Source organism: Haliotis rubra, unplaced genomic scaffold (genome assembly GCF_003918875.1).
Source record: "Haliotis rubra isolate DU_JTF1 unplaced genomic scaffold, ASM391887v1 Scf278, whole genome shotgun sequence".
NCBI lineage: Eukaryota > Metazoa > Mollusca > Gastropoda > Lepetellida > Haliotidae > Haliotis > Haliotis rubra.
Genome location: NW_025766869.1, coordinates 384,669 through 512,371, shown reverse-complemented (window position 1 = coordinate 512,371; position 127,703 = coordinate 384,669). Strand labels below are relative to the sequence as shown.

General features: G+C 40.1%; 4 protein-coding genes and 2 long non-coding RNA genes across 24 annotated transcripts; all 6 read left to right on the top strand.

Annotated features, from left to right (window-relative positions):
* Positions 1–17,614: 17,614 nt before the first annotated feature.
* On the top strand, positions 17,615–23,868 carry LOC124280990 (UAP56-interacting factor-like). Its single transcript, XM_046716997.1, has 6 exons — positions 17,615–17,721; positions 20,791–21,005; positions 21,565–21,776; positions 23,645–23,647; positions 23,753–23,804; positions 23,860–23,868. The coding sequence occupies exons 1-6, from the start codon at positions 17,688–17,690 to the stop codon at positions 23,866–23,868; spliced, it is 525 nt and encodes a 174-aa protein (XP_046572953.1). The 5' UTR covers positions 17,615–17,687.
* Positions 23,869–23,878: 10 nt separating this feature from the next.
* Positions 23,879–28,050, top strand: LOC124281017. 2 transcript variants are annotated; one of them, XR_006899818.1, is made up of 5 exons: positions 23,879–24,041; positions 25,257–25,331; positions 26,306–26,333; positions 26,859–26,903; positions 28,022–28,050. It is a non-coding gene; the product is annotated as an uncharacterized LOC124281017 (long non-coding RNA). The 2 variants fall into 2 exon arrangements; XR_006899817.1 differs by having other exon boundaries at positions 26,306–26,342.
* A 25,686-nt stretch (positions 28,051–53,736) lies between these two features.
* On the top strand, positions 53,737–54,098 carry LOC124281034. The gene is made up of 2 exons (XR_006899829.1): positions 53,737–53,822; positions 54,038–54,098. It is a non-coding gene; the product is annotated as an uncharacterized LOC124281034 (long non-coding RNA).
* Positions 54,099–57,173: 3,075 nt separating this feature from the next.
* Positions 57,174–85,667, top strand: LOC124281015. Of its 17 annotated transcripts, none has more exons than XM_046717025.1 (29): positions 57,182–57,277; positions 60,233–60,453; positions 61,387–61,441; positions 61,805–61,974; positions 63,712–63,766; positions 64,140–64,306; positions 64,867–64,915; positions 65,610–65,776; positions 66,417–66,465; positions 66,743–66,909; positions 67,822–67,870; positions 68,442–68,608; positions 69,315–69,363; positions 69,934–70,100; positions 71,270–71,318; positions 71,527–71,693; positions 71,988–72,036; positions 72,313–72,479; positions 73,449–73,497; positions 74,069–74,235; positions 75,601–75,637; positions 75,895–76,061; positions 77,811–77,859; positions 78,061–78,227; positions 79,257–79,308; positions 79,579–79,760; positions 82,117–82,277; positions 84,052–84,112; positions 85,529–85,667. In XM_046717025.1, the coding sequence occupies exons 2-28, from the start codon at positions 60,243–60,245 to the stop codon at positions 84,109–84,111; spliced, it is 3,045 nt and encodes a 1,014-aa protein (XP_046572981.1). In that variant the 5' UTR covers positions 57,182–57,277; positions 60,233–60,242; the 3' UTR covers position 84,112; positions 85,529–85,667. The 17 variants fall into 17 exon arrangements, with proteins under 17 accessions (XP_046572989.1, XP_046572987.1, XP_046572990.1 ...); XM_046717024.1 differs by having other exon boundaries at positions 61,799–61,974; XM_046717026.1 differs by lacking the exon at positions 61,387–61,441 and having other exon boundaries at positions 57,183–57,277; positions 60,233–60,299; positions 61,785–61,974.
* A 10,319-nt stretch (positions 85,668–95,986) lies between these two features.
* LOC124281009 lies at positions 95,987–101,219 on the top strand. Its single transcript, XM_046717017.1, has 7 exons — positions 95,987–96,065; positions 97,277–97,479; positions 98,863–98,926; positions 99,313–99,491; positions 99,902–100,071; positions 100,618–100,810; positions 101,054–101,219. The coding sequence occupies exons 2-7, from the start codon at positions 97,281–97,283 to the stop codon at positions 101,188–101,190; spliced, it is 942 nt and encodes a 313-aa protein (XP_046572973.1). The 5' UTR covers positions 95,987–96,065; positions 97,277–97,280; the 3' UTR covers positions 101,191–101,219.
* An 8,424-nt stretch (positions 101,220–109,643) lies between these two features.
* On the top strand, positions 109,644–127,264 carry LOC124281011. Of its 2 annotated transcripts, XM_046717021.1 has the most exons (7): positions 117,007–117,127; positions 119,185–119,387; positions 121,401–121,452; positions 123,074–123,253; positions 124,018–124,187; positions 125,629–125,821; positions 127,078–127,264. In XM_046717021.1, exons 4-7 carry the CDS (start codon positions 123,187–123,189, stop codon positions 127,224–127,226), a joined length of 579 nt encoding a protein of 192 aa, XP_046572977.1. In that variant the 5' UTR covers positions 117,007–117,127; positions 119,185–119,387; positions 121,401–121,452; positions 123,074–123,186; the 3' UTR covers positions 127,227–127,264. The 2 variants fall into 2 exon arrangements, with proteins under 2 accessions (XP_046572976.1, XP_046572977.1); XM_046717020.1 differs by lacking the exons at positions 117,007–117,127; positions 119,185–119,387; positions 121,401–121,452; positions 123,074–123,253 and adding an exon at positions 109,644–109,770.
* Positions 127,265–127,703: the final 439 nt, after the last annotated feature.

The window sequence follows — 127,703 nt, the reverse complement described above, 5'->3', positions numbered from 1 at the left end:
CCGTCACTACAATGACCTCTGGCTATGTTATTGTAGCTGGCTCTACACTCTTCTGGACAATCACCCTAATCAGAAAAAATGACCACTCAAGCTGGCCTTGATCTGTCTAAGTGACATTTCATGTCATTCCCACATAATTAGACACATTCATCATTTTGCTCCTGTGGACAATTTTCCGTCCAGAGAGAGGTGTATAGTGACACATTACACTGGCAAAGCACTGTGTTTGTTGAAATCATTAGTGCGAAACAAAGTGATAAAAACAAATCTCAAAGGAAAAGATTCTCTTATAAAAATTCAGTTGACACATAAAAATATATACTGAAGGTTAAAAGAAAACATGCACTTGTAAATTGAATTTGACCAAAATATTGCAATCGTTATCAAAACATTACAGTGGGCATGCAGTCGGCCAAAAATCACCATCAAATGATTCCACAATTTCTTGTTTGTTTAATATTTATCTAGTATCGAACATGTACTTCTTTCTGATTCTCAGATACCTGTTTGTAGTGTTAGGTTCTATTTCGAGTGCTGAACTCAAGGTTTGGTGCCCAGTTCCTAAAAATACCAATTTCGAGAGTTCTATCTAAAGCAATATTTTATTAGTATCACAAATGCAATAATGCATTGCCAGACTTAAATTTACAGCAAAGCATAAGCATAGAGAGTATTCATGAAGGTAAAACACTTACGACAAAGGGCACAGGATCACAAAAAATGAATTTGTCCAATGTCAGAACGTCATGTTGTCATGCCACGACATATAACTATCCACCTTTAATGCATAGATGGACACGAGAAACTTCCTTCACATAATGTGTCTATGTGGCTATCGAACCCATGCCTTCGGTATTGGGAATCTCTTTTGGGGCTTATTATGGCAGTTACGTGATTCTGGACGAACATTTGTGATGCCTACAGGGTAATGAGCCTTTGAAAGTACATATTCTGTCAGACAAGGTGTGTTACTGCTTTAACAGTATGATCTAGTTTTGAAATATACTCCCCATCAAAAGTTTAGACTCACTGGTGTAAATGTAGCCACTTACTTAAGTCAACTCTTCTAAACTAGACTTTGCAAAATTGTCCATACTGTTTAAAGGTATTGTTTACACATGAACTGATGTATTGTGAAACAAATTCGTAACGTTGAAAAGATTATTGTCATGGGTTAAAAAATGATGAAACTCATTGAAAATTGACGAATTTTAACAAAATTTTACACCACAACACAGCTGTTTCACATGCACGATATTTGCACATGTTTTTTAGCAATTTAATGCATGATCCTCGTGCAATTCATCTGCGGAAAGTTTGCAGTTGGTTCCCCAAAGTTAGTGGAGAAATTCATCTTCGATGTAACCACACATATATGCATAACATATAGTGAGTGCTTTAAGTGAGTCTAAACTTTTTCTAGGTAGTATATATTGCTTGGTTTGTATTAAGTCATGTCGGAGTAAGGCTCTTGTTCGACACTTTATACTATACACACGTGGTTGAACTGTGTGCAGCACATGTATTCCTTGCAAGGTCTTTAACAGTGCTTGAGATTCACAGCATAACACTACATTATCACGACATATACAGGAAATACAAGCTCGTCTCTTGGTGGCTTTACTATACCTATTTCATATGAAGATAATGTTCTATTAGCTGTACTCGATCTGAAATCTTCCTGAAGCAAGGCATCTCTAAGACCCTCGAAACTAATTAATGCTTATTTACGTCTCAGTGAATACAAGCACGGCATTAAAGTAAATCCGTCGTATTTTCCAGCTTTTACAGTACTGTTGGCTTCCGGCAATATAGTCCGTAAGCTTCACATGATGTCCGATTGACCGGTTCGTATCATTCAAGTCTACTACGCAGCTTCCCTGTGATTAACTGACCACTGGCTAGCTTCTGGCCATCTGCTGAAATGGTACCAAGATTGCGTGACGTTTCTCAGAGAGACAGAAATGGCAATCCTCCCGAGTGCATCGTTACGTCAGTGAGTGAGTGATATGGCCGAAAACGTGATAAGTTTCACATACTGACCTTTTGAGTGCAGAGCTGCCATGTCCAACAGGACCAGTTTTTTACATTTGTTTCACATTTTATATTTAGTAAGTATTTCTCAGTTCGGTTTGAACGGAGAAACGGTTGGTACGAGACTCCATTATAGGTTATTACTTACCAGTATGTGCCATAATAATGACATAAAACTGCGGATCCTGGAACATTTAAGGGACGCAATTTAAATTGCAGACTGCAGCACTTTAGATGACTACACCCCCACCATCCACATCCGACTCTGCTCCACGGGGAAGAAGACAAGGAGGAAATAGAGGTAAGTTTGTTCTTTCAGCAGACAAACCCCTTTGCCATATCCTTCTATCAACAAAACATCAATTATCTGTCAAATCTATTTTGTTTTCAATAACCTCAATAGGGACATATAAAACATCATGAAATGAATCTTGAAAAATCCTGAATTCATATCTTGCCAAACTGAAATAAAAGTTCAAAGAAAAAGACACTTTGACGATATAACATTTCCGTGTCTCGCATGTTCCCAGGTTAAGGAATATCAGCAGTGCATATTTGTGCAAACAGGAAGTCTCGTGTCCTGTTTCTTTACTGAACCTGTTTGAAATGGGAGAGAAAAAAACGTTTTCCGGCAAACATACATATTTATGTTACTCATCCAATATTTTCTTGTTTAATCTCCGGTGTACATCGTTCAGCCGATTCTGACCTGTATATGCATCATCGTCCACTCACTTCCGGTGCTGTCGTGCGCAGCTGTGCTTCATGCATACAGTCACCCAGTCTCCATGCGTCATCGCCAAGGATGTCATGGGAAATAGTTCTTGAATTCCAGGTTCTAAGTTGACATTGCTGTCAAGTTAGAGGCGGCAATAGTTGGTGCCAAGTGTTACCCACCCTAGCGCTCTATGGGGACAAAACAGACACTGACCTACCCGGAGGCAACTGAGTTTTGTATCTATGTTAAGGGTATCACTGGGTATATGTACATGTACTTAGGATGAGATGGTACGTTATCTACATCTACGAATATAATACTCAATACATGAATAAATCCCGTTCGATTCCGGGTCTAAAGAGGCGAGCATGTGGATCGGGTGGCCAGGCTCTATGATTGGTCTGTTACCGTGATGTGGCCTGATCACAATATCAGTCACTTAATTGGCTGACTCAGACACGATAATTCACATGGGCTCAAGTCGTACAGCTGAAATTCTGGGGGAGTATGGCGCCAAGTTGCAAACAATATGAATTATATGAGCAGGTGAGCTACAGAACCCGTGTCTTTAACGATCAGGATGGAGACGTTCTTTCACTTAGTTTCCTTCCTCTTCGGGAACAGACTTGAAGCTGACAGACCATGTTTTCTGAATTCTCCTTAAACAGCGAGCGTGCTTTGTCAGCCTCGCTGCTAATATACAGCTGTCGTGATTTATTACATCATCACAAACTTTTGGCGTATAAAAGTTGTACATTTCTCGACAGTATTCACTAGGGGCCTATTGATCTGGATGTCTATTGAACCAGTCCCCATCTGAGCATCAGACTTCTATCAGCAAGTACACACGACATATTGCTCCAGATGGTGGAGCTATAAAACCGGGATGTAAGATGCATTACATTTTTGTATTGAATCAACATACCAGGATCGCTTCGAGCAACAGGACTAATACAGAACCTCGTTACTTGTATATACTCACTATGCAGCAATCTATATATTCTCCTTGTTTCAAATTGTTGTGTCACTTGCTTGATAACGGTGTTAGTACCTACACCGAAACGTCGCACTCATTGCAATAAAGTTGACTATCCATAAAACTTAGTTTTCCTTCAATGCCATAAATTATCTACAAAACTGACACAACGTGGTTCTTTCACTTTCCTTCATGGTAAACATCTTAAAACCTAAAATGGCTTCAAGTTCAATATTCTGGTCGATACAAAGCCAACACGTCATCACGTTATCTCAGCCACTCTGGTCTTTGTTGTTGAGTTTGTGTGTGCTGAGACATTTTCATGAAAGACAGAGTGCTCTGTAAAGTTTCTTCAGCATCGTTTTAAAATGAAATCAATTTGGACGTTGTGTTAACATACCAAATTAAGTATCCCTCCATTACGTAGTTTATTTCGTGTTATCCTCTTTCATCACTTAAGCAGCTTTGATGGGGTTTTTGTGTGTGTCTTTTTCATTTTGTTTTTGTCAGTCTACTCCGGGAACCATCAACTAAAACTGCAACAGCTATTGTCAGTGCGTAAGTAACTGAGCTAGGAGCGAGTGAGAATAGTTTAGAGCCGCTGTTAGCAACGTTCCACCAATACTATGATGGGGGACACCAGCATTGGGCTTCACAGACAATACCCTTGACGGGGATCAAACCCGGGTCTTCGGCATGACGAAATAACGCTTCAACAATCAGCAGGATTACAGATAGTGTTAGCAGGTTTGAAATCTACAGTTCCCACTGTCACGGGGCTAATTCATACCAGATGACAAACTGAATGTTCAGTAAAATCTGTTGTCTAGAAACATACAGAGCAAACTATTGATGCCATCCTTCAATTTAAAACGATACATCTTCCAGAAGCTAGTCATTCTTTTCATTCCTTGCTCTATGTATTCCTTTTACGCTAAATTCGTTGATGTGTTTTTCTTTCTTCGTTGTTCTTTCTCAGGATCAATAAACTCTTTCTCGGGAAGAGGACAGACTGACTTGCTTTTATTTGATGTATTTTCCCGTAATCATCTTTGATGCTCAACTCCAGTTCTTTTCCTCTGAGGAATATTCGCCATATACTTGAGAAGGTTTAGAAGTTGCAAAGTTTGAGAAAGTCCGAACTGGTGTAATTGTCACCAAAACAAATCACCGAATCCTTTAGTTACTTCCGAACCAAACAGAACCGACCGGCATGCGTTGTGACCCACGCCGATTCTAGCAGTAAGATTGTATTTTACGTATTGATCCAACACATATTGGTTGTGGAAGTTTAAAACAAATATGAATTGTTATTTTCGTTTAGGTAGCGACAACAACAAAGGATTAAGATGACCGTCAAATGATGTTTGTTTTCTAGTCATTTTCACAATTAGCATGTTGTGAGTCTTGTGTTCTTATGAGTTTTGACCCACTCAAATCACGGCCCAACGAGGCTACTAGAGTTGCCTCCCTTTGGTCGATGTGAAGGTATCCTTTTCGTCAAACGTGTGTCTTCGCAGTTTGCATATGTGTGTGCAGGCAGCATGTAATCCCAGTTTTGAATTTGAGGGCTTGAGATTTGTCTTTCAGAAAGAACCATGGACAGTTAATTAAAACATGTGACTGATCCTGTAAATCATGTGGTTCCCAGCAGTATATGCCTGTTATTGAACTATTGGAAATGCTAAACATTTCATCTCTGTTATGTTTTATTCCCTATTTAAGTGTGAAAGGAATAACGAAAGTAAACAAACTGAAGAAAGCCTATTTATAAGTGCACCCTGGCACTTTTCCAATCAGAATCAAATTTTGTGATTATACATGTATGGTTACTCCATTTTATAGAATTGAGATGTAAACAGATGCAGAAAATGTTGCATCATAATTTTTATAATGGATGATTCGACACACGATAAAGTCTGCAAGACCGTTTCTAGGTATCCTTTAAATACGCTTCTTAAATTCACGATGACTGATTGTCTTCTCCGAGGTCCGCGCCCTGCAGATGACCTATGCTGAAACACCGTCACAGCTAAGGCTTCTGGCAATGTTATTGTAGCCCCTACACACTCTACACTGTCCTGGACAATCATCCTAATCAGAAAAATGACCACTCAAGCTGACCTGGATCTATCTAAGTGATATTTCATGTCGTTCCAAAATAATGAGACACATTCATCATTTTGCTCTTCTGGACAAGTTTAAAACCAGAGGTGCACAGCAATACCCTGCACTGTTGAAGCACTGGGTCTCTTGAGATCATTAGTGCGACCGAAAATGATAAGAAGAAATCTCCAAGAAAGAAATGCTTTTGTGAAGAAATGATACTGAAATACCCACTTGACAATTCTAATTATGAACTGCAGGGAAAAAAAAAGAATACACTTGAAAATTGGATTTGACCAAAAACTACAATCGTTATCAGAACCTTACACACAGCAGGAACCTCGGGGCCACATATCACCATCACAATTACTTTTTTTTAATTTTTAGCCAGAATCAAACATAAGTGTCTGCATGTATTTTCCATTGCTCTCCTCTTTCCGTTCGCCGACCGTGTTTGGTTCCAGTGCACTCATATGTATCGACCTCGTATACATATACAATCACCAGCTTCCTCTGAATCCTAGACTCTACCAAAGACAAATATAAACAATACATTAATGACATAATAATAGCAGAGTTAATGCAGAATTGCTGGCGGTCAGTAACACTACAATGGAGTGTAACACTCAGGATTTGCCTCTTATAACTAATGACAATTAAGTGGCCGATCATTTCTGATGGCTAGATGGTAATAAGCCTTTGTCCGTAAATGTTCATTCAGATAAAGTGTGTCCCAGTCGGTCGCTATAACAGTACTATCTAGTTTCAGAATATATTGCACGGTTTGTTTGAAGACATGCTGGGGTAGTGTTCTTGTCCAATCGTTGTATTACTCTGTACCGTATACATTTTATGGGACTGTGTGTTGCAAAGCATTTAATGTTGATTGACAGTGCTTCAGATTTAATACAAAACAGTACATAATCAGGACATATATACTCATGCCAATAATGGTTGTCACCCCCCTCCCCACCCCAACCCACACCCCCTCTCCAATAAAAAAAATTGAAGGGGGTGACAACCATTATTGGCATGAGTATACTAGTACGTTACAGAGGAAATAAAAGCTCGTCTCTTTGTGGTTTTCAACGTTATCGTATATCAAGATAATGTATTGATATCTGTTCTAGATCTGGAATCTTCCTGAAGCCAGGCATCTCTAAGATCGTGGAAACTAATTAATGCTTATTTACGTCTCGGTGAATACAAGCACGGCATTAAAGTAAATCCGTCGTATTTCCAGCTTTTAGAGTACTGTTGGCTTCTGGCAATATAGCCCATAAGCTTCACATGATGTCCGATTGACCGGTTCGTATCATTCAAGTCTACTACGCAGCTTCCCTGTGATTAACTGACCACTGGCTAGCTTCTGGCCATCTGCTGAAATGATGCCAACACTGCTTGACGTTTCTTAGACAGAAATTGCTCCTCTTGACCGAGGACGTCGAGTGAGTGAGTGAGTGCGTGCGTGCATGAGTGAGTGAGGGCGTGGGTGTATGAGTTCGTGATTACGTGGGTGTTTGAGTGCGTTAATGAGTCCATGTATGCCTGGGCGCGTGAGTTAGTGAGTGATGGGCAGGAAAGTGATGCAGATCCCGAAAGAAAGGGTATACAGCTGCCTTACAAAGAAACTTAATTAGGATGAACCGGATCAGCTGTTTAACGTTTATATGTTTATATAGTATATCTGTTATAATACACATGGATTATTGTGTGGCTAGGTTTTGCAAGGAGGAAGTGTTGGGAACATCATGACTTTCAGTTCAGGGTACTACGTACCAATGTTTGTAATAATCATGGGGAATTTGGAGAGACAGACAATCAACGGATTCTGGTGCACGCAGGGGAAGTAATTTGAATTGCAAGCAGCAGTGCTGTAGAAGGCCTTTATATACACAACACCCACACTCACACACCTTCCCCGCTGCAGAAGGGGAGAAAGGCAAGAAGGAAATGCAGATAAAAAAATTTCTGCAGACAAATCGCTTTCCAATCCAATCTGAACTAACAGTTCAAAGAGAAAGACACTGTGAAAATATACTGAACATCTTTGAAAACGCACCACTAATAAAAGTTCAGATTATTAAAAGCACGTGTAAGGAATTGATATTTTTTGAGTGGATAATAACAGATGGACGACTGACCAAAACAACAACACCGAAAAGACGCTCATTCATTGAAATGTTCCACAGTCAGAAAGGATCAAACACACGTGGGGTCAAATCGAAAAGTCAATATCGCGTGTGACCGCCATTTGCTTTGACACATGCAGTTCAACGTCTCCTCATTGAGTCAATAAGCGTCCGAATAGAGTTCTTGAGGATGGCATTCCACTTCTGCAGTAGTGCAGCCAAAAGTTCCCGGATGTTTCGCATCTGTTGTCGCCGCGAAAGACTTTGACCAGTTTAGTCCCACAAGTGCTCCATTGGGGATACATCTGGCGACTGTGCTGGCCAATGAATAACCTGGATGTGTTGCTGGGCAAGATACTGCATGGAAAGTCTTGTTGGGTGTGCCCGTGCGTTGTCCTGTTGAAAAGTATGGACATCTTGGTGGTGATTGAAGACAGATACGATGTGATTCTGAAGAATCTGCTTACGGTAATAAAGGGCATTAACTCTCCCTTGACAGACATGAAGGCAGTCCTGTGATTGTAATTTATTCCACATCAGACCAAGACTCTCCACCACCCAAAGGTCTGTCTGAACCACACACTCAACAGTATAACGTTCCCCACGTCTACGCCAAACACGTAATCGGCCGTCAGATGAAGACGTGACTCGTCAGTGACTACCACACCATGCCATTGTTGTAACCTTTACTGAAAATACCTGCAAGCCCATTGCATACGCTCATTACGGTGTCTGTCAGTCAGAATTGGTCCAACGTAAGGACGTCGAGCATGGAGACCTGTAGCGTGTAGACGGCGTCGCATGGAGTCAGCGCTGATGACCCCCACGTCAACATTGAACTAGTGCAGCAGTCCTGGCAGTCGGCAGTTCAATCACTGATATGGACAAGGTCAATATGGCGATCCTGATGGAGCGTCGTAACACGTTGTTGCCAAGGTCATTGAAGGTCACGGGTGCTGCCTGTCTACTGATGTCGTCTATGAAGCCTAACGATTGTGGAGTGGCCAAGTCCGAGTTGTCGAGCAATATCCCTGCTGCTGGTGCCGACCTGAATCATGCCTATTGCACGTTCTCTTTCGTGAGGTGTTAACCCGCTTAACACCTCACCCGCTTTTAATGTCACAGTCAGTATGATTTCAGAATGAACTTCGCGCTTTTTTCATGGCGTGGCTGCATGTTGGTGCATTTTGGAATTAAGAGTCATACTGTGGACAGGAATTTGTTTCTAAAGCATTTTTTCAACTGGACATGCCCTTCGACTTCATGTTAGTTATATCCATTGATCATTGTCATGCTGAAATCCATCTTGATGAAAATATCGACAATTTTAGACTGGTGCGTTTTCAATGATGTTCAGTATATTTTATACTTATGAAATTCAATCATATCTCCAAACATTTTGTTGTCAAACATTATAGCTGAAAAATTTTAGAATTTATCATTGAAAATGATTTAGTGTTTCTCAGTTCTTTTCTGGCCAATCTAAAATAAAGGTTCAATGAAAAAGACGCTGTGACAACGTAACATTTCGTTATAGCATTTCAATAGCATGCAGACAGGAAGTCCCTTGTCCTGTTTCTCTCATGAACCTATTCTTTGAAACGGGAGATGAAAAACGTTTTCCGTAAGCATACCTATTTATGTTTCTCATCCAATATTTTCTTGTTTAATCTTCCGTGTACTACGTGGAGTCGTATCATGCCTGAGAGTATTCATATGTGTATGAGTCATTGTCCACTCACTTCCGGTGCTGTCATGGGCGCTGATGTGGTTGACAAAGACGGTCACCCAGTCTCCATGAGCCATCGCCATGGCTGTCTGTCGCATATACACCAGCAACATATGTTTACCGGCTTCGTCGTTTTCTTAGGGGATTTTTCTTGAAATGCCAGGATGTAACATGGCATTGATGTCACTCTGGTTACACGTCCGTTGTAAGTGGTCAGAAATATCATAATATTTTATGTGATCAATGGACAAAGTTCTTCTGTCCAGAAAGTGGAATGTCATGGTTCGATCATCAGCCGCGTCATGCCAATATACGTTAAACTGTAACACGTGTTACCATTCCTGGCATCCCTGTGGGGACAAAACAGGCACTGGCGTTCTCGGACAAAGTAAAACATGTCTGACTGGTGTAGCAGTTAGACATCTCAGTGTGCACGTGCACATGTTTAGGAACATCTGTTTTTTTATAAGCGCTCATGCTGTTGATCACTGGCCTGTCTGGTCCAGACTCGATTATTTACAGACCGCCGCCATATGGCTGGAATATTGCTGAGTGTGGCATAAAACTAAACTCACTCACTCTTTATACGCAACATATACGGATATCATACACAATACACAAACAAGTTCCATTTGGATTCCGGGTTAGATTGTGTTCCTTGCAGGTGATACGGGTCTAAAGAGGCGACCAAGTGGATCGGATGGTCAAGTTCGACGACTGGGCTGGTTGCGTGGCAACGTTCACAATATCAATCACTAAATTGGCTGGCGGACAGAGGATTGGCAGGCTGAAGTCGTATATAAGGATTATTTGTTTTGGGTGTGGCATCAAACAGAAAAAAATACATATACTGGACAAAAATAATTAGGGATATACATGTATGTAACTTTTATTTATTCATTGACACACTGATAAAATATCAATCATAAAAATACCAATATAAAATACTTATTTTGTCCAGTATATTATGTAAGCACAGCAGGTGAGCTACAGACCCTGTGACTTTAACAATCAGGATGGAGACGTTTTTCACTTAGTTTCCTGCTTCGTAACGAACAGGCGTCACTTTTTCGGAATTCTCCTTTAAACTGTTTATGTGCCTTGTCAGCCTTGTTGCTAATATACAGCTGTCGTGATTTATTACATCATCGCAAACTTTTGGCGTATAAAAGTTAGACAATTCTCGACTGTATTCACTAGGGGCCTATTGATCTGGATGTCTTTTGAAACATTCCCCATCTGAGCATCAGACTTCCATCAGCAAGTACGCACGACATATTCCTTAAGATGGTGAAGCTATAAAACCGGGATGTAAGATGAATATAATCATTGCAAAGTAAGGGTCTTATACAAAAGTGGCGATTGTGGTTGTTAGGGATTTCTTAGATACTGTCAGAAAGTCAAATGAGAGTCGAAGTTGAGTTTTTGTCGTGCTGAACTACCATTGTATCCCTCACAAATATATACTGAGCGGAAAAAATAAGGGATCACATGAAAGCACAAGTGTTCCTTTATTTTTCCCCAGGTTTCTTCACAAGCGTTGTTTCGCTCAACTTGTGAAGAAACCTGGAAAAAGATAAAGGAACACTTGTGCTTTCGTGTGATCCCTTATTTGTTTCCATGAGTATATAACGTCAAGGCCCAAAAATAATCACTATCTAAACCTAGCGAAACTGATCCTACTGGGTCAGATGAAACATACATTGAAATAGGCGTGAAGGTTCACTAAATGGACCACTGATATTTAGAGATAACACCAAATGTTTAAGAAAATGTAATTAATTGACCAAGAGCCCAATGATCATCCGTTGTCGACATCGGATTAAGGCGGACACATTCATGTCACGCTTAACATGAACTTTAAAACACGTGCAGCACGCGATCTTCTGGAATCCTTAGCTCGACGTTAAGTCTCATCTCACCTCAGTGGAATTGAAGCACCTGAACATGTGCACCATGCAATCTTATGGAATCTTGTGCTTGACGTTAAAGTTCATCTCCTTTCATCTTTACTTTTCAACGTACAAGTACAAAACAACGCTTTCCGCAGTGTGCACATAACATCGTTAGACACACTGATCAATGTCATAAATTATCTACAAAACTGACGCAACGTGGTTCTTTGACTTTCCTTCATGGTAAACATCTTAAAACCTAAAATGGCTTCAAGTTCAATATTCTGGTCGATACAAAGCCAACACGTCATCACGTTATCTCAGCCACTCTGGTCTTTGTTGTTGAGTTTGTGTGTGCTGAGACATTTTCATGAAAGACAGAGTGCTCTGTAAAGTTTCTTCAGCAGCGTTTTAAAATGAAAATCAATGTAGACGACGTTATTTTAACATATCAAGCTAAGTGGCCTTCTGTTACGGATTTTAACGTGTGTTAACTTATGTCGTCGTTTAAGTAGCTTTGATGGAATAGTTGCAGGGTTTTTATTCTTTTTCTTTGTATTTTATCGGGAATTATCCACTAAACATGCAACAGCTTTAGTGACTTAGAATGGAGTGAGAGAATACAGTTTTACGTCGCTTTTAACAATTTGTCTGCACTATCACGCGAGAGAGAGAGAGAGAGAGATTTTTTTCTTTTACGCAAATATCTTGTACACTTTTCTTTCTTAGCCGTTGTTTCTAAGAATCAATAAACTCCTTCACTGGCAGAGAACCTTCTAACTAGTTTTGAATGGATGTACTTTCGCATAATTGTCTTTGATGCTTCGCTGAAAAAGAAAATCTGTCAGGAAGAATCGCGATACACTCGCAAAAGTTTGAAAAATTCTGATCTTGTGTAGTTGTCTCCAAAATAAATAACCCCAGTTAGAAAAGTCTAGTGTGCTTTGATAACCTAAACGTAGAACAGGACAGTAAAAATGTTTTTGTGATTCACGCCTATTCTATTCACGCCACGCAGTTTGATTATATTGTATGTCTGGATACAAAACCTCATGGCACCAAGGCTGCTCGAGTTGTCTCCCCTTTCTCAAATAGAAAGTCCTTTTCGGCGTGTGTGCGTGTCTTGACTATATGCGTCTATACAATGTATTTTATTTTTTTTTTTTTATTTATAATATTATTTTTAGTTGATTAAGCGCTTGTGGTGTTATTTTCGACTTCTAGCGCTTGCAATTTATCGTGCATAAAGAAGAATGGGCAGATAATGCCAGTAAATCGCAGTGGGGTACACCAGACCAGGGCTTCATCAACGTGTTTCTAGCCATGTGCACGGAATAGAACCCAGTCCTTGGGCGTACAGGAAGGAACGATTTCACCACTTGGCTATCCTATCTTTGCTATATGCTCATGCATCATTTGTCATGAATATTGGATGTGTAGCCTAGTGGTTGGAGCATTCGCTTGTCACGCCGAAGACTCAGGTTTGATTCCCCACATGGGTACAATTTGTGAAGCCCATTACTGGTGTCCCCTGCCGTGATATTGCTGGAATATTGCTACAAGTGTCGTAAAACCCAACTCACTGGATAAATGATGTTTGCATCCAGTGAATTTCAATGTTTGAACATTCCATCCACGTGATGGCAATGCACTGATGCGCACGTACAATATCTTAACCCGCTCCCTTTTTTGTTGCGCAATAATCCAAATAGGTTTGTTGCTGTTCAACACTTTGCATTACTCAAGCTCTATGACGGCGGTCTGCAAACAACGAACTAGACAGTTCAGTGATGGACATAATGAGAACCGACCTACGCAATCGGGATACGATGGCATGCATCAATAAAGTGCAACACACAAAAATGAAAAATTTGGATTATTTGATAATAGTCTTTAAATTAGTTTATGATGTAAAACTGACGAGCAAAAGAAAGTACAGGTGTAATTGTTGTTGCTATCTGCGGGTTATTGACCTACGCAACTGGATGTTGACGGTGACGTCATCAGCAGCCACATCATTGGGTCATCGCGTAAGCCGATTCACAGTGACAAGACGACTTCGTCCTGCTGGCATGTATGGAGCCTACCGACCGCTGCGTGGAATGGCCTTGACCTTCCAGCATCGTAGGAACCGTCTGCAGTGGTCATCACTACATCGCTGTTTATTGTTACAATGTCATTTTGCTGATAAAAACGTTTATTGCAGGTGTTAGCTTCAACATACATTTTCCATTTCATCAAAAGGTTTTGTTATTTTTATCTTATTGGAAGAAACACAACCTGTGTACTTTTCTCTTTGCAAATCAGTTTTAGATTGAGTTTCTTTGTCTCAGAATATTTTTTTAAGAAGTCTAGATAATGAAAGATCCAACTGAAATATAGTTAATGAGTGCGCAAGAGTAAGAATATTGGTTTTATCACACAGGACATATATTTCCACGGCTGTGGGTAAATTAACATCAGAAAAAAAATTATTATTTCACGTCAAAATGACGGTGGCGGAAGATGGAAAACACAGTAAAAGTACGGACAGTCTTTGAATATCGTGCTCCGCTGAAGACAAATTGCAATCCTGATCTTCAGGATGGCAAAATTTATTAATAAAACTCAGGAACAATCTGCGAGAAGGATTGCCGTGGAGTTCAACGGGCATTGGTAAAATACATTTCCGTTGAATGAGTATGTAACAGTTCACACGGAGTACGTGTTCAACTAGTCTGTCGTACAGACCCTGAAGCAAATATATCCAAGAAAGCCCACGCAAGTCTACAAAATGTGGCAAGTCTAGATTTCCTCAGTCTGAAAATGAAGAAAGTCTCAGGGCTCCTTTTTCATTATATTATTTTTTTTTTACTATGAACTGACTGACTGACTGAGTTTTAGTTTTACGCCGCTTTTAGCAATATTCCAGCAATATCACGGCGGGGACACCAGAAATGGGCTTCACACATTGTGCCCATGTGGGGAATCGAACCCAGGTCTTCGGCGTGATACTCTGAACTTTTTTCAGTAAAATATGTTCATTTCAGAGACTAGTTGTTAGTCTAGTGTTCAACGTTCGTTTGTGCCTCCTTCGCTTTAGCTATTTTAACAAAGACTATTTTAAAATAAATACTGTTTTTGAGGCTATATTCGGTGCTTTCTTGAAGAGATCCACAACACATTCAAAGTATTGGACACAGCTCCAGTTAAAATCAATATTTTGACTAACATCGAAGAGGGTGCATTAAATTTTGTCATTATTCGGTGTATTCCCATATTGCCTACAGGTTAAAACAACATGATACGGTCCAGTGATCAGGAAGTGAATACACCGATCTGACCTGTTCTACCCTTGCTAAAATGAACTTGACTAGTTAGCTGGTTAATTCTATGATGTCTTCCCACTCTGCCTACAGAAGTTTCCAAAAATGACAGTGTTGGTTGGTAGGACATCTTTATTCATTCTGAGAATTCTCAGACTTTGCATGGAGACATGGATTTATCATGAAAAAAACTAATAGGTTTTACTGTCTTTCAGTGGTTTGACAGTCTTTCACTGGTTTTACAGTCTTTACTTGTTTCACAATTACACACAACTGACAATCACTTTGCAAACTTGATGAGATGTCCAGCAGTATCAAGGTCCTGAAGAGGCGTTTTCTGCCGCTCTGGAGGTCTCGCATCGAGCTCTCTGTAACACCCTTGCATGACTTGGGAGGGCACCACAGTCGAGCTGAGCACGTTTAGCTTTGTCTACGGCTTCGATTTTCTTGATGTTGCAGATGAAGAGGTAGATGTTTGGGTGGGCTTTGGCAATAAGGTTTTTCAGCTTCAGGTGCCACCCCTCAAGGTGGTTGTTAGTCCGCGGGCCAATATTTCCATACTGCGTCCAGATCCGTACCGGAAACGTGCCTCATAGTCCATATGTACTCGTGACGTAGTCGTTGAAGTTCCTGACCTTCTCTGTCTCCGGGCCTTCGTCCATGGCAGCGATCCAAGTGTCCTGCACAAATTCAGTTTAGTTAAAATATTGTGGTTACCAGCCCTGCACTGAAAACACAATGTGTATATATCAGTAACGTCATAGTTTGACATTTCCGAAAGTCCCCAAATTTCAGTCATAATTTTAAAAGACCAAAACAAACCCAATATGACTATATCACCCAGGTTACATTTGATCAAAATGTCGAATATCAGTATATATGAGTTCGGTGAATTTTTATCCGAGATGTATGTTAATAAAAGAATCACAACTTTATAAATTTAGCCCATTTATTGCGAGAAGGAATATCGAAGGTTGTGTAATATTTGTTCTGCTATACTTACAGACATTTACGCAAAATGTCGGGGTATTTCCAAAGACCTTCCTGACCTGTTGACTGTGAAGTGACAATATAACTACAGTAAACGCACATAAAATCGCCATGACTGTGCATGGGATAATGTCAGCAGTCGTGACGATTGCTTGAACAATGAAAATGACAAATGTAAACCAAGAAGTGAAATGTAACATATTTCATTTAAAACACACCAATTTCGTGCATTTTCTATAAACTCAATGTCTATGTATTCATATTTCGTTTTAGAAATCCTATGAGTAATTTGCTTTAGTAATATCTTCCACGCGGCATTTGTAACACAACGTGAACAGAGACGTCTATTGGACTTCAGAATAAACAAACTCTGAAACTGAACTTGCGTACATTTTGCATTTCTTACCTTAAAAGACACATATCATCATATATCATTTTCCCAACCCATAAACCGATGACAATCACGGGATTGTCTGAGCCATTTTGCAGACTGGAATATTGCCGCGTGCAGCGTTAAAATAAATACGCAAACAAAACAAACAAACAAACAAACAAACAAACAAACAAAACAAACACACAAACACACACACACACACACACACACACACACACACACACACACACAACAAACAAAACAACAAACCAAACAAACATAAAAAACAAAAAAACAAAACAAAATACAAGAACCCAGAACTAACGAGCGAACAACTCCAGCCTCACAATATGAAAAAGTGGTAAACGCCAGAACTATCCATCACTTCACCCCACCCATCCTAGATAATCTCCGGGGTATACGTTACGATCACTCTCACTATAGAGAGTGATCGTAACGTATACCCTGGAGATTATCGAGGATGCACCCTACCTCAAGCTGACACGGCCTGACATACCTAAATACTGCTCAAAGTGACGTTGGACATAACTCACTGTCAATCACAGCCACAAACCTTGTACCTACAGATATTAACATCTGTATCTTCTTTTGACGTTTATCGTTTTACGTTAACAATGATCAAAGGTGTTGATCCGCCTTTAATCCGTGTTAACTATCGTCTCTATCAACGTCACCTCTTGTTTCTTCGCCCTTCGGCAATGTATCAGTACTGTTAATAGACGGTTTCAAATAATTATTGTAATGGTGTATTTAATTGTTTCAACAATATGATGCTTCTAGAAAAGTTGTTATGATAATGATATTGTTTATTTGTATGTTATCATATCTAATTTTTAAATAACAGTTAAACCGATACTATTTCCCCATTAAAGCACAACTAACTCTTGTCGTTGTTTCATAGGAAATACATGGGGAATTACAACAGTATACAAAGGGTAATACACTGACTTATGATATGAATTATAATCAATAACACACATGTGAACAACAATATGTCATTTTGCATATATGTAAATACATGTACATCCAAACGGGGTGAAATTTAATTGTGAGTAAACCCTAAATTTACACACAAATTTTAGATTTTTTGTCGACAATATATTAATTCTGATTAATCTTTGGTAGTTTTCATTTTTTTTCTTCCCGCAGACATTTCAGAGAAACGTCATATCAAGTATGTGTCCGTTGTAATTGTATAAGGAGAAATGTCCTTCATGCATGAACGAATGTATGCTTTCTTTCAGTCCCTTTATGACGTTGAGATAATGAACACGTCAACAGGAGTTGCTATAAAATCTTAGCATGGTTACTAGTCGTACCCCATATAGCACCAAGAGCGCCGTCTGCCGGACGTTGATAAAACTTTCCTAAGTTTGGCAGTGAAATTGATATCGCGGATTACCCAAACATGTCTACGATAAACAAAGTGGACATGTCACTTGGTATGTATGAAATCTGAAATGATGCGTTGTTAATATAATACGCTAATTTGAAATGCAACAGTTCTTACTTCCGCTGGTGTCTGAAATATTCTCATATTCGCTACTTGGCCAAGTGAACAAATCAACCTCGTTTGGCGTCAAAGTTTGACATTGTTTTCGTCCTATTATGTTATTGACTACCTTATACAGTAGTGTTACTTCCAAAAATAAACTGTTTATGTGTAGCCATGTACATTTTGAACATGCTCATCCATGATTGCAACTGAGGTGATATTTTGAGGGATTCTCGTCAAACTAATCCGTTTCGTAAGACATCATGTGATATTTGGACAGTTTCATAGGAATATGATAGTAATTTTCAACAGAATAGCCCGAAATCAAGAATTCTCTTTTGTGTGTAATGGTATTACTAATCATAGGGATATCACAGGAGAGCTCGTGTTTTCGACAACGTCACCAAATGCATGCTCACTCTCCAAACACATGTTGCTGCGATCAATAGGTGGAGATCGTTATACACGAATACACCTCACCATCATTCAGGCATAGCTGTTGCCATATGAATAGGGCCACACCCGCTGAACAAACACTTAGTCGGGTGGAACAGGTTGTGTCAATAGTGAACCCAGGGCACATTGGGCTGACACGAAGAAACCAGGGCAAGCTGTATACAAAAATGGCACTAGAAAGTACACAAAATTCATTATGTTTTCTGTGAATTATGAGTTGCAACAGTTGATCCTTAGAGTGCCATGTTTAGGAGTTCCATTTACACCAATTGCTATTGTTATGATGACATATAATGATGACATATCCCGGTGTCAGGAGTTTTCGACATTTATATCTGCAATATCATTTACCATGTTTAAAGTTTATGTTTTACTAACCTTGAGTGATAAAGGATATGTTCACCTATTTCACACAAAAATATCAAGTGTTTCCTACAAAAATAGCGCTTGATGACATCATATCGGGCTAAACTGTTGCTGCTTGCCACATCCAGGGATTTTGTATGGGTTTTCGATTTTTCATCTGAAGTGTTATTAATAATCTCGGGTAAATGATATTGATGTTTGTTTGCTTTTTATATAACTTTACTTCCCGATTTCCATTGTCAATAAAACTTCTCATGGCAGCGACTGGGTATCCGAAACTGCTTGTGCACTCCGATCGCACGCATGCTCCCCCGATATAGCGCATAAAATGCATCCTATTTGAGAATATACCAAATGTATAAAATTTGATTTTGAATAAAGAGTTTGCCTGTGAAGAATACATCGTTTGGAATCGTAGATATTTCCTTGATATAATATTTGCTGTATTATTGCCATGCATCAATACAAGCCTCAAATTCTGGGCAAACCAGCAAGTATGTATTTAATCTTTATAAGCACCATGCATTATTGAGAAATTAACATGGGGCATATTTTGTTGATTATTTTGGGTCATTGAGTTATGTACTTTCGCTTGTGTTCATCTCATTTGGGTATCCTAATTTTCATTTGAGTAACCAAATAAATTGTACCCACCTCACTCAAACTCAATTGGGTATTTTGCCAGATGACTACTATTCAAACTGTAATAGTTGCATGAACATTCAAACATGTTAGACTAGGTTACTAGACATGATCTCTGACAATATATTAGCTTAGCTGTCATTGTAATAAGCACCCTCATTTGTCAATTCCCTCTTACTTCTCAGGTCACTGTTATGGTGTATGTGGTACAATAAGAATTGCTATGTGTCTGTTCTATACATTCTGGACACTCTGGGGTGGTGGGGTAGACTTGTGGTTAACATGGTTAAAGCGCTTTGCTCGTCACGCTGAAGACTTGGGTTCGATTCCACGTGGGTACAATGTGTGAAGCCCATTTCTGGTGTCCCCCACCGTGATATTGCTGGAATATTGCTAAAAGAGACGTAAAACTAAACTCACTCACTATGGACAAGCTATGCTGACAGAGGTGACACAATGGACTGGATGGACAGATTCCTTGACTTGGTTGACAACATGTCATCATTCCTTGTTAGCATCATGTAGATTGAATTTTGTTAGATATGCTGTGAAGTAATATAAAATCAAACAGTATCATGTGTTTACCAAGACATCCAACCAGTGATCCGAGCCACAATGCATGGATATAACACATGTATACTTCCATTTCCAAGTACCATTAAGCAATCATCGCAATTTTTGATCATGGTAATCAGTACTTTGTTGAGAAAGTGTAATCCTAAATCTAACATTTGTTAAATTTGACCACTTTGTAAATGGCATTACAATGTGTTTTCATACCTATCGGCTGTGGGACCCGTGCCAATTTACACTTATCAGCAGGGAACACACAGCCCGTGGTCCAGACAACCAGTTGTCCGACTTCCATTTTTGTGGAAGCTGTGGTGGTCGATTGAAGTTAGTCCTGCTTAGTAGATCAGTCACTCCAGCATTATAACATACTCAAATGTATGCTTAGATGAATTCCATGTTAAATCGAGACATGCAGTAGATCAGTTCAATTTTTTAATAAAAAATGTACTGCCACATGGCAAAGTGACTTTAAGAAAGTACTAGTAACTTGTGTTGACTAATTTTCCACTTGTCCTGTTTTATGACATAATTATGATGATGTAATTATTAAATAATAAATCAACATGGTATTTGATGTTAATGTTTACTGGACTATTTATTGAAAAGTGATAAATAGCAAAGAAAGATAACTCTACTTTATTATCCTTGCAAAATTTAATAGCTACATTTTGAGCAGATATGAAATTAAATCCAAGTTTATTTGCAGTTTGAAACCATAAGTGGAAATTGTCTAGTAACCCTCAGACTAGTAAGGTACCATTATTTGATTGCCCAAAATGAAAGCTGACTTGTATTGGGCGATGGGATTTTTGAACCCCTGACATGTCTGGAATCATGGACATGGATATAAAGACAATGAGGATTTTAAACCGTCTCAATTTCATACGAACTACAGTACACTGGCAGTATTTTTCTATTTTTATGGGAAAGGACGTTTAGAGTAGAAACATGACATGGAATGGTTGTTTCTCTGCCCCAGATGACATCATTAAGCTGAACAAGAAGCAGAATCGTGGTGGTAGAGGTCGTGGCGGCCTGAATCGGGGGTCCAGCCGAGGACGGGGAGGAGGAGGGGCAGGAGTGAGCAAGGTAAAACAGTTCCGCACCAACCTACAGAGAGGAGGAATGAGAGGACGTGGTGGACGGGGGCGACTGCGGAGGCTGTCTGGAATTAGTCCCCTCAATAGAACACAGGTACTACTGATTGCATCACAAGCACTTTGTATGAGGTGGTAGATTGATGGGATGGCCCACCTCAGTTTTCTGGCTGTTTGTATGTAATTGTACCCCAGAAGTGTGGATAGCTGCCTGGTCCACTACTGATTGTTTGCCCTGTTGCCATTTATTGTGTGCTGGAATATTTCTGAGTGTGGTTTTGTGGTATTTAAATGTTAAGATGTTGATTGTAAGGGGGGTCACCAATTTGTTTCTGGGGTGTGGGGTGGGAGTGGGGTTGTATTCAATTTTGTACACATGGACAAGAGGGGGGTGTCATTGATTATGTAGATCATAGATGGCATGTGGTGGTGGAAGTATCACTTATTTTGTACATAGATATTAGGTGGGGTCATTCACATTGTACATGCTTCTCCATAAAATCATCATCATCATCATCATCATCTCCCTAGCCATGGATTATGAGCGGGTCCCTAAGTCCATGTTATACTATAGCAGACAAGATGTTCACCTTAACCCTCTATTACATAGTCTTGATGTTGGCCTTGATCATATCTAAGATGTCATTGGCTTTCAGGAGCAAAGTTTGAAGAATTCTACAAATCCTAAGTCAACTAGAGGTGGCAAGTTCAACCAAGGTCAAGGTCGGCAGCAGCAACAACAGTCTTACAAGCAGCAGAGGCTGAAGGCCGTCTTAGCCCTGAAGAAAGCAAAGAACCAGCTTGCTCGAATAGACGCGCACAGGCAGCTGGCAGACAGAATCACGTCAACCAGCGCCGAGGGCTTCAGGTAATACCACAGTCGACAAATAGCTTCTCGTCTTGTCAGATGTTCATGAAGATCCTTGTGTGCACTTTACACTTTTATCACTTCTGGGATGCTGGACTGGACTGTCTGCTGAGCAGCCATTAGCAGTATTCCAGCAAGTGACTTTGAAATGGGCTTGTGCCCAGGTAAGAATCAGACTAGGTGACTGCAGGCCTACCAAAGAAAACTTTGACCACTGTGCAGAAAAATGCAGAAAAGCCCACATTAATCATGGAAATAGCAACATAAACATAATACCTCGCTACTGAAACAGTAAAAGCGGCAACTATAAATCGCTAAAACTGCATAAAAAAGACGAAGAGCCTGCAACTTGGATTTTGCGCATGCGCACATGGAAGAGGAAGTCTTGACCGCATTGTGACATTTTCCAGCTTGGACAAAAGTTACATTCCCTTTTAAAGTATTTCTATTGTTGTTTATTTGGCATTTATCATCCATGATACTTGTGTGCACACTTGTTTAATTTACTATCCATTCAAGTATGAAATGATTCACAGCAATTATTTGACATATTTAATACTTTCTACACATGGGCACAACAATGTGTTAATTCCACGGTTGCTTGGAGAATTGGAAAGAAGCTTGATCGTAGTGTGCATGCACAGTAGAGGTCAAAGCTCGCTGATAAAGAATGTTGCAGTTTCATAGTCTTTCGTTGCCGTTTTTACTGTTTCAGTAGCGAGGTATTATGTCTATGTTGCTATTTCCACGATTAATGTGGGCTTTTCTGCGTTTTTCTGCACAGTGGCAAAGTTTTCTTTGGCAGGCCTGGACTGTGGGGATAGTGTGCCTTGAATAAATAGACCATCATATAGCTAGAATGTTACTGAGTGCAGCATTAAACAACAAACATTAGGCTCACTCTCTCTCTTGTCTTGTTCAGCAATATCTCTATCTATTTTTGGGGAGAAGTAGTGAAAGCCTTCGATTGGAACGATCTCAGTTAGAATATATGAGTCTAGGACATGTTTAAAAACTTAAACATAGTACCCCAGGGATCATTGTACAAACCAAGCTAAGGGCCATGACTACTCAGGGCTCCAGATAAAGAGGCGATATATATATATAAAATAAGTATGGGTAGGAAATAATAAACGTGAGAAGCGTGAATCAGATACGCACCACAGCAATGGTGTACGGTCTTAGAATGTATTTATCTGATAAAGTATTGTTTATTGATCTGTTTACACAAGAGAGCAATCTTGTGGTGCATATATGAAACGAAACACAAGATTACTGATGCTCCATTAAATTCCATTCGGTACTCTAAATGTACTCTTATTGTTTTCAAGTACTCCTATACTGAAAAAACAAGGAGTACGTACTCCTGATCATGAACAATTATCTGGAGCCCTGAATACTGTATGCCCCAGTTAACATATGGAAGTTCAGGGATGAGAATTCTCTGAGGAATTTCTCAGATTTGATCATGCTGGGGTCATTGGATCTGGCGTGGGGATCTGCAGCCACCTAGACTGACCCCGGCTCATTTTTCTCTTTTCTCACTCCTACCCATTCTCATCCCTGGAAGTTACAATCACCTTAAGCATAAAGATTTGTTCAACAAGGGGCCGGAGTCTTTAATCGCTTAAGATCAGAGGCCTTTAGTTGAATGTATACTAGTCCACTTTTCATAAGGATACTTTTACCTTGCTATGATACACAAATGTCATCTATACCATGTCTATGCATATTTCAATAGAATCATGTCTATTTATCCCTAACAGAAGATATGGCCTTGCGATCCAAGTGGAGGCACTATGTTTTTGATTGTATGTTTGCAGTTTCTGATTTATATCCAATAAATCAATTGTTATGTCTCTGCAAAGGCAGTCCATTATTAATGGCAGATTACTGGATGTCAAATATATATATTTGAGATGTGATGACAATGTTTGTCAGTATTCTCAACTTTCGCTTGCTGTTTTCTCTTTCAGACATCATCACAGCAGCAGCAGCAATATCAAAACACTAACGAGGCCGCGGGCCGTGGGAGGGGCGGGTGGATCGGGTCAGGTCTCAATCGACAAAACTACAATGCAAGGGGAGGTAACCAGAAGTACAGAATCAGGTCGATGTCGCATCATATGGGTTTGCTTATCAGAACGTGAGTCGAGGGGGAGGTCGAGGACGTGGCAAACTACGTCGTCTTGGCAGCAACTACAGCAGCACCTTATCTCTCAACTCCTCTGTGTCAAGTGGCACTGTCAAGCAGAAGAAGAGGCAGTAAGTAGTGGCCAGGGCTCCAGATAATTTTCAACATCAGAGTAACGCATACTCCTTATTTTTCAATATAGGAGTACTCGAGAACCTTAAGAGTACATTTAGAGTACTGAATATCAGTAATCTTGTGTTTCATGTCATATATGCACCACAGCATTTCTACTCTTGTGTAAACAGGTCAATAAACAATAAAACAATACTTTATCAGATAAATACGCCTGTAAATGATTCTAAGACCGTGGTGTGTATGTGCTCGCTTTTCTAAATTATTTCCTACCGTATGCGCGTGCATATTTGTTATCCGTATTACGCCCGTATCACTGAGACAGGTGTTGCTACTTTGGATCAATAAGCAAAGGTATTTAAAGAATTACAGGTGCACAATTTAGAGGCTATATTGGGTAATTTGCTTGATCGTTGTACCCATCATACTATTGTCTTTTGTAAAATTCATAATGCACTCCAAGGGCCTCTAAGTTGTGTGTGTTTTGTTATTTGCATTTCAACTAAACTTTCCGCAAGTCTCCAGGAGCTCCTTTCACGAAACAACCTTTACTGAGGTTAACCTTAACTCTCATTCTTTAACTTACTGCACTAAGGTTACCTCAGTGACTTGTAAACACCTTAGTGACTTGTGAACACCTTAGTGACTTGTGAACACCTCAGTGACTTGTGAACACCTCAGTGACTTGTGAACACCTTAGTGACTTGTGAACACCTGTGACTTGTGAACACCTCAGTGACTTGTGAACACCTCAGTGACTTGTGAACACCTTAGTGACTTGTGAACACCTCATTGACTTGTGAACACCTCAGTGACTTGTGAACACCTTAGTGACTTGTGAACACCTTAAGTGCTTTGTGAAAGGGGATCCGGGATGAAAACAGTTTGTTCACGTTCATCAGTTTATTATCAGTGTGGCATTATAAAGATAGTGCCCTGTATTGGTATGTTAGCAACTTCGAATTGTTTTGCATAATCGTGATGTATTGTGCGTATTTTATGCAAGTACACAGCTCACCTGGAACGCTGGTGGACATGACTTGTATCTCGATGACATAAGGAAATGGTTTGATACAGCTACAACTCCACCCATATGGGCTACTAGTATTTGAAAAGCATAACTTAGTATTGACATGTACCATACATATTAGTACATGAATGAGAATTAAAGCATTTCATTTTTTCCCTAAGCATTCATGTTTGATCTATTTCAGATGGCGCAGTCGGCCTGTTCAAGCTCCTTCATCACAGAACGATGGAATATTGACGATCTCCGTACAAAACCCAAGGTAAGCTTGACCGTGGGTCAGTAAGCGATCATTACTGGACAACAATAAGTCTGATGGAAGCGGTCACATGTGTCAGCCTACACGAAATGAATATTTATGAAACAAATGAACAATTGTCACTGCAAACTGCAGAAACATTTATTTGATTATTTCCATCATTTTACAATGGTGACATGAGCTTTATGATAGTGTCATCAACCAGGCTCTGAACCCATGGTCTTTCATATAGCCTGGTGGTTAAAGTGTACTTCCATCAGGATACTTGTCTGACTCAGTTCAGAGTTATCCCCAATAGCATGCAGCTGCTTAAAGCATGCCATTGTGTTTCATGTGTGTTAGTTGATGTTATGGTCCAAGGTTCGCACAGATTTGAAAAGTGCTTGAATTTAACTATGTTCAAAGAAATTTACCACGATAGTACTTAAAAAGTGCTGGATTTTTTATCATGTCCTTGAAAAGTACTTGAAATTTCATTAACATATTTGTTGTGGTTGCACTGATGATCAATCAATTGTTTTGATAAAATTGCGTCTATTTCCTGGTTCCTTGAATCATAAAATAAGAAAAAGGGCTCTTTCTGTGAATAGGGCATTCGCACTGCGTTCTGATAGATTGTTGTTAATGCTGGAAGCGACAATGTCGAAACTAAAAGTGAAACTTGTCTCAAGATACTTTGGGAAGAAAGTGCAGCGCGAAAAACACATCATATGTCCATGAAAATTCTTTGAAAAGCCCTTGAATCTAATTGGCTGTATGAACCCTGTAGTCACTGGCTTGCCTGGTCCAGACTTGAGACCATGTGTACCTGGAATACTGCTGAGAACTGTGATAACTTACCAGAAAACCCACAACTTATTACTCTTGTGAGAAAGACTCAGGGCATGTTTGTTCGTTTGTGTGGCCAGTTCTGAGATATTTCTGCAGAATCGTTGACTATTTTGCCTCTCACTAACCAGTCTCACATTGCCTTTCAGCTATGAGTCTCCTCCACAACAAGAATCGGTAAGCCAGGTGTGTCACAATGTATGTGCCTGAAAGGCATTTTCTAAAGATGTGAGATATTTAATGGTCTCCTGTCCACTCTCCCTCCAGCTTCTGACTAATTAATACCTAAAAATTCTGGACATACAGATATGAGTCCTTTGATTTTATTAGTTAACCTAAATAATATTCCATATTGTACATCAGTCACTTAACTACAATATTGTATTCGTGAATAATTATTCATATTCGTTACCCAATATTCATGATACATATCATATTCGCCACATAGTGTATTTGTTGCAGTCCTACAGCTTGTTCAGCTAGAGTAGCTCAGGTCAAGCTGAACAAGCTGTACTAAATAATAATAGAAATGGTGTCAACAGTAACCATGGTCTGTTCGAGAGGCATTCTAGAAGTTGTCAGCAATGGGAATGACAAGTCTTTATTGATAATCAAGTATTGTACAATAAAGAAGTTGATCATCCATAAAGATTTGTCATTCCTAGTTACCATGGTAACTGACTATTGCTTTTGTCTTTACAGTCCAAGAAGTATAACTACAACAAAAGGCTCTTCGCACAGTCAGGGGTAAGTTGTTTGTTGATGCAGTGTTTTATTAGCTATTCTTAGAGTGTCTAGGGCGGTGGTGGAGCCTAGTGGTTAAAGCGTTCGCTCGTCACGCCGAAGACCCGGGTTTGATTCCCCACATTGGTACAATGTGTGAAGCCCATTTCTGGTGTCCCCACCGTGATATTACCAGAATATTGCTGAAAGTGGGCGTAAAACTAAACTCACACACACTCACTGTTAGAGTTTCTGCCTGGAGAGTGGATGGTCAGTGCTAGATCTCCTGCGGCACCCGACAACGGACATTGATAGTGCTTGTTGAAATTCCAATTTTAAGCCATTTGATGCTTCATCCAAGTTTGCCTCCATCTCATGTGCATGTGGAGTTACATCCCTTAGTTTATTTACTGTTATGTTGATATGTTCTTTGATTCTGTCCATGAAGTGTTTTGGTTTGTTGTTTAACGCCACACTCAGCAATATTCCAGCTATATGGTGGCGGTCTGTAAATAATCGAGTCTGGACCAGACAATTCTGTGATCAACAGCATGAGCATCGATCTACGCAATTGGAATGCAATGACATGTGTCAACCAAGTCAGCGAGTCTGACCACCCGATCATGTTAGTCGCCCCTTAGGACAAGAAAGGGTTACTGAAGGTTGATTCTAACCCTGATCTTCACAGGTGTTATACAAAGGAACTAGCTCAGAATTAAGGCGAAGAGTACGTAAGTCCAAACTTCTTGAACAGGCTATCGTGCTTGTCCTTACCCAAGCAGTACAACAAGCATGGGTTGATGAAGACCAATTCCAACCCGGATCTTCGCAGGCTGTTCATGAAGTAAATGTTCATGAAGCAGAATCTCATGGTGCAACTGTGTAATTACTCTTTTGTCATTCTCAACCCCCTGGGGAGTATACAAACCAAGCTGCCATGTATGGTTAAAGTTATTCATGTGATCTGACCATGATCCTTTATCCATGTTTAACACAATATCTAAGTTGGTGAGTTTTTGAGAAAGTGGTAAATGTCAGTGACCTGTTGAACTTGAACATTGGATTTCTGCAACATCAAGTTGACTCACTGTGTGCAATTTGAAATAACCAACGTCAGCTCACTCCTGTATTCTTTGATTCAGACCAATGCTCCTTTAAATGAGAGGTTCCGGACAGCTCCGGTCTTCCAGCAATGGCTCCAGACAGGTGTTTTTGTGATCACTCACTCAGCATTCCTCTTAGGGAGCTTCAGGCCAAAGATGTCTACCAACAAAGCTGATGTTTCAAGGTCAAGGCTGTGCTACAAGATCACATCTGTTATTAAATGATCTGTGAAGCGTGGAAGCATCCGTTGCTATGGTTACAGGATTCCTGGCGTTCCCATGTTTTCGGAGATTGTGATACTGTCATTAGTACTGACAATTCTTGGAAAGAAAATGGTTTTATGCGTTATGAAACAAATGGTGCTAAAACATGAACAATATTTGCAACTTTGGCTGTTTCGTCCAGTTAGACCAGAAGTTTAAAGGGAGGGATAAAAATGTTACATGACAGTAATGCTGCATAGGCGTTTGTGCTGGAGTGTTTGTTGAGAAAAGTGATGATTCAGCATTTATGAAACTGGTTAATGTTTCCGTCATATCAGTGACTCAATCTCATTAAAATCAAATCTTGACTCTGATATCTGCATGAAGATCTGACAAACCCAATCTCCATCGTGGGTCAAGTCTATGAACCAAGAAATAACTTTGAAAGGCCAGTCTGAATGATGGATCTGTCAGTTCTAGGGCCCATCCGATTTCAGCCCTTTTGTCTTTCTTTACCACAGGGTGTAGCCTAGTGGTTAAAGCGGCTCGTATCAAGACCCGGGTTCGATTCCCCACATGGGCACAATGTGTTAAGCCCATTTCTGGTGTCCCCATGCTGATATTGCTGGAATATTGCTAAAAGCAGCGTAAAAACTAAACTCAGTCAGTCAGTTCTTTACCACATTGTAATATATCAAGGGGACAACAATGAACGCCCCATCGCTGGTTCTCCTGTTGTGTGACGTTTTCACTGTTCTCACAGACAATGCATTTGATATCTGCAACAATAGTAGTGCCACTTTTATTATTTCATTCAGAACTTACTGTTTATGTTCATTTTTGAAAGCTTCTCTGAAATACTTGGTGTGGTAGTACAAAACTTTAAATGCTAGACTGATTAGAGCCTTGCCTGACACATCCTTCCATGAGCTGGTGGTCAGGGCCCGTTTCTCAAAGCAATCGTAACTCAAATACTTTAACATAGACTTACAACAGTTGTAGCACTACGATCTCTTTGTTAAACGGACCCAGATCTTCACGCAGGATTATGAAAGATATGATTGTCTTGAGATTGATCTGTGACATTGTTGCCACTTTTAGAAGAAGAATACTTTTAGAAGATATTTATTTTGCCTTTTTTTGTGAAATGTCACGTGTGTACAAGGCTGCTCTTGCTTGATACAATCTATTCATATATGAATAGTGTAGTAGATTCAAGCTTAATCTCACAGTGTTTATTTTTGAAGGATTTTATCTTAATCATGTTAATAGTGAGGAAACTTGTGACCTTTTACTGTCTTTCGTCGAGTTTGTATGTAGTTTCTTAAACATGTTTAGAGATTGATTTTATTAAAGTTGATGAATCTGTATTCAACATTTGTACTTCACTGTTGTTGCAATCAGATTTTGAACATGGCAGCATTCTTATTGGTCAGTCAGAAGAATCAAATGACGACAGTATAGCTTGACTTCACAGGTGAATCACTGTTGTCATATACTACTAAAATGTTATGGAATATCCAGTACTTTCATATAACTATAGCTAATCAGCATGTCAGATTATCTTCAGTAATATGAAAGAATCGTCCGTAACCAGTTTTAAAGCTGTTCAAAGTTATTTTGTTGACATTTGATTATTCACATAAATCTGCATTTTATTCTGCATTTTTGATGCATGATTGATGAAAAGTTGGCTGACTGAAGCCTTGTCAGCATTAGTGCTTCTGTGTTTGGAAAGATTCCACTTTTATATAAAGAACAATTAATCAGGAATAAGATCTTAGATGATGTCGCTTTTCATGAGTTTCAATGTGTTTTTTTCCTAAATGTTTGAAGTTTTCCAATCCAGAAGATTCAACTGGAACAGTTATGTTTGGATCATGATTGTTTTACTCTGCTGAATTGTACTTAACATTATTTCAGGGAGGTGGGGTAGCATGGTTAAATGAACATAAGGTTTTAATCACATGGGCACAATGTGAAGCCCATATCTTCATCCCCAATGATTATTGTGGAATCTCTTGGTCAGTGTTTAACATTATTTCAAGCTCCATACATGAACATATGTTTTAACAATGGAGATATCTTCATTGATTTGTGATCTCTTGGCTTTTCATTTTCAACTAAAAAAAGGCCAGACATAGCTACCATAGCTACCTTGGATTAAACGTGTTAAATATTATTAATCATGAATACAATCAGAGATAATGTTTTCATAATCTTTGTATGGTTGTGTGACATGTTTGGGATAACCTTCCAGCCAGATTGGCCTCCCTTTACCTGCCATGACGTTGGCAGAGCAGGTCTGATAAGATGTTGATGAACTGTCCTAGTAGTTTAAAACTGTCATACACTTAAACGATGACACTGGGGAACAGACATATATTTTTTTAAATACTGAATATGTAGGAGAAATAGTATGTGTTTTCCTTATAAGCATAATCAACCATGATAGCCATAAGCTCAGTTTGACATGTTAAGTGTTTTTGAGTCATAATTGGTTTCCTGTCACAACCTAACATTGGTCAGTGTTAGAGTTGGCAGGAAGTGGAGATGCTTGACTTGTAAGGCCTCATCAACATTGCCTTTCCTCTTGTTCCTTGTGGAAGGGAGATGCTAATACCGTACACATCCTTGTATGCTAATTCTATGATCTGACATTGACATAAACAGATCATGAAGCTCAGCCCATGAGGGTCATGGGCATGGTGAAAAGCCAGTCACAGAGGGGCAGTTGTGTAACCTAGCTGTTAAAGCATTTGCTTGTCATGTCTGGGTTCGATGGGGCGGTGTGGGTAGCCTAGTGGTTAAAGCGTTGGCTCGTCAGGCCGAAGACCCGGGTTCGAATCCCCACATGGGTACAATGTGAAGCCCATTCCAGGTGTTTCCCCCCCATGATGTTGCTGAATTATTGCTAAAGGCGGCGTAAAACCAAACTAAACTGACAGTCAGCCTGGGTTCGATGACTCTCGTAAGGCACATTTGTTGTGTCCTCTGCCATGATAGAGTTGGAATGTTGCTAGAAATGTCATTAAACTCACCCACTAGAGTTGTGTCCCTTCTGTGGGAGAGGATGCTGTGATAGTGGGTTTGAGTTTGTGATACCGGTACTTGGTTTGTTAGCATCACAGTTTTATCACTTCATGCTTTCCTCCCTCTTTAAGCTGAAACCTGTTGAGACTGGTTGAGTGGATGTAAGAGGCTTCTTCAGTTATTGACCAATGAAGATCCGGGGTTGAATTGATCTTCAGTAACCCATGCTTGTCATAAGAGGCGACTAATGGGATCGGAGGGTCAGGCTCGCTGACTTGGTTGACACATGTCATCATATCCCAATTGCAGACAGACAGACAGACAGACAGACAGACAGTTTTATTCAGTAAAAGGCCACTGGCCCAGAATACAGATAGATACATGGTTTCACATCACATATATTGCATAGATTGATGTTCTAGCTGTTGATCACTGGATTGTCTGGTCTGATTATTTACAGACTGCCGCCATATTGCTGGAATATTGCTGAGTGCGGCGTAAAATTAAACTCACATCAATTAATCATACAATCCGGCTCATCGACTTGCATGTCACTGCATCCTGATTGTTCAACATGTCAGATCAAGGGATTGTCTGGTCTGAAAAATATAGCTGAGTATGGGATTAAACAAACTGCAGGAAATACATTAAACTGACAGTTTGTGAATGAACTGGAATTCTGTCCGAACATGGGTTTTAGTGTGTAGTGCTGGATATCATCTGTCTAGTGTCTGGTTGTAGAAATCCCTTTAAGACTTTTTTATTAATTACTTGGTTTACGGATTTTTTCAAAAAAAATTTTTTTTCACTTTCTTCACATTTTAGGCAGGTAATAAAAAAAGCCAGGATTACTGCACTTTACCGGGCGCACTTTTCCAGATTAGTTAACGCTGCTGGGGTTCCCTAACCCTAAACCCTAACCCCTAACCCTAAGGATCGTAAAGGGTGCCTGACCCTAAGCATTGTAAAGGGTGCCTAACCCTAAGGATAGTAAAGGGTGCCTAACCCCAAACCCTAAGGGTCATAAAGGGCGTCATACCCTAACCCTAAGGATCGTAAAGGGAGCAGCGAGTGCTGCGCCCGGTAAAGTGCATTCTAGCCAAAAAGCCTTAGTAGTATGTTGATAAAGAGTGCATACACCAACATTTACAAGTTGTGTGTATTCATCTCAATACTGGCAACTCAAAATATATCCAATTCATATTGTGATGTCATAGAGAGTTATATTCTTGACAGGGTACAGAATCCTTCATGTCCGTCATGTCGCCTGTGTGTTATATGCTTTTTAAATAAAGGTAAAGAATACCAAATTCTTTCATAATACCATACTACCATTATATCTGTCATGAAAAATCTGTCTTCGTCTTTAGCTCATTTTGAGTAGTGTATATTGACAGATTATTTTATTGTCATCAGACCTTTGTCATTCACACAGTGGTGTGGTACTTACTTCATGTTGTCATCCACCACTACATGGATTTAATGAGGTATTGGGAGAGTCGGCAGGTGGAAATAACCCATTGCCCGGCCCCGAGTCCAGTGTTTTTTCTGTCAGGCAAAGCAAATTTGTATATCACACTGTACCGGTGTCCAGGTGATATTCCAATGTTAATTATGTTGTTTATTTAGAAAATCAACAAGAAAGCGGTCAGTATAGTGGAAAAATTATCAGGACAAGTGATTTTACATGTGCCACTGTGCGGAGTACACTAACAACTTTAAAGTTATTTCCACCCTGGTCAGGGATACACTTCGCAAATTCAGAAACAATGCAGACCAATTTTCTCAGACATAAAGCTTTGTCTTTTGAAGATGTATGTATGATAAGTGCCTTTATAGTCATGTTTTGGGCATTCCAACAAATCATGGGTAACTTGATGTTAATGTTTCTATCAGAAAGGATCAAGTGTTGAATTTCTTGTCAGGTTATTTTCATTAGCTCATTATGCCACGGATCTAGGTAGTTTGTTGTCATGGTTTCTGTACAATAAGCATTTTATTTCAGATTAATTAAATTTGATTTAACTACTTGAACATGTGGTTGTCTGTCTTGAGTGAATACTTTTAGATAACTATTTAATGAGGATATTCATCTCAAACTAAAAGATCAGAAACAGAAATCCCATCACCACAAAATAACTGTTCATGTGGTCATATTTTATGTATTTTATTTCAAGTTTGATTTTAAATATTATATTTATTTCGTCATAATTTATATACTGTCTTTTGTTTTATTGTTCTCCAAGAGGATGGTTAGTATTTATTTTCTTAGTCATAAAGTTCCAATAATTTCAGTGAAAGGAATAAATACAATATGAATTTGTTTTTCCTGTATGAGTGGCCTAGTCACCATTCTCAGTCAGATTTAAACATTATTGGTGCACCGTGTGAAAAGATATTGTTATGGGTGGTTGGGTAAGCGTGAGTGGTAAATGGGTTCACTCATAGCTAGGTACATGTATCACCAACATCAAGATGGTCGATTGGGGTGCCTAGTGGTTAAAGCCTTCAGCTTGTCACACCAAAGACTGGGTCTGATTCCCTAATGGGTACAATGTGTGATGCCCATTTCTGCCCTGATATTGCTGGAATATTGCTAACAGCGGCGTAAAACTAAATTCACTCACTCACTCCAACATCAAGTTGACACAAGGTGATAGATCACAATTTGATCTGTTCAAAGCGTGGTGTCGCCTATGTCCCTGGTTACAAATCTAACAATAACAATCTTGATGGTAGAACTGCACAGTATTTTAGATTTAAAATACATATCACAAGTTCTGTCATTATCTCTTTTTGAGGTAAAAGCTACACAGACATTCAATTCTAATGTTTCCCATTGCAATTAATTAACAAAAGGGTCTTACTTTTTATGCTATATATTGAATCAGTAGAAGGAATCCCGAACTTTCCAGCCTGTATTGGGGATTGATGTCAGAACCAGTTCATGTTTTACTGCCATGTTTGTAGAAAATAGGATGTGCATGTACAGTCATCATCACTGGCAAATATATAGAGGATACTAAACGACCTTCCATGTAATACCATTTTTATTAAATGAGTTGGTGATTTGGTATCAATCGAGTGAAAACGAGTTTGATGCTAAATTTTTCACGAGTTTAATAAAAATGGTATTTCACTGAAGCGAAGTTTATTATTCTGTTTATTACTCTCAAATAGAAACTGATAGAAACTGCCTCACGGTGGGATGACTCTCAGCTGTCCACGAGGTCAGGCAAGGCCTAATACCATTGTGACAGAGGTATTAGCATTGTGACGTCATAACTGTAAACCATTATGACGTCATACGTCTTNAGCGTTATTACACTAGTGTAATATTGCCGTTAAAATATTACACTGCAGTATCTTCCACGGGTGAGTAATAAACTGCAATATTTGTCAAAATACAGATCCCTGTAGCACAGTTGCAATGCGATATATTTGCCAATGCAAAGCCCTATTGATGGGTATCATTGTTTAATCGGAATTGCGAAAAACTGTTTTCTACCTAAAATGCTAGTAGGGTAAATGTTCAGTGTTAATCCTTTGGTTCCATTTTTCTACATTCACTGATAGTATATATCTCTTGTGATTTTCCCTTTGAATTAGACAGGATGTTAAGACCGGAATCTTGACTATGGTACAGTCATGTTACAAATGGTCATATGCAAATACTTTTATTGCAGAAAGAAGAGAAGTTCCTCATGGATGTATATTTTTACTCAGACATTTGGTATTTGTTACTGTGAGCATATTACCGTTGGTGCCGTTGTAACTCTGGTTTTTGAGGACAAGGTATGGCAATGGTCATGTTTCACCACTAGAATAGGCAAAGGTCAAGAAGGTCACTTGTAAAAAGAGCACTTTTTTATGTGTGTTCAATATAGAATGGCCCATGTTTAGGTGACTTTGAACATCTTTGCCTTTGCTTGTAGACCTTGCAGATTTATAAAGTCAGTACTGTTCATTTACCTTATCCCTGTATTAAATGTTCTCAGTCGACTATGAACAGATATAACATGTTGAATACCTGCTGCTAGAAGTCAAGACATACATAATTTATGCTGAAATACTATTCTCCAAAATCCCCTTGACACTTCATTTCGAATGTCTACTTTGGTGGTCCATACAAGGCCATTAACATACCTTGTCCTTTACTACACTGATTAAACTTCATGAATAAAGTCCTTGATTTGTAAAGGAGGGATGTTGCTCCATAAGAATGTTCCTTGGATTGTTGTCAATTCAGAAATGAAATAGCTATTGCCTTTGTCTCTGTAAGATATTGAAATAATTATTTTCAGAGTGATAGATGAATGGTTTCATGTATAGTTAAATGAATATGAGTTTTAATGTTGCAAGGTGTATTATTTCTGTATTTGTAGAGAGTAATGGTAGCCCCTCATTCAGCATTGAGTAGGGGTTGTTTGGTTTCATGTGAATTTGACCTCATATGGCTGGTTGCAGATATAACCATGTCACATGTTTTGTAAGTTTTGTACCCTAACACGCATTTCTTTCATTAACATTTGTTTTTGTATGATCATAGTCATATTCATAATAAGTCTTAAAATAAATATTTCATTTCCTCAAATTTGACTTTGTTTTTTTGGTTTCTGTTTCACTGCTCTCCAATCCAGTCGACACACCAAAAACTCTGCCCAATAGATTGAAGTGCTTCCACTGTGATTGAAGGACAACCCAATAGTCTAGAGTGTGCGAACTATACTGAACAGCAAAAGAAACGCAAGTGTGGCTTTTTGTCAAGTTTTTGAATAGAAGACAACCCAAATTATGTCTAATCATTTATTCTACAGAAAACACTGTCAATGTAACAGCTAAAAGTTGCTGTTGACATTGAATTGCAATAAGTTCAAATTGATCACAGTCCGTCAAATGGAGATACCCCTGAACGCGAAAAGTGACAATCTCTTTACTAGCGCATATAGCCACCTTGAGCTTGCACACAGGCTGTGCAACGTGGCCTCATTGAGTTCACTAGAGTCTGAAAGAATGCCTGGTGCAACTGGTTCCGCTCAAACACCAATCTCTATTCCAATTGTGCAAGTGTGAGTGGCTGTCTACCTGCAGCAATCCTCCGTCCAATTTCGTCCCAGAATGTTCAATGGGAGCAATATCTGGAGAAAGAGACGTTAATCTTGTTCTGAGCCAGATAATCCATCGACACCCTTGCTGTGTGAGGGCTGCAAACGTCGCTGGCGTTGTTGACTTGACAAAATTGGCCCAACATATGGCCTTCGGACGCCTAATCGTATCGCTTGGCACTGCTCCCCTTGACCCAAGAACTAAGGCTGCTGTTACTGTTGCTGCTTGAGTTCGGTTCCTTAGATGAGTGACCCGGATGAACCGATCTTGCGCATGAGTTGTCACTCGTTGCCGTCCGGTATGAGGACGATCAGCAGCAACCCGCTTTGCTGATGACGTTGAGCAAGTCGTGTAATGGTGGTAAGATGACAGCCCAATTGTCTAGCTACAGCGGTTGCAGTGCTACCTCCGTGTAACTTTCCAATGGCCATTCCCCTCTGCTCAGTCGTTAGTCTAGACATTGTTTGTGTGGCGTGTACACCTCCTAGCGTCAATACTGAACTGTTTTTTTTACACAAACCTTTATAAAGGATACCTCAGAGTGAAATGCGTGCTTTTCATCCATAACCGTCGATGCATGTGCTAAAATTATGGTTTTGCTGCACTGTTGGTGTGTTTGTGCGAATGTTTCGTATGGATGTCCAATTGCATGACATCATCTCATCTGGGATCATTACGTCACTTTACCATGAACGTTCAATAAACATGAACGCTTACCTTCATGTGATTTCATTTTTTCGAAACTTGCGTTTCTTTTCCTGTTCAGTATATCTCTGACTGAAGGGCTTCCAAATAGTCTAGAGTGCTCCAACTATCTGTAACTGAAGGACAACCCGATAGTCTGGAGTGCTTCCACTGTGACTGAAGGACTGCCCAATAGTCTGGAGTGCTCCAACTATCTGTAACTGAAGAACAACCCAATAGTCTGGAGTGCTCCAACTATCGGTAACTGAGGGGCAACCCAATAGCCTGGAGTGCTCCAACTATCTGTAACTGAAGGACTGAACAATAGTCTGGAGTGCTCCAACTATCTGTAACTGAAGGACAACCCTATCTGGAGTGCTTCCACTGTGACTGAAGGACAACCCAATAGTCTGGAGTGCTCCAACTATCTGTAACTGAAGGACAACCCAATAAGGACAACCCAATAGTCGGACTGCTCCAACTATCTGAAACTGAAGGACAACCCAATAGTCTGGAGTGCTCCAACTATCTGTAACTGAAGGACTTCACAATAGTCGGAGTGCTCCAACTATCTGTAACTGAAGGACTTCACAATAGTCTGGAGTGCTCCAACTATCTGTAACTGAAGGACAACCCAATAGTCTGGAGTGCTCAAACTATCTGTAACTGAAGGACAACCTAATAGTCTGGAGTGCTCCAACTATCTGTAACTGAAGGACAACCCAATAGTCTGGACTGCTCCAACTATCGGTAACTGAGGGACAACCCAATAGTCTGGAGTGCTCCAACTATCTGTAACTGAAGGACAACCCAATAGCCTGGAGTGCTCCAACTATCTGTAACTAAAGGACTGAACAATAGTCTGGAGTGCTCCAACTATCTGTAACTGAAGGACAACCCAATAGTCTAGAGGCTTCAACTATCTGTAACTTCAACTATCTGTTACTGAAGAACAACCCAATAGTCTGGAGTACTCCAACTATCTGTAACTGAAGGACAACCTAATAGTCTGGAGTGATCCAACTATCTGTAATTGAAGAACAACCCAATAGTCCGGAGTGCTCCAGCTATCTGTAACTGAAGGAAAACACAATAAGCGGAGTGCTCCAACTATCTGTAACTGAAGGACAACCCAATAGTCTGGAGTGCTTCCACTGTGACTGAAGGACAACCCAATAGCATGGAGTGCTTCCACTGTAACTGAAGGACTGTCCAATAGTCTGGAGTGCTTCCACTGTGACTGAAGGACAACCCAATAGCCTGGAGTGCTTCCACTGTGACTGAAGGACAACCCAATAGTCTGGAGTGCTTCCACTGTGGCTGAAGGACAACCCAATAGTCTGGAGTGCTTCCACTGTAACTGAAGGACTGTCCAATAGTCTGGAGTGCTTCCACTGTGACTGAAGGACAACCCAATAGTCTGGAGTGCTTCCACTGTAACTGAAGGACTGTCCAATAGTCTGGAGTGCTTCCACTGTGACTGAAGGACTGCCCAATAGTCTGGAACTGAAGGACAACCCAATAAGCTGTCCAGTCTGGAGTGCTTCCACTGTGACTGAAGGACTGCCCAATAGTCTGGAGTGCTTCCACTGTGACTGAAGGACTGCCCAATAGTCTGGAGTGCTTCAACTACTGTGACTGAAGGACTGAACAATAGTCTGGAGTGCTTCCACTGTGACTGAAGGACTGTCCAATAGTCTGGAGTGCTTCCACTGTGACTGAAGGACTGCCCAATAGTCTGGAGTGCTTCCACTGTGACTGAAGGACTGCCCAATAGTCTGGAGTGCTTCCACTGTGACTGAAGGACTGCCCAATAGTCTGGAATGCTTCCACTGTGACTGAAGGACTGCCCAATAGTCTGGAGTGCTTCCACTGTGACTGAAGGACTGCCCAATAGTCTGGAGTGCTTCTACTGTGACTGAAGGACTGAACAATAGTCTGGAGTGCTTCCACTGTGACTGAAGGACAACCCAATAGTCTGGAGTGCTTCCACTGTGACTGAAGGACAACCCAATAGTCTAGAGTGCTTCCACTATGACTGAAAGACTGTTCAATAGCCTGGAGTGCTTCCACCGTGACTGAAGGACTGTCCAATAGTCTGGAGTGCTTCCACTGTGACTGAAGGACCACCCAATAGTCTAGAGTGCTTCCACTGTGACTGAAAGACTGTTCAATAGCCTGGAGTGCTTCCACTGTGACTGAAGGACAACCCAATAGCCTGGAGTGCTTCCACTGTGACTGAAGGACTACCCAATAGTCTGGAGTGCTTCCACTGTGACTGAAGGACAACCCAATAGTCTGGAGTGCTTCCACTGTGACTGAAGGACTACCCAATAGTCTGGCTTGCTTCCACTGTGACACTGTGCTCCAACTGTCTGTGACTGAAGGATTGCCCAGTAATTAGGGTCTGTCTAATAATCTGCCGTTATCTTTTGAATGATTGCTACTACAACTAACATCTGCACCCCAGTCGGTTCCACTCAGGCTCGCGCCCTGAGCTTCCACACTCACCTCGATTATTTCCCTTCAAATTTCAACCGACCTTTTCTTGCAATTTCAAGTTAGTATTTAGAAATTTCAAGAAAATAGAGATTGAAAAACAAATGGCCCTAACAGACCTACGAATTACTTAATACGGTTTTGTTTCTCTTCAGTTGGCAGTACGCAACAAACAGATTCTTTCACATTTAGCTCTTGCTGTCCACATTGGCGTCAAACTGAACTCACTGCACAAGAATATGGCATACCTTCTTTGTGGTTCGTGTCAGTTTGAACTTTTATTTTAAGATACACAAACACTTCTGTAGAAAGTACAGCTGAAGGTTGGAAAGTAGGCCAAGGTAAAACTCTTCACACAGTGTTGACTATCCTGCGAAGGGTTAAAGGCCGGGTTGCAAACCTCCAAACAACCAACGGGTCTCCAATTAGTCCCAGTGGCTACTCCTCAGCAGTGTAGATCTGCCCAAGGTTGACAGGACTGTAAGGGCTATCGGTGCCTGGCGATGTCAAAGGTTAACCCTGGAATTTACTACTAAAATAAACATGTGCCTTATATAGTAAATGCCCAACAACCCTTCCTGGTTCCACTACATATTTTGATGACTAATGAGTTTAATTTGATTAGCATGTATGGAATTTCACATTATACTTATTTTCTGAAAATAAAATCTTCAACATGGTGATGTCAGCATCAAATAAGTGTACAGCCCTAACCCCTGCACAGCATGGGGTCAGGGAAGTTGGGAGGGGGCATTATCACAGTCTGGCTGAAACATATAACCCTGAAGGAAAACTTCACCCAAAACTAACCCACTCACCCCCGGTTTACTATCCAGTCCTTCTACAATAGTATAGTAGGGGGCTGGATAGTAAACCGGGGCTTAGTTTATCGATTTTCTGACTGGCAGTGGGGGCCTATGACTCACAGGCTTGGAAACGCACCTCCTCTGGCCACCTGAATGATACAGTGGGAAATTCAAATCTGGATTAAAAAAAGAGAAATATATTTTCACAATGTATGTTTTGTACGCTGTCTGAATCCATACATTTTACCGCAAGCCTTCATAACATATCTCTTCACACTATGGTTTAATTTCATCACGAACCAGTAAGTCAATTTTGTGATATTTCTTTAAGTTTGTTGCTTAATGCTGCAATCTGCAATATTACAGCTTATGACGGCGGTCTGTAAATAATCGAGTCTGAACAAGACAATCCAGTGATTGACGACAAGAGCTATCTGCACCAGCTGGTATGCGATAACATGCATCAAGCACGACTGCGAACGTGTCCACCCAATCACGTTATTTATAAACACATGCCGTGTTTTCTTTCATTACCAAACACTCTAAAAGGAACCAAAAAAGACTCAAATTAGGGGAGTTACGTGATAAGGTCTATGAATCATCTTTGCCAAAGGAATCTGGGTGTGAGAGCTTGTGAACGAGAATAGTTTCACGCATTTTTAAGGAATATTTCGGCGGAAGACACCAGGTATGAGCTTCACACATTCTAAAAAATAAGGGAATCGAACCTTTGTAGTCGGTGTGACGAGCCAACGCTTTAACAAATGGGGCATTATCTTGAACGAATCGAGTGAAAGACTTTACCATCTTGACACACCCGAAAATCACCTTTGGAGATGGGATAAATTTTGTCTCAGCAACCCATTCTTGTGGGATGCTGCAACCGACGAGATCGGGATGATGTATGTCATTGCATCCCAAGTACTGAGTGATGCAGTTATCTGAGTTCAGTTACCGGTTGGGTGGGAGGTAACTGAAGGATCACGTGTTCTGACAACATTGTAGGAGACCTTCGTACGATCTAAATTTTGGTTATATTTCTGTTAATAGGGCCCGTAAGTCTCGCAAGGAGCTACTTCCGGTACCAGATTTCCGGTGACAGGCGTATATTCAAGAACTAGTTCTGGCTCCAAATTGCGCGACCGCCAAATATGACTTTACTAGACCTGACCAAGTGTACAGCCATGCTTGGCTGTCACTGCTGATGACAGTTGTAATACTTGGCTAATTTGGGGCTGGCTAGAAATGTGTTATTTCTGCAAGGATTATCGGTTCCTTACCGTCAGTGACAACCACGAGGTCATTCGAAAAGGTATGAAACGTTGTTTGCCACCGGAAGTACTAAACAACGTAAGGTTTCCCAAAGTGTCGTGACCTATTTACGGGTTCTATACTGTTGAGTCGACTTAACAAAATTGAAACAATACGTTTACAGATATAAACTGACTTTCACGCCTGGTGATTTGGTATTGTTTACAATAAAAGACCTTTCAAAATTGTTACTTTTTATAAATATGTCGGTACCTTTCTTTTGTTCCTTAGTTTATATTTGTAAACTGTCGACATTTGACAGTATGGCCACTGAAACATCCCAGCCATTATAGAACAAACTTCAGAGTGAGTGAGTGAGTGTGATGGTAAGCCGATTTTTAGTGAATGAATGAGTGAATATGGCTTTAGCAATATTCCATCAATATCACATCAGTGGACAGCAGAAATGTGCTTCACACTTGTGGGGAATCGAACCCCTTTACGGACGAACGAACGCTTTAACCACGAGGCTACCCACCACCACGCTTTTACTAATATTCCAGCAACATCACGGCGGGTGACGGCAGAAATGAACTTATCAGATTGTACCAAAGTGGGCAATCAAACCCGGGTATTCGGTGTTAGTGAGGTTAGTTTTGCTACGCCACTTTTAGCAATATTCCAGCAATATCACGGTGGAGGACACGAGGGATCGGCATCAGACATTTAAACCCAACGTGAGAAATCAAACCCGGGTCTTCGGTATGACGAATGAACACTTTCACAACTAAAGTACTGTCGAAATAGTAAAAAATCCTGTTTTTTTCGCATTTATACCAATAATTTATGTTGTTAATATGTGAAAGTGTGAAATATCTGTTAAACTAAATTCGGCCTATTTTGCAGTTCAGTCTAATATCTTTGAGATGACCCCTTGTGCCTATATGCAGTACATGCATTTCATGCCAGGTGAGTCGACGGACGTCATACCTGGCTGAGCGACCAAATTGCCATCTATAGTCTGATCTATTGTTTTCAGCAGCCATTCGTATTTTTTCTAAGTTTTGCCCGATTTTACGAGTAAACATGCTTTTCTGGATATCCTATTACGCATCCCACTGAACGCCCAGTTAGGCCGATGTGGGTTATTTCGACATATGCTATTTGCAGGTGTGTAAATTTTAGGGATACAGAGTAACAGCCTAAAAACAGTTATTTTCTATTTCCGACAGTACTTTAAGCTACCCCACTCCCCTACTGGCGTTAAGGTCACACTGTCAGCATATACTCAACGTGTAATGTAGGGCACTACGTTATACGACATCGTCCTAAAATACAATCTTATCAATGACATGGTCACACCTTCACCATGTGTTTTTTCCCTGTCCTCGGGGTGTGGAACTATTTTATCAAACTGACCAATCACGTGACTTTTGCCGCGACCTTAATATATTACTTTTTGCTGATACGTCTCACAGGCTTGAGAAAAAAAACAAGGCTTAAGGTACGTTATTTGCGTAGTGTCTGTGTTAGTATGAACTGCGGGCGGTGGGGTAGCCTAATGGTTAAAGCGTTGGCTCGTCACGCTGAAGATCCGGGTTCGAATCCCCACATGGGCACAATGGGTGAAGCCCATTTCTGGTGTCCCCCGCCGTGATGTTGCTGGAATATTGCTAAAAGCGGCGTAAAACTCAGTCAGTAGTATGAACTGCGATAGTGAATAATTGAGGTACTTGTGTGAGTGAATTCAGCACATTTTTGAAAATTAATCTAGCTGTATCAGGTCAGTTGTAAATGTGAGTGAGTATGGTTTTATGCCGCTTTTAGCAATATTCCAGCATTATGACGGCGTGGGACACTAGAAATGGGCCAGGTTGTGAGGATACGTTGATCACGTTGCTGTACAGTATGATGCTGAAAACGAAAGATCATTTAGTCCAGGAGGAGAACCTCAAAAGGGGCCTAGAAATAGGATTTCGTAGCCTCCCCAGTACTGATTTTGTTTGACACTATTTTCAGTTAGTATGATGTCTTGGGCTCATGAAAAGGCCTGTAATACTCTCAGATTGTGGTATCAGGTTTTTTTACAGGCCATTATATGTGGTTGGGGTCTGCGAGCATTTTCGTCACATTTGGTTTGCTGCCCGACAACACCTCAAAGTTAATCATTGATGGTTTTACTACTATCAATCTGATCACTTTCATTTTGACTTCTGTGTACTGCTAAAGGATTGATATTATTGGACATAATTTTGTTTTGAAAAAGAAAGTCAAAATGGCCGCCATTTTGTTTTGTTGTGTTTTGCCTTCTCAGCACTTAAATCTACATAAAAATGTACACCGAACGTTTCCATTTACATCCAAAGTTGATACTTTTGATGTTTTTTGACATTGGTTTCTCCTAGAGTGATGGCTAGGGCACAAAACAAATCATTTTGTACGGTCATCTTGTGGTAATTTAATGTTTTACAGCTTATTCTTTGAGACAGGGGTATTTTAGCGATTCCCCGACTTTTCATGGAAATGTGTGACGGTGATTTATTTAATGTTAACATTATTTTTGTTACTAAAACAAGTTGTTTTGTTTTCTCTTTACTTCTAGAGTGACGGCATGTTATTAGGAATTTTTATATATTACCCAGAATTCAAAATGGCCGCCAAAACGTCCGCCATTGTATTTTAACTACATATACTTAGTGGAGGACTAAATTTGTACTGATATGAAATCCAAACAACCCATTTGGGGTCTCATGTTTAATACAGTATAGGAATAGAGCTAAACTTCAATGATATGGTCAATCAAAGCTTCACACTCCTAAAATATTTGATGAAACAACATTATCCAAACGTGTTTGAAAACTATGCTTCATGGCCGATAACTACGTCTAAGCTTTGGTTGTAGGTATTCTAATTGTTCTATCAGATAACTCTTAATCACTTTTGATACATCCATAAGCTTGCAATTAACCCTCCTTTTCACTTTCTTTCATTTCATATGTTACTTCACGTCAGAATCGGACCTGTGAAGATCCGGGTTAGAATTGATCTTCAATAACCCATGCTTGTCGTAAGAGGCGACTAACGGGATCTGGTTGTCAGGCTCGCTGACTGGGTTGACACATGTCATCGTATCCCAATTGCGTAGATTGATGTTAATTGCTGAATCTGAGATTCGAACCCACAACCACTGGATCCTTGCACGTATAAGGGACGTAACTATGCATAATCAATTGCGACGTTGCGACATAGATTCTAATGTCGTTGTCAAACAAGTGATACATGAGGAACAAATTTAGAGTATATAAACATTTATACATGTACAATTCACTTAATCTCCAAAACAAGCGTTGTACATCAACCTAACTTATTGTATAAACAACTCATTCCCAGTCTACTGTAATAACAACCCATGTATATATTCTCTCAATTTGTTTCTCATGTATCACTTGCTTGACGACGACATTAGAACCTATGTCGAAACGTCGCCTTTCACAATAAAAAAGTTGTATATCCATAACTCAACTTCTAAAATGCCTATGACGGAGCTTTTACAAGTTTGCATGCTTAGACAGTTTACATGCCCCCACTGCAAAGGTGGAACATAACTGCCCACATAAAATATATAAAAGCGAAAAGACACATTTCCATAATCATAAGTCCACTGTATGATTATCACTATATCATAAACGTATGTTTATAAATCAGCATCAAAACAGTGAAGATACTTGGCGTTCGCCACACGTAAGAAATACACGCAACGGCAAGTCAATTGGTCACTTGAAAAGGCGCAGGAACATATTGTTAAAGGCACAATGTCACACCACATTTCTCTAAAAATACATAATGCATTTCTCTCAATAATACTATCAGCCCTCAGGGAAGCTGACATATAATTTATTCCAAAGAAAAATAAGTATTTAGATTACAATAATAAATAAAAGGTTCGCATGAATTAATGCAACGCTGCATTAAATCGACTCTAGCGCCCTCTACGGGTCGAACATTATTTCAAGCGAACCCCGTAGAGTTATGTCCCTTGGGGCGCTCTTTACGAATATCCTACGCACAACTTGTGATTAAAACCAGTTCGGCAAACACCAACAACACCGCGTGCGACAGGTTTCGATGTACGGAGCAATCATTTACATTCCATATATGGCAAGTGTTACCTATTTGGAAGCTGTTCGCCTCGAAGTTTCAATTATCGATTTCAGGCATGTCGTAAGGGATAATAAGTCTTTTGTTGCATCAGTAGGAAGCTAAAGTGAGTGCATGTGCCCCCAATATATAAAATATACGCCAAAATATTGTCGAAAATGTGTGACATTGTGCCTTTAAGATAAGTAAATGCAGTTTTGTCACAGTTGAGTGACATTTGTACTTCACACGTCTTTCATTACATATTTTCACAGCTTTACTTGGCTTTGAGCATTGTAAACTTGATCAAGCAGCCTTTGGACAAGAGTCGTATGACGTTCTTTGACATCTTCGTAAACAGAACATGCTTCATTGTTAGTCAAACGTTGTAAAATGTAACCACCAAAGGATTATTGGATTATTGCTTCATAAATATGTATTATTATTATTATTATTATTATTATTATTTTGGATCAGGGAAAGTGGAATTTACTAAAGTTAAAATAATCTCCTCAGTCCAAAATCTGGTTGATACTTTTATTTCACGCTATTTAAGCTTAAATATAAGTCAGGGTGGGTAATTTTCTTTTATGTCCAGTACATATTAATAGCATTCCAAGTATTTAAGCGGAGGAGTAGCCTAGTGGTTAAAGCGTTCGCTCGTCACTCTGACGACCCGGGTTCGGTTCCCTACATGAGTACAATGTGTAGATTTCTGTGTCCCCCCCCGCTGTGATATTGCTGGAATATTGCTAAAAGCGGTATAAAACCAAACTCACAGTTTTCTTGGATTACCTCTGATGATGACATATGCTCATATTTTTAATAAATTGTCCTGAATCTCTCAACAGACATGAAGGTCCTCGTGCTTGTCCTCGTCCTCACCTTCAGTGCTGCCAGCGGAGGCAACCTTCTTGATAACATCAAGGACTCCCTACAGACTATCGGCGGTGCGGTAAAACAGACTGGCACGGACTTCGTTCCCTTTGCTGCTAACATTGGCAAGGATCTGCTTGGGACTCTGAAAAATGACACCGTCAAGATGGTCAGCGGCACTCTGTCTGGTAAGAAAAACAAAGTTCATCTTAGTTTGTGTGTGACTGGGCTGTTGACGTTCCAGCACTTCACATGCATATTGGGTTGTATACAGGGGGATGGGAATGAAAAGATAGGGCTGAGAATGAACATGCGCTGAGAGTATGTTAGCTCACGTTATAGCAGAGACACACGCACACACACACACACGCACACACACACACACACACACATATATGACGGTAATACTGTGACTTAATGATGATGATGATGATGGTGATGATGATACTGTGACTCTATGATGATGATTATGGTGATGATGCTGTGATGATATGGTGATGATGCTGTGATGATATGGTGATGATGCTGTGATGATGATGATGGTGATGATGATGATTATGATACTGTGACTCTATGATGATGATTATGATGATTATGATACTGTGACTCTATGATGATGATTATGGTGATGATGATACTGTGACTATGATGATGATGATGGTGATGATGATACTGTGACTATATGATGATGATGATGGTGATGATGATACTGTGACTTAATGATGATGATGATGATGATGGTGATGATGATACTGTGACTCTATGATGATGATGATGATGATTATGGTGATGATGATACTGTGACTCTATGATGATGATGGTGATGATGTTGTGGCTTGATGATGATGATGATACTGTGACTCTATGATGATGATGGTGATGATGCTGTGGCTTGATGATGATGATGATGATGATGATGATGATGATTTCTTAAAGTGAATCAATGTAAACTCGTACACGAACGTCCAGTAAAAGTATAGATAAATAAATATCGGTTCTTAACGTTTTTGTCCAGGTGTAAATCCAGGTGTAAACACGTGTTTCCAACGTCGGGATCGGTTATATTCTGTTGTCTGTGATTCCAGATCTGATTGGCAAGGCGTTTGCATCACTGTTTCATCATCAAAGAGACATGCCGTAAGTCAAAAACTAAACAAATCTGTTATTATTGCTATCATTTGTAATAAATGCATAACTATACAAAATATGCACTGATAATGAAACACGTATTTTGATATATCAGGATATACATTCATCCAAATGTATTGAATCTACACAAGAAGAATTTCAACAGATACTGAGTGAATAAGTGGCCTGTGTACAGTTGACTGTGTCGTGTTAGACATGGGGGAATGATTTCTAAATTATGTCTGCATCCTCTCCTCTCTTCCCTTCTCTCCCCCTCCTTTACCAAGACACACCAGACAAAAAGGAACGCGAAATAGTGGCGTCGATACAGATAACTGGTTATTGAAATTTATATTTTACTCATAGTCAGGTCTATTTTATTAATGAAACTAACCCAGAACAAGGCAGGGGTTGATATCGATTCGAGGTACAAGGACGTCAACCAAATCACAGTGACAGTCAACCCGTTCCTGTCTGGCCCCTTCTCATGACAAGGTCAGAGTGTTGGGGACCAATTCCGATCCAGATACCTTGAAGATTCATTAAAATATTTACTTCTTCACTTCATTTCAGCGCGATCATGACTCAAATGCAGACTCTGGAATCCAAGCTGAAGAACCTCCTCAACGTCGGCACCTCCCAGTTCTCTGACGTCATCGACGAGGTGTTCACAGAGATCCAGACCATCTACACCCAGCTGAAGAACCTTCAGATTCACCCCGAGGATGCTCTCAAAAAGGTCGAGGCTCTTCTTGGTAGGTTTCATATTTTCTTGTAGGCGCCAGAGTGAAATCTGAGCGTGATTGAATCCAGGAGGTATATGTCAAGGTCGTATAGCAGTTGATGACTCCACGCCCTAATGGCATGCTATGCCTGAAATGAAACAAAAGAGTTAGTGAGTGAGTTTAGTTTTACGCCGCACTCAGCAATATTCAAGCTATATGGCGGCGGTCTGTAAATAATCGAGTCTGGACCAGACAATCCAGTCATCAACAGCATGAGCATCGATCTGCGCAATTGGGAACCGATGACGTGTGTCAACCAAGTCAGCAAGCCTGACCACCCGATCCCGTTAGTCGCCTCTTACGACAAGCATGGGTTACTGAAGATCAATATTCTAACTCGGACCTTCACGGGTAGAAACAAAGAATGAGAAAAGAGGTCATGTTAACGGGTGGCTGTCAAGATTACTCAATGTATATAGTGACGTGCCTGCACATGTGTGCGTGCGTATGTGTGCTTGCGTATGTGCCTGCTAGCCCCAACTAATGCCGGTATTGTAGTGCCAGCTTACTGAGATACCAGGCCCCAGTCTACATTCAGGGCTATGAACCTTTACGAACACGGTAAGGGGGTCGAAATCTTCTTCTAACATCCAAGTCCTGTGCAAAATCATCTGGACATGAAAACATCAGGGAATAATTTACCACGAGAACTAAAAAAAATGAACTAAACACTTTTAAATCACTGCTCAAACCCCGGCTGTTCAAGGACTAATAAGTTCCCATGATTCAAAGCGATTTTGAGTGAGTGAGTGAGTTTAGTTTTACGCCGCACTCAGCAGTATTCCAGCAATAAATAATTCTGTAAATAAACTAGAACAGACAATCCAGTGTTTAACAGCATGAGCATCGATCTACGCAATTGGGATACGATGACATGTGTTAACCAAGTCAGTGAGCTTGACCATCCGATCTGTGTAGTTAGTTGCCTCTTAAGACAAGCATATGGGTTACTGAAGATCAATTCTAACACGGATCTTCACGGGTCTAAAGCGCTTTTGAGCAGCAATCTGTTGCCGGGTATATACTGAGTATTTTGACTGATTGATTGACGAGGATACCTTACTCAGACACACAAAACTGACCCAAGCTGACCAGTCCGTTTATCCCCTAAATGTGCCAGGCAGGGTAACATCAAGTACCCGATATCGTGGTATGACGCGGTTGAATATCGAACCACTACCACTTCCGCTTTCTGTGCAGACTAGACAAAGGAGGCAGCTCCATGAATAACAGGGATGGTTTAATAAAGGTTTAACCATTTCCAAATGAAAAATAATCTTTTCACTTCCGATTTGTCGGGGTCATATCTGATACCAAATTTAATTATAATTATTGATTAACTATAACTTAAATGAATTAATCGTGTCGATGACACTGGCCGTTACATGATAAACGCTTTGACCTTCCTTGGCACTTACCATTATTGTTTTATGTAGATGACCTGCTGGTTTCTGTTCCCAGCCAAGCACACATCTCTGTCTAAAGAGTTCCTACAAGCCCTGGAGAGAGACACAACCAAAGTCGTGAAGTCGGTGTTCAGTTTGAAGAAGCGTAACGTCGTCACCGACACCCTCAGCTCCCTGGGGAGCGCCATCGCAGCTGCCTTCAAGCCAGCCGTTGATTCTGTTTCACAGGTATGAGATGGAAACGTGGTTGAAGTGACAACGTTCACAGCGACGTGCGTGTATGTGTTTTCATGTTTGGGTGCGTGCACGAGACCGGACCGCAATATTCTAGCTACATGGTGTCGGTCTGTAAATAATCGAGTCTTGGTCAGACAATCCAGTGATTGACATCACGAGCATCGATCTACGCAGTTGGGGTACGATCACATGTGTCAACCAAGTCAGGGAGTCTGACCACCCGATCCCGTTAGTCGCCTTTTACGACAAGCATGGGTTGCTGAAGACTAATTCTATAGAGAATCATCACGGGTTTGTCAGGACGCATGTCCTAGTGTTAGCCCAAAGAAAGGGTAGCTAAGTGGTAGCTAAGTGGATGTAACGTTCGCCCATTATCTCGGAGGCTGGGGTTCGGTTATGGGTACTATTTTAATCCCTTTCCTGATGCCCGGCCGCGTCATACCAAAAGACGTTAAAATATGGTACGTGTTGGTCCCTGCCGGGCGCTCGGCATTAATGAGTACAACAAGGACTGGTCGGCTCGGAGTCAGTATAAAGTGTCTGAGTGGGGTATTCTTGCTTCACTGCGGCATGGAATCTCAGTGGCTAGCACTATAAAACCAGCTTATGTCTGGGCTAGTACAAGCAGCCGCACATACACATACACACGCATGCACATCGTCATATGAGCAAAATATTCTCAAGCACCACGTTAAACCCAATTTCACCTCACCTCACCCTTTCCTGATGACTCTTATCGATAGCCTATGCATCATTCGATCAAAACAACATCATTTCAAACTATTATTTATTGTTTAGGCGCGTAAATGAAGTTTAAGTGAACCTTCTTGGCTAAATTGCTTAGTTTTGGGGCGTTGGGAGCGGTAACCTAGTGGTTAAAACGTTCGCTCGTCACAACGAAGACCCGGGTTCGATTCCCCACATGGGTACAGTGTGTGAAGCCCATTTCTGGTGTCCCCCGCCGTGATATTGCTGGAATACTGCGTAAAGCGGCGTAAGACTAAACACACTCACTCACTCGCTTAGTTTTGGTTTTGCCAATTCAAGCAAATAATTGTATACGTACAGAAACAATGATGAGGAAGAAGGCGAGCATAATCATAGCCCATGGACAAGTCTCCATCTTGCTTAAATGTGTAACATTGTTTAGCACGAAGGGGTGCAAAGTTGGTGCTCATTGGCGTGCCGGTGTCTTGCTCAAATATGTAAACCGAACAGTTTTCAGCAAGAAGGCTCGCACGGTTGGTTCTCATTGGCGTGCCCACTCCTTGCTTAAATGTGTAAACCGAACGGTTTTCAGCTCGAAGGGGTGCACAGTTGGTGCTATGGGGAACATACCTCTTGCTTGACCCCAAAGTCTCTCCAGGAACGTTGATTCCTCGCCCAGTGTCTGGTTCATGTACGTTTTGTTTGCAGATGGTCCACGGAGCAGGATCTGCTATCAGCGTCGCGGCTAATGGCCTCCTGAGCGCTGCCAAGGACTCCATCTCCCAGCTCGGGGAACAGCTGAAGCCCCACGTCGTCGCTCTCTCCTCCCAGATCGGTCAGCTCACCCAACACGGCACCAACGCCATCAACGCCATGAAAGACGCTATGAAGGACATCTTCAGTGAGTTACCCCATCCTGGCACCAGTTTAGTCCAACTCCGTTCGCAATACTACAACGACCAGGTTGATAGCCTATGTCGTGGATATGTGAGTGAGTTTAGTTTTACGCCGCGCTCAGCAATATTCCAGCTATATGGCGGCGGTCTGTAAATAATCGAGCCTGGACCAGACAATCCAGTGATCAACAGCATGAGCAATCGATCTGCGCAATTGGGATATGATGACATGTGTCAACCAAGTCAGCGATCCTGACCACCCGATCCCGTTAGTCGCCTCTTGCGACAAGCATGGGTTACTGAAGGTTCATGCTAAACCGGATCTTCACGGGCCATGTCTTGGATATGCATAAAGGCATAAAACTAAACTCACTCACTACAGTGACGTGGTGCCAGATTACTGGAGGAGAAACGCCCTCAGGTTAAATGGTGATTTTCCTGATGAAGAATCACAATCGGGTCGTATTAGATATAGAGCGTCAGTGCAAAAGTATACCAAGTCTTGTCTATCCTCAGAAACAGACTCCGTTTGGCCTACAGGCAAAAATAGCTGAGAAAATTATATGAATGGATCACTTAAAAAGCGTGATGACATAGGTGTTTGCGATAGAAGTAGGCATGTCCTGCGCTGCCAGTAGCATCCGCCATTCACAAAAGACTCAAAAATGTTTGCCTGACGCTGACAATTCAGATGATCCCGACACTGCTTAGGAAAGTCGTGGCAACCTAACGACCAACCTTGATTCATTAAAACACAACGTTATGAATAAGCATTGCATTTAATCACCTTTCACAACCACAATTGTGAGTGAATACGGTTTTACCGCTTTAGCAATATTCCAGCAATATTCCAGCAATATCGCAACCGGGGATACCAGACATGGGCTTCACACATTGTACCCATGTGAGGAATCGAACCCAGGTCCAGGCTACCCCATTGCCCATCACACCCACGATGTATATTTGAGGTTATACACCAGGAACATTTTACCCTATTTCTGATTCCATTATTACACTTTTACAGGTCAGACTCTACAAAACGCCAAGCCCGCCCTCAGCAGCATGGCCCAGACTGCTGCAAACGCTGGTGAAACCATTGTCAAACAGCTTGCTGGTTCCCTGTAAAGATCAAAACCGTCACGGCAATAAACACTCTTGCCTTAACGACCTTGTGTGTTAAACTTCTTGTCACGTGAAGGCTGCATGGTCTTGTCCTGGACTTTACACCCGTTAGTCAGTGATAAAGGTAGTATTTAGATATTTTCTAGCCATTGCTCAAACACATTACTGCAGCAGCCAAGAAGATTTAGTCTTTGTTGGAAAGGAACGGACGGTGTGCTAAGGAGCCCTTTGGCCATTCGAATCAGCATATTTTAAGAAATATACAAAACTGTTAAAGAACTGTCAGACGTTTTTCAGACCAAAAAGAATTAGACTGCTATTTTGATATTTGCATGTAAAGGACGTATAGTAACACTACAAGTGGAATTATGCTAAACTGTGTTGATTACACTGGGTTGTCGTCTCTGTATTTTAGGTTATTTTTCTTGTCAATACAATCATCAATAATGTACTGGAGGGATTATCCATTAGGTTTTAGGTTACTTAGCAAACAGAGTATGGGTCACGTGAGGGGCTTATCTATTTGAGGACCCAATCACAGGCCTTCGTGTCTTTGCGAGGATTAAAGATTTTATAAAACATATACAAAAGTTTGAGATGACCCCCGACTCGAAATGCTTCACAGTATAATACATTATGATGTATTGTACTGTGGAGCATTTCGAGTCGGGGGTCATCTCACAAACAATATCTTTTTAATCATTTATCCTCGCAAAGACACAAGGGCCTGTGGACTCAATAGGGTTATTTAAAGTCATATATCAACCGATTATATGATGTATCTTATCAGTTACATAGTATTCACCTATTTCAGTTGTCACAGAAACAACTATTCATTGATGGATACTGTTTTTGATTGGGTGATACAATTTTATTTGTCATGTCATGTCATGTCCTTATGCGTGTCATGAACTGATAAGGATGGGTTTTTCCATTAGGTCACCTAGCAACCCACGTATGAGGTCACGTTAGTCTGTCTCACAGTCCCTGAACCACATTATTTTCCCCACTGCCAAGCTCCTCTCTGCAGTGCTAAAGCCCTAAATAAAGCAAGTCTAGATTTCCTCAGGTTCAGGTTCTGAATCTCTGGTCTCCCTAGGGCTCCTTTTCAATTTAAATGGGCTTGTTTGTTACTATCAAACTTATATATATTCAGAGACTAAGCATTAGTCTAGAGGTCACGTGAGAGGGATTAAAAACTCATTAATCACACTCATCAAATGAAGTAGGTCACCTGTCAAAAAAGTCCTATTTACCTCTATGTTCAACAGACGAGTCTTCTTGTAGGTTAGGGAATCGTGCGAATGGTGACGAATGCGGAATGGTCAAATTATCACTGTGCAGTTCTGTGGCTTTGTATTTATTTAATGCTACTGTCAAACACGAAACAAAACCAAGAAAACAACACCACATTCGACATTTACTACACGAACAGCGGCGTAAAAGGTTAAAATCAATCATAGGTAAAATCATTTGATTGATTTGGGTCAGGGCTGATCACTTGAAACCTGTTAACTGCTGACTGTGAAATGTTAAGGCATCCTGTCTCTCTTGTTCCTGCTTCCAACATGGACCCGTGAAGATCCTGGTTAGAATTGGTCTTCAGTAGCCCATGCTTGTTGTAAGAGGCGACTGACGAGATCGGGTGGTCAGGCTCGCTGTCTTGGTTGACATATGTCATCGTATCCCAGTTGCGTAGATCGATGCTCATGTTGTTGATCACTGGATTGTCCACACTGATTATTTATAGTTGGAATATTGCTGAGTATATCAATCAACCAACATCAACCTCTAACCAATAGTAAGACCTTTACGATGGGAATGGACCCCATTCAACCAACCAATAATCCAACCAACCAACCACCAATATCAAATCAACACAACCAAACCAACCAATGTTCTTGAAAACAACGATTCATGCTGGTCAATCAATCAATCAATCAATCAATCAATCAATCAATCTCAATCATGTGTGTCACAACAATCAAGATGTTGCATTTGAATTTTTTGTCTTTTCATATAAATATACAATCAATCAATCAATCAATCAATCAATCAATCAATCTAATCAATCAATCAATCAATCATGACATTGTCCACACTTCATTCAATTGGAATATTCAATCAATGTCAATCAATCAATCAATCAATCAATCAATCAATCAATCAATCGATGCTTCCAACCAGCCAGACCCGTTTGTGACATGACAAACGTTTACACAAAATATCAGAAACACTTATAATATGTTTTTAATCACTAAACAATACGGCAAGACAATGTCAGTTGATACTGGTAATTTCGAATTCTACCCCGACCATGTGCACGTGGTGAAGAATGCTTCCACGTAATTCATGATACGTATTGAATGGAATAATCATTTTCTGAATCAGTATACGATAATGAAGCTTGGTTCTCAAATAGTATCACTCTGAAACTGAGTGTCTCCCACTTTTGTTAATGATAAATATTCACATGAGCCGTAATTAAAACATCTGAATCCAAGAGCGACTACTTAAATGTAGATTATACCCTACCATACTGCAATGCACATATAAAGCACATGCTTGACACAATGTCTCAGAAGCTATTGGTCGCACGTATACTGATTTTATTAATGCGAAAAATGCGTCTGTACTCTTCTCGCATTATTATAATAACGCATTTCAGTCTGACGATGTCTACTTGATAAAAGACAGAAAACGTAAATCTGTTGACACTACACATTACACCAATACAGGTAACTTCCTCATTACAGGTATCTCAAGCCACATGTAATTATCACTGGTTACAATCACTGGTCATTGTTCAAAGTCACTCAAGCACATCAGCCAGACCAGACATTCTCCAGCCACGTGTTTGTTGTACCTTGGTAGATGACTTGCGTCTTTCAAGTCGGATTACGTTTATACATGTTGTCATAAGACAAGTAGTAGCAAGCAATCACGTGATCAAACATGGCAGCGTAATCAAAACATCGTCAACTCCTTTCCATTCATTGCTTAACAAGCTCAATTCAGGTTATTTGGTATGTTACAAGTGTGAAAAGAAAAAGAACAACACCAAAGATTCAGGGTGTCACATTTTATCATCAGGTTCCTGATCCTGATATAGGTACACAGTTTTCTTTCACGTTGATATAAGATTTAAATGATGCAACACAGTCGCAATTTCTAATAGCTAGGGGAATAAAAGATGATGTTGAGTACCTCAGTCTTGTACATGGTTGGCTAAAATTATCCTAGTTTCTTAACTCATAGATTGTCCGGTTGACTAGTACAGGTGGGAGTAAATCCTGAAGAAAAACTGGTGTTGTTCTATTTAGATAGTAGGAACTTTAATTTCTGAAATGCTTCAATAATTCTACATGTCTTCTTGACAATGTTTTCAATGTGATGATAACTCCCGTTAGACGACAAGGTTAAACCGTAATGTTTATGAAAATCAACTGTTTTTAAATATTGCAGCAATCAAATTTCAAATAATTGTCTTTTCGGCCACATTTCAAAGTAAATAATATAGTTTCAGCTTTGTTCTTTTGTTTTTATTTGAACTGTTCCATTATAATGTGTAGGTAACAGGGAGTAGCTAATCTGTTCATTGAACCGTAAATGTTGTTGTTTTAAGGCGTCTGCGAACTGCCTGTCTGGGTGATGGGAGGACACCCACACTCCTGATCCCGAAACGTCAAGTGTTAAATTTCCCGTCTCTATCGTCCTTAAACAGCTCTATAGGTCAAACATTTCCTCTCCTACTTCATGGCAAGTCAGGGGTGTACTTACCATTATGAAAAAATACCGGGCTTACACATGATTGTTGCTAAAAGCTTGGGCGGTCTATACTGTCTTAATGTAAAGCTTTCCAACCTATCGGGCTTACACGTCAAAATTAGCTTGCTACGCGCCTGCAAGTTGTAATGCGTTCCGAACTCTGTTAGTATCAAACAACTAATATCTCTTACAATTGTGGAAATCATAACTTATTTCCCACTACCCCTACTTTTCTAAACGTATATACAAGAGCGCCATGTACAACAATACGTCTGGAACAGAAAATCTAGTGATCGATGTTATGAGCACCGATTCATGCCTCCGGGATGACACGCAATCAACAAGCCTGACCTCTCGATCCAGTTGGTCGTCTTTTGAGACAGACGTAGGTCACTATAACAACGAACTCCCGCCCGTAAGTCCGGAGACTTTCAGTTTGTATACATGTTCAGTTTATATACAAAGACCACTGGTCCGAGATACAACCGTTATCTTGCCACACCTTATCTTAATACCAACCTATGCCAAGCATATGCTCAGTTCCCTAGGAGCGGTGGCAGAGCGCGTGTTATGTATGTCACGTGATTACACTCAATAAAGTCCTCTGATTATATAATTAGTTTTAGACTTCTACAACAAGCAGTCTCAGGTAAGAGTCACAAACATCCCATCCGTACTTTTAGGTTTTGTTTTTCATTAACGCTGTAAAATTCTACAGTATTCAAGTTATACGACGGCGGCCTGCACGATCTACGCAATTGGGATACGATGACATGTATCAACCAAGTCAGCGAGTCTGACCACCCGATCCCGTTAGTCGCCCCTACGACAGGAATGGAGTGCTTAGGACGTATTCTGAGACTGTCTGTGTACTTCCCTGTCAAAGGGTCTGGATCAAAGTGGATCTGGAAGCCTTTCGCTGGATTATTGCATTTCCATTAATGGAGAATTAATATTGCGAAATAACTTTTGTTCACGTGACCAAACGGCGAACGCCCATTGGATGAATGCCTCCAAAGGGCCCCGTTCAAAAAGCGACCTCGGTGCTGAGGTAATATTTGAGAACCCAAATAGCTAAAGGCGCTTTATGGAAAGGGACCCCAATGCAACTGAAAATGTCAATATTGTTCAATTTGACCAAATATTTTTTTTTTTCGTGAGGACCCTTAAGAATAATAACATACAAAATTGAAAACCCAGTATTGTATTTTTTTTCAAATTATATACGTTTTTAAACAAAATCATATGGCTTTTTCGAACCATGATTTCTGGATAATATTTTGATAATATTTGGAGTCTGACATACTGAATACAGATAACGTGTTGTTGTGTGGAAATGGTCATACAATCGTTGGTAACAAAGGGTTAATGCGACCCTTTGGTTATATATTCTAGCCCTGTTAACATTTAATAAAATCATTGAGGGTAATGATATCACATAATATTATAGTTTTCGTTAGATAATCGTTGTTTTGGGCCCTCATAAATCTAGGATGAGAAACGCCAATTGAATACAGTGAGAAGGTTCCTATTCATTACAAATGATTGCAACAATTTCTGATTTCACTCATACTCACACATGGGAAAACTTGTCTGTAATATTTGTGAACTGCAGCAATATATGGTCTTACAATTAAGCATCGTATGGATGGATAGAACTTAAAATATGTTCTTTAAATGTTCCCTCAAATCGAAAATAATACATAGTTGCAAAAATACAAAGAGGTATTGAATGATGAAATGGTGCTGAATGGATTAGACAAAAGAGAAGCACCAAGGGTTAAATGTCAATCAATAGAACATGTTGGGGTGTCACTTGTCAATCAATAGAACATGTTGGGGTGTCACTGTCAATCAATAGAACATGTTGGGGTGTCACTTGTCAGTCAATAGAACATGTTGGGGTGTCACTTGTCAATCAATAGAACATGTTGGGGTGTCACTTGTCAATCAATAGAACATGTTGTCACTTGTCAATCAATGTTGGTGGGCAATGTCAAAGAATATGTTGGTTGGTGTGCCACTTGTCAATCAATAGAACATGTTGGGGTGCCACATGTCAATGAACAGAACATGTTGGGGTGTCACTTGTCAATCAATAGAACATGTTGGGGTGTCACTTGTCAATCAATAGAACATGTTGGGGTGTCACTTGTCAATCAATAGAACATGTTGGGGTGTCACTTGTCAATCAATAGAACATGTTGGGGTGTCACTTGTCAATCAACAGAACATGTTGGGGTGCCACTTGTCAATCAATAGAACATGTTGGGGTGTCACGTGTCAATCAATAGAACATGTTGGTGTGCCACTTGTCAATGAACAGAACATGTTGGGGTGTCACTTGTCAATCAACAGAACATGTTGGGGTGTCACTTGTCAATCAATAGAACATGTTGGGGTGTCACTTGTCAATCAATAGAACATGTTGGGGTGTCACTTGTCAATCAATAGAACATGTTGGGGTGTCACTTGCCAATCAATAGAACATGTTGGTGTGCCACATGTCAAAGAACAGAACATGTTGGGGTGCCACATGTCAATGAACAGAACATGTTGGGGTGTCACTTGTCAATCAATAGAACATGTTGGTGTGCCACCAGTCAAAGAACAGAACATGTAGGGGTGCCACCAGTCAATGAACAGAACATGTTGGGGTGTCACTTGCCAATCAATAGAACATGTTGGGGTGTCACTTGCCAATCAACTGAACATGTTGGTGTGCCACATGTCAAAGAACAGAACATGTAGGGGTGCCACATGTCAATCAATAGAACATGTTGGGGTGTTACTTGCCAATCAATAGAACATGTTGGGGTGTCACTTGCCAATCAATTGAACATGTTGGGGTGTCATATGGCAATCAATAGAACATGTTGGGGTGTCAAATAAATAAATTGGTAACTTTGGGTTTCATTGATAAAGTATCATTCAGCAGAATAATACCTTTCAAGAAAACATTGAACCGTTTGGCCTGTCTTCATGTACGGCAATTCCAGGCCACACCGTGCACGTATCGCACGTCCCCATGGTATTATTAATGGTAACATAGTGATATATAATATATGCTATACTTTTTGTTTGTTAGTTATTATTTCCACATTTAAGCAACATTCAACTCCTTTGCGACAGTTTGTAAATATTCGATCTCGACAACCTGGACCGGAAAATCCAGTGAATGACATCGTGATCATCAATCCACGCACATCAGAAACAATGACATGCACTCAACCAGGTCATAGAGCCTCAGTCCCATTAATAACGCTCGCCACCGCTAAACTAGGATATGAGGATTTGTCAATACAGGTTACGTCAGAAATACTACATTCCAAATAAAATCAGAAGACAACCAGAAGACCGCTTTTTCGAGCTGTACGGCTCCAGTTTCAAATCAGCCGCTCGACAAGAGACTACGCACTGCAAAATGTTTTGACAAAGTGCTCGATTTGAAATTTGTAAAATTAACAGTCTCGCCTGCAATTGAAGCACTTTTTCCGGTAAATATGTCACAGGTGCATGCTAATAATGACTCTATAGACGTTTATTAACATATGATGACAAATATGATTTTGCTTCTACATTCCCTCTACTTTTGTTACTACAGAACAGCAAAGATGAAGGTTTTCATAGTGGTACTGGCCTTGACGCTGAGTGTCGCCCTCGGACAGGATGTCTTGACCGGCCTCAAGGATGACCTCCAAACCATCGGAGGAGCTATCAAACAGACAGGAAAGGACTTCGTACCATATGCCCAGACCGTTGGCAAAGACCTTCTCGGAACCCTAAAGAACGACACTCTCAAAATGGTCGGGAACACAATCTCCGGTACGACACATACATGATAATGAGAATAAGGATATTTATAAAGCGCCTTTTCTATGCTAGGTATCCTGCTCAAAGCGCACAATCTGATCATTATTAACCCGGATAACTCATTCTGCCTGTTAGGCGCTAGAAGGTTATAGTCTCACGACTTATTTCACCGGGTACCCATTTTCTGCTGGATGAACAGAGGCAAATTTGAACAAACTCACTTGCCTAAGGTGAGATCACGTGTATCGCATGTGCTTCGTTGTAGGGCAGGACTGAAGTCCTAGAAACTCTCAGGAGTCAAGCTGCCAAACACTGTCACCCATCCAAAGACTCTCCGCGCCCAATGTTGCTAAAGTTCACAACTGATTGTGACATGAGCTCTATCCACAGGACTACACACCACCACATGAATGAAACTATCTAAGCACCACAACGGCAAAATAAGCACTAAAATGATAACACATTATCTTCTGCAGGCACCTGAATGGCAATACTATCTAAGCACTAAGCACTGTGTAAGATAAGGCACTCCAACCTTAATGTAAACACTAGTAGGGAATTTAAACAACACCATGTAAATGTAAGCACTGTAACATCACTTTAAGCACAAACATGGTATTTTAGTCGTACTGTTCAAATGTAAGCACTGGATCTCAATATAAGCACCAAAATGGTATTTATGAATTACACCCTAACGTCAATGTAAACATCAACAAAGTGTTTAAGCGATACAACGATAAATGTAAGCAATGCAACCTTGATATAAGCACATGGTGGTATTTAAACACTTCCACGGGAATACAACAGTTAGGTACACTACCAACATTAAGCACATCCAAGGCACATTAAGCACAACCTTACATATACACTATATACATGACAATATATTTGAACATAAATTTGAGAGCAAAAGCACATCACGCATAACAGTTCTTTCTGTTCCAGATCTTCTTGGACAGGCTATTTCAAAACTGTTCCATACTGGCAAGAGAGATACGGTGTATGTACTGGCAATATTGTGTCACTTGAATTAGACTTTCCACCCTTCCGATGGTCCTAGGTATACGTCAACTGAGGTGGTTTCAAAAGTTCGATATACGATAAAATACAAATTTCAAAGTCAAACTCACCCTAAAATGAATATGTTCGCATCGTCATAAAAAGTCTTTAAGAAAAAAACACATGACTAACTTAGGGATTTGTTCAAAGGTTCGATGTCGCTTAGAAAGCTCAGCAACTTGTTACAATTCCCTCAACTCATCCTCCTTAAAACGTAACTGTGTACATATTGGGATCCACAAATATTTTCTTGTGTCAAAAATAAAATTACAGTATTGTTATATATAATTTTATCAACCCACAGCACAGAAAGGGATGCCTTGTCCGGTCTCAAGGACGACCTGCAAACCACCGGAGGAGCTAAGAAAGAGACAGGAAAAGACTTTGTACCATTTGCTGCCGGCGTAGGCAAAGACCTTCTCGAAACCCTTAAGAACGACACTCTCAAAATGATAACCGAGGGCACTATCTCGGGTAAGACATGCACATGCCTCCATCCGTTAAGCATTACGACAGCACAAGGAGCGCACAAACGCATAATCAGCAATGCGTTTTGTAAGCACCACAAGGGTTTTAAAGTGTTACTACACATGTCATGTCAACAACCTCTACAGTTGAGTTGGGCTTTATGTTACATCGGCATTATTCCAGCCATATAGTGACGAGGCAACCTCTACAGGCACCATAAAGGTATGTAAGCACTACTACCTAAATGTAGCACTGCAACTTAAATGTAAGCACATTCAGAAAACTGAACCAGTACTACGTACATGTAAGCACAGCATATTCACTGTAAGCATAGTAAGAGTACTAAAGCACTACTGCGTAAATGTAAATACCGTTCGCCTAAGATGAAAACCACAGGGTTATTTAAACGTTATTATGACACTGTAAGCAAAGTGAAGGTTTTTAAACACTTTTACGAAGATATAAGCACTGCATACTTGCGATAATCACGACTGGGGTATTTAAGCACTACTGCAGATATTTAATTACACCCACCTCACAGCAGGCACCGCCAAGAACGTTTACGTAAATGTAAGCACTGCAACGAAAATGTAGGTAGTGTAACTTAAATGTAAGCATAATAGTAACACTTAAGCCCTACCCAGTTATCGTAAGCTCATCAACATCAATATAAGCACAGTAAGGTGCCAACCCAGTTATCGTAAGATCATCAACATCAATATAAGCACAGTAAGGTGCCAAAGCATTATTACGTAAGGAGTAAGGATATACTCCGAAACGTTGTGTTCCTCATGATAAAGAAGCTGACAACCATAAAACCCTCTTCCTTACGTGTAACACTTATGAATGCCATTCATTAAGTACTGTTACCCAGTAATACAAGAACCACAGTGATATTTAAAAACTGCGACATAAATGTAAGCACTGCAGTCTCACTGTAAGCACCAGAGAGGTATTTTAAGCTCTGTTACAAAAACATAAGTACTACTTCAACCTTACCGTAAACATATGTAAGCACCACCCTCTAAATGTAATAACTGCAACCACATTCTGAGCACCGCGTAGGAATGTAAGCAGTACTTTTTCAATGTCAGTAGTGATACCACAGTGGTAATGCAGAAACCACTGCACATGAATCTTATGATTACAACTAAGGACATATAAGCACTTCATATTTAACACTCGACAGATGATACTTGAGCTGAACTCTACACACACGACAATATGAATTTCAACATAAATTTCGGGGCGGTGTGGTAGCCTAGTGGTTAAAGCGTCCGCTCGTCACGCCGAAGACCCGGGTTCGAATCCCCACATGGGTACAATGTGTGATGCCCATTTCTGGTGTCCCCCGCCGTGATATTGCTGGAATATTGCTAAAACCGGCTTAAAACCATACTCACTTACTCACTCACTCATTTCAGTGCCAGCACTCACTGCATGCATTTCTTTTCTTTTGGGACCCTGGAAGATCAGGGGTAGAATAGGTCTTCAGCAACCCATGCTTGCCACAAAAGGCAACTATGCTTGTCGTAAGAGGCGACTAACGGGATCGGGTGGTCAGTCTCGCTGACTTGGTTGACACATGTCATTGGTTCCCAATTGCGCAGATCGATGCCCATGCTGTTGATCACTGGATTGTCTGGTCCAGACTCGAATATTTACAGACCGCCGCCATATAGCTGGAATATTGCTGAGTGCGGCGTAAATCTCAACTCACTCACTCACTCATTTCTTTTGCAGATCTTCTTGGACAGGCCCTTTCTAAACTGTTCCATAATGGCAAGAGAGATACGGTGTATGTACAGACTGTAGTCTATCACTTAAGATTATCATCCACCCTATCACATAACATGCATGTTTCCACACCTCTAACTGCATCAGATATAGGTGCTAATTTGGGAACAGTTGAAATGTTTGATATACAGCATATTACTCAACATTTCAGCCGCACAACGCCTAAAACGTATTTCCAATGATATATGAAGAAATATTACTTCGCATGTAAATATATTTGGGAAGTTGCTCAAAAGATTGATGTCAGACAGAAATCCAAGTTACTTCTATTTGGCCATCAATCCACTAGCATAAATGCGTATTGGTGTAAATGTTGCAATCCACAAAGTACCTTTTTAAGAAAAGCAAAGTACAGTTGTACATTTTTGACACAGCACAGAAAGGGATGTCCTGAACGGCATCAAGGACGATTTGGAAACTATTGGTGGTGCCATCAAACAGACAGGGAAGGACTTCGTACCATTTGCTACAGGCATTGGCAAAGATCTGCTGGGAACTCTTGAGAACGACACACTCAAGATGGTCGGAGGAACAATCACTGGTAACACAAATATTTGAGTGAAGTTTCACCACAACAGCACAATACATTATGTTATTAACGCTCACTCATTAAAATGATCATATGAATGTTAGTGACAAAATCGTGTCATAAATCATAAATAATATATAGGAACAGACACCACAGAACAAATACATAATACCAGAACATAGCAAGGTTGTTTTTGATAGTTTTCCATGGCCTTGAATATTGTAACGACTTTCGACCAGGATCCTTAGGACGTGTTTTGAATTTTCGTCGAAATGTGCCTACTCGAATCTATCCCAAAAGTAATGAAAAGTAGACAACAAAGACTGAACCATATAAAATATGAAAATGACGCCAAATGACAACAAAATGCACCAGTCACTTTGTATTTCTATTTAATATATTTTGTATTCCCTGAATTTTGTAGAATTACTGTTTTTGTTATTTACACAGTAACAAATACGCAAGAAACCTTATGTAATCTCTAGTGTAGTTGTTATAACAGATAAACGTGAACAACATAAATGTTAACAATAAACCTTGTTTTATTTTGCATCAGTTCATTTTTGTTTCAGATCTTCTTGGGCAGGCTCTTGCAAACCTGTTTCATGGCAAGAGAGATCTGTAAGTTTACCAAACATCCCATACTTATCACGATCCACCTTTAATCCTCCGGGCTACAAGGGGCGGTGGGGAAGCCTAGTGGTTAAGGCGTTCGCTCGTCATGCCAGAGATCCGGGTTCGATTCCCCACATGGGTACAATGTGTTAAGCCCATTTCTGGTGTCCCCCGCCGTGATATTGCTGGAATATTGCTAAAAGCGGCGTAAAACCAAACTCACTCACTCACTCCGGGTCTACAACCTCCCGATTCTATCCAGTGTAGGGTCTACTTTGGAAGCATTTACTAATATCGACGATTGATATAAGTTAACTTTTCATGTCAGATATCCAAGCATACACCTGACATTCCTTAAGCACCACTGGATACTGCTGACATACTGTGAGATATTCTTCCATATATAAACAAAACAATAAAACAAACAGAATCCTAAAGCAAATATTTTTATCAACTCGTAGCTCAGAAAGGAATCTTCTGACCGACATCAAGAATGACACAGAATGCGGTACTTATTCTGATCCACACTTTAGTGTCCAAATGTATGGTCTGCCCAGGACAGGGAGCAGTTACCAAATCAATGTCTGATAGAATAGGTACTCAACGCATGTTAGTTGTACTACTACCCTTGTCCTTTACTATTAAAAGAGAAAGAACCTAAGGAAACACAAGGCCAGATATATATTGCTTTAACTCGTAGCTCAGAAAGGGACATCCTGACGGACATCAAGAACGATCTGCAAACCATCGGTGGTGCTGTCCAACAGACAGGAAAGGACTTCGTACCATTTGCTGCTGGCATCGGCAAAGATCTTCTGGGAACTATTCAGAATGACACTCTCAAGATGGTTGGAGGAACACTTACTGGTAAAACACATACGTTGACGGAAACATTTCACATGCCACGAAAACAAAATGCACCTAGAGACGCAGTATGATTCAAACGTCCATGTAAGCGTCAAAAGTTTCATTATCAAAATGAGCATGTGCAGCGAATACCAAAGCAGTTTTAACTTCAGCAAAAATGTGTTGTATGTCCCGGGTTTACATAGATGCTAACATTGAAGATCCTTGTTAGAAATGGTTCACAATAACCTGTCCTTGTTGTACGACGTGAATAACAAACTTGCGTGGTCAGGTTCGCTCCTTTGGTGATGCTTGTCTGCATATGCCAATCGATGCTGACAGCGAGTTCAGTCACTTGGTGGTGTGGTGCAAACTTGATTATTTATGGATCCTGTAACTCTGCGTTGTGTGGTTTCCAAGAACAAACAATCACTGATGCTTTTCATCAGGAAGTCCGTCATTTCACAAATATATTTTATTACACTTGTTTGCTAATATATCACAAATTGTACTGAAGCGTTGATGCCAAAGATCGTAACAATATGTATGATTTCCACGTTTAGTCAACGCGTTCTCCATTGATCAAAGATGAAGCTGTTTCTTAAGTTTGTTATGTAAGATAATGGTGTTTAACATTTACAGTGATTCATTTCGGTTTCAGATCTTCTTGGTCAGGCTCTAGCAAACCTGTTTCATGGCAAGAGAGATCTGTAAGTTTACCCAACATCCCATACTTATCATGATCCACCTTTAATCCTCTGGGCTTACAACCTCCTGATTCTATCCAGCATAGGGTCTACTTTGGAAGCATTTACAAATATCGACGATTGATATAACTTAACTTTTCATGTCAGATATCCAAGCATACACCTGACATTCCTTAAGCCTCATTGGATACTGCTGACATACTGTGAGAGATTCTTCCATATATAAACAAAACAATAAAACAAACAGAATCCTAAAGCAAATATTTTTATCAACTCGTAGCTCAGAAAGGAATCTTCTGACCGACATCAAGGATGACTTGCAAACCATCGGTGGTGCTTTCAAAGAAACAGGAAAGGACTTCGTACCATTTGCTGCAGGCATTGGCAAAGATCTCCTGGGAACCCTCATGAACGACACTGTTAAGATGGTTGGAGGCACAGTCAGCGGTAAATCATGTCCAATCACACAGTATTATTTCAGCACTACAACATCTGATATCTGTCACCAACGGACACAAGGTCATTTTCCCTTCCACACATTTACCAACCCGGAAATACAGGCGTGAGTGAGCGAGTGAGTGAGTTTAGTTTTAGCAATACTCCAGCAATATCATGGCGGGGAGCACAATAAATACGTTTTACACATTGTACCCATGTGGGGAATCGAACCCAGATCTTCGGCGTGACGAGCGACCACTTACACCCCGCCGTTCCCCCGTAAGGACCAGTGAGATCGCCACGAATGTTTTACATGCAGGACGATTCAGAGTGGAACAGTAAATATCGACACTACTGAAAGACAGGAGATAATACTTAAAGATGTTCAGTAGCATGGGTCTAGCTAGCTTTGTTATATGGAATATTTGCGTCCAGAGTGTATCCATTTGACATAATTCAACTTAGTTCCACTCTAAAATTAAACATATTCTAACAAATCCTTAGGATGTGGTTAAGTCAATATGCAATCAAACAATATTGTATCGAGGTTGAAGGTACGTAGGTAAATACTTCGAGTTATTCTAGGATCCACACATCCGCTAAATCATCACTAAAAACGAATAAACAAGGGCCATACTTGTACTTCGAGACAAACGCGCGGTCGACACAACATTAGAGTCCGACACATCGGTGTTTCACTGTAGTAAAGTAGTTCCATATGACCCAGCCGTTTAGCAACATAATAACAATGGTGATATATGCAAGACAGCAGCAATATAAACACCACATTAATCCCTTTATCATCGCTAACACCGGAAAGTAGATAATACTAACACTACCTTGTACACCACGACGAAGATAATTTATGAAAACATAATGAAACAACAATTTTCACGGAAACCCCTTCCACTTTTGTTTCAGATCTTCTTGGGCAAGCTCTTTCAAAATTATTCCATGGCAAGAGAGACCTGTAAGTATACACAATATCCTATACTTATTCTGTTTCACCTTTAAGAGTATTGTACCAAGTGTACCTTCTACTAAGTGAGCAGTTGTCAATGTCACTGTCTGATGAAAATTAATTACGGTATTTCAGATATGAGCACACACAATTCACACCCGTAGTGCCCCACTGGATACTGTTCACATGCTTAGAGAGATCATTCAGAAAGGAACCCTAACAAACACAGCATCAGATCATATAAATTATTATCATTATAGTCATTCGAACTTTTGAATTTAATATCTAATCTAAATACGCATTTGTTTTGAATAATTTATATGGTAGCTTCCCTGAGGGCTGATAGTATTAGTGAGAGAAATGCATTATATATTTTTAGAGAAGTGTGGTGTGAAATAGTGTCTTTAAAGATATCGACGACTGATATAACCTAATTACTTATCATCTAAACTATACCAACATACACCTTCACTTGATACTGTTGTCATACTCTGAGAGATTGATGAATTAACCCAACAACAACATAAAACAAAACAAAACAAACAGAATCCCAAAGCAAATATTTCTTGTCAACTCGTAGCTCAGAAAGGAATCTTCTGACCGACATCAAGAATGACCTGCAGACCATCGGCGGGGCTTTCAAAGAAACAGGAAAGGACTTCGTGCCATTTGCTGCAGGCATTGGCAAAGATCTCCTGGGAACCCTCATGAACGACACTGTTAAGATGGTTGGAGGCACAGTCAGCGGTAAATCATGTCCAATCACACAGTATTATTTCAGCACTACAACATCTGATATCTGTCACCAACGGACAAATGGTCATTTTCCCTTCCACACATTTACCAACCCGGAAATACAGAGTGGAACAGTAAATATCGACACTACTGAAAGACAGGAGATAATACTTACAGATGTTCAGTAGCATGAGTCTAGCTAGCTTTGTTATATGGAATATTTGCGTCCAGAGTGTATCCATTTGACATAATTCAACTTAGTATCACTCTAAAATTAAACATATTCTAACAAATCCTTAGGATGTGGTTAAGTCAATATGCAATCAAACGATATTGTATCGAGGTTGAAGGTACGTAGGTAAATACTTCGAGTTATTCTAGGATCCACACATCCGCTAAATCATCACTAAAAAGGAATATACAAGGGCCATACTTGTACTTCGAGACAAACACGCGGTCGACACAACATTAGAGTCCGACACATCGGTGTTTCACTGTAGTAAAGTAGTTCCATATGACCCAACCGTTTAGCAACATAATAACAATGGTAATATATGCAAGACAGCAGCAATATAAACAATGCAATTATAATAGCTACATTACTCCCTTTATCATCACTAACAACGGAAAGTAGATAACACTAACACTACCTTGTACACCACAACGAAGATAATTTATGAAAACAATTTTCACGAAACCCCTTCCACTTTTGTTTCAGATCTTCTTGGGCAAGCTCTTTCAAAATTATTCCATGGCAAGAGAGACCTGTAAGTATACACAATATCCTATACTTATTGTGATTCATCTTTAAGAGTATTGCACCAAGTGTACCTTCTACTAAGTGAGCAGTTGTCAATGTCACTGTCTGATGAAAATTAATTACGGTATTTCAGATATGAGCACACACAATTCACACCCGTAGTGCCCCACTGGATACTGTTCACATGCTTAGAGAGATCATTCAGAAAGGAACCCTAACAAACACAGCATCAGCTCATTTAAATTATTATCATTATAGTCATTCGAACTTTTTAATTTAATATCTAATCTAAATACGCATTTGTTTTGAATAATTTATATGGTAGCTTCCCTGAGGGCTGATAGTATTAGTGAGAGAAATGCATTATATATTTTTAGAGAAGTGTGGTGTGAAATAGTGTCTTTAAAGATATCGACGACTGATATAACCTAATTACTTATCATCTAAAATATACCAACATACACCTTCACTTGATACTGTTGTCATACTCTGAGAGATTATAAACAAACCCAACAACAACATAAAACAAAACAAAACAAACAGAATCCCAAAGCAAATATTTCTTGTCAACTCGTAGCTCAGAAAGGAATCTTCTGACCGACATCAAGAATGACCTGCAGACCATCCTCGGGGCTTTCAAAGAAACAGGAAAGGACTTCGTGCCATTTGCTGCAGGCATTGGCAAAGATCTCCTGGGAACCCTCATGAACGACACTGCCAAGATGGTTGGAGGCACAGTCAGCGGTAAATCATGTCCAATAATACAATATTATTTCAACACCACAACACCATGCTTTCATATCTGTCACCAACGGACATATGGCCATTTCACTTCCGGAGATTTACCAACCCGGATATAGAGGCGTGAGTGAGTGAGTTTAGTATTACGCCGCGTTTAGCAATACTCCAGCAATATCACGATGGGAGACACCAGAAATGAGCTTCACACATTTTACCCGTGTGGGAATCGAACCCGGGTCTTCGGCGTAACGAGCGAACGCTTTGACCATTAGGCTACCCTACCGGTGTCCTCGTAGTGCCAGTGAGATTACCTCGAGTGTTTCACATGCAGGACTCTGCATACCGATTCAGAGTGAAAAAGTAAATATTGACAATACTGAAAGACAGGAGATAATACATAACGATTCTCAGTAGCTTGTGACGGGTGCCGCCGTTGGGGAAAGATAAGAACAGTTTCTGACATTGTTCAGATCTATGGTATCCACGTTTTCTTACAATATCCAGTGGATCAAACTGTTCCATTAGTTTTGTTTTATGGAATAGTGGTGTCCAGTGTGAATAATGACTAAATTTGACAGAATTTAACTTAGTTCCATTCTGAAATTAAACATATTCTAACAAATCCTTAGTGTTCGGTTTAGCCAATATGCAGTCAAACAATATCGTATCAAAGTTGAAGGTACGTACGTAAATACTTCGAAGTCTTGTAAGTTCGACAGAGCCTCAAAATATTAATAATAATAATAATAATAATGTGTCCATTTATATAGCGCCAAACTCCACACTAGGTATGCTCATAGCGCTAACAATCAAGGCCATTATTACCCCGGATAACCCAAGCTGCCTGTTAACTAAAAGGAATGTACAGGGATCAAACATTTACTTCGAGACAACCGTACAATCGACACATACGAGTCCGACTCAACAGTGTTCCACTATAGGATATTAGTTCCATAAGACGCCGCCTTTTAGGAGTATAACAACAATGGTAAAACATGCAAGACAGCAGCAATATAGACAATGCCATTATAATAACCACATTAATTCCTTTATCATCACTAACACCGAAATGTAGATAATACTGACATTAACGTGAACACCACAACGAAGATAATTTTTGAAAATCTAATGAATAAAAAACATTTCACGAAAACTCCTCCACTTCTTTTCAGATCTTCTTGGGCAAGCTCTATCGAAATTATTCAATGGCAAGAGAGATCTGTAAGTATACACAATATCTGATGCTTATTGTGATCCACCTTTAAGTGCCAAGTGTATGTTCTATTAACTGAGCTGATGTCAATGTCTAATAAATCTTAATTACTGCATTTCAGATATACGCACATACAATTCACACCCCTAGTCCCCACTTGAGATCATTCACGTACTTAGAGATGCCAGATTAAATACATTTTGTTTCAAATCGTAGATCAGAAAGGGATATCTTGACTGACATCAAGAACGACCTGCAAACCATCGGTGGTGCTGTCCAACAGACAGGAAAGGACTTCGTACCATTTGCTGCAGGCATTGGCAATGATCTTCTGGGAACTCTTAAGAACGACACTCTCAAGATGGTTGGAGGAACACTGAGTGGTAAAAAATACGTTGACGGAAATATTTTAAGATTCGATGAAATGCACTCAAAGACGATAAGAAGTCGTTTAAGACCGTAAATTCATTGACGTCAGTCGTTGTTTTTATAAGATTGCAAACGTCCAAGCAATTCCTTTGAGGTTTTCTTTGAATTCACAAACTTAGGATTCCACTTTTTCCAAATACTCTCTGAACATTACAAGAAACGCTTTCATTGATTGTATCGGCTAATGGTAACAATAAAATAGTTAACGATAAAGCACATTTCAACTGCCGCGATTTCCTTGGTTTCAGATCTTCTTGGTCAGGCTCTTGCAAACCTTTTTCATGGCAAGAGAGATCTGTAAGTTTACCCAACACCCCATACTTATCATGATCCACCTTTAAATCTCCTGATTTACAACCTCCTGATTCTATCCAGCATAGGGTCTACTTTGGAAGCATTTACAAATATCGACGATTGATATAACTTAACTTTTCATGTCAGATATCCAAGCATACACCTGACATTCCTTAATCATCACTGGATACTGCTGACATACTGTGAGAGATTCTTCCATATATAAACAAAACAATAAAACAAACAGAATCCTAAAGCAAATATTTTATCAACTCGTAGCTCAGAAAGGAATCTTCTGACCGACATCAAGGATGACTTGCAAACCATCGGTGGTGCTTTCAAAGAAACAGGAAAGGACTTCGTACCATTTGCTGCAGGCATTGGCAAAGATCTCCTGGGAACCCTCATGAACGACACTGCCAAGATGGTTGGAGGCACAGTCAGCGGTAAATCATGTCCAATCACACAATATTATTTCAACACCACAACACCATGCTTTCATATCTGTCACCAACGGACACATGGCCCTTTCCCTTCCACACACAAACCAACCCAGAAACACAGGTTTGAGTAAGTTTAGTTTTACACCGCTTTTAGCAATATTCCAGCAATATCTCGGCGGGGGAATCCAGGAAAAAGCTTCACACATTGTACCCAGCTTTGACAACGAGGATACCCCACCGCTCTCGTCCTAGGATCAGTGAGATCGCCTCGAGTGTTTCTCATGCAGGCCTATGCATAGCGATTTAGAGTGATAAGGTATATATTGACAATACTGAAAGACAGGAGATAATACTTAAAGATTCTCAGTAGCTTGTGACATTTTCTGACATTGTTCAGATCTATGGTATCCACGTTTAGTTACAATATCCAGTGGATCAAACTGTTCCATTAGTTTTGTTATATGGAATAGTGGTGTCCATGGTGGATAGGGACTACATTTGACAGAATTTAACTTAATTCCATTCTGAAATTAAACATATTCTAACAAATCCTTCGGGTTCGGTTTAGTCAAACAATATTGTATCAAAGGTGAAGGTACGTACGTAAATACTTTGAAGTCTTGTAGGTTCGACAGAGCCTCAAATTAGTCATTAAAAGGAATGTACAGGGATCAAGCTTTCACTTCGAGATAACCCTACATTCGACACATACGAGTCCGACTCGACATTGTTCCACTATAGTATATTAGTTCCATATGGCCTGGCCTTTCCGTAGCATAACAACAATGGTAATATATGCAAGACAGCAGCAATATAAACAATGCAATGATAATAACCACTGTAATCCCTTTATCATCACTAACACCGGAATTTAGACAGTACTAACTCTAACGTGAACACCACAACGAAGATAATTTATTGAAAACTATGGCAAAAACAATTTTCACGAAAACCCCTTCACTTCTGTTTCAGATCTTCTTGGGCAAGCTCTATCGAAATTATTCCATGGCAAGAGAGATCTGTAAGTATACACAATATCCTATACTTATTCTGATTCACCTTTAAGAGTATTGTACCAAGTGTATGTTCTACTAAGGGAGCAGTTGTCAATGTCACTGCCTGATGAAACTTAATTACGGTATTTCAGATATAAGCACACACAATTCACACCCGTAGTCCCCCACTGGATATTGTTCATACACTTAGAGAGTTCATTCAGAAAGGAACCCTAACAATCACAGCATTAGATCATATAAATTATTATAATTATAGTCATCCGAACTTTTTAATTTAATATTGTAATCTAAATACACATTTGTTTGGAATATATCATATGGTAGTTTCTCTGAGGGCTGATAGTATTAGTGAGAGAAATGCATTATATATTTTTAGAGAAGTGTGGTGTGAAATAGTACCTTTAAAGATATCGACGACTGATATAACCTAATTACTTATCATCTAAAATATACAAATATACACCTTCACTTGATACTGTTGTCATACTCTGAGAGATTATAAATAGACCCATCAACAACGAAAAGGAAAAGAAAACAAACAGAATCCTAAAGCAAATATTTCTTGTCAACTCGTAGCTCAGAAAGGAATCTTCTGATCGACATCAAGAATGACATTGAAGCCGTCGGTGGTGCTGTCATACAAACAGGAAAGGACTTCATACCATTTGCTGCAGGCATTGGCAAAGATTTCCTGGGAACCCTCGTGACCGACACCGCCAAGATGGTTGGAGGCACAGTCAGCGGTAAATCATGTCCTATCACACAATAATATTTCAACACCACAACACCATGCTTTCATATCTGTCAGCAACGGACACTTGACCATTTCCCTTCCACAGATTTGCCAAGCCAAAAATACAGGCGTGAGTGAGTGAGTGAGTGGGTTTAGTTTTACGCTGTTTTTAGCAATACTCCAGCAATATCACGGCGGGGGACACCAGAAATAGGTTTTACACATTGTCCTCATGTGGGGAATGGAACTCACGTCTTTGGCGTGACAAGCGAACGCTTTGACAACTAGGCTACCCCACCGCCCCACTGTAAAGATCAGTGAGATCGCCTCGAGTGTTTCACATGCAGGCCTGTGCATAACGATTCAGGATTGAAAAAATAAATATCGACACTACTGAAAGACAGGAGATAATATTTAAAGATGCTCAGTAGCTTGTTACTAGCTACCTTTGTTATATTGAATAGCGGTTTTCAGAGGGGATACATTTGACAGAATTCAACTTAGTTCCACTCTGAAATCAAACATTTTCTAACCCTTAGGGTTTTGGTTAAGTCAGTATGCAGACAAACAATATTGTATCGAAGTTGTCTTCGAAGTATACTTGGGTTTTTTCTAGGATCCATTCATCCGCAAAATGATCACTTAAAAGGAATATATAAGGGCCATGCTTTTACTTCGAGACACCCGTACAGTCGACGCAACATTAGAGTATGACACAACAGTGTTTCATTGTAGTAAAGTATACTACCCATCAAAAGTTTAGACTCACTTAAAGCACTCACTATATGTTATGTATATACATGTGGTTACATCGAAGATGAATTTTTCCACTAACTTGTGGGAACCAAATGCAAACCTTATGCAGGTGAACTGCACGAGAATTATGCATCAAAATGTTGAAAAGCATATGCAAATACTAGTATCGTGCATGTAAACAGCTGCGTTTTGGTGTAAAGTTTTGTTAAGAATTCGCCAATTTTCAGCCAGTTTCATCATTTATTGAACTCATTACAATAATCTTTTCAACGTTACGAATTTGTTTTACAATACATCAGTTCCTTTAAACAGTATGGAATATTTAGCACAATCTAGTTCAGAACAGTTGACTGAAGTAAGTGGCTACATTAACACTAGTGAGTCTAAACCTTTGATGGTTAGTGTAGTTCCATCTGATCCGTCCTTAGAACAATGATAACAATGGTAATATATGCAATTTAAACAATGCAATTATAATAACCACATTAATCCCTTTACCCTCACTAACACCGGATGTATATAATACTAACATTACCTTGAACACCACAACGAAGATAATTTATGAAAACCTAGTGAAAAAACACTTTTCACAAAAACAAAACAAATTCTTCTGTTTCAGATGTTTTTGGGCAATTATTCCATGGCAAGAGAGATCTGTAAGTATACACAATATCCTATACTTATTGTGATCCACCTTTAAGTGTATTGTACCAAGTGTATGTTCTACTAAGGAGGAGCTGTCAGTCTCAATATCTGATGAAACTTAATTACACTGCTGCATTTCAGATATGCGCACATACCATTCACACCCCTTGACCCCCACTGGATATTGTTAACATACCTAGAGCGATCATTTAGAAAGACACCCTAACAAATACCGCACCAGATCATATGAATTATTATGAATTCGTAGCTCAGAAAGGGATATCCTGACGGACATCAAGAACGATCTGCAAACCATCGGTGGTGCTGTCCAACAGACAGGAAAGGACTTCGTACCATATGCTGCAGGCATTGGCAAAGATCTTCTGGGAACTCTTAAGAACGACACTCTCAAGATGGTGGGAGGAACACTGAGTGGTAAAATATACGTTGACGGAAATATTTCAAGATTCGATGAAATGCACACAAAGACGATAAGAAGACGTTTAAGACCGTAAATTCATTGACGTCAGTCGTTGTTTTTTATAAGATTGCAAACGTCCAAGCAATTCCTTTGAGGTTTTCTTTGAATTCACAAACTTAGAATTCCACTTTTTCCAAATACTCTCTGAACATACCAAGAAACGCTTTCATTGATTGTATCGGCTAATGTTAACTATAAAATAGCTAACGATAATGCACATTTCAACTGCCGCTTCTGGGAACTCTTGGGAACGACACTCTCAAGATGGTTGGAGGCACAATCACCGGTGAGATGTGCAATGGTGAAATTATTTGAACGCCACAACACAGTGTGCACTTAGACGTTGAAGACATAATCATATGAACCACTCACATAAGCCACACAATTGTGTGCATAAACACCAATACGTTACTGTAAATAAAGCAGCAAAACTCTGTCCATATTCACAGATCTCGGCTATAAGCAAGGCACATTGCACGATTTTGCCTATGGTTTACATATATATTTACGAATCACTATCAAACTGTGGCGCCACAACAAACACTTACGAAGAACATTTAGCTTCACATGACCATACAATTAGCTGAAGTCATAAGCAGAGAATTGCATTGAACAACTCCATGTCTACCATACTATTCTATTTCAAGTGAAATTTAAGGCAATCTTGCCTTGAAATCAAACTTAGGCTTCCGGTCTATTGATAATCTGATATCTTTCAGTGATGGTCAAACGACCAGTTCCCTTCCACTGATTTATCCATCTCAAACAGGCATAAAAACGTCCAGTGAAACATGTTTGTTTCACATGTGAGCTCACGCGTGAAAAATCAGTGCGCTGTTAAAATGAACACCACCTGGGAGATTTCAGATGTGAATTAAACTTTTCAAGACTCATTTTTAGGCTTAAATATTCGAACCTTTGTTGTCTACATTTCACAATTTTGGAGGTCCTCCGGAACTCAAAAGTTGCATACGTATATTACATGGTCGAAAGCTATCACAAGGTTGCAGAGGATATGTGGAGACCACATACACATTTGATTCATCAATGGGGAACACTATGTTGGGTATACTTCCCTATTTTGAGGACCGCATCCGTGGTGTAGTGGTTAGAGCGTCCGCCCGGAGAGCGGCAGGTCGCGGGTTCCCCGACCGCGTCAAATCAAAAGACGTTAAATATGGTGCTTGTTGGTCCCTGTCTGGCGCTTGGCATTCATGGGTACAACAAGGACCGGTCGGCTCGGAGTCAGTATAATGTGTCTGAGTGGGGTATTCATGCTTCACTGCGGCATGGTATCTCAGTGGGCTAGCACTATAAAACCAGCTTCAGTCTGGGGTAATACAAGCAGCCGCACATACACATACACATGCATGCACGTCGTCATATGAGCGAAATATTCTCAAGCACGACGTTAAACCCAATTTCACGTCTTCTCACCTCCTAACCGTACATATGCAATCCGACTAAAATGCAGCAGGTGACCAAGAGAGGAAAAACAACTGTGTTCGTTTTATCCGTCTGTTCTTTACAAGCGCGTTTGTTATAACGTAGTGGCACATTCACAGGTATAGAACATGAGCACAATGTACACTTAAGGGTCAATACGTCCATGTAAGCATTACAAACGGTAAAGTAAAGAGTACAACCTGGGACGTTTGTAAACTTTGAATGGAAAAACATACCGTTCACTTTTATTCTTTCAGATCTTCTTGGTCAGGCACTTGCAAACCTATTCCACGGCAAGAGAGATATGTAAGTATGCATGATATTTGATTCCTAAAGCTTGCCTACAAAATGTGCTTGCTCTATTTGGGGAGTAGCTCAAAGGTTTCATGTCTGAAAATTGACCAAATTCACTTCATTGCACCCTAAAACGTAATTTATAATGCTGAGGTGCATCGAACCACTCTTTCAAATGCAAAACCACAGTTACATGTATGTTTTTAATCGTAGCTCAGAAAGGGACGTCTTGACCGGCCTGAAGGATGACCTTAACACCATCGGAGGAGCTATCAAACAGACAGGAACGGACTTCGTGCCATATGCCGCCACTGTGGGCAAAGGTCTTCTCGAAACCCTCAAGAACGACACTCTCAAGATGGTTGGCAGCACAATCACTGGTACAGTACTTCGGTTTCATCACTACAACTCCAACATGCTTTTTAACCACAAATGGAGCTCTACAATGATGGTGTGAGCACCAAAGTCTGAAAAGCAAAATTGTATAAATATAAGCCAATGTTCATGCAGGAATTGGTTAGGTGATATAAGTCAATGTTCAGGCAGGAATAGGTAGGGTGATATAAGCCAATGTTCATGCAGGAATTGGTAGGGTGATATAAGCCAATGTTCATGCAGGAATTGGTAGGGTGATATAAGCCAATGTTCATGCAGGAATTGGTTAGGGTGATATTAGCAGATGTTCATGCAGGAATTGGTAGGGTGATATAAGCCAATGTTCATGCAGGAATTGGTAGGGTGATATAAGCCAATGTTCATGCAGGAATTGGTAGGGTGATATAAGCCAATGTTAATGCAGGAATTGGTAGGGTGATATTAGAGGATGTTCATGCAGGAATTGGTAGGATGATATAAGCCAATGTTCATGCAGGAATTGGTAGGGAGATGATATAAGCCAGTTCATGCAGGGAATTGGTAGGGTGATATAAGCCAATGTTCATGCAGGAATTGGTAGGATGATATTAGCAGATGTTCATGCAGGAAATGGTAGGGTGATTTAAGCCAATGTTTATGCAGGAATTGGTAGGGTGTTATAAGCCAATATTAATGCAGGAATTGGTAGGGTGATATTAACAGATGTTCATGCAGGAATTGGTAGGGTGATATAAGCCAATGTTAATGCAGGAATTGGTAGGGTAATATTAGCAGATGTTCATGCAGGAATTGTAGGGTGATATAAGCCAATGTTCATGCAGGAATTGGTAGGGTGATATTAGCAGATGTTCATACAGGAATTGGAAGGGTGATATAAGCCAATGTTAAAGCAGGAATTGGTAGGGTGATATTAGCAGATGTTCATGCAGGAATTGGTAGGGTGATATTAGCAGATGTTCAGGCAGGAATTGTAGGGTGATGTAAGCCAATGTTCATGCAGGAATGTGAATAATACCCGTCCATTACTTTTTCAGATCTCCTTGGGCAGGCCCTTTCAAAACTGTTCCACTTTAAGAGAGATACGCCGTATGTATAGAAAATGTCTTATTTTGCCACCCAGCTTAGAATCCAGTCCACAAGCTACAAATGAAACTAAAATACTGAGGTTGTCCCACATGAAAGCTCTCAGACTTGGTTGACACATGCCATCGTATCGCAGCTGCACGATGTTGATCACTGGATTATCTGGTACAGACTCAGTGTTAACACACCGCCGCGATTATAGCTGGAATATTGCTGAGTGCGGTGTTAATAAAAAAACAAGCAAACTTTCTGATCCATACCTGTCTATTCCAGCAATCTGGTCCAGCAAAGCCAAGCTTTTATGTCAGAGCTGAAGAACCTACTTGACCTTGGCACCTCACAGTTCTCTGATGTCATCGACGAGGTATTCTCAGAGATTCAGACCATCTATACCCAGGTCAAGAGCCTTGAGATGCACCCTGAGGATGCTGAAAAGAAGATTGATGCTGTTGCTGGTTGGTTTCGCAGTTACACACGTGGTTAGCCAAGTGGATGGGTCGGTGGGAGGTCGTTACACTTGTTTACGCTGTAGGGAACAACGAAAAGCCCCAAGATGGTCAAGAGTGTTTGTATGAAACATCCAGACACTCCTTGTATTCTAGGGGCGGTGGGGTAGCCTAGTGGATAAAGCGTTCGCTCGTCACACCGAAGTCCCGGGTTCGATTTCCCATATGGGTACAATGAATGAAACCCATTTCTGGTGTCCCCCGCCGTTATATTGCTGGAATATTGCTAAGAGCAACTCCTTATATACTGTGTAATATTGTATCATTGTAGCAGGCGTTGTAATAAGATACCAACGAGGTATCACCTGATCAGATGTACAAGAAGCATTAAGACATTCACAAGGAATACACATTGATCGTATCATTATCTTTTCAATGGACAGTGTAGGTAAAATGTGAATTTTGTATATACGACATAGTCTTGAAACAACATCATCTGTACACTGATATGGTTACCAAATATGGTTGCTGTAGAACGTTCACACCTTGGGTCATCATCTCTCTAGTTTCTTCAGCATCGCGCCTCACCATTTGTCGGTTCATGGCATTAAGTGTTCTTGCAGCGGGACTGATCGTTACCTGTCGGTTATATATTGATATATACAGATATATGCGTCTGTTGTTCCAAAGACAAGGTACATTTGTGAAAACCTTTCGTTTAGTTTGTGATAATCAGTAGTAAAGACACCGAAAATATTGGCCAAAACCATGTACCCAGTGTGTCATTACTGCTTTCAAGTATAGGAAAGATGGTATGTTCAAAAGTACATAATTTTGTATTTCCCGGGCTTTAGGAAATTGAAACTAAATGCTCTTTTGTTTTATCTTTCCCTTGACATACAGCTGTCGCATCTGTCAAGAAAGTAATTGTTTCTAAACACAAATGTCACAGGCAATGATTATTCGGAGGTTTCTATGTGATGCGGAAATCATTGGATTTGGCTCTGAGCAACTGTATTTGGGCAAGAAACGTTATCGACTGTATTTGAGGTGGGGTGAAGGGTTTAACGTTATAATGCTCACGACGTGCACGCGTATGTATGTGTATGTGCGGCTGATTGTACTCCCAGACATTAGCTGGTTGTGCTAACTGAGATTGCCGCAGTGATGAATACCCACTCAGGTCCTTGTTAATATTATTTTAACTGGGCAACTTTTTTTTGGGCAAGAAAAACATAATCAGAAATATATGCAACGAAGAGTCTTGGCACAATTGAATATTCATAGAACAGTCAACATCTGCTCCATGACCTATGCGCATCGTGAGGTACGACATCTGCTGGGCATACTGGATGTCAAACGCCGGATTGTCTCCCTTGGTGTCCTCCATTCTTCTAGTATTGTGTGCTATGGACGAACCCAAAGTGTTCAGTCAGTGACGTTATTCGGCTATCCATGACAATATTGTGACTGTTTGATGCCTCTGGCTGTTGACTGCAGCACTAGTTCTGTGACGATGCCTAGTCATCCCGATTTCATCCATCGGGCGGTTAATTGTTTTAGGGTACCCGAGAGTGTTTGGCAACTTCCTCTTGTGAAGGTTCAGCTTCAGTTATGCCTATTGCGTGCACTGCATTCATTTTCTGTCATATACGTATTTGGAGGCATTTTCTTTTGTTTTTCGGGATTGGTTGTTAAGTGCATGTAACCAGGATCACAGTGGACCGCGTTTTCTAGATTTGCCGTAATGGGTTTGCGTGACTTTGCTAACTTCATTCAGTAATTGTAGCTAACATTTTGGTGTTCTCGTTTATATTGTTCCTTGTCTATGTTGGCGTTCAGTGAGTGAGTGAGTGAATTAATATTTTTCGTCACATCGGCAATATTTCAGCCAATCATCATTTATCATACTAAGGAGCAATAAAATTACAAATGAAAAACAACTGTTGACGATGAACTGTAAAAATACTAGAGCACCACCGATAAGGTAAAACTACCATGTTATCATACAACGATACCATTAAAGAGAACAAAACAATGTAAAAACAGGCTATAGATCGCCAGCAACTGAAGGTAGATCACCATACTATGATCCATGAGGACTTTCAGTAGTTTTTGCGACGTGCATGCACCCTGGCGTTCGCTTCGTGATCAAACAGAAAGATAGGTGTGTATTAAGGGGGGATTACAGAACACAACTTTAAGTTGTACTTATCTTATAGCCAAGTACAGGGTCTCTGACTATCGAATTAATACAAGCCTTGCGCACTCAATGAGAACGCCAGGAGGGTTGGCCTGCATAATGGGGTTCTTGACAAATGAGGTTTCTTTGAACACAATTGTACGAGTTGTATTCATCTTTCAGCTAAGTACAGGTCTCTGGTTACCGAATTCCTGCAAGCCCTAGAGAGAGATGTAACTAAAGTCGTTACCACAACCTTTGGGCAGAAGAAGAGTAACATGGTCAGCGGTCTGGGAAGCTCTATCTCTGGGTTGTTCAAACCAGGCCTTGACGCTATCGGAAAGGTATGAAAACACCAGTAATTGTAAATAAATATTATACTTCTAGGGCACAGGCTTGGTCTATGGTATCTGGTTTCGCTGTGCTTATGAGGCATGCCATACACCTATGTGGGTTCGAATCCCACCTGTGCTGTTATCTCCGTCGTAACTAGACTGAAATATTTGATAATGCAGTCAAAATTGTAACAAATGTCAAAAGTATCACATACACATAAAAAAAGTATGGCAATAATGTTTGTTTGCATGATTGCTTTGACTCCTTTGGCGCAACATATATACATTGATCTTATATATATATATATATATATATATATGCACGTGCTATGCATCCGATTTTTACTGTCCAATCAACAGGTGTCTTTTAATACAGCCCAAACCTGCTTTCTTATCCTTCGGCGTCGACATGCCCTTTTATATTCTTAACTTCGTACTGTAAATATATATTATATATCCTATATTCTTTTAGTTTTGTATTTTATATGATATAGTCTCATAAGTCTGTAAAGATTGGCTCAACGTTTTATTATTCCCTTCTATGTACATATGTATGATGTTGAGGTGAGACTCAAATAAATTATCTGTCTGTCTGTCTGTCTATCTGGTTTAAACAATCCAGTGATTAGCAGAGCATGATAATTGCTTCAGTTCACACGGTGCACGTGAAATAGTACAGTGGATTCTGTATAATCCGACATCTGAATTATCCGACAATCTGTGAATTCCGACATATTTTTGGGTCCTGGTAACGTTCTTCTATATTATCAGGATTTAAACATTGAATTATCCGACACCTGTACATTCCGAATTCCGACACCATTGTCTGGTCCCAATGACACTATTAATCTGTATAATCCGACATCTGAATTATCCCACAATCTGTGAACTCCGACATATGTTTGTGGTCCCGGTAGCGTTCTTCTATATTATCAGCATTTAAACATTGAATTATCCGACATCTGTACATACCGAATTCCGACGCCATTGTCTGGTCCCAATGACACTATTAATCTGTATAATCCGACATCTGAATTATCCGACAATCTGTGAATTCCGACATACTTTGGGAACCCGGCTGCGTTCTTCCATATTATCATCACTTAATCATTGAATTATCCGACATCTGTACATTCCGAATTCCGAAACCATTTTCTGGTCCCAGTGACACTATTAATCTGTACAATCCGACATCCTCTCCCCATATTGGACTAAAATAGCCAATCAACCTGTCAATGGCCAGTTGACAACTAACATCCTGTTACTGGTAATCTCTTTGGTCCCAGCACTTGCTAATTGGGAAGTAATTAGCAGTGTGAGAACGCTGGTACCTTTGTGTTTACAAGCTGAGTGGCCAATGTGCGGACCTAGGTATGTTTTGTCCAGCATAGGATGAATGGGTCTCACCATAATTGATCTCACCAAATTAATTGATCTCTTTTCTCAAAAAGAGATCAATTAATTTGGTGAGATCAATTACCAATTTGGTGAGATCAGTTAGTGATATACATGTACAGTCCAAAGATATACATGTCCAATGATATACATGTACATGTAAATACAGAATTTGTTGTTTTTTTCTTCCCTTTATTTACCAAGAAAATAGCTATTAAGCATTAATTTCATAATATAAGCCAGTTACGATGTATGGTACTGTTTGAAAAATATTCAAGCAAGGAGACATTGAATTATCCGACACTCTGTATAATCCGACATTTTTCATGGTTCCAGTGAGTGTCGGATTATACAGTACTTGTTTCACACACAAACTCAATGTTCCCAGATGGTCCTTCAACGAGCTGTATATTATCCTCTAAGCCACGGACCAAATCCGGAAGATTAGGGTAAGTCTGAACACTATAGTACTATAGTAAGCCGTGTGTGTATTAATTTGTCTCTAAATGAAGCAAGTCTAGAATTCCTAAAATTCGCCCTTTTCACTAGGGCTCCTGTTCAGTTACTATAAGAATACATTTTTATCCAGAGACTGAGCGGTAGTATATTTGTGTCCAGAGACTGAGCGGTAGTCCTATCTTTCGACTCTAGAAAAACGTTAGCAGCTAAACCCACCCATTCGTCGTGCATGTGTGTCCGATTGATGAAAGAGTGGGATGCAGACGAGAGAGAGAGATCGCCCAAAAGGTCGACGTTTGACGTCACGAGCAGAAGACAAATCAAATCGAGATTTCTGCCGGCTACACGAACCAGGGCTGAGATGAGAGGAGAGAGAGAGGGAGAGGAGAGAGAGAGAGACATTAATACATAGAGAGGAAGAGAGATAGAGAGAGAATATATATGGAGAGTATATATGGAGAGAAAGAGATAGACAGATACACACAGAGAGCGTGAGTGTGTATGTACCAGAGAAAGATTTGGGTGATGCAGAACCTATTTTGAGAGTGAGTGAGTGAGTTAAGATTTAAAGTCACATCGGCAAAATATTTCAGCCATATTGTGACTACTGTTTTGAGAATTGGGATAATATCCATATTTTGAGATATCTTTATGTTGTATCATCCATTTATCGAAATGCCTGTTTCAAACATGAGGTTAAATAGGTGGAACTTCCCAGGCTGTGGGAGAAAATGGGGGTGAAACATGGACTGGTCGATATGGAATCAGTCTGAGTAGGGTCATTATGTTAAACTACATCATGGTATCGCAGTGGTATGGCACTATACGGCCGGGATAATTAGTCAATCATGCATTCGGACACCGAAAAAGCAAGAAGCAAAGGAGGGACATTATAAGTTGTTCACTGGTCTCGAGGGGCACATGGGCTGATGTACCCTCGATGTTTGTTTATGTTCCCTGAGCCCGTATTTATCTTACTGAACACCTCAATGGTAATTTTGAACTGTTTCAAGCACGGGTATCGGATCATGATATGGAGTACCAGGCGACAAGACGACAAAAACCCAACAAATTTAGAGTTTTCTCCCTTCCATTGATTTGCATTCGCATACCATCGGTAATTTCCGTACATCTTCATCTTCGTGTTGACATACATATTGTTAATGACAAGAAACAAATAGAAATACATGTGTTTATTTGTTAACAATACATTAGACGCAATATAACAGTCAGAAGGCCTAGGCAAAGAGGTGGGCAAGTATGTTAACCCGTCGGTGCAGAGGTGTGTTCCTGTTCTACCGATTCTACTAATTTTCCATTTGTAAAAACAATATCCGTCTAGTCTCATTTTTAGCTGTCGCCTTCACACCCATTCCATTCATTTAGTCATCTGTGTATGTCTCCAGTTTCAGGCATCATAGATAACTATGTCAACAGCATCCTTAACCTGGAACTTCGTAACATCACACATTCCTTAATTGGGTAGTCATTATAAACAGTCGTCGTTGATGTAGATTGTTCGAGAATAAACATACTGTACCTATCTGGCTTGTGTGTTTATTGTTCCGAGTGTGTGTTATCATTACTTCGAGATATAGAGCTACTATGCTTCAAGAGATTAAGGAATGTATAATTAATATATGGCACGGGGAGTCTGTTTCGAAATGGTTTATTAGTGGAATTTTTCGATCCAACGATGACATTCCTGCAGTTATATATAATACCCTATAACAGCCATGAAGTAGTATCCTTACAGCTAAATGTGGTATCCAAAGAACAGCTAAATGTAAGGGTACCTCACAAAGAAACCGGACAGCTGGCTTAGTGAAGCATTTCTGCAGCCAGGTTCCAAAACTCAGTCAGTCAGTCAGTCAGTCCAAATGATAAGTTAAGCCCAATGTGTCCAACCGATTGTATTATATTTGACTTTAACTTAGTAATAAACAATACTGTGATTTTTTATTCATGATTGACTGTGATGTCTATATGAAGTGGGGTGGCCTAGTAGTTAAAGCCGTCGCACGTCACGCCGTAGACTCCTCCTTCATATCTCCAAACGCTGGCAATGATGATACAGGTATGGTGAAATGGACCTCGACTGTTTTGGGGATTCCCAGGAGTCCTTAGTGGTGAACGTTCAAAGTAGTACGCGTTGGTGGGCGTGGTTAATTTTTACCTTTTTGGGAAATAAATACAATAACACGTTCAGGTGATCAGAATGTATCGATGACAATGAACACAACAAAAATTTAATTGTATATAATTGGCTTGTGAAATTTCATACCATCAAATCAACTTACCGAAGTAACATTCAGAAACACACACACACACACACACACACACACACACACACACACACACACACACACACACACACACACACACACACACACACACACACACACACACACACTTTGGCCATAAAGCGTTTCCAGCGTTCGCTGGTTAGAATTGATTTGCAGCAAACAAAGCTTATCGTACGATACGACTAACGGGTGGTCATTCTCGCTTACTTGGTTCACACATGTCATCGTATTCCAATTGCATAGATCTACGCTCACGTTGTTGATCACTGGATTGTCAGTTACAGACTTGATTAATTACAGCCTGCCGCCGTATAGCTGGAATATTGCTGAGTGAGGCGCCAAGCAACAAATAAACAATACAATAATTCAACAATATTCCAGATTATGTGACAGAGATTTCTGTAGAGACAGTTTGGTGTACAACTGCCAAATCAACCATGTCAACGAGCCTGAACACCCTATCCAGTAATTCTCCTCTTAGGACAAGCATATACTCGCCTCATCCGACAAGTAATGGTTGCTGAAGACCAGTTCTAACCCGGATATTCACCGGGCACCTATTGTCAGTGGTATAACCCTAAGTAGACCACTCCGAAGGCCGTCCCAGTATGTCTCTTTTTCATCGAGGAAAGGTGGGGTAGCCAAGTGGATAAATCGTTCGCTCGTCATGTTCGATTCCCAATTGGATTCAATGTGTGAAGCCCATTTCTGTTGTCCTCATCATCTTATTGCTTGAATATAATTAAAAGCGGCGTTGGACCATCCTCACTCACTCACTCACGTTTTCAATCAAGTTATCTCCTCCTATATGTAGAACAATCAGGTAATGTACAAGCGAGTGTAGTGAAATTTCATTTTCATACGTACAGCTCGCACACCTGGCTGTTCTACCAGCTAAAAAGGGTACTATGTGTGAGGCTTATTTCTAGTTTCCCCACCATGAGAAGCAGAATATTGCTAGAAGCAGCGTAAACTCCTAACTAATTCACACACTGTTAATGTTGGTAAATTCTTCGTAGAACATAATCAATCTATTAAGTTATATATCAGATGTTCTGTGGTTTCTCTTGACTTCATTTGGCCTATGTCTGTCCGTTCAGTGCCCCGTTCCTCAAAGCGATCGTAACCGTAAGACGATCGTATCTCCCATACTTTAACATAGGCTTACGACAGTCGTAGCGCTACAATCGTTTTGAAGAACGGGACCCAGGACCCGTGAATACCTGAGTTCAAATGTGTGGATGCTCATGACTTCAGTCACTGAAATGTTTGGTCCAGACTTGATTATTTACAGACGACCGTCATATAGCTTGAATACAGCCGAGTGGCAGTGGACAGCAAGCAAACAGATTTGAGACCTTTCAGACCTGAAGGTTCAGTTGTGAACAGGTTGGTAAAGTGTCAGGAAAGGTCATGTTGTTGTGGAGCTGGAATCGGGACGTGCCATCTGTGATTGTAGAATGATGACCCTTGTGCCTGTAGGTCACGTCTACCTGGGAAGGTAAGAAGATCAAAGATTCACACAGGCCTCGTGTGCTCCATGTGTTCAGTGTGTGTTTTTTTATGTGGGATTTGCATTGGCGTAACTCTGTGTGTGTGTGTGTGTGTGTGTGTGTGTGTGTGTGTGTGTGTACGTGCGTGCGTGCGTATGTGTCTGTCTGTTTTGTGGATTTTATGTCGGGATGTCAGGCCACTTGACTTCGACCCATTTGGTGAAACGAACGAGCTGGCTCTAAGAGCTATATGAGTATGAATGTAACATTCGAACCACGATTGGCGCAACCAGCAACCGGAAAGGGCGATAACTGTACACTGCAAATTTTACAATAACGAAGTTTAGATTTGATCGTCCCCATATACGACCGTTTTCACACCATGACAGCTATAATACATTAAATATATGTTGGTCCATATACAAATATATCGATAAGGTTTGATTGCACTCAATTATTTCTCACACAGAACGTGTCGGGTCAGTAATTAGTTCGATGTCGGGATATGATCTAAATCCTCAAGTGTATTCTCATAATGTAAAAGCTAAAGTCAGGTTTTGTCATAAACCAGAAGGAATGACATTTGTACCCGATATTGCCTGTTTCAGTTGGAATGGTGTATGTTCCCGATCCCCAGATCTAAACTAAATGCCAAAAGAAAGCGTACCATCAAAATTTTGAAATTCTGTGCACCCAAAAGTATCCCAAATGTGGGTCAAATAAAAAATTGCCAACAATCTGGAATTTCGTGCACTTTGTGAATAAAACAGAAATGCATGCTTTTCCATATCCAAATGCACAAAATTCACATTGAGAAACCAAATCACTGTGAATGCAACCCCATTGAGCTTAGGTGACAGGAAAACATATTTAAAATGCGCAGGCTAAGCCGCGAACAAAGAGAAAGAGCAATAGACATGACCAACATGGGCGCGTCTCATGCCGACGTTGCAAGGACGTTTGAATGCCACCGTAAAACCATCAACAGATTAATGGAACGTTTTCAACAGTCAGGCACGACCTTGGATAGACCGAGAACTGCCAGACCCCTTATGAAGACCGTTATCACAGGAATGTCAGAACATTCCCAATGACGTCATCAGACGTCTCACAACGTTAGTAAGACGTCGTGTTTATGGGTGCATTAACTCTCGAGGAGGATACTGACCACACACACATCCCTGAGCGTACATTGAACTCGATAACGAATTTCAAACTCTATGATTTAAATTGTGAAACTGACATTTGATCCCCATGTGAATCTTTTCTCTGTACAGTTTGCTTTGTTTAATTTGTGTAAACCATTGTAAATACTGTGGAAGCCATCCATCCTTCAAATACATATGAAATTTCATTCAATGCAATTGGTTATTTTTTCCCATAACAATTTTCGTCATGGTACACTTTCTTTTGGCGCTTAGTTTATCACGAGGAGTTGAGTTTGCAGTGAAAACGTACCGATGAATTTCACTTTAAACAAAAAAGTAAACCAAATAAAGTGAAATTAAGATTTCGAATCCTCATAAATTTACCTTGCCAATTGAAAATTTAAGTCTCAGAATTTTATTCAACTTACGATAAAAGTTGTTAAACAAACGATCATAGATTCAATCGTAATTATTGGTTTGTATTACAAGGGGTATAGGCAGTAGTTGGAACAGTGAAACAAATGCACGTGCGGTACGTGATGAGCGTTAACTTAGACCAACCCTACTTGTTCTCGGTGTTTCATTTAATGTGCATACCCCCTTGTAATACAAACAAGTAAAGCGATTTGAAACTATGATCGTTTGTTAAAATTCTGAGATTTAAATGTTCGATTGGCAAGGTAAAATTATGAGAATTCGCAACCTTATTCCACTTTATTCGATTTACTTTTTTATTTAAAGTGAAATTCATCGGTATGTTTTCACTGCAAACGGACTATAGGTTGGCATGGGAAATAGCTATCGTCGTTGACATCTGACACTAAATGCCGTTACTAAGCGACCGTCATGATATACGACTTTGAGATAAAAGATAAAGGTGTGGCGGGTGTCGTCAGCATGTCCGATTAACCACGTACTGGAGTGTGAGGGCACACGCAGCAATTGTCTATAGAACCAGGGAACGTACATGTGTTACATGACACGGACAGATGCAGGAATTTTAGCCTATCAGGGAGACCGAGGTGACCTATCTTGCAAACAGCACATGCCAATAGCGTGGAAAAACATACTTAAAAGACGGTTGTTTTTCTACAGTCCCAAGCAAATTCAGCTTTTGTTGGAACGTCTGAGTGTCTGTTAAGATTTCTATAAACTGTACTCGAGAGATACACTGAGTGAGTGACTATGATTTTTCGTCGCTTTTGGCACAATTCTACCAATACTACAACGGGAGAGACCCGAAATGAACTCCATTGTGCTAGCACTTTAACCACTTTTCTAACCCACTGTCCCGTACACATGAGCAGGGAAGAGCATTTTGTGTGATTTCCAAGTGTTATTCAGTATTAGATGCACAGAAATTTCATTTTCGTCCTTGTCCAGTTTCTTACGTGTAACTAAGGCTTTCGTGATACATTTAGGTCTTAGAAAAAATCATATAACGAAACTCCTTCAAGTAGATGTAGCAGTGGAAAGTCCCAACGATTTCGTGTATGAAATAACAACGATTGACAAACAATCGGTTTGCGGTGCACACTCATGTTTCATTTCTGATCAATGGGGCCGGTGCCATGTGCAAACACTATATCACGCTTTGCTCAGACTCATTTTGAGAGTCTCACATATAGCCACGTGTCTGAGTTTCGCTAAATGGATCTCCCAGAAACATTTTTTTTATTTACCATTTTTTAACGCATTTATAGGTACAGTACATGTTGTCCATGTGTGACGTTGATAGGTACAATGGTGTTGATATACATGGTATACAAAACAATCAATGATATTTTTATAGAAATAGTCTGCAAATGCCATCAGATGGCACCATAACTTCACTTACTTCTAGGTACAGTACATACGTTAGAAGTCAGTGTGTGACGTTGATAGGTATAGTTGGGCTGATACACAAGTATACAATACAATCAATTTGTGTGTGTATGTGTACATACGTATGTACATACGTATGTATGTATGTATGTATGTATGTATGTATGTATGTATGTATGTATGTATGTATGTATGTATGTATGTATGTATGTATGTATGTATGTATGTATGTATGTATGTATGTATGCATGCATGCATGCATGTATGTATGTATGTAGGGGGGACAAGTCAAAACATTGACTACACAACAGTCTCGTTTCCTGCTGACTGGGTTCCGTGGTATTGCGCACCTTAGTACAATAACCAGTCCAGAATTTTGATACCAATTCATTCACCTGGATACATCAATATTAATCAGTATTATTTGATACATCTAATCACTTGTATATTGCAACACTACGCCCCTTCTAATCATTGCAAACACGTGCTTAGTCGTACAGCGGAAACCTGGAAATCGTGGAAATCTCAAAACGAGGCTCTCCAACTAGAAAAGTTTGGCGATCTGGTACGGACTTGATATTATATCAATCACATTGTGCGTTTCACATCTACATTGAACAAGCGCTAAGACCACAAAACAGGTGTAACCAGTGTGCCAGGTGAATTGTGAATAATTTTGCGACCTCATCAAATAGGGGCATACTGTGATGTCTTTGTTAAGGTCATGCTGCCTAAACCTCGCCATAAAATATAGAAATACGATGTTATTAAAGTTTAAAATTAAAATTAACTTGTTAATACCATTTTCTTATGAGACAAGGAATTGTAATTCAGTGTAACCATAGTTGTTTGTGGTGTCTCGTTTCACGTTCACACGAGAAATTCGGATCGGCCGAAAAGTAGGTCATTGTCGAATAGGTTAATGAGACTCATGTTTCGGTTTGATATGCATTGTATCCATATACAATCCCAGAAAGATTTGATCGATGGTCTGATTATTCAATTTCGCCTGTTAATACTTCTTAGATTCAGTGCCATACTGTGATACAAGTCTTTCATCACGTCCTGCTTTCTTCAATGAAGTTGACTCGCTAACAAAAGAATTAATACTTAACATGGCTGTCAGCCCAACATTCACACATATGAATGTAGGTACGCGGACACTGAGAAGGATAAGCTTCGGTGTATTCCTGTCATATGGGCAGTAGAATGGGACCACTAATAGACCTTTAGTGTGGCCGATCCCAAACATCTCGTTATAACATTCTGCTAAAATGGTTTCTCTTACGTTGGGTAAACAAACTAGTTTACACAAGTTTGCATTCTAAGGAGGTGAGGTGAGGTGAAATTGGGTTTAACGTCGTGCTTGAGAATATTTCGCTCATATGACGACGTTCATGCGTGTGTATGTGTATGTGCGGCTGTTTGCACTAGCCCAGACTGAAGCTGGTTTTATAGTGCTAGCCCACTGAGATACCATGCCCCAGTGAAGCATGAATACCCCACTCAGACACATTATACTGACTCCGAGCCGACCAGTCCTTGTTGTACCCATTAATGCCGAGCGTCATTTAGTATGACGCGGTCGGGGATCGAACCCGCGACCTTCCGCTCTCCGGGTGGACGCTCTAACCACTACACCACGGAGGCGGTCGCATTCTAAGGAACTCAAATGAGTACGGATTAGACAGTGACATGTGATTAAGCGATGTCTTCAAGACTACATAATGCATTTATAGTAAGCTACAGCTATAACGTTGGGTCTATTTGTCTGTTGTTTAAAGCCGCACTCAAGGATATTCAAGCTACATGTATATGGTGGCAGTCTGTACATGTTCGAGTCTGGACCAGGAAATCCAGTGATCAACAGCAAGAGCATCGATCTACGCAGGTGAACGGTTACAACGACACCAAAGCGACAACTAATTTTGTTTGGCTATAACCATAGTTCCTTATACGCATTTCCACTAAAATATGAAGCAACTGGCCGGTACGATGCTGGTCATATTGCGTAAATTGTTACGTGTCGAATTCTATTTGATATCCATTGATATCCAGGAATTATTAAAAGTTGGTAGGGGTGGGTATTGCAGAGAATTTTTCATATTGCGATATATTGCGATGCGGAAACATATATTGCGATATGTATTGCATTATATTGCAAGGATTTGTTTTTTAACAAAAACTACTTATAATCGAGTTAATGCTTGATTATAAAGCAAAAACACAACAAAATCACTATGATTGATTAACCTTTTATAAAAACTTTTAATCATGACAAAATAAAAATGTAAGTAACATTTGGCACTAATGAAACAGGGAAAAGAACAATTAAAAAACCCGGAAATATCCGAAGATTTCCGAACGTTACGAAGTGTTCCGAATGCATGTCAAAATGCCGGTTTTCGATCAGCGTATTGCAATATGTATCGTTTTCATGTCTGAACCGGTAAATACCGGTAAACCGGTTATATTGCGCAGCCCTAAAAGTTGGGTTATAAAATTAACTAGGTATACAAATCCATAGAAAGTACTGCAATGTAAATGCTAAGTGCTAACCAGTGGCAGTACATTGACAGTAAGGGTATATTATTGCCATGTAATAGGGAAACTGTCACTGATATTGATATTCACCTAGCAGCAACAATTTGCAAAATAGGCCTTGGCAGGATGTCCAGGGTACAAAGGATGTTGATACGACTGCTAATGTTCACGTAACGTGGAGAAGCAGCGGTTTGCGCTTACCCAACTTACATGATCTAAATGCATGTTGGAAGATATCATACTGTAATGGATTGGTCTTAGCTGTTCCAGAATATTCCAGATTAGACCTTACTTCATCCCAGTTCTTCTCAGTACAAGAACCGCCATTATCATATTCGCGAGACAAGCGTTTGATGAAGACCTCTCTACAGTCCCCCTGAGAATCTGGCTGCACAACACGTAACTGGAGTTGTGAGAAACCGATACGCCTGTTGGCACATTGCCTGTTGGACATAAACCCACCTGACATGAAATTAAAGGCTTAATAGTCAAAGGCATAGCAATACTGTAACACTGTACCAACACACTATCGGTAACTTTCCGTCAAGGATTAGCTTATAGATTCTTGTAGAAGAACACCTGATAGTAAGGTGTGCTGATTACTTGACCGTGCTTGAAACTGAAGACTGACACAACCAGTGGGTCTCTAAATGCTGGAATGGATTTCAAGGGTGCGGCTGAGATTACCTGATTGGGTTTGTCAACTGTTTGACATACATAACGCTACAAATTAGGGCAAAGCAAGAGTTTATTGTGCCAAATTAAAATAAATAATTCGACCAATTCACATCATCATACAGAACCTGTGGTGACTGGCCTCCATGTCCTCTCTGAAACTACTCTTGAAATAAACTTCAACTTTGTCAGATTCTTCCAAAGAGAGCTCCCCTTTGGCAAAAAATGAGCTTGGGGTATTCTCTTTGTGACAGTTAATTTAAAATGCAAGCGATTTGGTGGGTGCATTTAATTAGCAAACTGCTCCCTATGCAGCATTGGTTTCCCAACCGCCAAACCAACATTTTGAGTACACTCGCGGTCCGGAGAATGGAGAAGGCGCTGGCAATATGAAGGATACATTCACATCTCAAAACCTGTGATGATACAGGTTAGAATAAGCGATCAGCTCCCTATGTAAGTGGCGACGAACGGGATCGGGTGGTCAGGCACGCTGACTTGGTTGACAGATGCCATCGTATCTCAGTTGCATAGACTGATGCTCATGCTGCTGATCACTGGATTGTCTGGCACAGTCTCGATTAGTTAAAGACAGCCGTGTTTTGAATATTGCTGACTAGTGCTTTAAACAACGAACAAACATACAAAACACTACTGAGGACCAATGACCATCTGGCGCAGCATACAGTGTTTTGCGCTATCATTTTAGTAGAGATTATTGTTATCTACACTTATCAAAATAGAATCAACATCTTAAGTACATATTTTCCAATCGCGTAATTTAAGATCCAGGTTAGAAATCGGAATCGGGTGGTCTTGTTTGACACATGCCATCGTATCTCAGTTGCATAGATTGATGCCCATGCCTGGTGATCACTGGAATGTCTGGTCCAGACTCAATTTTTTACGGACTGCCGCCATATAGCTGCGTGCTGCGTTAAACAAATATTGCTGAGTGTTGCGTTAAACAACAAACAAACAAACAAACACACAAAACACTAGTGATGACCAATGAACATCTGGCGCAGCATACATTGTTTTTTGCGTAGAGTAGAGTTTATTGTTATCTACGGTTATCAAAATAGAATCAACATCTTAAATACATATTTTCGAATCGCGTCATTTAAGTTCGGGATATGTGAAATGATGCAAGATGAACAAAAGCAAAGAGTGAATATTTGACAAGTCATGGTGACTCGTCTCAGACTGTGCTAAACATAATACACAGCACTGTTCTTCTTAATGAGGTACACATTGCACTGACTCTTTCACAAGGAATCTAAATTGTCAAAAGCCGAAGGCATAATAGAAGATGTTTATAATGAGATGGAACAAAATTTACAAGTTACAATAACATTCGTAAAACATAAGCTCATGTTTATATTGGTTCATGCATTCGATCAATGATTAGTTTCAAGAATTTTTCTAGACTTTCTACAAAACTATTGTCCGAAGGTCGAATATGCCATTAGTTAAAACATTGACTGAAGTATTGTTTCAAGAAAGGAATCACGAATTGATTTAAGAATTGATTTAAGAATTGGTTGAAAAGGTTGGATTAAGAGTTTCCTACTTTTGATAAAAAACATGAATACAAAATCATAAACAAACCTATATCACCTCTGACGCTCGTAAGAACTTAATTATTTGCTACTAATCAGATTTTCAATGACATAAAGTAATTTTGTACACCTGTCGTATATACACAATGTCACATAAATCCTCTCTTCTGTTGTAATCCTCGCTGGTGACCCTTCCAAGAGGATGGTCGTCAGCCACACTTACGTCAGATTACACTGACCGACTTACACAGATAACGCTTACATTTGACGTCCTAATTTGTCGTACCATATGCTAAATCTACATTCAGGTATGGCAGACCACGTGACAGCAAAAAGCGTTTAAAAAGACACCAACCAAGCCTTTGACCTTTGTCTTACCAGTCCACCAAAGGTGAGAAATGTGCCCTTTGTATTTTTTTCAGTTCCAAGTTAACTCGGAGTGGTATGACTGTCTATGGTTTTCAGCCTTACAATGTTGGTTCAGATTTCCTATCCAATCAATTTTAACAGTTAGATGACAATTGTTAATAAGATATAGTTTAGTGTGAACGAGTGAGTGAGTTTGGTTTTAAAGATGGTTTTGTCTCAGTCGCAGAGGTGAAACCCAGGAGTATATATATTCCTCGTATTCAGTGTAAAAATAGCCACTGGCCCGCTAGCCCGTGGCTAGTAAAATTCCAGTCGGGCCGGTAAATCCCCACAATCACTGACCCTACTGGCTAGTGAATTTTCATGGGGTCATTTTGTAAATATATCACTCTCTCCGACTTGTTAAGTTATAACACATCTTTAAATCATGCAAGATTATGGGCTGATAAAAATGTTCATCATATTAGCAGCTTAATGATGAAACCCGTGTCTACATTCAAATTTCGGAGTTGTGAATTTTTTTATGGGCCGGTAACTTTCAGGCATAGCTAGCGCGACTGGCTAGCAAAATTTGGAAACTATTTCGCACACTGCTCTTATCATTATTCTTTAAACAGGGTTGGTGTTGTAGCCTAATGGTCATGTCGAGGACTAATATTCGATCCCCAACACGGTTGCAATGTGTGAATCCCATTTAAGGTGTCCCATGGTCTGATATTGCTGTTATAATGCTAGAAGCGGCGTAAACCATACTCACTCATTTCCCAATATCAAACATCACCAGGCGCATCACGCAGGGTCAAAGGCCACAATTATGTACAGCGAATTACGTCTCTTTAAGGCTGGGGTAACACGTGTATTGCCTATGAAATGACCATGTACATAGATATCGTCCCCAAATTCTTCTTTCGCAAATTACTAACAATGACCTACAAGTAAATCTCATATTCTCTAAACATTTAGAAAATAAAATTCAGCATTGTGTGTGCCTGTGAGTTAACATTGCTGTAGTGTTAACAATGTGTTATGTGTGCATTCTGTTTCAGCAACATGAAAGTTCCTGTTCATTCTGTTTCAGCAACATGAAAGTTCTGTTCATTCTGTTTCAGGAACATGAAAGTTCTGTTCATTCTGTTTCAGGAACATGAAGGTCCTGTGCATTCTGTTTCAGGAACATGAAAGTTCTGTGCATTCTGTTTCAGCAACATGAAGGTCCTGTTCATTCTGTTTCAGCAACATGAAAGTCCTGTTCATTTTCTCCGCTGTTCTTCTGGCCACAGCCCAGGCCAACGTCTTCACCGACATCGGGCACTCCCTGGCCAACGTCTTCCAGACCCTTGGTCATAGCCTCCTGCACCAATTGGACACAACTGGAGTTGACCTTCTGAACGCTGGACTTAACGCTGGAAAGACCCTTGTTTCCCAAGGCGTCCAAGGTACGTTTTCTAAATTATTTCTATTTGTAGTTTCGCCTGTCATGTTTCTGCCTTAGAAAATATGGAAGTCAGTATTGAGTTACATTTATTGAGAATTCTGATCATATTCCAGAAATGTTCCTTTTTGCATGCGATTTTAAAAGATTATTTCTCAATGGATGTAGGATATGTAAAAAGCAAATACATGTGTATGCGCAATATGGAATATATAAAACGTCAAGGCGTGTGTTCATAAACAAATACTAACTTCGCTGTTGACTATGATATACCATCTCTTACTTTCAACGCAAACTGAGATCGTTTAAAAAACCACACCATAATTAATACTGAGATTCCACAAATGGTTAAATGCTTCAGATATGACCCATATCATAGTTCTGTTCTGAATAATATTGACGCATTCGAGTACTAGTGTAATGGTTGCCCCTTCAGATCATACATGTAAAGTTACTGGATTATACATTAATAAAATGAATCTTACAACGTTGAAACACTGGGGTTTGGTTGCTTGGGATGACCTCAGCCATGGGCAAGACATTTTAGTAACAAATCACATGACTTTTTTTCAGAACTGTAATTTTTGAAACCGCGATTAGAAGTTGATCTTTAATGCTGACCTACAATTGTTACGTTAGTGTTAGAGCTCTTGTTAAAGTGTCGTGAAGGTGAATAGAAGGGAAGCTGAGTAGATAAAGTGTTCACTCGTCACGATAAAGACTCGAGTTCGATTCCCGGAAGGTTACTGTTTTGGGGGCCCTGCTGTTATATGGCTAGATTACAGCAAGTTTTTCAAACTACAATCATTTATTGTGTCATCTGTTATGTCTACCAGATATTCAAGTCGCGCCTAGTATGTTCAATTAAGCCACGTTGACAACATGACTCGACTGTAGTTTGACATTGACTAGTGGCAAAGGAACATTAGATGGTTTGAAGGCGTGTGTTCAGCTCTTGCTCAGACTGGTCACACATATTGGGGGCGGGGTGTATATCACGGAGCAGCAAGGTGGAAAATAGCAAATTGTAAAATATTGAATAGCATCATCTTGTATTATATCACGTGCAAAGTACACAAGTAAAACGTTAATAATTTCGACCCACGATCAATATGAATGTATGTAGTTGGCAGTACGGTTCGGGTCGGGGTTAGTGTTATGGCCAGGGTTGTTGTGGGTGTTGTTGAAAGGTTTGAGGTTTACTCAGCGTATCCATCTGGACCTACTGACTTGTCAGCACTATTTTCTTGTTACTGACTTCCATCAAAGTCGTAAGCCACCACGACATGCATCAATTTAAATGTTCCTCGCACGTTTCTACGAATTTGCAGATGATAAAATAGAGTCGACCTTGTCTCATGTTTGTTTTTCCCATCTACTGTTTCAGCTTTAGCTCTGAACACTGCCAATGCTCTTGCTAATAAGGATGGCTCTTCCACCAGAGACCTCCAGTATGTATAGATACATGCAGATGAACACCAAACAAAACTATTAATGTAATACCAAACACGGCTTTCAGATGGATATGATGTTTCCATTGCTTTGCATAGTAACAGTAATACCTCTTAATCTGTGTGTCATGAATAAAGCAAATGGCCAAAATCAGAATACAATATAATATGATTTCGGCTGAATTTCTAATTTATTCTTACATCTGAAAACAAATCGAATTGCTGAGTATAATATATCTTGGATCAGTCGGGTAGCCTAGTGACTAGCACATCGTGCATGTTGCACTGGAAATCGTGAAGAACTGAAGTAAAGAGTCGATGGTTTTCTATATTGTTTGGTCAAATTCACCCTCCGTTTATTTTATGGTCGGTTTTTCTTGCCACAGGCTCCCCGCCATGCTCCAGAACGTGGAGTCCTCCCTCCACAACGTTGTGGACACTCTGATGGGTGAGATGAAGAACGTGTTCGGCTTCCTGGTCAAGGGTCTGCAGGGCGTCATGGACAAGCTGTCCAACCTGGCGATCACCCCAGAGGAGGTCATCAGTGAAGTCGACAAGCTTGTCAGTGAGTACTGTGCTGGGCATATTTGTATGCACAATCGAAGGCCAATCTTGTTAAGTCAGTAGGAACTATTTTTGTTTGTATGTTTAGGGGAAAACTCTTTGTGATCAGGTTGTCTACCTACATAGATACTACTTGTTCCGTGTGTTAAACCAATAAAATTATTCCTCCCTCGCTCGTCTCAAAATTCTTTCTTTCAGACGAATATATATTGAAGCGCAATATTAATTTATATGATTCAAATGTGATCTCACTGTATGTATGAAAATGAAATAAAATAGTCAGGAGTTCTTTAGCATTTTTTCAATACTTGTTAAATATTCAAAATGTAACGTTTAAAATATGCCTGACCATTAATGTGAATGCCAGTGTATTTGGCTTGATCTTCATGTTGTGGATAACCTTTTTCACAGGCACCCACAATTTCGTTGCTGATTCCTTCCTGAAGACCATCAAGGACAAGGCTGAGGAGGTCATCTCCAGCCTCATCAAGAGCAAGAGGAACGCCTTCACAGACTTCTTCTCAGGAATTGGACAGAGCATTTCAACCACCTTCAAGCCAATGGTTGATGGTGTCAAGACCGTACGTGCCTCCTCAATGATTTGTAAAATCTTGAAACCCATCATGGGACGCTGTGGTCAGTTGAACATGATTGGTGAGGGGTAGGGTAATGGAATAGGGACGTGTCTCCCTAATCATGATATTTATCTTATGGCGCACATAGGACAGACACACGTGGCGGGTGAAGGGTAACAGACCTGGTAAGGGAACAGGTAGATGACCCACATTTGCCAATTATTGATTATGGAATCAAGATGTTTTTGCCTGAGTGCAGCTGGGGTTGATAGGACGTCAGCTATATGGACATCCGTTGCTTGGACATAATTTATATAAAGAGTATATGGACAGATTTAGGGTGTAGTTGTTAGTGAGGAAAGGCCTAAGGCAGAGGTAGCAGGATACTTACCTGGAAACGATATAGCGTCTAGCACATTTCTGGGAATGACAAAAACAACATCAGTAAAAGGTCGGTTATGAAACGAATATAGATGAAAAAGAAACATAATGTATTGCCTCAGACCCTGCGGAAACGAGTCCAATTTCAAGATGATATTTTGTACTTTGTAGCTCGCCACCTCAGCTGGAAATGCTATTAAGACCAGTGCCACCAACCTCCTCCAAGCTGCCAAGGACTCAGTCTCCCAGCTCGGACAGAAGCTCCAGCCCCACCTCCAGGCTCTTGGATCTCAGCTGGGAACCGTGGTCATGCACGGCGCTAACGCCCTGAGCGCCATGAAGGCAGCAGGAAGTGACATCATGCGTACGTGTCTTTGCCTTCTTCGGAATGAAATCAAGCCTAACGAATTCTCAAACTGAGTTGCCATTTTCACATCATGAGTAGTTGTCTCTGCCTTCTTGAAAGTCAGACCTAAAGCATTTTCAAATTGAGTTCTCATTTGCACTCCCTTCAGAATGATGATAGCGATTCGCCTGTAGGTATGCATGTGTTCATCGATGTACCATGATATTAGTAACATGACATGTTGGTTCTCTCCCTTGACAGAGCAAACCCTCACCAACATGAAGGATCCCCTTAACCAGATGGCCAACACCGTCGCCAACGCCGGACAGACCGTCGTCGGACACGTTGCTGGAGCTCTTATGGGCACCAACACTGACGCACCTGCCACCACAAACTAGTTCCAGAATAAATAATTTTCTAAAATAGATTCCAGCGTCGCTTCATTACTTTCAGTTGACCACATTAGGGTGGATTGATGTAGTTCTCTGGATTCCGCTTCACAAAGCAAGCACAGCGTTATGACAACACTAAGGCTCTAAGGCTGTATCAAAGAATGGGAATTGTATCAGTAATATGCATATGTACTCATACATACACCAGGATATTAAACGTCACGCCCAACATAACTGGTCTTTGGTAAATGGTGTTAAAAATGCCACATAATTTTAATAATGGGTATCAGATGATTTGACTTGAGATAATGTAGGTTGGAGAATGATCACGTTGTGTGGGACTTAGTAAGTAATGGACAATTTTGAGAGTACAGTCTCAACAAAATACAATTGTTTGATACCTCCTTCCGTTTTCTCCTTGAGTACACACACTCACACACACACGCGCGCGCACGCATTCACACAAACGTAGTGTCATGTAATCAGTTCCCACATGCGTCCTCTCTGTCAAACACATTCACACACGTACACTCGTATACACACACACGAGCGTCGAACTCAGCAATATTCCAGCTATATGTCGGAGGTCTGTAAATAATCGAGTCTGGACCATACAATCCAGTCATCAACAGCATGAGCATCGATCTACGTAACTGGGATACGATGACAAGTGTCAACCAAGCCAGCGAGCCTGTCCACCCGATCCCATTAGTCGCCTCTTACGACAAGCATGGGTTACTGAAGGTTCATTCTAACTCGGACCTTCACGGGTCCACTATAACAGTAAACACAGACACCAACAACGAAGTGTCACGAGATTGGGATACCAGAATATCAAAGAACGCACCAACATTTCTTCATCGGTTACTGGTAACTTATTTTCTGGAGCCGGTAAGTTTTGAAATGGGGTTTGCATCTGTCAACACTAATACCGGCATAAAAGTGCTATCCCACTAAGTTACAATGCCTCGGTTTAAGATGGATAACCCACCGAGACTCCGAGACCACCAGTTCTTCGTTTACCCCTTTAGTGCCGATTGTTAGATAAGGACCATCATTCTGGTAACATAAGGACCATGCGAAACAGTAGATCAATCCACCGACCGTTCGATGTGCGGGCGGACCAAACATACGGTTTGAGAATTTCAGAAACAATATGAGATCTTACATATTGCATAGTCCGTTTATCTCAAAAGCGGACCGATGAATCGCAGTCTAATAATAGATAATAAACATAAAATACTCAATGAAACGCTGATTATAATAAAAATATCAGACCAAGTCTGGGAGTTTTTTACAGAGTTTATGCCCTCAAAGATAAAAAAAACTTGTTTAACAAACTATCATTAAAATAGCGATACAGTTCACTATTTGTTACGAGGGAGGAGTGCAAACAAAAGGGACAGCCAGGTGTTCCAGAGACGTCACAGCACAGGTTAATGAATCAATGACTTGTCGGCACTTCTGCATGTGCTTCTCGAACACGTTGCTGTTCCTTTCTCTGCACTCCTCCCTCGTAACAAATAGTGAACTGAGTCAATATTTTAATGATAGTTTGTTAAAGATGTTTTTTATTTGTAGCACATAAATTCTGAAAAAGACCTCACAGAGTTGGTCTGATGTTTTGATTATGATCAGCGTTTCATTGAGTATTTTATGTTTATTAGCTTTCGAGTTAGATTGCGATTCATCGGTCCGCTTTTGAGTCAAACGGACTGTAATTAAATATACTGATTCCATTTTGATGTCATAGTATTTGGGAATCACGTTGTACGGTGGCATGGCTATTGCAAATGATTATTCTATTCATACCGTGTTATGAATTTCATGCAAAAAGCCAATTTCTCTGTAAGGTTGTTTCATGATGTGCACACGGACATGGTCAGGGTCACATGGAAAGTGAAGAAAGTGAGAAATGAAACGTGTTATGGTTGTGTATTTCAGTGATAGGACCACGTTGGATGTTGTTATGATATTGTTATGAACTCAGTTAAACGTTTTGTGGCATGCGGCACCTGTCACCTCTGGAACAACAACGTGCCATTAGCATATTAGAAGTTGGAAAAAATAAATTGTGGCACGAGGCCTGAACATTTCACAGTCAGTAATCAGCAGAGAATAATAACGACATGGACAGACAAATAACATCAATGACCTACGTAGATATAGTCCACCAGGGGCGACAACCGACGTACAAGACCGCTTCATCAAATCCGTGTCTAAAGTGCCTTTCAAATTAAGGTCCTATACGGTTCAATCCAAAGGGCAATATTAAAGTACGTTACTGCATCGGGCACATAAGAGACAATCTAAGCATATGTCGACCAGTAGAAACATTAGACCAAATATATGTATTGCTTTTAAATCGTTTTAACATTTCTATTTTCAGTTTGACTTTCTGCTTTTTATTGAACGAGCATTATATTTTTGTGTTTTTTTTCTCAAACAAAAATTGGTTGCTTGGTGTTTTAATACATATCATTAATCAGAAGATCCTGTCATTTCATAAAAATATTTAGATGGTGAATACAATTTTTGTGCATGGTAAATATAAACATTTGCAGTAGGCCTAATTATATTTATGATAGTTAAACTTCAATTAATGTGTTGGGCGCAAATAGACCTTACTTCTGGTCCAAGTTGCCCTAAAACTATATCACCACCACCACCACCACCACCACGTTTCATCAAGTCCGTGTCCACGATGGGCGATAAAAAAGTATGTAGAATCACCAAGAAAACGATACAAATGCAGTTGTTTTTATGGTTTATTTTTCTACATTTTATCTGTCAAGGTCAAGCAATTTGGTTTTGCTATGTTCCAGTCTCACGATCCCCATTTTGTTTGACCTTTTCTCTTGATACCCTAAAAGAACGCAAAATCTACAATAAATGCATCAAAAACTTCAGGAAACAAAATATGCAAGAAATATTTTGTGTGTTTGAGATCGATAGAAGTCCCCTAGAATCACACTTAGATATTAAAATTCATATAAAAGCCATTTGAAATTACAATCGCTTGTTAAAGTGACTCCGCCCTTCATGTCGACTGAAAGAGCTTGTTTTGGAGACACTACCCATCCCCCTTTCAGATGATGTAATCATAAAGGCATAGCTTATTCTACTGTTTTCACTTATAAATGCGTACATGATGCCAAGGGTTCAAACTAAATACTGAATGGTCACACAAGTGTCAGCTCAAAATATATTGTAAACCGTGCCAGCTTGAATATCTGGACACAATGTTTTTGAAAGATTAAAACGGGGGTGTACTTAAAATATAGCCCCCGACTAAATATAAATCAGGCAATCCAAATCATTGACAGTTGATCATGACGGGAAGTCATCCAATACTATAGTGAACATATTTTATATGACATTATCTGAGGGCATACCATTATCCAAGAAGTACCAAAAGACAAACCTCATTTTTCATTTTCTGCAATTTTGTTATTATACCCCAAGTATTATACCCCAATGTGTTGTGATGACAAATATCTGGTTAACCACATTTACCCACACATGTGAAATTTTGGATATGGCTTTGCTAACGATTCCTGCAAATTATAATGGAAGCTTTTCAAACACTGGACATCGAGAATATAATTAGGCTACGTACTTTTTGATCGACCCTCGTAAAGTGCCTTTGGAATTAACGGTGAACGTCACTGAGCTTCATTTGTTTGGGTGAGTGGACAGACGTCCAGGTGTTATCCCACGACTGATGGACCGTAACATTATTGCAAGGCGTCGCTGTTGTCGAGAACGGAAGCCCTACACCAACCGCCGTTGGGCAAACGATATATTTTCGGATAAATCACCTTGACAAACGCAACATAGAGTGACGTTGATGGAATGGCGTTGGGTGACTACGTAACGACGTGCTGTGGGATCTGACTGTGACTGGTAGAGCTCCTTCACATTAGCTTCACGGATATGACACCAGGCAGGGCTAACGTAACATCCTAGAAGCAGAGGCGCTATTTTGCACGCCAATATGGACGTCGTGTCGTGTTCCAGGATGAAGCATGCATGGTCCATTTTTAATTTAGTATCTTCAGAAGGAAACCATAACAACTTTGCCATGGACAGAACTCAGTCCAGAATTGTCACCCATGGAACATGTCCCGTGCAGGAGAAATGGGATGGATATATACCAAGCTGACATTGGCCGTTTGATAAGGAGTATGCGTCGTCGAACCCTGGATTGTCTTGAGAATAGAGGCGGATTTACGCTTAAATGAGTTTGATTGTAAATGACGTGATGGGCAGTAGACCGTTTTGGCCAATCATATAACAGAATCTATGGTCATGTGACGTTCAACATACAAATCTCAGTCAGATGGCCCAGTTACACTTTCGTTATATTGTATTTAGATTCAGCAAAGCTGTCAACATATTGTGATGGGTGTGGTTTTCTTCAAATGTTTTGTAATCAAAATAACATGCATTGGAGAAGGTGACCTATTTTAAAGAGCTGTTTGGGCCAGATCTCTCAACATTGGATGGACTTTGGCACACGAAACCATACTATGATTCCATATGGCCCAAAGAAACAAAACATTACTAAACATGTTTGTTTCATTGATTGTTTGTTTGTTTAAAGCATGTCCATCAGTTATTCAAGTATAGGACGGCGGTCTATGTAATCCAGTCTGGACAGACAATCAAGCGGTTCATATCATACGCATCGAACTGCGCAATTGGGATACAATTACATACATCAACCAAGCCAGTACTAGGCAGACCAACCAATCTCTTCAGTCGCGTCTTATGAAAATAGGCTTTGGTGAAGACAAAATTTTAATCTTCACGAGTGAACTAGTGGATTAAATTGAAATTCAGAATGTAAACAGTGACATAAGAACATCACCTAACTAACTGATTGCCAGACGATTCTTTTCTTAGATGACCTACATAAAACATATGCCAGTTTCATACAGGTTTCGTGTTTTTCATTTTATCACACCACGTGATCAAACCTATCTTTATATATTAGGAACCTCTGCTGAATTTCTTTGACTTCACCGCACAGCCACTAAGGTAAGACCTTGAAGTTTTCGTACTGGTACGTGGAACATCATACAATATATAGACATTGTCTGGGCGTATTGATGCTCTTTAATATACTATCCCCAAAAAGAAACGCATAGGCAGTTTGTATTTATAAATATCTATAAATTACCTATTGTGTCCAAACAATCGTCAAAATATGTAACAAAAGTGTTGATAGCATGATTTTACACAATTGTGCAAAATAGAATTCGACTTTGTTCGAAATTTTGATTTTGACGAGATTTCTTACAAGGATTAAAAAGGCATCGCCACAACGCAGCAGAAATCACCTTGAGGTTGAAATTGTGCAGCAAAGAACATGCACTGTCTGGCTATAAAAATCCAGATTGCTTTCGGAAATCGACATTTCAAGGTCAAATCACTACGTCACGTCTTGCCGCTGCGACACGGAACATCGCCATTGAAAGAATACACGCTGGAGATTATCAATCTTTTGTTGCCAGGCGTCTGAATGTTAGTCTGGGCACGATATCACTGCCTGCAGCTCGTTACAACCAAACAGGTATAACAAATGACCGTCCCCGTACAGGCAGACCTCGAGTCACCACTGCAGCCCAAGATCGGTACATCTGGGTACTACATTTGCGTGATCGTACTGCCACGGGTGAGAGCACAACAGCCAGGGTGCCTGGACTTAGGAGGATATCTGGTCAAACGGTACGGAACAGGTTGAGAGATATTGGACTGAGAGCCAGGAGATTTGACATCGGGACTGTGCTACGTCGTCACCATCGCGCTCAAGGTCTCCGTTGACTAAAATTATCCACTTGGTTGTATAGACATTACCTTCTTCTAAACTGTTGTAAAAATTCATGTACTAAACGCTATTTGCAGACGAGTTATACATGTTCGCAACAGATTTCTGGGTTATGCGTTTCGTTTTTGGAATAGTATATATGGGCCTTTCAAGGAAAAGTAAAAAATACTGGACTTTTTGTAGTGAAATTATTCTATGTTTCCATTTATACAATGGAAAACAAACACTGCCACTGGATTGATATATCGCAATGCCAATACTTATGTCTTCTATTATTCTTTGTATACGAAGTTACATAAAGTTGACCCTTATTAATGTACAGAATTGAATTTACCAACCATTTTGGAACACAATAAAGGCTATATTTATAATCATGTCATCTCGACTTTGAAACTGAGAATGTACAGCATACATGACTATTTAGGTCTCTTAGTTTACGTGTATATACTTTTAACAAATATATGATAGTCGCTAAAACGTGAACATGGAATATGTGGAAACATTATCATTATGACATATTTTTATTTGCAGTGAACGTTACACGTACCATTCTAAACTTTCGATTTTAATCACGGCAACTTAACTACTCGTCGATTTAAAATAATTTTTCATGGGTATTATAAAGAAACTAACAATTGGTGAACGTGAGCAAAATAATGCATATAATAATGAATATAAAATTCAATTTTGTTTGCGATTCTGCAATGAGAAATTCCGTTAACATTAATGCTTCTATATGGCGCGCATACCCTCTTTTTCAGCAACATGAAGATCCTGTTCATTCTCTTTCAGCAACATGAAGGTCCTGTTCATTCTGTTTCAGCAACATGAAAGTCCTGTTCATTCTGTCCGCTGTTCTTCTGGCCACGGCCCAGGCTAACGTCTTCACCGACATCGGGCACTCCCTGTCCAACGTCTTCCAGACCCTTGGTCAGAGCCTCCTCCACCAATTGGACACAACTGGAGTTGACCTTCTGAACGCTGGCCTTAACGCTGGAAAGACCCTTGTTTCCCAAGGCATCCAAGGTAGGTTTTGTAGAGTATTTCTAATTGTGGTTTTCGCCTGTCATATTTCTGCCTTAGAAAATATGGAAGTCAGTATGGAGTTACATGTATTCAGGATTCTGATTATATTCCAGTGATGTTTCTTTGTACACATTCATTTTAATTTTTTATATAAAAGGACAACGCCAAAGATGAACTTGTGTTCGTAAGCATTCATTAATTGTTTCGCCGATAGCTTCCGCGATTCACACAGTTTACTGTAAACACGTGTTGCCTGCCGCATGAAATCGCATCACATTCTTGTGTTAATGCTTGTACAATAATATTGTGCAAATTAAGGCGACACAAGCATTTCCACATCCATAAAAGATTAACCAGTTCGGACTACATCATCGGCATGTGTTGATCACTATCACACAATGATAATACCAAGTATTTGCGAAAAGGAGCCAATATCCTTCCTGACCCACCGGTGCCACCCGACATATACAAATGTAACGCCTAGTCACTGGAGATATCGCTGAGTGCGGCGAAAAACAATAAACAAACAAAACATGAATATATAAAATATCCCAAAACGGTGATTACTGATGACTGATGACCGTATTGAAGCAGGACAGACAGTCATACTTAACACAGATTATATTATCAATATCCTGCGCAAAATATTTTTGTGTGTGATTTTTCAGCTCTTGCTTTGAACACGGCTAATGCCTTGGGCTCTAAAGATTCTGGAACAAGAGATATACAGTGAGTAGATTTTAAGAGTTATCCTCTAACATTGTTGCAATGATCAAGATGAAGATGTAACAAAACAGAGGACGACGTAGCTTATGCTGACAACCCTGCAAACGATTTACAGTAAATATTATTCCCATAAATGTGCACCAAATAGAAAACTGAATAAAAACAAGTGTTAGTGGGAGGTTCGTGCTCCAGGACAGTTGTACTTACGACAACAAACACGACATAACTGCCATACTACACATTACGGATTCAATGCACTTTCTAAGTTTGTTCTAGAAGTTTATTTTCATCATTAACATCAGCAAGCCTTCTCTCGTCATGCGTCACACTTAGTTAGGTGGATTCCCCACATGGTAGTCTGTCATACAGACCCTGAAGCAAATATATCCAAGAAATCCCTCGCAAGTGTAGAAAATGTGGCAAGTCTGAAAATGAAGAAAGTCTCAGGACTCCTTTTCATTATATTTGATTTTTTTTTTTTTTACTTTGAGCATTTTTTCTGTAAAATATGTTCATTTCAGAGACTGGTTGTTAGTCTACCCACATGGATACGGAATGTTAAGGCCACTTGTGGTGTCCCCTGCTGTGATATTTCTGGAATATTGCTAACAGCGGCGTAAAACCATACTGACTGACTCTCCCACTCCATCCGCCGCCATATAGCTGGAATATTGCTGAGTGCGACGTAAAACTAAACTCACTCGCTCTCACTCCATCATGTTTGGTCCGTGAGATTTGTAATGACCCCCGTGAATCGAAGTTGTATGTAGTTCATGTTGTTAAGTATTAGTCCTCTTCATACTATACCCTATGTTTGCTACAGGCTCCCCGCCATGCTCCAGAACGTGGAGTCCTCCTCCACAACGTTGTGGACACTCTGATGGGTGAGATGAAGAACGTGTTCGGCTTCCTGGTCAAGGGTCTGCAGGGCGTCATGGACAAGCTGACCAAGCTGGAGATCACCCCCGAGGAGGTCATCAGCGAAGTCGACAAGTTTGTCAGTGAGTACTGTTCCGATATATATCTATATATCTATATACTACAATCAGCATAATGCATGTGCTATAGTACGAATAGTTTGGTTATCCAGATAATTAATAAGCCAACAATTTTAACTGCAACAGACAATCCTCTGCAAGTGTGGATGGAGCATGGATCACATTTTCAGAATATAGTTGCAGTTGATGTTTCTTTTTGGAAGACGTTTTAAAGGCATGGGAACTATATTGTACCAGACCCGTGAAGATCCGGGGTACCCATGCTTGTTACAAAAGGCGACTATGCTTGTCGTAAGAGGCGACTAACGGGATCGGGTGGTCAGGCTAGCTGATTTGGTTGACACATGTCATCGGTTCCCAATTGCGCAGATCCATGCTCATGCTGTTGATCACTGGATTGTCTGGTCCAGTCTCGATTATTTACAGACCGCCGCCATATAGCTGGAATATTGCTGAGTGCGGCGTAAAACTAAACTCACTCACTCGCTCACTCATATTGTACCAAATATACTATAGAACCAGGGAACATTAATGAAATATTATCCTAATCCGTATGGCTAAATAATAATTTCAAACACTCGAATCATTATATTACACTGCGCTAAAAATGGAAATTTGACAATCAAGGATAGTTGTGATGAACATGGTTTTATATCCGTTGAAGATTTGAAGCTTAAATTTGATATAAGAAGTACACATTTAGATCTTGGATATGTTTGGTATATTTTACCTGAACCTTGGAAAAAGACTATAAAGGAACATGGATACATAAACATCAATGACCTTGATATAACTTCTCCTCAACAGGATTTCATATCCCCAAGAAAAGGTTCAAAATTATTCTATGATAAATTGTTATCTGAAAGTACTAAAACTCATATTTGCCCAAAATGGGAACGATGATTTGACTGTATTGATTTTGATTTTTGATATTTGCAGAAATAATTTAACTGATGTGAAACTGTTGGAATTTCAGTTTAAATTTCTGCCTAGAATTGTTTAGAACTTCTTATAATGAATCTTGTTGACAATACAATAAGTTCTTTTCATAATGTGTCTAGTGAGACTTTATGCCATGCATATTGGGAATGTGATGAAACCAAAACCTTCTGGAAGAAACTTGAACAGTAGATTACGGAAACTATTCAGGCGTTTAAATTGATAAAAATATTGATTTAGTTTGGGATTTTTGGTACGAAACCATTACTAAATCACATAATCTTCTCTGCTAAGGAAATATTTTTGCACTTGCTCTTTGAAAAAATATATCCAAAAGGTGATAATTACTTAAGGATATTGAAAGACATATTCACCACTGAAAAAATCACTTCAAGAAGAAATAATGATTATGAAAGCTTCTCAACCAAAAGGTTTCCTCTCTTCCCAGTATTTAATTCTGAATAACCATTTAACCAAAACAATATGGCTGTTGATATTTATATTTAATATATGATATCTCTGTTGAGCCCACAAGCTGTTATTCATACCGATGTAAAAAACATTTTTCTATGTGTGTGTATTCAACTTATTGGGAACAATAACAACGAACCCACTGCACGATTCCTGCTGTATCGTAAATATTTTCACGAATAACTATCAAATATTGATGATATCACATATTGACGACAAGGTGAGTACGTCCTGGTTCATATGTGTCACTGACAACGACTCGTTTTCATATGAATAAAAAAGGACACATGTGGTCAAATATGATACTGCCTCGAATACGATTTGGGATACTAATGCATCAACGTTTATAAAAGGCCTATTTCAATACATTTTGGAAGGTTGTAGGCTACAGAGGGTATGGTGGCACGATTACAAAACGTATAATATATTCTTGCGTCTCCAGACACCCACAACCTTGTCGCTGATTCCTTCCTGAAGACCATCAAGGACAAGGCTGAGGAGGTCATCTCCAGCCTCATCAAGAGCAAGAGGAACGCCTTCACAGACTTCTTCTCAGGAATTGGACAGAGCCTTTCCAACACCTTCAAGCCAATGGTTGATGGTGTCAAGACCGTACGTACCTCCTCAATTATTTTCTTTTTAAATCTTGAAACCCATCATGGGACGCTGTGGTCAGTTGAACATGATTGGTGAGGCGTAGGGTAATGGAAGGGGAAAAGGATGCATTAAAACCGTTGGAGTCACTTTTATACTGTAAAATGGCGGTTTTTGTTGTGGCGATAGAGCATATTATTGATCCGTTCCTGAAATTGAATGTTGTTTTTATTCACTTCTCCTCCAATGGGTACTCAGTTTTCAGCTTGCTACTCATACTGGAAGTGGCATCAGGAACTGTCAATGACCCAATGGTGATAGATACAGATCCTATAAGGTAAATTTTCTTTCCCCACAGCTGGCTACTGCAGCTGGAACTGCCATCAAGAGCGGAGCTACAAACCTTCTCCAAAAGGCCAAGGACTCCGTCAGCCAGCTAGGACAGAAGCTCCAGCCCCACATCGAGAACCTCGGCGCTCAGCTCGGCACTGTCGTCATGCACGGCGCCAACGCCCTGAACGCCATGAAGCAGGCTGGCGGTGACATCCTTCGTACGTACTTCATGCACACAATATCTCAGATACTACAAATGTGTGCAGCAAAGCGCAGCTATTATATTGGAGTGTGTTCGGAAGCTGGGGGAAGTGTTAATGAGACGAAGTTGGATGTTGAACGGTTTATAGAATGAGTTTGGTTTAATATTTGTTTAACACTTCACGCAGCAAATGTTGTAGTAGTCTTTACCCGAACATGTATTGGCATGTTCACCTTCCAATATCCTTCACAGCAAAGGAGTAAAGATATGAAGACATTTAGTGTAACGTTTGTCGTGTGGATCTCTTTTTATGCATTCAAAACATAAATTATAATTTGAATATTCTTTTCATTATTTGTTAAGATGCGAACAGTAATAGTATTGAAATTGTCTGTTTGACTATAAAACCGTGCCACCCAATAGTTCTTTTTCACAAGACAAACTTCGGCCATCATGAAGATATTTGGATTCAATTAAAATCGCGAAACTATATATTTGAATTTGCTGTTTTTCAGTTCAAAAACGGAATAAGGCTTAACCGTTTTCTGATTGTTCTTGTACAGTTTTTAATTGTGACGCAGGCATTTCGATGAAAGCGTGAAAACTCTTTGGTTTCATTGAACAGAGCAAACCCTCACCAATATGAAGGAGCCTATTAACAACATCGGGCAGACCGTCCTCAGCGCCGGTGAGACCGTCGCCGGTCATGTCGCTGGAGCACTCCTTGGCACCAACACCGACACAGCCACAACCGTTGCACCATGATTATTTGATGTGGGTAATAAAACAATGTACATCTATCATCTGTTATTTGTTTGAATGAGACACTGAGAATGTATTTCATGCATGTATTTAAAACCAAACACAACATGCGTTCTCTCTGAGACTCCACTAGAAGGTTGATCGTGTTCATTGTCGTGTGTTGTCAGATATACTGACGGACGAAAGAAAGTACAAACCTGGTGTTTTCGGATTATAATGCAAACTATTTTGAAAGGGTTTTTATTGTGACGTACAAGTCACCAATAGTGTGAACATGTTGCTCTGGTTATATAAAACATTCTCTTTGTTTTGGGTTCATCCTTGAATTGTCATGGTCCGTCGTGAGTTCTGTATGGTTGGTAGTATCCGTGTTATATCTAAGACTATATAATCACGTTCTTCACTATAGTGTAACGATCATTATCGTATACATGGTTTTATTATAATCTAATTTCAAAACAGGATGAAAAAGGGCAAGGTCGATAACAAGTGCAAAACATACCGAGACACTGTTAGGTATGAGTGAGTGAGTGAGTAAGCCGCTTTTAGCAATATTCCAGCAATATCACGGCGGGGGACACCAGAAATGGGCTTCACACATTGTACCCATGTGGGGACTCGAATCCGGGTCTTCGGCGTGACGAGCGAACGCTTTAACCACTAGGCTACCCCACCGCCCCCGTTTGGTATGGAGGTATAGTAAACCGAACAAGATGACCTTTATTGATGATCTCAAAACGTAATCATCTTGTCTTGTGTTCAACATATTTCCTAAAAATATTTGTCGAGAATGTTTGTCGTGAATTGTCCAGACAGAAATCATTATCATAATCTTTATCTGTTACACGCTGTGCCTGATATACAGTAACTACGTTATAACGAACGCGCTTGTAACGAACAGACGGATAAAACGAACACAGTTGTTTTTCCTCACTTGGTCACCTGCTGCATTTTAGTCGGATTGCATATGTACGGTTATGAGGTGAGGAGACGTGAAATTGGGTTTAACGTCGTGCTTGAGAATATTTCGCTCAAATGACGACGTGCATGCCTGTGTATGTGTATGTGCGGCTGCTTGTACTACCCCAGATTGAAGCTGGTTTTATAGTGCTAGCCCACTGAGACACCATGCCGCAGTGAAGCATGAATACCCCACTCAGACACATTATACTGACTCCGAGCCGACCAGTCCTTGTTGTACCCATTAATGCCGAGCGCCAGGCAGGGATCAACAAGTACCATATTTTAACGTCTTTTGGTATGACGCGGTCGGGGATCGAACCCGCGACCTTCCGCACTCGGGGCGGACGCTGTACCCACTACACCACGGAGGCGGTCTGTACGGTTATGACGAACTGAGATGAATGGTCCCTTTGGGTTTGATGTAACCGTTGTTTCCAACCGCTATTACAAGTACCAAGAGTCAAATGAATAATGTGAATAATCCCTTGGCCAACAGTTCCATATCCATGAGGCTAAGAATACTGTGTATGGAGATTCCGGAAGCCAGGCTTCCTATATTATAAGGGTAACGCTATTTTTCAGGGCATTATTATTTGCAGAAGCCCGAGGTCTTTTCAACTGCTCCTGACAACCCTTCCAATGAAAGCGAGTCGGGCAGTTAATGAAAGACCTCGGGCTTCTGCAAATGATAATGCCCTGAAAAATAGCATTACCGTTATAAATGCTAAAACGGATAGAATTTCTAATAACATAAGACTAAAAACAACGGCATAGATTTTGAAGCATTTGTTGCTAACAACAAACGACGGAGGTCACTGACTCACTTTTTACAAATATGGAAACGTCATAGAACAAAACAGGTGCCGTCACTATTGAGAGTGACGACATTCGGCCTTGACCTTTGCCCATACTACCAGCCGCCATTTGTTTTAGTGCTCAACAACGTTAGAGTTCCAGTCGATGTTTTCATTGCTGTATGTTGTAATTTATGGTACAGTTGTTATGGTTGACACCGGCAAGAAAGTGCATAAAGGCACAGGTACATGTGACGAATGTGAGTCAGAAAGTTCGTCATTAATGAACCCAAGTTCAAACGAGCCGTAGGTGATTGAACATCAACAGCTTAGCTACTTATGACGTCACCAAACAACTGGCTTGATAATGGCCCGTCGTAAAGCATTTTGCGGGCATTATCAAGTTACAGTGACCCGCTCATTTCTGATAACGTGCGGGCGTTTTAATGATAATTCTATCCATTTTAGCTATAATGGTCGTTAGTGGCGATCAAAATAAATCAGGTGGTTACGTTCTATGACTTGTGTGATTTCATTTCTTCGTATCTTGATGACGTGGATCGGTCTTCATAATATTAGTCACTTGATTATCTGCCCCGGCCTGAAATTGTTTACAGACCAGCATGCTATAGGTACTATATTGCTTAGTTGGCAACACAACCCAAATTTGGACAAGAAGGCCTTATCATGACCCGCTGTATATAGACGAAATGGGGGAGTGAGTGAGTGAGTGAGTTTGGTTTTACGCTTCTTTTCGCAATATTCCAGCAATATCACGACGGAGGACACCAGAAATAGGCTTCACACATTGTACCCATGTGGGGAATAGAACCAGGGTCTTCGGCGTGACGAGCCAACGCCTTAACCGTTAGACTACCGCCCCGCCCCCGAAATGGGCGAAGAGAAGTGAACCAAATATAAATATTTCAGTCATCGGCGGTTAGGTTATTATAAGCATGATTCACATATTTGTATCTGGATAAATGCAAATAAAGAAATCCACCTTCCTCGTTACTTTAAGCTGATACACAAAATCAATGCAACGTCATGTTACGTATTCAATGTCACATATACACTTCGGGGCAGTAGGGTGGCCTAGTGTTAAAGGCGTTCGCTCATCATGCCGAAGACCCGGGTTAGATTTCGCACATGGGCACAAAACCAACATATACACTCGATACTGTGAAAGTGAATGGTCAGTTAGACATGGACGATTGACAGTTTGACCTTGTGCAGTAATGATTACTGGTTACTGCTTAACAATGTTCCAGTTAAATGTCTGGACCAAATTTATAATTGACTGATCACTAGCATCGATCTACGCAATGGGATGTGATGACAGACATAACCAAGTCAGCGAATCTGACCAGCCGGTTCAGTTCTGGAACTTTAGTTCTCGTACTGCAAGGACAGTGTCTTGTCGAGCTATCCTACTTCACCCGAGTGTCTATCTCACACCTTAAGACCTTTGGGTGGTATAAATAGAGAATCTCACCCATGTCTACTGATATCAATTATATCAACACAAGTTCATATAGTTAGAAGGGTTTTATTTATCTTTATCAACGATTGTTGATATAATTGATATTAGAAAACACGACTGTGAGATTCTATTTATCATCCAAAAATCACTTTTCATTAGTTTTCAATAAAATTTACATCTCTGAGCACGGCAATGCCATTAGACTTGCAGTGCAGCGATGCCACAGCCTTGTGACGTCATCGAGTTTATGACATCACAGCATTGTGATGTCAAAGCATTGTGATCTCATCTAATTGATGACGTCAGGGCATTGTACAAAATCTGCTGTCAAAACGATATCATCTCGGAGTGGTAAAAACGATATCTTCTCGGAGTGGTATAAACGATATCTCCTCGGAGTGGTATAAACGATATCTTCTCGGAGTGGTTTGATCTCATACAAGCAATATCTCCCGTGAAGCACAGTTTTGGTTGATAAATAAGTATCTATTTTGTATTTACCGTGGTCCCAAGCACATACCAAAAACAGTTAATCAACTGAATATTCTCTATGAATTTACACTCGCAACAATCACTGCGATAACAGATAGTTGCTAAATGTGTTCACATGAACTAGCACTCTACGTTTTTCATGACAGCATATGCAGTGCAATTTGGTTGTCAGCATGTGTCAATAAAACAGTGCAGATAAACTCCAAGTCCATGTGACACTTTTCGAACAGATCCTTTTAAAAATTCACTGATAAAGTCACGTGATTTCGAACTTTAAAAGGCGCACTGACCAATCCCAACCAGTTCGGATTCGCACTCAGCCAACAGGTAGGTCAGCTAAACTGTTTGCGACGATGGTGACCTCCAAAGGGGATCTTTGAACACATGCTTTCAACAATGCCATTTTCCATATTGGTTAACGCCAGAAAGTTTAACGAAATGTGCAGATGAATTATGTATTGTGGTATAGAATCTAAAAAAATAGCATGAAGGTTTGTGTGGAGTGGCTAAATGTTCGGCATTATGGGAAGTGGATTCATTTATTGAGTGCTGAGGAAATGGGAACTGGCAACAATGAATAATCTATAGGAAACGCGTTTGAGTGGACGTACTTGGGTATCTAGTGAGTGAGTGAGTTCAGTTTTACGCTGCACTCAGCAATATTCCAGCTATATGGCGGCGGTCTGCAAATAATCGACTCTGGACCAGACAATCCAGGGATCAACACCATGAGCATCGATCTGCGCAATTTGGAACCGATGACATGTGTCAACCAAGTCAGCGAGCCTGACCACCCGATCCCGTTAGTCGCCTCTTACGACAAGCATGGGTTACTGAAGGTTTATTCTAACCCGGAATTTCATCTAAATAATGAGAGCGGAAAGGCGTTAATGTTAGTATTCTGTACGTTGCTCATTTCAGTGGCTTGGGTCTGGCTAGATACATACCCTCATTTCACACTTACAACTGTGAGTGAGTGAATGGGTGAGTAAGTGAGGTTAACGCCGCCTTTAGCAAACATTTCAGCAATATCACAGCGGGGTACACCAGGAATGAGCTTCACACATTGTACCAATGTGGGGAATCGAACCGAAATGAAGTACTTGTGACGGACGGAGGAAACATGACCTTATATATTGCTTCTATTTTATGGCGGTTGGTAACGAGTCAACATGATACCCCAACGTGTCTCCTACATGATGTTTTTGACTTGGAAACCGCTACATACATTGTAAATTAAGGTCTGATGTCGCAAATATATTACATGTTATGTAATGTGCGCATGGAGGTGCAGCAAGAGGCGTTAATCCGAAATAATTGTCCCTCCTTACTTCACAGTTAATGGGAAAATCGAGTTTTCTGTAAATCTTTAATTTAAACACATTCAGTGTTTTCCTGATCGAAAACGTTAATAAACCGATACACGCTGAAGTCAAAACAATTTTACACGTAATAGTGCACACCTGTACTAGTTCAGTGCATGATTTCGAATTGCTTATATCATCAGTATACATCACGACTGTCGAGTATGTTGCAAATGTGGTGAAATATCTCTCGTACTTTCACGACTCATAGAGGCATGGCTCCATTAACCAACATGTACAGCGAGGTTGGATACAGGTCTATTTACGGACCCTGATCCCTTCCGTTTCCACACACATTGCCCTAACTAGAGGATATTATATGAGTGGCCATGTCATACTATGTTTACGACACGAGTGCCTAAATTTTGATATACCGATATTTAGGTACGAGTGTCGTAACCATAGTATGGTATGGGCACGAATATAATATTCTGTTTATTACCGAAGTTGTCAAATTGAGGAAAATAAACCCAAATCTACTTTCAAACATGGGCTGGCTACCCGCCGTCGCCGCATGTAGAACGCAACGTCACAGAAGAAACGTGACGTCATAGCATTGTTCATGACGTCATGTCACCATGACAAAGTGATATTTTGCCCTAGGGCATCGTATGAAAAATATGAACCCCGATAGGTAATAAAGTGTATATACATACTCGACAGTCGTAATGTGTACTGTTACATAGTCAGGACTGCTTTGACATCGATAAAACAATTTATGTATTATCGTGTTATTTAGAGTGAATTGGCATGATGATACCTGCTTGGACAATAATCGAGATTGTGCTTCAAAAGTCCGAATCATGAAAAATGTACAAATGACCCTTCTGTATATGTTTAATAAATACGTCCATTTTTCATGTAATGTGCGTCAGTGTTGCTTGGTAATACAGAAACACCTGGTGCCATCAGTTATCGGCAGTGATCCATTATGCGTGTTTGGACGGATAAATGGTCATACTCTGTTGTATGGGTTTATTTCTGTGAACCATCATGAATACTGCATAAACTTTTTTTCAGCACCATGAAGTTCCTGTTCATTCTGTCCGCTGTTTTTCTAACCACGGCCCAGGCCAACTTCTTCACCGATCTCGGTCAAGGTCTCACCAACTTCTTCAAGACCCTTGGGCAGAGCATCTTGCGCCAACTGGACACTACTGGAGTTCAACTTCTGAACGCTAGTGTCGCAGCAGGGAAGACCCTTATATCTCAAGGAATTCAAGGTTTGTAATGCTGAGCGTATATGTTTTTTAGCAATATTCCGTGATCACAGCGGGGAGGCACTTGAATTGGATACAAACATTATATCTCTTCGTGGAATCGACCCGTACCTTTGCCTTGATGAGCGGATGATTTTAATCACTATCGATCTGCCCTAAGTATGTTGCAGAGTTAGAGAGTGAACATGTTGTGACATCACTATGGACGAAAGCCCAAACGCCACTGATGCATGTTTGCGACATCTCCAACGTTGGTTAAACCCATGGCGCTAGGCTGACTCACTGAGTTTGGTTTTACGCTGCTTTTAGCAATATTCCAGCAACATCACGGCAGGGGACACCAGAAATGGGCTTCACACATTGTACCCATGTGGGGATTTGTCCATGGCGCTAGGAAACCTAGGAACGTAATTAAAGCGAATGTTTGATAGGATGCCATTACAATGCACCAGTGTATCGTGGGCCAGAGACGATTGGACTATACGTGCCCCATACGAAAAAGAAAACTTTAATGTAGCCCCCTTGACACGACATTCCTGTCGTTTTGTATATAACAAGCAATGCTAAAGAGCATGGATGTTACTAAACCCAGAATTAAAACCTTTTATGACCAATTCCCGGAGTGACTTTTATTTACACAGTATCTGTGACCCGTGAAGATCCGCCGGGTTAGAATTGGTCTTCAGCAACCCATGCTCGTCGTAAGAGGCGGCTAACGGGATCGGGTGGTCAGGCTCGCTTATGTGGTTGACACTTCTCACCGAGTCCCAGTTGCGTACATCGATTCTCGTGTATCTGTAATGAAACTACCATTATCCCTGTAGCCTATGGTCAGCACGACTAGGTTGAATTTGGGACACCTTTGAGCTGATTTTTAGCTGGCTCTTTTTTGGATTCGAACCAATTCTAGAAAGATCCCATTCTCGTGGATTCTAGGAGAAATGAAACGCAGCTTAAAGGGATAGTAAATTGCATCTTTAGGCTTTAACACATATTTCAACAACATCCTTCTTGCTTGTTTTTATATAATGTTTAGCGCCTTCCTCATCAATATTACAACTATATGAAGGCGGTCTGTAAATGCTAGGGTCTGGCCTAGACAACCATGTGAGTAACATCATGAGAATCGATCAATGCAAATGTGATGTGATGACGGGTACATAAAACATGCATCACTGTGTACCAGCCGATTCTTGGGGAAAAATCTGAAGTAATGGTTTAAAGGAAAATTTTTACCCCTCGAACCAATGACCAGTTCAATTTAACGTGTTTAGTGCCACTGGAGCAATCAGCAATTATTAGTTGTACAATTGGCCATTTCAATATTGTCTTGGCACTTGCCTGAAATTCTAAGTTGTCATTTCTGGGTGTGAATATATTGCTGATAAGGTTCTAGAGAGAATTTAGAAGTTGAAAGAACACGAATACATAAAGCGGTCAATTGACACCAGACGTAGCCCTTAAACATCTTCACAAAACGTCAACGAAGACAAAATAGAACGAATACAAAATGCAACACATTTAAACCATCGGTTAGTTTCCAGACTCACATTTAAACCATCGGTTAGTTTCCAGACTCACATTTAAACCATCGGTTAGTTCCCAGACTCACATTTAAACCATCGGTTAGTTTCCAGACTCACATTTGGAAATGCATATTAATCGAAAGGTTCCTGACCATATTGCGAAGGCCAAGTGAGTGAGTGAGTGTTTATGCAGCACTCAGCAATATTTCAGCTTTATGGCAGAGGTCTGTAAATAATCGAGTCTGGACCAGACAATCTAGTGATCAACAGCATGATCATTGATGTACGCAATTTGGATACGATGACATGTGTCAACCAAGTCAACGAGCCTGACCACCCGATCCCGTTAGTCGCCTCTTACGACATGCATGGGTTACTGAAGATCAACTCTAACCCGCATCTTCACGGGTGTGTGAAGGCCATGATGCATTATACCAGACCATGCTAATACTTTTATGATAATCTTACATACTGGTTGATCATGTTTCAGCCCTGGCTCTGAATACTGCAAATGCTCTTGCAAAAACAGGTCGAGATATACAGTAAGTAATGTCACACATTACATGCGTACTCATATACACACAGTATTCATATACACATAGTACTCATATATAAATAATACTCATATATACATAGTACTAATATATAAATAATACTCATATACACATAGTACTCATATATACATAGTACTCATATATAGTACTCATATATACATAGTACTCATATATACACATAGTACTCATATATAGTACTCATATATACATAGTACATATATATACTCATATATACATATATACTACTCTTCATATATACATAGTACTCATATATACATAGTACTCATATACACATAGTACTCATATATACATAGTACTCATATACACATAGTACTCATATATACATAGTACTCATATATACATAGTACTCATATATATACACATAGTACTCATATATACATAGTACTCATATATACATAGTACTCACATATATATACATAGTACTCATATATACATAGTACTCATATATACATAGTACTCATATATACATAGTACTCATATATACATAGTACTCATATATACATAGTACTCATATACACATAGTACTCATATACACATAGTACTCATATATACATAGTACTCATATATACACTCATATACATATACATATATACATATATACATATATACACATACTATATACATAGTACTCATATACACATAGTACTATATACACATAGTACTCATATACATATAGTACTCATATATACATAGTACTCATATACACATAGTACTCATATATACATAGTACTCATATACATAGTACTCATATACACATAGTACTCATATACATAGTACTCATATATACATAGTACTCATATACATATAGTACTCATATACACATAGTACTCATATACACATAGTACTCATATATACATAGTACTCATATATACATAGTACTCATATACACATAGTACTCATATATACATAGTACTCCATATATATATATACATAGTACTCATATACACATAGTACTCATATATATATACATAGTACTCATATACATATACATAGTACTCATATACACATAGTACTCATATATACATAGTACTCATATACACATAGTACTCATATATACATAGTACTCATATATACATAGTACTCATATATACATAGTACTCATATACACATAGTACTCATATACACATAGTACTCATATATACGTAGTACTCATATACACATAGTACTCATATATACGTAGTACTCATATACACGTAGTACTCATATATACGTAGTACTCATATACACATAGTACCCATATACACATAGTACTCATATACATCTGTGTTAGTATACGGTATTTGTATAACTGCTTGGTGCAGTGCATCGAGATATTAAATTACAGAAATAACGTATTTGAAAATATATGTCTACCCCACAAAATATATATGGAACAAGAAAGGAACAATCTTTAATTTCAGGAGTTGCACTGATTAAGACTCGCCAATCCAGCCTGAAACAGTGTTGGGCACGCTGTTTCATATTTCTCCAGGAAATTCGATACGTTGCAGAGGAAGTGTTTTTGAAGAGCCACCTGAATTTCTGCAGTAAATGTTCATCTACAAACACTGTTTTTAAGGGTTACCTCAATTCCCTTTGTTTGCTACAGGCTCCCTCCCATGCTCCAGAACGTGGAGTCCTCCCTCCACAACGTTGTGGACACTCTGATGGGTGAGATGAAGAACGTGTTCGGCTTCCTTGGTCAAGGGTCTGCAGGGCGTCATGGACAAGCTCGCACAGCTGGATGTCACTCCCCAGGAGGTCATCACGGAAGTCGACAAGCTTGTCAGTAAGTTGATTACTGTGTCATCAAACAGAGCAAATTTGAATCTGTATGACACAGCTTCAACTGTTGTTTGTCAAAGTTGAATTTGTTTCCTTTCTTTGGAAATATACATTGACAGATAATTAGGTAATTAGCGGATAGGTAATTAGCAAGGTGACTATCAACGCCGTAATGTTTGGATTAGCTATTTAATTATTGTTATTACAACAATATTTTACAACCCATGGTAGCAAACGTGTAAGGAAACGTAGAAGCAAATTGAACACGTTCATCTAAAGCAGTCTTCACAATAAACCGTCCACATATGTACTTTTTAAAAAAGAAAGAGTTATGGGTGTTGGGTATTGGGTATGTTGCATTTGATGAACTTCCATATACAGCAAATAAAAGGAAACAACTATTAAAGTCCATTGTTCGATTCCAGGTATTCCAGGATAGGATCACGTAGTAGTCATCACAAACACATGCAGAGACAAGTCAAGAGTTCCCCTAAACAAACATGGGAACATACTGAACATGTCAAAATAAGGAATTGCATCAGACATTATTTTGTTCACTAATTCACCAAATATTGAATTGTCCCCCACGTGTTTTCTGTGACATATCTGGGCATTTGATAGGTATTGGGTAATAAGTATTGGGTAATAAGTATTGGGTAATAAGTATTGGGTAATAAGTATTGGGTAATAAGTATTGGGTAATAAGTATTGGGTGTAGTATCCTTGGCGGAAATACATTATCAAAACAAAAAATTATTGCGTTTCCAGACACCCACAACCTTGTTGCTGATTCCTTCCTGAAGACCATCAAGGACAAGGCTGAGGAGGTCATCTCCAGCCTCATCAAGAGCAAGAGGAACGCCTTCACAGACTTCTTCGCGGGCATTGGGGAGAGTCTGACCAAAACCTTCAAGCCAATGGTGGATGGTCTCAAGTTGGTACGTGTCTCCTCAATATTTTTTAACATTTGAAAACCACCATGGGATGCGAGCATGAAATAAGATGGAGGGTGCAACGGAAGGGGTAAATCCATGATGAAAATGATGATTGATGGAGTTGTGTATTCTCGATCAATCACGATTTTGAACACGAAAGGGGTCAGTTAGGGATCAAATAAAAGTATAGAGTGCATGTATCTGAAGAAGAAACTGTGAGCACCAAGTCATCAAAGACTCGAATTGAGGACACATTGACTAAGACATGAGTGAGTGATTGGGCGAGTGAGTGAGTGAGCTTAGTTTTACGCTGCACTCAGCAATATTCCAGCTATATGGCTGCGGTATGTAAATCTGGACCAGACAATCCAGTGATCAACAGCACGAGCGTCGTTCTACGCAATTGGGATACGAAGGCATGTGTCAACCAAGTCAGTGAGTCTGACCTCCCGATCCCGTTAGCCGCCTCTTACGACAAGCATGGGTTGCTGAGTGAGTGAGTGAGTTATTATTTAACGTCACATCGGCAATATTGCAGCCATATCGTGACGAGAACATATTTGACATTGAAATGGAATATATGTATATGATAAAAACCTGTCGACGAAGGACAGTAAAACAACTAGAATATCACAATTACAACTAAAACTAGTGTGGAAAGTTAAAACTAATAGCACTATTTGGACAATACAATATAAAAACTGGCTATCGATCGCCAACAACTAAAGGTAGATCACCAAATTAGGGACCATGGGGACTTACATTAGTTTTGCTGCCTGCATGGACCCTAGCTGGATTTATATCATCCCTTCAGCCACTGGCGATTGAAACCAAATTTAGCCAAAATTAAGATGACAAGAATACTACATTTAAAACAGCTGGTAAATATAAATTTCCTTTGAATGTTTCGGGACTTACGTACCCTCTCAGGAGGACAATAATTTTACGCTACTTCAACCCCCTTTGAGGGTACAGCCACTAACAATCTCAGTTACTAATCTAAACTACCAATAATAAAATATGTATCTATTTACAAATCAGTTAACAAGTCTAATTCTTTTAAAAATGCAATAATTAAATGAGAACTTATATTAGTGAAAAGATCCTTCATGGTTCGTGATTTGAAATAGTTATCCCTTGTGATGAACATGGGTTGCTGAAGACCAATTCTAACCCCGATCTTCTTGGGTCTATATTGAACGATGCCTTAACCCAGATGACTCAGGTATGTATGTATAGAACGTATGTGACATCATATAAAACAACGTTGTTGACATCGGCTTGTAAAATAATTATGCGATTATCATCCAGTTTCAGTGGTGTACACTTTATCTAGGAATTACTGATTTTTTCAAACGGTTTTGTTCAAATTATATACCTAATTATGAATAAATATTTGATAACCAACAAACGGTCTATCGTGCATTTGTTCTTTTCCCCACAGCTTGCTACTACAGCGGGAAGTGCCATCAAGAGCGGGGCTACCAACCTCCTCCAAAAGGCCAAGGACTCCGTCGCCCAACTGGGACAGAAGCTCCAACCCAAAATCGAAAACGTCGGCACCCAGCTGGGCACCCTCGTCATGCAGGGCTCTAACGCCGTGAACGCCTTGAAGCAAGCTGGCAGCGACATCCTTCGTACGTACTTCATCCAAACAGTATTCTACACAGAGTGTAGCCAATGTTTTGTAAATACATGTATGTGTCTAGCAGTTGTACAAGACGTGGTGTGGAAGTGATGTGGTGGAAATGTAGATATTGCAACGTTTTTGTGTTGCCCAACACAGCCCCGTGTGTGAGGGTTGTGTCGACTTTCAAGCCCTTGTGTGCCTGGAATGTACTGACATTACTGCCTTGTGTGTGAGGGTTGTGTAAACCTTCAAGCCCTTGTGTGCCTGGAATGTACTGACATTACTGCCCTGTGTGTGAGGGTTGTGTCGACTTTCAAGCCCTTGTGTGCCTGGAATGTACTGACATTACTGCCCTGTATGTGAGGGTTGTGTCAACCTTCAAGCCACTGTGTGCCTGGAATGTACTGACATTACAGCTTTGTGTGTGAGGGTTGTGTCAACCTTCAAGCCACTGTGTGCCTGGAATGTACTGACATTACAGCCCCGTGTGTGAGGGTTGTGTCGACTTTCAAGCCCTTGTGTGCCTGGAATGTACTGACATTACAGCCCCGTGTGTGAGGGTTGTGTCGACTTTCAAGCCCTTGTGTGCCTGGAATGTACTGACCTTCAAGCCCTTGTGTCCCTGGAATGTACTGACATTAGAGCCCCGTGTGTGAGGGTTGTGTCGACCTTTAAGCCCTTGTGTCCCTGTAATGTACTGACATTACTGCCTTGTGTGTGAGGGTTGTGTCCACCTTCAAGCCCTTGTGTCCCTGGAATGTACTGACCTTCAAGCCCTTGTGTGCCTGGAATGTATTGACATTACTGCCTTGTGTGTGAGGGTTGTGTCGACCTTTAAGCCCTTGTGTGCCTGGAATGTATTGACATTACTGCCTTGTGTGTGAGGGTTGTGTCGACCTTCAAGCCCTTGTGTGCCTGGAATGTACAGACATTACAGCCCTGTATGTGAGGGTTGTGTCGACCTTCAAGCCCTTGTGTTTCTGGAATGTACTGACATTACAGCCCTGTGTGTGAGGGTTGTGTCGACCTTCAAGCCCTTGTGTGTCTGGAATGTACTGACCTTCAAGCCCTCCTGTGCCTGGAATGTATTGACATTACAGCCCTGTGTGTGAGGGCTGTGCCGTCCTTCAAGCCCTTGTGTGCCTGGAATGTACTGACATTACTGCCTTGTGTGTGAGGGTTGTGTCAACCTTCAAGCCTTGTGTGGCGGATGTGTGTAAAACCCTGCGGAGGAGGATCGATAAACCCTTGTTCTTGTTGCAGAGCAAACCCTCACCAACATGAAGGAGCCCGCTAACAAGATTGCCCAGACCGTCGTAGATGCTGGAAAAACCGTAGTCGGACACGTCGGTGGGGCTCTCCTTGGCACCAACACCGATCCGGACGCCACAACCGTAGCCCCTTCCACATAGTCTGTTATCAGTTTTTGTGGAATAAATACTTAACAAAGGACTGTTGTCTCGGTTGAGTGAGTGAGTGAGTGAGTGAGTGAGAGAATCATTCAGATAAAATATATCAAACACCTGACTCCAATATTTGCTGGGTATTTTTCTGGTTAAGTCTAGATGTCTTTTAATGGATTTGTTGAGAGACTGTTCGTTTCGAACTGGTGTCCGTGGTAATAATTAATAATGATAAATCATTGAAGGATTGTCCACCTCATTGGAGAGTGTCCTATTGAGAGACCCGTAGCCTAGTGGTTAAAGCGTTGGCTCGTCACGCCGAAGACCCGGGTTCAAATCCCCACATAGGTAAAATGTGTGAAGACTATTTCTGGTGTCCCCCGCCGTGATGTTGCTGGAATATTGCTAAAAGCGGCGTAAAACTAAACTCACTGGAAAATGTGCCGAAGCGAAATGACCATGTCAGATCAGTTGAGAGACCCATTA

Coding starts and splice junctions, on each gene's coding strand:
- LOC124281009 (XM_046717017.1), top strand. CDS start 97,281: ATGAAAGTCCTGTTCATTTTCTCCGCTGTTCTTCTGGCCACAGCCCAG. Junction 97,480..98,862: donor TGTTTCCCAAGGCGTCCAAG/GTACGTTTTCTA, acceptor CTACTGTTTCAG/CTTTAGCTCTGAACACTGCC. Junction 99,492..99,901: donor TGAAGTCGACAAGCTTGTCA/GTGAGTACTGTG, acceptor CCTTTTTCACAG/GCACCCACAATTTCGTTGCT.
- LOC124281015 (XM_046717024.1), top strand. CDS start 60,243: ATGAAGGTTTTCATAGTGGTACTGGCCTTGACGCTGAGTGTCGCCCTC. Junction 65,777..66,416: donor GGTTGGAGGAACACTTACTG/GTAAAACACATA, acceptor TTTCGGTTTCAG/ATCTTCTTGGTCAGGCTCTA. Junction 75,638..75,894: donor TTCCATGGCAAGAGAGATCT/GTAAGTATACAC, acceptor ATGAATTCGTAG/CTCAGAAAGGGATATCCTGA.
- LOC124281011 (XM_046717020.1), top strand. CDS start 109,650: ATGGGTGAGATGAAGAACGTGTTCGGCTTCCTGGTCAAGGGTCTGCAG. Junction 109,771..124,017: donor CGAAGTCGACAAGTTTGTCA/GTGAGTACTGTT, acceptor TTGCGTTTCCAG/ACACCCACAACCTTGTTGCT. Junction 124,188..125,628: donor TGGTGGATGGTCTCAAGTTG/GTACGTGTCTCC, acceptor TTTTCCCCACAG/CTTGCTACTACAGCGGGAAG.
- LOC124280990 (XM_046716997.1), top strand. CDS start 17,688: ATGTCTACGATAAACAAAGTGGACATGTCACTTG. Junction 17,722..20,790: donor CAAAGTGGACATGTCACTTG/GTATGTATGAAA, acceptor TCTCTGCCCCAG/ATGACATCATTAAGCTGAAC. Junction 21,006..21,564: donor GTCCCCTCAATAGAACACAG/GTACTACTGATT, acceptor ATTGGCTTTCAG/GAGCAAAGTTTGAAGAATTC.